General features: G+C 37.0%; 3 protein-coding genes and 1 pseudogene across 15 annotated transcripts; 2 read left to right on the top strand and 2 right to left on the bottom strand.

Moving 5' to 3' along the window:
* The first annotated feature begins 52,420 nt into the window (after positions 1-52,420).
* On the top strand, positions 52,421-94,335 carry LOC117411073 (serine/threonine-protein kinase Sgk1-like). 4 transcript variants are annotated; one of them, XM_034018136.3, is made up of 14 exons: positions 52,421-52,766; positions 57,419-57,625; positions 68,769-68,984; positions 75,107-75,173; positions 90,492-90,567; positions 90,928-91,003; positions 91,102-91,290; positions 91,401-91,532; positions 91,820-91,932; positions 92,113-92,236; positions 92,316-92,411; positions 92,598-92,753; positions 92,849-92,938; positions 93,199-94,335. In XM_034018136.3, exons 1-14 carry the CDS (start codon positions 52,692-52,694, stop codon positions 93,364-93,366), a joined length of 1,785 nt encoding a protein of 594 aa, XP_033874027.3. In that variant the 5' UTR covers positions 52,421-52,691; the 3' UTR covers positions 93,367-94,335. The 4 variants fall into 4 exon arrangements, with proteins under 4 accessions (XP_033874027.3, XP_033874031.3, XP_033874032.3 ...); XM_034018140.3 differs by lacking the exons at positions 52,421-52,766; positions 57,419-57,625; positions 68,769-68,984; positions 75,107-75,173 and adding an exon at positions 76,052-76,095; XM_034018141.3 differs by lacking the exons at positions 52,421-52,766; positions 57,419-57,625; positions 68,769-68,984; positions 75,107-75,173 and adding an exon at positions 89,362-89,481.
* On the bottom strand, positions 64,255-64,373 carry LOC117411622 (5S ribosomal RNA; annotated as a pseudogene).
* A 15,194-nt stretch (positions 94,336-109,529) lies between the features above and the next one.
* Positions 109,530-121,429, top strand: slc2a12 (solute carrier family 2 member 12). 4 transcript variants are annotated; one of them, XM_034017659.3, is made up of 7 exons: positions 109,584-109,663; positions 111,236-111,396; positions 118,204-118,977; positions 119,065-119,547; positions 119,928-120,050; positions 120,665-120,797; positions 121,286-121,429. In XM_034017659.3, coding segments are annotated over exons 1-7 (1,737 nt in total). In that variant the 5' UTR covers positions 109,584-109,661; the 3' UTR covers positions 121,347-121,429. The 4 variants fall into 4 exon arrangements, with proteins under 4 accessions (XP_033873548.3, XP_033873549.2, XP_033873550.3 ...); XM_034017657.3 differs by having other exon boundaries at positions 109,530-109,648; positions 118,204-119,547; XM_034017658.2 differs by having other exon boundaries at positions 109,582-109,663; positions 118,204-119,475.
* Positions 121,430-128,920: 7,491 nt separating this feature from the next.
* Positions 128,921-136,179, bottom strand: LOC117410822 (TATA box-binding protein-like 1). Of its 7 annotated transcripts, none has more exons than XM_034017670.3 (8): positions 135,941-136,179; positions 135,078-135,211; positions 133,937-134,127; positions 131,871-131,953; positions 131,005-131,068; positions 130,250-130,353; positions 130,077-130,171; positions 128,921-129,804 (listed from the first exon to the last, which is right to left on the bottom strand). In XM_034017670.3, exons 3-8 carry the CDS (start codon positions 134,069-134,071, stop codon positions 129,725-129,727), a joined length of 561 nt encoding a protein of 186 aa, XP_033873561.1. In that variant the 5' UTR covers positions 134,072-134,127; positions 135,078-135,211; positions 135,941-136,179; the 3' UTR covers positions 128,921-129,724. The 7 variants fall into 7 exon arrangements, with proteins under 7 accessions (XP_033873561.1, XP_033873562.1, XP_058881189.1 ...); XM_034017671.3 differs by having other exon boundaries at positions 135,091-135,211; XM_059025206.1 differs by having other exon boundaries at positions 128,921-129,637; positions 135,091-135,211.
* Between the last annotated feature and the right edge of the window lie 8,000 nt (positions 136,180-144,179).

Below are 144,179 nucleotides of genomic sequence, written 5' to 3'. Positions count from 1 at the left end.
AGATAGGGACATACTTTGGCAATGTTACTGAGATGATAAAAGGAAGATTTAACAACAGATGAGATATGGGAATCAAAGATAAGCCCCCCATCTAGAAGAACTCCAAGACTATGAACAGAAGGGGAAAGAAGTAGGCAGCAGTTTCCAAAGCTGAGGGAAAAGGAAATTAATTTAAGTTGAGGGTGGGATCCCACTAGCAAGAGCTCTGTCTTCTTCACATTTAATTGTAGGTATTTGGCAGACATCCAGGCCTCAATGTCTTCCAAGCAAGCAGAGAGCTGGGACATCTGGGAGGAAGATCCAGGAGAGACTTTCATATAGAGTTGGGTGTCATCAGCATAGGAGTGGAACAGAAGACCATGATGACGTATTAAATAACCAAGAGGAAGCATGTTGATGTTAAACAGTAGTGACCCAAGAACAGAGCCCTGGGGAACACCACATGTGAGCTGGGTTTCGATGCTATTATCATCAGCAAAAAATACAGACTGTGTATGACCAGATAAATAGGAACTCAACCACGAATAGGACAATATGGTTAAGAACGCAAGTTGTATCCTGTTACTTCTGTAGTAAACTTGGAGAGGGAATGACAGGTCAGACAGCAGCGGTTAACACACAGAAGAACAGATTATATTGTGGTACTTTGTGATTATCTGCAATACATTATATAGTATGCACTAATGTGGGAATTAAATGCTTGCAGTGCTTGCAATTACTGTGCAGCTGGAACACTAATAAAATAAGCAAGACTCATAGGGAGCTATTAAACGCAGTAGCTTATGTTAACTGAACAAACATTTATTGAAAGGGTTGACAACATCTTGGGGTCAGGTTCTGCATTCCACACTTGGAGACCTGAGATTGTGCTGAAAGTTTTAAGTTTCAGTCAATGGGTGCAACGATCCTTTATTGTGGAATCCCCTCATGAAGGTGTCACTGACTCCTATTGTAAATGTAAGTATAACATTAAAACTGTGGTTGCTAGGACTCATGTAAATCATATAAACAACTATCTAATTTTGAGATTTGTGTGTTGAAAGGTTTTTATAGAAATGTATTATAGATTTGGTTGCTTTTATATTTAGATCCTTATTGATCTTGGGTTCCACTCAACTTTAATTACATAGCCCCTTGGTATTACAATTAAATAGGTATTGACAACCACTTGCCAGTCCTCATAGGGCTGACACTGCTATTTTTCTACCAGGAGTTATTTACTTTGTTTAAACCTCTGAACACATTTGTGGGCAAGAGAAAGAAAATGCACTACCATAGATGTGCTTTATTTGTTTATGTGTTCCATAACTTGTATGTCTTGTGTCCAGAGAATATCCACTAGAAAAGAGGCAGTGGAACCAGACCCTAGGTATGGCCGGAGTTATTATATAGTTAAGTTATTACATGTTATGATTAAGTTGAAAATCTATCTGCAAAAAAAATAAAAATAAATAAACCTTGTTGTTTGACATGACAAAACTTTCTGCTCTCATTAGAGGCCTATGAGATTTGGGGGAGGGATTATGAATGCTTGATTCCCGATTCCCACCCCCTGCCACCATGTTAGTTAAATTCATCTGGCAATCCCAGTTGCAACCCTATCCTCCACCTCCCCAACCTCTACTTTATTGTCGGCAGTCCCCTCAATGGGGGGTACGTGGCTTCTTCATGGTGCACCCTGGTGACCTAGCATTGCCAGATCAGTTCCTCTTTTAGGCTGGTGGCTTGAGAGTCGGGACCAGCGGCCAAATAATCAATATTCACTACCATCACCCATTCTCAAAACAAGTAATAGTTATCCTGACAATGAATCATTAAATTCACAGCTCACAATTTTTATTCAGGACTGTATTCCAGCAGCTTATTCCAGAAACTCTGGGGTACTTTGATTTTCAGATCTTTTGTTCTAGTTCCATGGGTACAGCTCGGTAACTAAAATAAGACTCCAACTCAAACTTTGTTTATAATGTATTCCTTCTTTTTGAAAATAACAATTTGATACTGAATGACTCACAATGCTGGGAACTAACAAATGTCTGATTTGCAGATTCAGCAGCAAAGGCTAGCGCTGGATCAGTTTTCATTTATATCATTTCAGCTCGGTGAAACATCAGATATTATTTCTTTCAATGGCTCTTGCAATTTTACCATTATAAAAATTATACTCATGTAAAAAAACAAAAAAGAGCCAGTAACTATCCATGCACTTGTTTAGTGGAGAAAACCCCTGCGTTTTTATTTTATTTTTCACAAAAAGTAATGGGGATGGGGAGTTATTATTATTATCATTATTATTATTTCTTAGCAGACTCCCTTATCCAGGGCGACTTACAGTCGTAAACAAAAATACATTTCAAGAATCACAGTACAAGTAATAATACAATTAAGAGCAAGATAAAAATACAATGACTTTGGTTCTAGCAAGTACAAGTATATGACAAAATGCGATTCAATAACGGAGCAGATAACAGTGTCAGTGATAGTTACATCAGGATATAATTAAATACAAAATACTACAGATTAAATAACACTTGTGACAGATTACATGCAGTAAAATAGGGAGCAGATAAGATCAAGTAAAGCGTATTTAAGGAAGAGTGATAAGTGTCCAGAGGGAAAAGAGGAGTTCTACAGGTGCTGTCTGAAGAGGTGAGTCTTGAGGAGGCGTCGGAAGGTGGTCAGGGACTGGGCAATCTGTAGGAAGGTCATTCCACCACTTCGGGGCGAGGGTGGAGAAGGAGCCAGTCTTCTAGTGCAGGAGGAGCGGAGAGGTTGAGTGGGGGTGTAGGTTAGTTCTGCCGGGCAAGTCAGAAAAAAACATCGCTGAACTCCTCAATAAGCTTACACAGTTCTCGTTGCTGATCTGGAACCAACTGTTCCCCCATCAAAATTAATTTAGTACTAGGGATCTGCAGACAGGTGCCTAAATCATCCTCTACTTCACCTGGGGCTATAAATAAGACCTCCCATGCCTGCCACGGCTTTAATAAATTTATATGATAAATTTCACATTCATTACAGCGATCTGGCTGTCTAATTTCATAATTCACCTTTCCTATAGCCCAAATCACTTCATATGGCCCCTACCATTTAGCACAATTTCGATTCTGAGGAGGGAAGCAGCAGCATTACCTTGTCTCCCGGCCGAAAAGTTTGAATTAGTGCATTTTTATTGTAATGCTGCTGTTGCCAGTGCTGAGCCGATTTGAGGTTGCCCTGGGCCAAACAACTGACCAAATCCAGGCGATCTCTTAGTAGGAGCATATGCTTCACTACATTTTTGGACAAGCCTTTGTGCTCTTCCCACCCCTCTCTCAGCAGATTGAGGATGCCGCAAGGCTGTCGGCCGAAGAGGGAGAACTCTGTCGAACTCTGCAGCACCTCTCTCACTGCAAAAAGGAGGTAGGAAAGAAGCGATGCCCAATGTTTTTGCTCTTGATTTACAAAACATCTCAGCATCTGCTTTAAGGTCTGATTAAAACATTCCACCAAACCATCCGTCTGTGGATGATAAACAGCTGTCCTGATAGGACGTATTTTTAATATTTTACACACTTGCTGTAATGGATTAGATAAAAAGTTGGTAAGGGGCCAAAACAAAAAGAAGCGACGTGGAAGAATAACACACAGAACTTTTATGTGCTTGCTGATGACGTGTTGATTAGCGGCGGATTCTCCTACAATTCTGAATTAGTGGTACATTGTTAATGAGAGAAATATCCAGAATTTTAAAAGAAGCTAGGCAGCAGGGGGTATATATTTTAAATCTTTTCATGGTTTTTTTTTTTGCATAAATACATATCGCAGTACTTTTAATTTCTTCTAAAATAAACATCCTTTTTGTCAAATAAAAGGGAGTGTAAAATTAAAATTACCCCATTCCCACCTTACAGAAGTAGTCTGACACCCTATCAAGCCATCACCATTTACATGACAACACCCTGGCAGTTAAATGTCATTTAAAGGTCTCCATCCTTATGCACTTGACTCATGTTACAGATCTATTTTACTTCCGTATAAAAACCCTAATACCATGGTAGCATTACATACTTAGCCAGGCTAACTGTCTCTCCTCGGAAATGCCACCTGTCACATCAGTCTTCAGCTGTTAAAGATGACAGTTGTTATGATGTATTGCTAAGCAGTCAGGTATCACATGGACTTATCCCAGCTTTTGACCAGGGGCTTTCAAACCGCCTCCCCCCCCCACCCCATATCAAAATTACAAAAGAACAGTGAAAAGGTAAACACTGATTGATCAGCCTCCACTTTTTTTTTTTTAATTAAAGCTTTAAAATTTCAACAGGTATGTTTTTTTGATCTGAAAATGTTGTAAGTCATTTATTAGGCAGTTAGCAGTATGCACATTTAAAAGCTATTCAGATCAACTTGTGTGTTGAGTATGACACCTCAGTCACAAAAGGTGCACATCACATTTACATATTAATATATAATTAAAAAATAACCAATTATATAAAAGTACAATCTCAATGTACTATGGTCGCATAATATATAATTATTACGACAAAAATACAACTGTTATAAATAACTCTAGTGGTTAAGTTGTAAGTCATACAATAAATACACTGCTGTTCCCTAACTCTGTGATTCAGTTCCCACAGCACGTTATAAGCACTGGGAACAGTCCTAATATATATATCTAACTATGACAGTCACAGCTGCTGTATGAACTCTGAAGCAGCTGTCTGGATGCTAAAGCAATATTATGTTGATACTCAACACTGGGAAAATCCACTCCACTGATAAAAAAAAAATTCCACACAAAAGCATATTGTAGTTAGTTCCAAACATTTCAATTACAGATCCGTTTAAAGAGTTAGCAAAAATACTACAATATACTGTAGGAACGAATCTGGATCTTGTTTCGGTAACACTTTACATTGTGTCTCTAATTACTGTGTATTTACATAGTATTTACTTTGTAAATACATGCATATTTACGCATTAAGTAGATTGTAACTATGCATTAGAATTGTAATTATGTGTAAGTGCACAAGTATTTACTAAGAAACTACTATGTAAATACCCAGTAATTACAGACACTTAATGTAAAGTGTTAACCCTGTTTCCTTGCATTAAATGAATTGCTCCATATGGTTTGTTGAACAACGTTATTGTGTTTTGGTAAAACATAAAAAAATAAGTAAATAAATAATTAATGATACCTGCAAGAAGCAAAATTGTCACATATTTTCAAGTGTGTGCAATTTGTGTAGCTAAGGAATGTGCTGCACCAATAGACCCTATGAATATGGCTAACATCTTTTTTGCTCTATTTAAAATGAGCTCTCTCATCACAGTATTGCCATCACAAGATTTATAGACTACAGCCACATTCCTCTACTCACACCAGCAGTTTTTATCATGTACCATCTTCTGGATAGTCTAAAAATGGAAATTAAGTCAACAGTTAAAAATGAAGGACCTCTTTCTGAAAATTAGTAATGTCCTTGGGTCAACATCATATAGCTGGTAAGGATCATGACATTTCATTTTGGCTCTGATTAAGGTCCTCGGAGACCTAAGTGACATTTACACTCAACTAACTAACACTGTTAATTAAGTAAATCTCCTCATGTTTTTTTTTTACATACTGATTGTCCATCATAATCAGTCCTCCCAATGGAATGTCTTTTGAAGTGCATGTTATACTGAGGGACCACAGCTCAGTCTCATGGGTGTACAAGATACAAACTGTATTACACCCTGGTGTACATGTTTTATGAGGTAAATTGTTGCAGAATAAGGGGAAAGTATTGTTATTCCTTACCAAAAGATCTCATTGGCAATGCAGTGGCACTACAATGGCAAATGCATGGTTCTGTACTAAGGGGCGATGTTAACACAAGGTACCACAGTGCTAAATGTTGACATGCCAAATGTTATTACAGTAGTATAAACAATGTAATCCATAGCATTTTGTTGCTGTGGGGCGCAACACCCCATAACCTTTGCTATAGGTATCACCTTCACCATTATTACTACTACTATTACTTTTTTTTTTATCAAGTCTTGCATAACAAATGAGTCTTGCAAAGGACAACACATTTTCACAAAATTGTGAGCTATATCATTGCACATTGGAGCAAACTGTAATGTATGTACAGTATGCTGTATGAACTACAAAGTAAAGTATACAGTATTAAACGTAGTAATGCAACTGAGATCAATTTCATCCAGCAAAATGTTGGTTACATTTTTATTTGAATTTATCTGCCTTTAAGTGTGTTTACTTTTTTTAAATACACTTAGAACTAATAGAGGCACTTAAACCAAAAATAAACTTAAATGTAGGTTTTATAATTGCTGTTCAACAACACTCCCTCTATTAGTACCTATGGTTTTGTAAATAAAAACCCATAATTAAAAGTTGTGCAATTTAGTGAAAACATTCTCAAGTATGAATTATTTACAAATTTAAGTTAGTCATGGTTTTAAATAACATATTGTACTTCATTAGAAACTTTATGCAATTTTGATTAGTGAAGGCTTTTATGTATCTTTCAACCTGTCTAACAGTACATGGAAATAATACAGTTCATCACAAAGAAATATTTCTACATAACCAAAATCAATCGTGAACACTCTATCAATACCTCTTTGCTGTATGGTGTAAGCCCACAAAAGCAAAAATTAGTCAATACCCAAGAGAACCTTCTAAAAGTCATATTAATTTCTGAGGTTGGACAGCCTAGGACTGTACAGAAACATGATTCCAATTAATATACTACATGAGTAGCAGCTATAAATCAGTTTATCTGCCCGAAGGACAAATGCTGTACCACAGATATGGATACTTCAAAAAGTCTGGGTTTTTTTGTCATACTTCTATGTCACTTATGAAGCGTGACAAGAAGTTTTTGAAGCTATATTGCTTTAACTAAAAGGACTGCATTTTTGTATTGATCTGAAGTGGGTACTGCCATGTCCCTTTGAAGCATGTACCATTGTCTGTTTCTGCAGAAGGTTTATCTCAGGTGAAGGATTTAGGTCACAGAGTGTACATTGAGTTCCTGGATTGTAAAACAGCAAACAATACTTTTGATGGATAAACAATAGTATGTATAACTAATAGCAGGATTAGAATTGCATTAGAAAGCTAAAACATTATTTTTCGATAGTGACATTTTTGGTTTTCCTTATTGATCTCATTATCAAATACAGTATAACATGAGTTTTGACTGTATGCTTAGCCTGGCAGGCAATAAGTTTCATGTTTGCAGAGTGCTGCAAATGACTTTTCACCAGTGAACATTTTTTTTCTTATATTAATCAGTGTTACTTCTCAAAGTAGCATTGCAGTAACGTACGGTACCGGTACTGTGCAAACTATTATCTTTGACCATTTGAGAGTTGAACATTTTTTTCATTTTGTGCATTTTATAAAAAAATGAACTCGAGTTGAAAAATAACTTGATAACTTGTCTTTCCAGAACCAGATCTCTTTCGTTTACTGTACCACGTTTTCTACAGATCAATAGAGGTGTGCATTAGTAATAGGCTTTTGTAACACTTTACATTAAGTGTCAATAACTACATATTAATTACGCTAGTAATACACCAATTACACACATGGTTGTGTACTTACAGTGCAAAAACATGTTTTTACAGTACCATATTGGAAACACATTTTCTTTTGCAGTTTTTTTTTTTTTTTTTACTTTTTAAAAAATGTAGTAGTCGCCAATGTTTTTTTTTTACTCCAGTTTTCTCCCCAATTGTTATTTGTATCCCGGTTCACCGCTGCAACCCCCTGGTGACTCAGGAAACAAAGGCTGGAACACGCGTCCTCTGAAAAGTGTTCCTGCCAATTCGTCATTTTTCTTACTGCGGATCTACAGTGAGGCCACCAGACCTATAGTGCCAGAGGACAACACAGATCTGATGGCTCCACTGCAGAACTGCAGGCGCCCTATCGGCCACGGGTTGCTGGTGCATGGTGAACCATGGATTCCCCTCCCGACCTAAGCTCTCCCTACCCGGCCAATTGTGTGCCGCCCCCTAGGAACCCCCGGTCACTGTCGGCAGTGACATAGCCTGGATTCGGACCTGCGATCTCCAGGTAATAGTGTGCATCCTGTACTCCACGCAGAGCACCTTTACTGGATGCGCCAGGGGAATAAGAGAATAAAGGGATTGACAATCAGTTTGGAAAAACCTCCCCAATGTCCAAAATCAGGAAGAACCTTAGTTTTATATTTTATTAAAAAAAAATGCTATACGAGCTTTAGACAACTACCTTTAATAACCACCTGACATACAACACTACCATGGCATCTTCTGGCATGCTTTATAGATGTAAGGAATCTTAATGATCTTACAGCTTTGATCCCATCCCATTTTTACATGCATATACATCTAAATGTGTTTGAACCCTGTATTATGAAACAATTATGTCTTGCCTGGCACAATGAAGTAGGGGCACCATATATTTTGGTGAATGAGGAACACAGGAAATTAGACTGAAAAAAATAAAACGTGTCATGTACAGAAAACGTATAATGATTCACTATGACATTGAAATGTTAATGGATTTAGACAATTTGTTTTCTTTAGGCAGGGATGGCTGCTTTGAAATTGCTTAGTATCCCAACTGAGTCATACTGAATTAAATTCATAATTTTAAAATGTTCTCCTATGTTCCAATAGGGACTTAGATTGTGCTATATTAATGTTATTGGAATATGAATATTCTGAAAATAGCAAATACCTGGTAATCATTTAAGAGGAAGTGCTTCTGGGGTTTTTCAGGTCATCAAGGTGTGGTGTTCTCTTTTGCCTGTTTATCAAAGACACATGTAGACAGAAAACTTGTGTACATGTTATTCCAAACACCATGCTGCTGTTTCTGAAACAATCACGAACAAAGAGTTCACCAACAAATTAAAATGCATGACCATCTCCTCCTCAAATATTTGCAAAGGACGGGTGACAGAGAAAGAATGAATCTTGGTTATAAATCTCCCTCCTGGACTCGCAAACCAAGAGGGCGAGGCTGAAGGTACAAAAGGGGATGTGGCAAAGCGAACTGTTCCTTTGTTATGGTTGCGAAATGGTGGCTAATACGATCCGGGAGCTGTCGCTAAAGGCCAGCCCCAAACCCAGACAACACTGCACTACTGTTCACTATAAATTGTATTTCACCACTTGCACGTATAGCACTCACTCTGGACTTGTGATCGTGTTTGTGTTCTGTGTGTGTTTATACTGTTCTGTATGTGTTTGTTACTGTTAACTGTGCAGTACACACAGTTGTGTATTTCCAGTTACTGTTAATTCCGATCGCTAAACAACCAGAATTATAAATAAAAAGATTGTTTGGACCGTGAACTTTGTTGTTTGTCATTGTTTGAGCATTGCATCACCTCTACACCTGCACATTGCAAACCACTTTGCCACAGGATGCTAATGAGAAATGTTTCTGAAATGTATCCACTAAGAAGGGTGGTGGTAATTTAGAGATACCAGTTGTAAGACCTAGATGCACAGGCCAGATTTGTAGAAGTAAAACAGCAGATTTGTCACCATCATCAGTTGGTTAATAAAACCGGTGGTCCTCCAGGTAATATGCTGACACATCCTAGAAGAGCAAGATGTCACTGGCAAAAGGTCCTGTTTACTGATGAGTCCAGCTCCTGCTTCAACAGCCCAGACAGTAGGCAAAGAGTCTGGAGAAAGATGGTAAAGTGTTACGGGACCCCTAATGTTTTTGAGGCTGATCATTGGGGTATAACACAAACGTTTTTTAAAAGTTCCATGAGGCGCAGATATACTGACGAAAGCAAAGTGCATGGTAACCATAGGATGTCGATAGGATGCCCTACAGTTAACACATGTTTTGTTTCTATTAAGTTGTTTAAGGCATTTAAGCTCTACAACAAGTTTGGTAACATTTTAACATTATGAACAATTCCTGTGGTAAATTGACATGACAAATCTTAGACATTTACCTACCATCTTTTGATGAAGAATTATTTATCAACAGCTTACCATTTTTATGAACTGTTCATTTTTCCTGTGTAAGTCACTGTGCATTGTTCGATACACTGGTCGATACTATTTGATGTAAAATACTTTGAACTAAAAATGCTATAGCAATAATATGAACCAGTGCATTCTGGTTAGGTTATCATTTTCAGTGCCACAGTAGAGAAGTACCTGTTTGCATCCCAGTGGTATTTTTGTAGTATAATTCTTTCTATTTACAGAGTAGTTGACTCTGCTAAAGAAAAGTCACTTCAGATGCACAGCAGTAAGTATTTTTTTGCAAGAATCATACTGCCTGTGCCTTTCAGGAGAAAAGGGTGCAATCGTGTGTTGAATGGCCTATATACAATGTTTAAATGTTTGCTTTCAGCAACACATTTTTTGCAAATGTTTCCACACAATTTGTTTGTCTGTGATTGTTTCAGAAACAGACGGGGGCGTGGTGTTTGGAAGAATATGTACACAAGTTTTCTACATGTATTTTAGGCAACAGAGCTGGAGCCTTTCTAAAGGTTAGGGTTGGATGGTTAGCAACTGTTTTCAGGAACAAATTAAAATATTATTTTGAGAATGCACTTTTATTTTGAGCAAACATCTCACAAACTAAAACTGTATAAATAACCTGATTACAAAATGAAGCCATAGCATAATGTTACACATTTTGATAAAAATTTTTAAAAAATAATGTGAATGTGTTCGAGATATAGAGCCCCCCTACCCCCCCAAAAAAATGTATTTATAAGAAAACACAGCTATTATGTTCAGTTTTAAAAATGAATGCAGTAGTACAGCACTGCTATTACGTTATGGACGGTCGCAATAGCTACCGTAAATTGAGGCAGCTGGGTTTTGAAGGCAGTCGTAAGAAAGTTAGAGACATGTGGGTCATTTGGTTGTAACAATAAAGTTCAGTTCCTGATCAATAAATTCTGTCTTGTGAGTATATAACATTTGGCGATGAGATCTTGCCTCCGCCCGCTCCGTCCCTGTCAGTCCCAGGCAAACCACTGTTCTGTGGAGCCGTTGGTTTGATTCTTTTCAGATGTACCTGCTTGCTCTGAATCTACAAGATGTTGCGACCCACAGAAAACTGGCCATCTTGTTGCACTGTCTGGGCACTGAAGGCCAGCATGTGTTTTCCACTTTGCAGCCCACAGATGATAGCTTTGAGGCAGCTACCAGAGCACTGTCCAGAGGTGAAAGTAAGCCGGTATGGCCCGGTACTGGTAAAACATTTGAATCCAACTACAGCTGCATGGTAATGCAACACAACGCAGAAGCCCTGGATTGGGTTACCCCTTACTAAATATTGTACAATACAATAATAATACAATTGCCTTTTTTCCACTGTGTACATGTTTCTTTTGTCAAAAAGTGAGCCGGCCATTATTTAACAATGGATTTATAGCAGTCATGTACAACTGCAAATGCAGTGTGTTACTGTAATAACCACCAGCATGGCAATTGAAAAGCTGTTAATTAAAATTAATGAAGTCCTAATTCACTGTAGCAAAGAGTGATAACATTTTATAGCAGTCTGTAAATCTATTTTAATGATTAACAGAACTCAATGTCTTTAACCAGTAGCCTTAAAGGTGTGGTATAACTGCCAGTCAAGAAGATGCTCTGCTTCATATATTTCATGTGTTAGCTATTCAATCAGCAATTTAGCCTTCTTTTTTCAATAATTCTTTAATAAGAATGTATAATTGCATAAGATGTGTCCAGACAAATTACCTTACCTTTACTGTATGTCATTGCTGTTCCATATAAAAATATGTATTGGGTAGCAACAGTCTTCTTTAATTATGACAGTACTGAAGTGCTTGTCAAAATTGTAGACACAGCTTCAGTCTCCTAGAATAAAATAAAATAACAATACAGCACCAAAACACACACACACAAATGATTCAATAACATCCCACTGTGGCTGATATTGCAGTTGTGAACACAGTAATGTTAGACATTTAACCATTCATCTGCTCACTGCTAAATATTCAGTCAATGGGATCTTTTCAGTTGATCAAAATGCTCTGGTCTAATTTTCCCCAATAAAAATGATTTTGATGTATATTTTTCGATAAACCAGGGAACAGCTTTTGAGTAAGAATTGTTAAAACCATTTCATAACTTGCTAAATCACTACACAAAGAATTCAGCAGAACTTAATGAGTTTAATGAATTGGCATCTCAAGGATATTTCTCCTGTAGTTTTCATGTGCGCTTCAGAGCAAGTCTGAGCTGTGTGTTCTGTACTTGAGAGCGAAACAGAGCAAAGGGAGTAATGAGTGAATAATATACTTATAACAATTTATTTTAACTATATATTTGCTTAGAGACATTTCTCTATTTTTTCACATTAGAAACAAACCTAAAATTAAGACACCCCCCCACCCCCACAAAGGAACTGAAAAGGTTATAAACTGTATATTTGATTTGTCTTAAAGAATAAGTAGCAGGGTTCCGAAAAATATAGCGTTTCACGTCACCATGTGTTGCTACAATTGTTTAAATAACATACCTGTAATCATTCTTTTCATTGTTAACAACCTGCCAACTTTTTACATTTAGAACTTTAAAGTCTGAAAGCTGTTTTCAAAACAGGTAACACAGCAACGATGATCCATGATATGGCACAGAATAGAAAAGCTAGAGCACTTGTCTTTTTTTATCACTCTTCCTGCAGTGATTTAGAGGACAGATCTCAAACCTCAGTGCACTACAGCAGCCATTTTGAAAAGAGCTTTGAAACAGAATTTGAAGTTATAAGTGTAAAAAGTTGTCAGGATGTTAACAATGAAAAGAGAAATTACAGGTACATTATATAAACAGTTGTAATAACACGTGGGAAAGTATAACATATTTTTTTGGGAACCCACTACTTACTCTTTAATGTCTTGACACATGGAAAACTTCAATAGCGTATTCTACATCTATCAATTTTGATCAGTAATAAAGATGCTTGTAAACTGTTGAAACAAGACAATATATTACATTACACAATATGAAATGCATTTGCAATACATTCACTTTGGGCAAAGACAGGATCCATAGGGAGCTCAAGGAAAAGTACATGGCTTTTCCATCAGGTGAGTGACAACAAAAGGAAGGCTATGACCTTGGTTTGGCGCCAGGAGGTTAACAACTTTACTATTGTGTGGAAACAGCTGACTTTTGCACAGGAAGCAATTACTAGTGATAATGAATAGAGTTAACTTACAGTCTATCAACACTGGAGGTCTGGCTTCAACTTGCATGAATAACTCTTCCTCCTTTCAGGAAGCTTTGTGCTTTTTTAAAAGGTGCACGGATACACTTCTATAAGAGGAAACGAAAGCGCAAACCAGTACATTATGTAATATTCCTTTGTTTATATGGTAAGATGTTACATAAAATGTATGTGCATATACAACACATATAAGGACATGTTAGAACAAGTGATTATGTGCATACTGTACCCATTCTTTACATATTTATTTGAAATGTTTACATCTTGTGCTTTGCTTTATATATTTGGACTATCCCTGCAGGTACAGTAGTCCTGTAACAGAAGGGTGGCTGTTTACACTAGATCACAAAGTGATGCAGTGGATAGAAAGCTTCACAGAGGAAGAAAGCCTTGTTGTTTTGTCGCATATTCAAACATTGCAACACTACCTTCATTTTCTTGATTAAAGAGCTAGAAATGGAGAATGTGTGACATTCAGTTCCAAAGCCATTATTGTAACTGGAACTAAACTCAAACTTTGCCAAGTGGTTTCAATGAAACTGTTTACATGTTGTTTTCCAGTGAAGTTGTGGGTAGTCTTCCCCATCCTCAACAGCTTGTTCTGCACATTGTTATTGGCATTTGATTTATTATGAAATAATTCCTTACTGATATATTTCTTGAGGAAATAATACACAATTATTATTATTATTATTATTATTATTATTATTATTATTATTATTATTATTATTATTGTCAGAGTCCTAGTATAGCTTGCATGTGAAAATGTACTTTCACCTCCACTGCCAAGTGTAATAAGTCTCAGCTCAGTTCTCTTCAGGACATACTACAGAATTGCCTCATAGTTTGGTACAATTGGTTACTGTTAGTTCTTTCTGTAAGTGTTTTTTTTTTAAACTATGGCCACTTTGGGGTATAATTGTACAGTATTTCAGTCAGGAAACTTGTGCGGTTGTTTATTATTTGTACAATGTGTATGAAATTGACTTCAGTTGCTTTAATTATCTCTATGAGTTCAAAACAGAGGTACTGGAAAGGTTCAGGTTCAGGTAACATCATAGAAATAAGTAATTTAATATAAATGATATAGACATCACAATAAGTGCATTCCCTAGTATATTTCCACGTTGACAAAACAAATTAATTGTCATTAAAACCTGGATTTCTGTAATATACATATGCATGGATAAAACTCCCTGGGGTCTTCAAAAAAGCTTTCTTTTGTGTGTGATACGTGTGACTAGTTCATTTTTAAATATAAATAAATCGTTTAATATTAATGATACAGATGTCAAAATAAATGTGTTCCCTAGTATATTTCCATGTTGACAAAAAAAGGTAATTGTCATTAAACGCGGATGTCCTGTATACATATGTGTGGATAAAAGTGCCTGGAGTCTGTAGAAAAATACATTGGGAGAAAAAGGAGGAGGACATTTTTATCTTACTTTGGCGATTTATTTCTCTTACTGTATGACAGGTATTGATGTTTTTTTCACCTAAGAATGTGAAATGTTGCTTTTAGCTGATTTACTTTTGCTGCGCCATTACCCTGAAAACATGTAAACTATCCTTGCTGTATAGAAAGTCTCTGGCAGTTCTCGTTGATAATTAGGCGTGAGGAACTACTGCTCCTCTCAATCCACATTGCTTACTGCAAGAAACAAAATTGTAGTGAGATAACAAAGGTAACAAGTCATTAGTTTACACTGTACACTCAGATCAGTAACTATCCTGAGCAGCGATACAGAATCAATGTTTATCCTACTTAGACAATAGTACTATACATGTGAAGTAGGAACTCTGGATAAGGAATGGAAACTTCACAACCGGAGCGAACAAAATTATTCTTAATCTCATTAGCTGCAATTTCATGGATGGTGCAGGAAGTGAATAATGCTGTTGTTCCTTTATATATTGCATAATATAGTGTTACAGATTTTTCTCAGGAACTGTGGTGGTTTCTTTTACAAGAAAATGTAGTGGCGATTTGACAAATTATCATATTTACCAACCATGAAACTTTGCTACGTTACAAAAGCATGACTGCTGCGCTGGATTTCCTAAGACAGTTTTTGAATAGATCTGAAATGTTTCATTGAAATGGAGCTTAGTCCTTACTATTCCCTCAGCAGGTGGCTAATTCAGTAAATGTAGGAACTGTCATTTTAGTACTGGTTTTGATTGCATTTAGTAGTTTCCTTGTTCTGCCTCCCATAAGAAACAAGAGGAACCTTTCATCCGATTCTAAAGGTTTCTTACATTTGGATTAAAGTGTGCTTGTTTATTCATGTCCTTCATAGTCAATTTGATATAATTTCTCTGTCATTTGTTCACTTTGGTTTATGCTTCTGTCGTAGGTTTTAAATGAAAAATACAGTAATAGCTCTGGTGTAATACAACGTTTTCATAGAGACATGTACATTTATAGAATCCTAATTGCTGAGAGGGATCAGCAGCTGTACAAATCATTTCACTGGTGTTGTACTATGTAGCATTTTCTCCAGGAGGGGAAGTAAATGGCAAACTGTTTTGTAACCAGGTAGAAAGTATAAGATTAATTTACAAACACTAGTAGATTTATATTAACCTCTGTGTCTAGTCATGACACTGGTCTTTCGAACTATAATGATTAATCCCTAAGGCAGTCAGTTTGGTTTCCAACCTTTTAAAACAAAACAAAATCATGGGATATGAGGTCTGTGTTGTTTTTTTTTTGTTTGTTTTTTGTTTTTTTTACAATAAATATATCACATTCATTGCCAAAACATTACTACTGGAATTCAGAATAATATTAGTATACTAATAGTTAAGTCTCATCCCTTGTTTTTTCAAAGCTTTTTTTAAATATATATTTTTCAACTGGAGCAACAGATATGGCTGGTTCTTGGTACTGTACATTTAATATTCTTTTGAAATTGAACTGCGTATGGAAGGCTCACTTCTTTGTGTCCTTTAAAGCCTGGAATTCAAGCTCCCCGCTTCCATCACTGATACAAAGGAGAGCTGTGGAGTGCAGATGCTATCTCCATTTGTCATGCTATGAAAACAATGTCCCAGTCATGTCTCACAAGAATTACTTATTGTTCCAGAGTGGCCTGACTCATTTGGGTGGGCTCCCTGTAGCATCTCATTGAGTCTTTGGAGGTGGTGCTGGGAGGAGTGCCAGGCACATAACGCTGATCTGAAAGTGGAGGGGGGCTATAAAACACTGAGGAGATTTATTATCTTGTAATAAATCTCACCCCGACATCTAGGTGGTGGATGTTTTCTGTTTTCTTAAAAAAAATGTTTTTAAGAGTATCAGATTCTGGATATATATATATATATATATATATATATATATATATATATATATATATATATATATAGTGTCTGTCTGTTGGTTCATCCATCTGTCTGTATGTCACACTTTTTTGTCAGATGGGGGTAGATGTAAGTGATCTGCGGGTGCAAAACCCCCATAATGTGGCCGTAAATCATGTTTAGCAGCCGTAAAGTCTGAATTTAGCGCCCACTAAAAATGCAGCTTATGTAAAGAAAGGTGTTCACCTAGTGTTCTGCACCCACTATCAAATTTACACTTTGTCATCATTAATCCATTGAAATTATAATGAAGAAAAGATCATGGAATTGTGCAAGATCTGGATACTAAGCAGGTGCAAACATAATAATGTGATGTAAGGATTTTGTCTTGCACTTAGGCAATTGCTGACCCTCCAAAAACTTTTTCACCTCTTCTTACAAGGTGCAAACCATTGTAGAAGTGAATAATTAAGAGCTGTATAAATGCACACACTTGCAGAGACCTATCACTGGTTTCAGGATGGTTGCTGTGAGTTGCTGTACACAGGATGGTAGGTGTTCATTAACCTGGTCATTAACTGGGACCCAGTCACGAGGCCGAGCCTATAACAACTGTCCAAGAAGCCAGAGGAGGCCATTAGGGCTAGCCTCGACTCCACAGGGAAGGCTGTCTCGGTTGGTCCGGCCCGTCCTTTTCTCTCTCCATTGTCTAGAGGCCGAGCCTCCAATCCTAAGTTGCAAAAAACACTCCCTTCCTCTCGCAGCCCTGGCTCCCGCCCCATGAAATTCCTGCCAAGTGAGCAAGCCTGATTATTGTACACATCACGTGTATGAACACTGAACCATAGTGTTATCCATATTGAATATATGCCTTGTTTTCATCTTACAAAGTACATACATAGAAAATTACCACTTTGTGTTTTCGCTTCCATCACACTCAAACAGACTTATGCAAAGGAAAGGTCCCGCTGCGGCTGAAGAAAAAGAGCACGTATTCCTGCGGCCGACCTAGAAAGGGGGAGAATCCAGCACCCAGAAGGGGGGAGCCTGAGCATCCAGCGCCAAGAAGGGGAAGCCTGCATGTCCATAGCTGCACCGTCCTTAGCGACTGAGGAAGAGCCGCACCAGTCTCCAGCAACCGAAGGAGATCCGTAACCGGTCCCCAGCGACTGAAGGAGAGCCGCACCACTCCCCAGCAACCGAAGGAGAGCTGCATCAGTTCCCCGCGACCAGGGGAGAACCGCACCAGTCCCTAGTGATAGAAGGAGACTACCTGCCGCTCCCGTCTCCACCATCAGAGAAAGACTGCCTGCCACTCCCACCTCCACCGCCATGGGAGGACCGCCTGGGGTTGCCTGTCCCGCACCGCCTTGGGTTGCTTGTCCTGCACTGCCTGGGTTTGCCCGTCCTGCACAGCCTAGGGCTGCCGGGCCTAGTCACCATCGCGTGGGAAGGCCTGCTCGTCGTCACCTGGGGAGGCCTGCTTGCCGTCGACTGGGGAGGCCTGCTCGTCGTCACCTGGGGAGGCCTGCTCGTCATCGCCAGGGGAGCCAAGCCCGCCATTGCCTGGGGAGGCCTGCTCGCCATCGCCTGGGGAGGCCGGCTCGCCATCACTTGGGGAGGCCAGCTCGCTGTCGCCTGGGGAGGCTAGTTCGCCGTCGCCTGGGGTTGCCTGCTCCCACCTCCGCTCACTTATGATTGGACTGCTGTGGATTTACTAATCTTAGAAATTGGTAGTTTTTTGTCTATCAAAGCAAAAGGCTAAATTTCTATCTCAGAATTAAGATGCCCTTGATTAGGGAAACATAACCCTTTGCTTTCTTGGAACCTTCGTGATGACCAAAACAATATTTCAGAAGACACCACTCAGTGCAATTAACAGAAAGACTAGATACATATAGCTTGTAATTATATAAAAAAAGGCACTTCATGCATTGTAATATATACAGTTTGTTTCTTGATGTTTCTTAAAAATGTTGCTACTTAAAAATGTTATATTTGGTTGTAAAATAATAAATACATAATAAATACATCTTTCAAAACATTCACTTCACGTAATCACCACATTCAGATGGGACTTGCATAATGGGACTTGCATTTCAGAGGAACTGTCTGTCAGGCACTCCAAATAAACCGAGCCATGGGGTGTCTATGAATTATTGAATATAAATGTCATGGGATTTCTGGGCTGTTTTAACAGATCAACATAATGCAAATGTTATGCTGAACCAGTGGGATATAAAGATGCTTATACTGCAGGGCTCTTCCCTGTATGATGAATACATTCTGTCAGGAAGGGGTTCATCACATACTGCCCCCCAAGCTTGCACATTGGGCTTGTACAGAGTCAGGTTCTATTAACTAGTGTGGAGTAGTGGTTAGGGCTCTGGAATCTTGACCTGAGGGTTGTGGGTTCAATCCCCAGTGGAGGACCCTGCTGTTGTACCCTTGAGCAAGGTACTTTACCTAGACTGCTCCAGTAAAAAACCCAACTGTATAAATGGGTAATTGTATGTAAAAATAATGTGATATCTTGCAACAATTATAAGTCGCCCTGGATAAGGGCGTCTGCTAAGAAATAAATAATAATAACTAATACTGAATTCAGAGGGGTGTTCTATATTTAGTAGGGCTTCATTCATATGGCAGATGTTGAATTTTCTTAGGGACCTAAAGCAATGGCCAAAATCTTGCATGCACCCAATAGAATTAACTCATTTAGCTTCATAAACTTGAATGAAACCTGCTGAATAATATTACATTAACATATTGAATTGCATATACTTAATGGAAAAAACTGACAAAAACTGAAAAATGTGACATTTTGAAATCTAACATGAAATACTGTGCTACTATTATGGCTTCCAGTAGACGTTTGCAATACAATTTTGTAGTTTATATATTATATGATGTTAAATAAAATATCTAAATTATGTTCATACAGTTTTTATTTTAATTATATCTCAATCCTAAAATTCTATGTGATGCTTAACATTTGGCCATAGCTGGAGGTGGCAAATTTTCAATTGGTGGCAATAAAACAATAAATTAATGTTTACCATGTTGTTCACTGTGCTTTATTACACTGATTCTTTTACTATGGGAAACTCTCAAAACATGCCTTTGCACTTATATCAAAATAGAGCCCCTTGACTGACATTTAAATCAAACAAATAGGTAAGGTGAGCTGATCGGGAGATCCTGATTGGCTGGGGGGCGTGCCCGGGGAGGCAGCGCACAGCTCAAAGGGCATCTGCGCCACAGCTCGAGGCGACTGCACTGCCGTGCTACACAGAGGGACACTTTGTTTACATCAAGGAGGAGAGTGTCCGCTCCGCAGGATAACTACTACGGAACCCTTCAACTGCAAGACGGTGCCTGTGAAGGCTCTGCTCAGCCAGGACTGTCGTAAAGACCCGGAGTCGCTGGGAGGCCGGGAGTTTGGGAGCAACAGCAGTAGGTTAGTTTAGTGGATGTTGATCCCAAACAGTATAGAGAGAGTTTCGTAGTGTAGTGGTTCCTGAAGCGGGACATCTCTTTTAATGAGACTAGCGCTCGCCTTGTGTGGCAAAGTTTTATTTTTAGCTTTGTTTTGTTTTCTTTATTAAATCTGACACTAGGGCTTCCCTAGTGACAGCACCTGTGTTGTTACTAAATCTGCATGCCTGTACGGTGTATCAATACCCAATGCTCTGTGTCTGACTGATTATTATTCAGTGACAACCCCCGCACGGGATGACATGTTATTCCACTTTTGCCAACAGGCTACATAAAGAACATAATTACCAAGGTTTTCCTCAGAGCACTCTGTGTTTCAATCCAGCATTAAGGAGCTTAATTTCCTTGTTCTAATTAGCAAGTACAATAAAATAACACAATTGCTGTTTAACTACAAAGGATTACACAACATCCAAAAATAAATGTTGAAAAATAACATAAATACTGCCATACATTGTACACTGACATTGTAGTTCTTAGTGTGATGGTTCCATTGTTTTGCATATATATATTCTGAAAAATTAAACAGCATCTGAGGTAAACTTTTGAGGATTAGTAACAAATGTACATAAAGCAAGAATTAGTTTGGAGACCAAAAATTAGGTTTGGTTTTTATGATTTAAGTGAAATGTATTGTAATTAATTTACTTTAAAACTGATGTGTCAATAATTAGTATTGGTACACAGTATTAGATTACAACACAAGAGACACTCGTTAAAAAAATTGCTGTATAGGTGTGGGTGTAACCAATAATGTTATTTTAATCTTCTCTTACTTGATTAGTAGTATGGTTGCCACCTGAGTATAGTTTAGGGTTGTCACCTCTATGTAATTGAAATGTTACCAGGGTTAATGTCTCTTAAACCTACAATAAACTTGGGAAATGATAATAACACCTAAGAGCAAGGCTTTATCCAGTTTCTTTAAGCCCACATTACAGTAAACACTGCTAAAATACAGTTAAACAAAATCTAGATAGGCGAATGAAGACTGTGGAAGAATTTTTTTTTTTAAACAGACAGAGGCATATGGGAAATATACCATTTTATATGTTTAAATAAATTAAGTATGATGTTTAACAAACAGCCATCAACAAACGTGGCATTTTGATTGGTCAAACACATTTAAAATAATTACCTGGATACTGACAAATCAGCATGCAGGATTTCAACCAGCAGTTTACCAGTAAAAGTACTATCCACACAGCGAATCTGTTGTACTAAGCAGGTCTTTCTCTGTGCTTATTAGTTCTGTACTGCCAAAAAGAAGATAGTGTACTAGATGTGAGAAGTAAGTATAACAGCTTTTTAAAAATACAGGCATTGTTACATTTTCCTTGCCGAAGCATCACCTGATTAACTTTCTGGAGAGACAGAAATGTATTCTGCCCAACACTCTTTGGTATGAATCACAAAGTTAGGCTGTGACAATTGAAGGCTGGTACATTTCCCATTGCATTGTCACAGTAATAAACACAATGTTAGAAGTACCTAATAAAACCTGGCAAGATTTATGACTCACAGCTGTAAGTAACACTACTTAAATACTGATGAAGAAAACGAAAACTAACCTTTGACATGTGTCACGGATAGGCTCTGTGGTGAGGTCAAATCAGGGAGTATAGGAAACAGTTTTGTGAGTGAATGCACTGTTGCTGGGTGGAGGAGGAGTCGTGGCGTGCAGTGGACAGTGGGATGTGCAGGTATCTAAAGTCTGTTTTTATGTTTGCTGGAACGCAGCTTGTAGAGCCAAGGGAAGGATAACTGGAGACTGGAGAGACTGAGACAGCAAGGAACAGGTCGGTGAGCAAAAATCACAACCACTTGGGAGTGGTACCCCCTGGCCAGGATTACAAAAATTGAACTCAAAATAACCTGGTAAAACTAATCTAATTGAACATGCCATAATCACGAAACCAGAGGTAAGGGTGAGAGAAAGAAGGTGTTGTGTACCAGAACGACAGCAAGATGTCATAAGGGAGGAAATGAAAACTATGCTAGAGCTATGGGTGATCGAGCCATCGCGGGGCAAGTGGTGTAGTCCAGTGGTGTTGGTAATTAAACTGGACAGAACCATTCGCTTCTGTGTCATTTTTAGAAAGGTAAATTCCAATTCCAAGTTTGATGCATATCCCATTCTCTGGGTAGATGATCCGCTGGATCGAGTGGGTTCTGCACAGTTTATATCCACACTTGATTTGACTAAGGGTTATTGGCAGATACCATTGACACTAACTTCTCATGAGAAGACAGCTTTTTCCACTCCATAGGGTCTTTTCCAATTCCACACAATGCCTTTTGGTCTACACGGAGCCCCGGCAACCTTTCAGTGGCTGATGGACAGGATACTCCAGCCTCATAGGGAGTATGGGCTGTGTACATGGATGATGTATTCATCTATAGCTTGACATGGGCAGAGCACCTACAGAAGCTGGCAGAAGGGCTTGTGGGTAAGGAAAAGGCGAAACAGAGTATTTGGGATATATCTTGGGAAGGGGGACAGTTAAACCAGTGGTAACTAAAGTGCAAGCACTGTTAGAAGCCCCCGTTCCCAAGGCAAAACACGAGGTCAGGTCAGTGTTAGGATGGGTGGGGTATTATAGGCGGTTTATTCCCGACTTTGCTTTGATGGCTGCCCCCATCAAAGCACTGCTCACTGCTCACTGACCTGACAAAGAAAAGTGCACTTGACAAGGTCAAATGGACCACGGACTGTCAGGGGTCCTTCGATACATTCAATGACCCAGGCTCCTGCATTAATAAGTCCAGAAGTCTTTTATCTTGCAGACTGACGCATCTGAAATGGGCCTGGGAGCGGTGCTGTCCCAGGAGGTGGAAGGGAAAGAGCATCCTGTAATTTATATCAGCCGCAAGCTGGTGCCCAGAGAGAAAAACCACACTGATAGAGAAAAAGCGCTTGGCAATTACATTGGCAGTGGATGCCCTTCATTACTACCTCTTGGGATGGACCTTCCCTCTGGTAATGGACCATGCCCCTCTCAGATGGCTTAACACCATGAAGGAGAATAACACCTGGGTGACACGATGGTACTTGTCACTGCAACCCTGACAAGTACCATTGTGTGTGTGTTGGGGGGTGGGGGTGGGGGTCTGTGTGTCGGGGTGAAGGATGGTAAGAGGAGTGAAATTTGGCCTTCCGACAGGAGGAGGCACTAGAGGGAGTAACTCGCACATCTACACCAAAATGGAGCATGCCTTACCATGGCTATTCAGACCTATTGAATTATGGGTAACATGGCAGTAGGTCATCCTTTATGATCAATTTAGGTTTTTTTTTGTGTTGCTTAGGTTGGGGATATGTCCTCAAATCCATGAGATAAGGTATTTATGTCACGAGTGAGATGCAAAGATAACAATTGGCCCTTGGCCAAGTTATCCTTCCACTACCCCAGTTCATGGATTTTCAAGTCTTTTTCAAATTACTCTAATAAAATGTCCTCATCTTAGTCACACGTTAGATGAAAGTTTACTTCCATCTTAAAATATTTGGTATTTTGTGAGTTTTTGCTTTAAATGATACACACTACTCTTAGCAATAGACTGTATTTGTGTTGCAGTATGTCACAATAATAATAATTTTAAAAAAATCTGGTCACTAACTCTTCATGACATAAAAATAACTCATGGAAATGAGTACATGAGTAGTACAAACAGTTGAAACAATAAGGGAAGCTAATCATAATACTGGTTTGGAGTGTTTCTGTACCAGCAGGAGTCAGGATCATTGTTTGAAAAAAAAAACAAACATTTTAAGATCATCAGAAAAAATGATCAGAAAAAAATACATTTTAAAATAATATATTAATTATCAAACAATAACAAAATAAAAATGTTATTTGGGTGTCAATGCGTTTTGAATTCCAAACAGATTTATGGATTACTACATTTTTGTAAATGTAAATCCTAAACCTCTTTTCTAAATCTATGTGATCAGCTAACAAAAAAAGTACTCTAGCAGCAGCACAGTTTATTTCAAGGTCACATAAAAGTTTTTTTTGTTTCTCATAACTTATATGAACTGTTTTGCTGGGTAATCAATATTCTAAGTAGGAACAGAACTTGAATGGTCATAATGGAATATTGCAATCAGGGCCGTAGGCAGCCACGAACTGCAGTTTCAAAACCTTTTCTAACACGATTAACTACTATGGTGGTGTGAACTGAGCGGTGTTGCTGTAGTCTGCAATGACAGGCAAGATTTTGAAGAGCACAGAGGCTATAGTTATCAGCGTGACTTGGGAATTAATACATGCACACAATGAGGGATGGAATGCAATTTATTTTGCTGCAAAGCACCATCTAAGAGAGCCTGAATAAATCATTATTAGCATGAATTTAACCGAGGCCCATGCCTCGGGTGCTTCATAGCTGGCTACGACCTTGGCAATGTAAAGGGTTAAAAGTAGTAAGGCATCTCTTTTTTTCCAGGGCAGACCTAGATCTTGGTAGTGGAAAAGGTTTATGGTGAAATGGACATTTCTTTCAAAGGTGTGAAAGCAGTGGCCAGGTGAAATTTGACACCACTGGTACAAAAAGTGACCAAAGAAAATGGTCAGGCTTTTAGAACAAAGGACACAGTATGCATTGCCAAAGAAGAATTATCTGTCCAATAAACTTATAAGGCAGCCCTTTAAACCCATTTGCCCTATAATGCCATCATCCTAGCAATGGTATTCTTTTTATAAGGCGGAACATAAATTGCAAAAGCGTCTACAGCGTTACAGGGGGAGCATTGTACTGAATATTCCATGAGGTAACACATTTTTTACATCTACATTCCTTTCAATTTGATTAAGTCTGATTTAGAGCTAATAAAACATGGCCAATAAAAATGGCCCCAGGCACCTCACAGGCAGGAGTCTGAAGCAAGAAAATTAAAATGGCGGGGGGGGACGGGAGGGGGGACCGGCTCATGGAATTACAGAAACAAAACACCCCTCACTTTACATTACGGAAGCAGCTGTTGAGGCTAAATGCTATTCTGTGTAACTTGGGTAGCTGTAAAATTAAAACAATTAAAATTGCTAAAACACTCTGTTCAAGCAGTCTAACCTTTTATATATATATATATATATATATATATATATATATATATATATATACTTCACCAGTCAGGGACATGACATAAATTATGTAAAGTTTGTAGTATTAGAACAGCTCAAATTAGACAATGCGACATATAGAAGAATAAAAGAAAGTAAATGGATAAATAGACTGAACACGATTATGCCAGCGGGACTCAACAGAAAAGAATGAACTAATTAACTTCAATAAATATATAACATTTAAATAAATAAACAAAATTCATTCAAAAGTTGTGCATGCTGATGCGCTGGGGAGGCCAAATCTAGACTGATCCTCAGAGCCAGCATTGCATGATATAATAAAAATATAAGTTTATATAAAGTAGTATTAATTAGAATTAATACAGATTCAAAGATATAAGTAAAAATGATGTCACAATATATAGAACACCATTACATCATGTAAGAATAAATCATGGATTTGAATGTAAACAATAACAAGTAGCTGTCAAAAACCTATAAATACCTCCAATGTTTTGAATCAAACACAGGCTCCCTTGAGAAAGATATGTACAACATATCGAAACGTTGGGCAACTGGCTCTTTGAGCTAATATATATATATATATATATATATATATATATATATATATATATATATATATATATATATATATAATTGTGATGTGGGAGATCCTTTGACTGTTTTCAATGTGCTGGAGGGAGGTGACTTTTTTTATAATACATACTGCATAAGTGCCTGACTAAAGGTTCACAAGGGTATGTATGCATCAGGCTTTACCATGAGTACTCCTGAAAATACTGTACTGTAGAAAATAGGACTTTCTACTACTGTAGTACTAATGTTTATAGGCAGCTTAATCTGTTTTCTACAGATGCAACCAAAATGTCAGCTTTTGGTGTTTTTATACATTATAATGACTATATTGTGCAAGCTGGTTTTGTATTATGCATTCATATAATGCATTGCATACTGTATCTATTCCAATATTGAATTCCCTCCAGCTAGATATCTGTTTAATGGTGCAGATCTTCTGTTCGGTGCAAAGTGAAGAAGCTGCCTTCATTCTCCTCCTCCAGACGAGTTCAGCCTCTTCTCTGCTGCTGAAGTAAATGATTACCGGTTGCTAGGTTCTATCAAGGACTTTACCTCTCTAGTTTATTTCCATTCATTTTCAAATGTAAAAGTCAAAGTCAGCACCTGCTGCCTGATCTTTGCCAGCACTGACTAAGCAAAGTCTCAGTCCACTGCATTGTCAGGTCAGCCCTGAGGCAATGTCCCACTGCTGCAGATCTGGACTGGAACGTGTGCCCTTGACAGTACATATTTTGCTTACAGTGTCAAAAACACTTTTCACTTACCTGGCTGTTTTTCAATGGTACAGTACCTAATGATAGCCATGTAAATATATATATATATATATATATATATATATATATATATATATATATATATATATATATATATAATTAAACAAATGTAGAATATTTAGGTTGCTATTTGCTGTGTTATTTCATTCTGTTGTGTTGTGTACTGCGCAACTAATGTGGTACTGTAGCTTTAATTAGAAGAGCAATGCACACTGCGACGTTGTTGCTCACTGCTTGTGTTTTCGAATGATCTTCAGATCGAGTTTGGGTTAAGTGAACAACCTGTACACCACGCATTTGTGCTTTTACTGGCAGAACCACTTGGGGACCCATGCCAAGTAAACATTTCTGCATTTAGAAACGAGTACAAGAGCAGCATTTTTAGAAAAGAAAACAATTTAAATTGCATGATACAATTTTTCTTGCAATTGTTATTATACAAATGATTTTCTTTGGTTATGGGAATTGGCCTTTGTGTATGGACTTATAATATATTTTTTCACTTTTCTTTTTCCTTTTGTACATTCTTCTTTGGTTCCCCTTGAAGCTGAATGTCAAATGAAACTTAAATAATGTTAGATGAACCTTACCTCAGTTTATGTGATGACTTCAGTGTTTCACTATTCTCTGCTTGCTCAGAACTTTGCTTAGACTACTATTGCATTAATGTGAACACCTAGCTGTCTGTCTAACAATGGTAGCTCATCCCTGAGTCTTGTAGGCACTTCTCCTCTGCTGGGTACATGTTGGTTAAAGTTCAAATGTAGTATCAGAACATTTACATTAAAATGCAAGTTGAGAAACTTTGGGGAGGGGGGAGGGTTCCAAATAATTATTTATGTACCGTATTTAGTTCAGAGTCAACGAGTAAGCTTGATAATGAAGTGAATATCCTTCCTGTGAAGATAAAGACATACACTGTTATAATTATAGTTTAGTTTAAATGCATATATGCAATCATTGTCTTCATTGAACAGTGTGAAAGCTTGAAAAGATTAGCTCTGCTAGGAGTTGAAACAGCTAAAGTTCCATGGCCTTCTTTGAGAACTTAATGGGAAGAAGCTGTCACTACGCTACTGAAATGACTCAGTATTGTTCGTCTAATTGCATTTAAGCCCCATGGTGACTCACTGTAAAATGTCGAAAAGCGATGTGGTATGAAAGAACTGCAATTTTTTTTTTATATCTGACAAACGCTTTCCTTTTTAAATGGTTCATAACCAAGGTCTTTTTTTCTAGATACTGACAGATATAAGTACAAGGATGTAAACCTAACAATAGTCCATGGTTCTTTTATGCAGCTGTTGTCATGGTAACAAAAAATTTTTGATAATACTTCCAGTCATCTTTTGTATTAAGGTGTGTTTTAATATGTTTAATAATTTCAAAAATTTACTAGAATTTATTACCTATATTTTCATCACAACAACATGTAGGTCAAAAAATAAGGATGTTAAGTCACAACTAGGGCGAAGGGTACATTTTGACTTTGAAAGGTTCGGAACACATTACCGAAGGAAGGTTCGAACCATCAATGGTACTAATTTGCATAATGTACTGGTGACGTCACCACTGCTTGTTTATATTTGATTGAAAATTCTATTAATTTACAGGTAAGCCATATAAATAGAATAAAACATTCATATGTAGTTTTAAAATATATTATGTAGAACAGTAATCATGTTTTTATAATTTAAATTTTTTAAAAAATACACAATGTTTATTTACACATAATTGATGCTCCTTGTGTGTAAGCGTGCATTGCAGCAGCACGAACTGCAGCGAACAAACTTAATTTAACAGTCACCGTTCCAAGCAAGTTATCGGTCACAGTCACATTTTACTACTACTAAATATTGACACAACTCCTTTTTGTTTGTTTTTTTGTTTTTTTAGGAAATTTAGGAAACATTATGTGATTTGTGTTAAATTTGGAAACAAAACACCTGGTAAATATTTGTGCTTCTTTTTTTTTTTACACTTGGGGTCCCATACAACAGTAGCTTAAATACTGACATTTACACAAATACACGAACGTGCACTCAAATCCATTTTTTTAAAAGTTGCCAGTACATGGAATTCTAAGCAAACTGCATCACTTGTGGAATAATGAGTAAAATGTTTGTATTCAGTAGCAACAAAAGCTAGTGCTACATAACATTTCTTTTAAAGTATCCATTTTCTATTAGCAATAGAACCTTTGTGCGGTACATTGAACGACATGAGGTGGGCCTTACCTCTTCTTCGGATTCTATTGCTTAAACAATAGCCTCGGAATTCAGCCTTCTGACTGCTCTTTTTGTAAACAACAGCCCCCTTCCTGAATCATCTCGCCTTTGCACGTGAAATATTAACATGCACACATCCACCCTCCCTGTATGTACTACACACAACAATTGACAAAAAATATGATAAAAATATAATAAAACAAAAGTGTTTGTTCACATGTAAGGAAGCACTGGGCTAGAGATCGAAATCAGAGGCTGTGCATTAATCTTCAGTTCTTCTGTGTGTGGGTTACAGTTTTGATGTGATATTTAAATAAATCACTCTGAATTTGTTTAGAAATTTGAGTGCTATAAAGTAAAATAAAAGGCTGACTGGTATTATTATGAAATAGTAGATAAAATGTATTACATGTTGTATTAAAGTAAAGGGTTTTATTAAATTGCATCATAAACTAACAAAGTTGTTGTCATCAGATAAGAACCCCATATATTTACAATGTGTAAAACAGTTGTTACTCTTTATAATATGTACATTATTTAGAAAAATAATAGAGAAATTGATTAGTCATAGTTTTACAGATTACAAACCATTCGCTATCAGTAGAAGAAACATTCTGTATTTGAATTATTTACATAATTGATGCTTTCGCCTGCAGTAAACACAACTGTTTTGTAATAATTTCTTCAGATCATTGGGCTAATTGCTTTCTTACCACTTAAAATGAGCTTGCTTAATGAATATCCAATGAATGTGTTTTAAATTTGACACAGTGGGTATGTGAGAGCTGTATTGTGTGTGTATGCGATTTCCGAATAATTACTCTCGTCTAATTTTCTATCATTTTTATTTATTTGAATTTATATTATAATATACACCACATACATTCCATGAACATGTAATCACTAAAACAAATAGATGATATGTTATTTTTAAAACTCTAAGTAGATGATAAGTAGACAAATCTATCATCGAGTGCCTTCATCAGCAAATCTTTAAATATATACGGTATGTGTTTTTATCTCTCTGCTTTATATTCAGATCTGTATGAAAATACCAAAGAGTGCACATTTCCATTTCTGTTCAACCGTTTAATTATTTATTTTTTTAGTGATTCAAGAGTTACTAACATCTGTTCCAGGGGAGTGTTTACAGTCAATAAAATATTCTTAAAGTGGTGGGCAGTAAAATGTTGTTTGTCTGATGGTATTTAATGCAAGCAAACAATACTATTATTAATTAGTTCATTTCACAACAAGTAAAGCTCCCTTTTCCTCACCTTTGCAATAGAGTACCAATCAATGACAATTCATTTTCACACTGAGTGATTTAAAAGCTGCTTGGAAGTGGATTTTCCTGTCACACGGCACTGACATTTGTATTGCCGTACCAAGGCCATAAGCTAACAATGAAAATATGTTGCGAAACTAGTAAACTAGGAAATGCAACTGATTCGTCAAGTGCGGTAAGAGCCACAGCTGTGCATGCTGGGATACGTATTTCTTTGTTGAGTTTAAATCTTGCCCAGAATTACAACCTCACAATCCATTGCATTTCCAAAGAAACAAGCAAAGTGAAATAAAAATAATTTTATATCTAAAGGATAAAAGAAAGGTAAGAGTGGTTTTAGTTAGTTTGATCACGCTAGGTTTTATATGACATCACCATATGTCAACATTGAGTTTTCAAAATAAGAGAGCTTTTGTAAAATTAAATCTCAGTGGCCTGAATTGAAGCGAATACCTACATAAACAAAGGCATACAACTATTCCACTTTATTACATGGTAGAATGATAGACTGTGATACGGTGCTTATTCTAATTGCTTTTAAAAAGGAAAAATATAAAAACAGAAAACAACCATGAGATGCTTCACAATCAAATTCTCTCTTGGCTTCCGAGGTTCTTATTGTATTGTACTTGTAGGTGGCTGATTTGGTAGCAGCAATACTTTGTAAACAGGTCCAAGTTGGTTTTGCAGGATAGAAAAGCATACACAGTTGGCGTTGTTACTTTCATCACACAACAAACTTAAAAGCTAAGTTTGGTGCGGCACATTTACCTCGTCCTCAAAGGACAAGCTATGCCTCCTACTTTACAACAAATTCAATAAGTCCATCAGAAAAAATGTAACAAAAAAAAAAGCCAAAATACACAACAACGTGGTATAGCAACGTTATTCATTACACCGCACATATGTGGCGGATCAATAATACCACTGTTAGTAACATTTCATTGTCAACTATATTCTATTAACACACTACTGCTGTATATAAACACATGTTATCAGTCAATCTGAATTTTTAAAGTAATGTTCATGCTGAAATTGTAACAGAAATGCTTTCACTATTTGTGTGACTTTCAGACTTTCCTGCAGAATACTTTGCAATTTGTGAGTCAAGGAACATGTCTATTACAGATTTGCTGAACTAGTCACAAATATTTAAAGGTCTCTGCATATGTAACTTTCTTGATCTCCGTTTTTCCGTTGGCAACGTTATTGAAGTGCTGGTTTTCTGAGCAGCACTGGCTTTTTGGTGTTTTTGTGATTTCTCATGCTTGCCACAAACATAATTATTGCTCCCTGTGACAAAGTGGCTGAGTGGGAGCAGGTGCAGGAGTGATGCAGTGTGTGAAAGAAGCAGACAGAGATAATTGTAATCCGGTTTGGAAATGTTTTATTTTGGAGATTTCAGGTCTGGCGACCAAACAATAATTCCCCGGCAATACATACCAATGTGTACAGCACGGGGTATATAACAAGAACAGACAGTCCCAAATAATAAACTATATCTGCCCCACAATAATACAAACACGGTCACCAGTCCTGGGTGCGTGCAGTAGTGCTCATGGTGGGTGATACAAGTTTATATTTGTGACAATGGTGCAGTGTTGTCCGGTTTAGTGCAGGCCCTTGACGACAGATCCGGAACTGTGTTAGCTGTCTAGTAACGTACAAGACAATTACAAACAAACAAAAAACAACACGATTTCAGTTTCCTTATTACTTTCACTGTCCTTCTTGGTTCTACTCATATTAAACCAAAGCGAAGGAACAGATTACAATTCTCTGTCCCCTTTTATGCTGTCACACATGACCCCTTGGTAAACGAGTGCAACCGCCTCTCCAACCTGAGCACTGAATGCATGCCTGCCACAGAGCTCCCCAGGGTCGTAAACTCTGCTAGGTACAGACGGGGAATACAGTAGCCACAGACCACACACGACTTTTGCAGAAATTAAAGTCTTACTGACATAAAGTGGTTTAACAGTAGTTTTGAGCCAAAAATACGGGAGAAAATCTGTCCCGGGAGTTGACTGGGAGAAGTGTTCAAAAAACATCCCGGCAAATAAGGGGGAGTTGACAGGTCTGCATCACACTGTCCAATTGCTATTGATTGTAACCCAGTAACTGTAATCAAGGGCAACCAAGGGACCATTTTGTTTTGTGTTGAGCTATTATTCCAATTATTTAAAACATATTAAAGGGAATTAATAAGAAAATCTGAGTATCTGCACAGCCCTAGTTGGTAGTCACTGAAAATACAGTACTGCCACTGTAAGCAAGTTATTAGCCACATTAGTCTTGTAAACATTACTGTTCTTTATAGTTTGAGAATATTTAAAGAGTTAGTTTAAACAAAGTCAATCATTGTTAGAGGTTACCCTATAGGGTAGGAATAGAAAACAATGAAAACATATCTTTAGGGAGTTGAAACAGCTAAAGTTCCATGGCCTTCTTTGAGAACTTAATGTGAAGAAGCTGTCACTATACTACTAAAATGATTCACTATTGATTGTCTAATTGCATTTAAGTCCCATGGTGACTCACTGTAAAATATCGAAAAGCGGTGTGAAATGAAAGAACTGCTATGCTATTATGCTTCTCATCCCAAAGCCACCTGCTTCTTAATTTTGATTCTGGGGACAGTATGACCCACCCAGACACGTTGTTTTTCACAAGAAAGAGATTGTCAAATAGCGTCATTTAAATTATCCATTTTATATTGAAATTAGTTGCAGCCCTTTAATTTGTTTTCTTGGACAGTTTCCATGAGTATCTAAGCATGTGCACAGTTAAAAATACAGCTGTCTCTAGATTTGATAATGAGTTCTAGTACCAAGGACAAATCTAGTTTCATGTTCACAGCCAGCTGTTAAATTTCTGCTGTAATTCAAATATAAATTGAACACACATCAACACTAATTGTACAAGCTGAATTGCAACCAATACTCATTTAATGTCTGGGTTGTTGGTCTTTTCTCAAGGGAGGAGTTTAAATGCTGACATGCTGGGATAAAATCCAAAAGTTTTTTTTTTTGTCTTTAATGATCTTGACTTACAAGTACAAGAGACCAGTCCAAACTGAGAGACAGTATTACTTCTATTACTTTAAACATAAACCATGTACACATTTTGGTAACAAGATACCATCATGATAAGATTGCACATTTTTATCATGTGTCATAAACTGAAACGTTTGCAGTAAAAAAAAAAAAAAAGTTTGATAAAGAATGATACATAATGAGCACAAGACACGAAACAGTCTACTGTGATCCCTTAGCAGCAGTTTGCTGAGAGCATTGTGTCTAAAATATTTGCATAACCAGAATTAACATAAAACAAGCAAAACAATTATGATCCAAATAAAAGGAGGACCAGGCACACTGTTACTGAAGCTAATCAGATTACAATGTCATATAAATGTAAAATGTACCCCTGTAGACCTGATGGCCCCCAGAAAACCACTGGCGGATCGCTAGAACATAAATCAGCCATCAGAAATGTCTTTATTTTTTTGTATAGTTGTGATGTTGGTGTGCTCAGACAGCAAAATGAGCTCAGAAAATCCCAGAGTTGCAAGTACAAGAGTTAATTTGAATTTAAAACAATCTTATTGAATTCTGTGTGCCAATAAGCAACCAATAGGGGATAACCAAGCATGGGGAATGCAGTCATTTTCTAGTTATACATCATGACACAGGCTATAGTGTTTGAATGGGTGAGTTCTGGTTTATTTTTAGCTTAGTTTGTCCCTAGGTGAACGATTTTCCCTGTCATATGATGTTGGAGGTTATCATTTGTTGAAAAGAGATGAATACATTTCGCAGCCTTATAAGGAACCATCAAGACATGCAGATCTCTTGCAGGTGGCACCACATCATTTCACTGGCACTTCATTAACAATAGAATAATGGTAACAATTGGTGAGGTTGCCCTTTTGGCCAAAAGCCAGGTTCCGTTTTGCTTGGATTCTAAAGTTCAACTAAGCACAAACAAACAGATCACTTTCAAATCACAGAAGTCTATATTTCATGTACAAAATAAAGGAAATTAATAGTTAAAAAAAAGTTCAACATGTGTAAATAACGGCTGCTAGCGATAGTAATGCTGTATATGCATCTGTCTTGTTCACACTGTCAGCTGGGGCAACATTTAATAGAATTAAGCACTTGTAAGCCATTGGCTGCTTATCTGGTAGCATGATTCCTGGGGAGGCCAGTAAGAACTAGGTCTGGACCAGGGCTCCGTATAACGCAGTTTACAGGGATGAAATTAGCCTTGTGTTTTTATAATTCAAATAAAAAGCACCAACTGACACTGATCTGGATAAGTGGTGATATCTTTGAACTTGAATTGTTTGGATAACAAGCCAGACAATGCTTCAGCTGAACATTCCAACTTGATCCGCCTTCAACGTTCATACTGCCTTTAAAATGCCAAGAAAACAGCACATAATGGTCTTCAAGGGCAGTCCCAGTAGTCCGCTCATAATGATATACAAGCTATAGAGAAAATGTAACATTTTCTATTAATTATTAGAGGTGTATAACACTATTTCTTGATAGTGCTGTTGAAAAATAATTCATCCATATAGCCTAACCTAAACTCATAATTCACTATGGGATTTTACTATTGCTTTTTTACCATATTAATCAGTCATGATTAAATAGAATTACCAAGGTTGCTAATAACATCCCCAGACCCACATTCTTATTATTAGTCGTAGTGTTATTATTAATATTATTACAGACTTGTATGCCGTTCAGTATATTTCTGTATACAAAAGGTCCATTTTGGATCCATGAATAATTAATATACAATTTGTCCTAAGGTTCATGAAGCTTATTTAGTGATTGTGTTACAGAAACACCTGCTGACCAGTAGTATATTTTATTTTAATAAAAAAGAATAAGCACTATGTTTACACCTGTATGTGTGATTGATGCCCATCTGTCTGCTTGTTGTTTACACTATACACGGCTAACATCATAACTGCCGTCATTTTTCACCGATCTTTAACAAACATTTATTGTACCCTTTCTCTTGCCATACTTTTGTTTTGTAATTATGACCCTCTGTATGTTCTGGTACTGGTTTTCTATAAATCTTAACAATTAAGTGTTTACATCACTGCACAGCAGCCATATTCAGTGTTTCGTATACAGTACCAGCACACACCACGATTTGAACTAGGGTAGCCCTGGCCTTATTTGCCTTAATGGCATCCTGACATTGAGTTCAGCTTAAAATAGTCATGGAGTTGATTTCAGTTATAAATAGTGACATTGCTCCTGTCAGTTCTCTACATTGACTCATGGCATTGATTACTATGTTACGGATTTGACAGTTTTTATGCGTATAATCTATGATATATAATTTTATCTTCAATATTATCCAAAAGAAAAGAAAATGGGGAGGAATAAATTGAAATTTCTTCACAAAGTTCATACCAGTATTCCTACAAACTTCACTAACTACATGATGGACTTACAGCCAATGATGATGTTTTTTATGTATTGATTAAAAAAACAAGGGAAGGCCTTCTAAGACAACCTTTTTATTTTTCACAGAGCTATCCAAGCGACAGTCATATATTGCAGGCAGACTGATTCGGATTAGTGATTTGTTCAGAGTTCTGATCACAGAACATCTTAAAAATGGTACGAGTCCTAGTCTAGTTTATGTGTTTGATACGTTTTCAACTCATATTTAATAAAAATACCAGTAATATACCTTTTGGTGGGAAAAAAATACAGTGACAGCTTGAAACTTATTATTTTCAAAGATCATACATTATTATAAAATGTGGTAAACAAACAAATTAATAAATAAATAAATAAATAAATAAATAAACTGTGAAAACAAAACAAACTGTGAAAAAAAAGTTTGTCATTTCATTAACTAGGTTTATTTTATTCGCTACTTTAAAATTATAATTATAATTATAACAACTTTACATGTTCAGGTCACTTTACACAGTAACATTTTCACCTGTGTGGAAATTCAGTTTCTACAGCTGTTATTAGAATACAGTAGAACAGCTCTATATTAATACTGAAACATAAAAAAAGTTAAAAAAAAGTTTGATAAAAAAAATTATACATAATGAGCACAAGACACAAAACAGTCTACTGTGATCTCTAGCAGCAGTTTGCTCAGATCATTGTGTCTGAAATATTTGCATAACCAGAATTAACATAAAACAAGCAAAACAATTATGATCCAAATAAAAGGAGGAACAGGCACACTGTTACTGAAGCTAATTAGATAACAATGTCATATAAATGTACCAGGGTCTAGAATAACAAGAATCTGCACTTCATACACGTCTTGACCTCGGCCCTTTACGATTTTCTGACCTACATATGAGTTGGGATCAAAGCAGTCAAGAAGCTGATTTCAGTTCTATTTATAGATCTAGGTGTGGTAGTACTTTGCTCTTATCTTTTCCTCTCGATTGACACGTGGCATTGATCACTTTGTTGGGAATTTTAAAAGTGTATAACCTGATGTAATATGTTATCTTTAATATTATCTAAAGGACTAAAAAAAAGAATGTTGAGTCACTGAGGGAGGAAAAATATAAATATCTTGTTAAACTCATAATTGATCCATAACTTTAAAATCAATCAGATTGTAAAACTCCACTGCCTAGCCACTTTATTAGGACCAGTACCAAATATTGGGTTGACTGGCAAACTGTGGCATAGACTCCATAAGGAGCTGAAAGGTGTCTTGAGGGGTGTGTTAATCCATTCAGTGGCAGCGTTACAGTGCTGTAGGGATCATATGTCACATTTGTCATGACATTCATGGCGATGACAAATCCAATCAGGCAGACAGTCCCCAATAAAGGGGTCGGGCAGTGTATGTCAAGTAAAACATTTAGACAATCCAAGCTCATTATTTAGCCATCAACTGCTTCTGATATGTTGCGTCTGGTTCTACATTTGGTATTTTTCCACTCTGAAATGTTTTAACTTAAATTATTTTCATAAAACCTTTACTCATTCTAATGTGCACTTTGCACATCAGTGAAGATAAAATATGCAGATAGGTTATAATGAGGAGAACTAGAAATGTCTAAACTTAACCTGGTGTTTGACTGGGAAGAAAGGTATGAACTATGGTAAGCTCTGCATTGAATCATTCGTGTAAGTGAGCCTATTGTCTTCCTGATATGACCCTAAAGGTATTACCTTATTATCTTGACCCTGATGTTATTATATCTTTCCCATGTTGATACCTCGCTTGGCTGTGGTGATTGAATATAACCTGCAGGGGTAATTATCTCTGAAGGACACAGCATGTGCTGTGATAGCAGAGCGCAAAGCCAGAAGCAAGTATGCAGACAAAATGCCAAAGGGAGTAGATGCCATTAACTTTTAAAACCTGCTGTTGTACTAATTAAGGCACTCCATGGGGCACTGTTCTGCCCCCCCAACCGAACCCTTTTTAATACATTTGAGCTCTTCTTGAAATTATTGTTAATTGCAAACAACATTGAGCCTTTGAGCCTGTTAAACTACTCCAAAACATTAGTCAGGCATAATTCATGGAGCTCCCCAATGTTAGTATTAATATATAATTTTTCCAAATGTCAGGATCGAAAGCTTGATCACAACCCACAAATAGAAAATGTTCCAATAATAATAGTGGATCAGAGGTATATATTTTATATTTATGTGATCTAGATAATGCATATATCATTGATTTATCAAATGGGCAAAGCAACTTAAATGCTGTTTGTAAATTTAGAGCACATGATGTAGGTGCTCTGCCAGCTGATGGTATCTGATGTTGGCACAGTGGAGAGAGAGTGCCAGGCCAACACAGTGTTGTGGAAACAAAGCATTAATAAGAAATCTGGTTATCTTGTCCATTTAATCAGTGATACTGCAGGAGTAATGGGTGTGCGTTGGCATTTGGCAAGACCAGCAGGTACTTCTGGGGCTCTATTTGGGGGAGTATAATTTTACACAAAAGTTTAATAGGATTATTTTCTTCAAGAGGATTTTATTTATTATTATTATTATTACTATTATTATTATTATTACAAGAATTAGTAATTCACTGTCTTCCTGTATAGTGTTGTTATTGAATATGAAATGTCTGAAATCAAACAAATCCCCCTAAAGCCCACATTTTCTAACTACTGCAGAAAGCTGTGAGAGAAAAAAAAAAAACGTATCAGACTTGCAATGTAAATAACAAACTGTTGAGCCTGTTAACATCGTTGTTGTTAAATTCCACTTTAAAGTAAAACAAACTTTGTACGAGCACAATGCTTAGTAAATCTAGCCTATGGCCTTGACTTTATAAATCTTTTTTTATAATGCCATACAAGGAAAAATAAAGTATATACATACTGTAAAAGTGCCTTTAACTCTTTCATGCATGAATTATTGAAAATATGGCATCCTCATACAAGATTATATCATATATCCCCATATAAAGACTATGAGAGGTTTTTTTTAATCCCCATATCAGATCACCATGCATGCAAAAGTTTAAGAATTTTGAACATCAAAGGATTTTTTTTCTCTTTAATGCTACCTCATAAAAATGATGTACAGTATGTTCTTATCTCTTAATGCTGTGAAATACTATTGCGATCCTATTTATGTACCGTTTGATTGATGGAATCATGCCCCATTAGGCAATGTACATGAAAGGTTAATTCATGTTGCATAATGATGTGTGGCAACAACACAGTGCAGTTCTGCAGCAAGAGCCTGCTGTTGGAACATATCACATCTAATGCCAATGGTATTACATTACTATTAACCAATACACACTGGCAATCCATCCATTGTGGTGTGCTACCGTCAATCTATTGTTTTGCCAGTTCTGCTAATACTGGGGTTTTCTAATGGTTGTTCAGGATTTCACCAAGAGTAATGCTGTTGCATAATTATATCCTAGTGATATTTTTCAAACGTTTTTGTTAGGGTAAGTTGACACATTGGGGTCGATTCAATTGTAATCTGTAACTGATCTAATAACATTTGAGAACCAAGGTTGTGAGAATAAAGCATCTAAGAGTACTTGCGAGTCACTTCAGAGTCTTCCTGTCTGTAAAAAAATATTTAAAATACCAGAGAGGGTTTTATTTAGTGATTAAAAGGACAATGATATGTAGATTCACCAAAGTTTAGACTCTGTATCCCAGTCCTCAACTCTGTGCTGTGAAGCTTCCTTCAAAGAAAAATCTGAAATGCGGTTGGATTCCAGGTTCCATGGGGTCTAGAAAACCAAACTGTATTGGTCTCTAATTGCCCTGTTGATCACAAATGAACTGAATTAATAAACTTTATCAAGAGATCCTTTTCTTGTTTCATTCTTTTCAACCGAAGCCATCTGACAGAATCAAATACATATGAAAAACCCTTAAAAATGTAGGAAGAGCAGATTAATAATGCAATAAGTGAACTAGCTTTTGAAATAATTGGTATTCTAAAATAGGTTTAAAGCTTGTGGGGGCTTTGAAGTGGAATGAGACCAGAAAAAGGTGTCAATACAGTATATAAGTGGGTGGATAGAGTAAAGCTTACAGTGCTTATTTCAAAAACAAATTAAGAGGTGCAGTATATAAAAGCAACCCCAAAACGTACCCTCCATTTTCAGAAAACCCAGTTTACAGTGATTCTCCTATGCACTTATTTTACTTTTATGATGATTTTTTTTCTTTTTATATATCATGCTTTGCTTTGCTTTCCAACACTTGGTCATGCTTTTGCTTAATGCAGGTCCTTATTGGAAAGTTGTGCTAATAAGGCAGGTCTAAAACAGAAGAAAATTAAAACAGAACTGAATTTGTAATACTGAAGTTTGGTATTACAATATTTTTAGGTTTAATCAAATAATTACATTTGGATAGCTGAATATATTTTCCAATTCATTGGCTTTTCTGTTGTACCTGAATTTGGATATCTGATTGATTTATTACAATATTTTGTGTGCAAAAATGAAAAAATAGCCTCTTAGTATATATATATATATATATATATATATATATATATATATATATATATATATATATTTATAGGGGCTATAAAGTCCGAAGCCGCAGGCTGAGCACATTGCACAAGGGGTCTTTAATTTTCCACTATTAGCTGAGTCTGTAGTACATATTACATATGTGAGTCAGTCAAAATAATAAGAGAGACAAGGTTTGATAGTAAATATGACTTTAAATACTGTAAAGCCTTTCATTATGCATTTTTCGTGTATGAAAAAAAAAGTAAACATTTTTTGGCATGAATATCTTAGTGCTGTACATATAATGAAGTAATATACTACTACTAGTGCAACAGGTCGCCAACAGTTCTGGAGCAAAATAGGTTTTATGGGTGTAATTTGCCAAATATTTTGGTCGCAAATATTTTACAGTATTTTGTTTAAATATACAGCATAAGTAAATAACTAAATAACATAAATAACAATCAGAAAATGTTTTGAAGTTCATACCACAAGTTTTTTCCTTTCTTTTGTAATTCATTTTCTGTTAAGTCACAGAATCACTGTTCAGCAGTTTTTTCATTCAGCCATTTTATCTTGTTGTTTAGGAGTGGAGGTGGAGGGCGTTCCTTTGAAAAGGGGTGGGACTGACAGTGATGTGAACCAATCACATATATATATACACCACTCACTTGCTATATCGCGAGTGTCGGGGTCCAATACAAATCTGCTATATATCGAGACCCATAGAAAAACAAATAAGCTAATAACAAATACTGTACAACCACTCCCTCGTTTTATCATGGGCGTCAGGGTCCAATATAAATCCTCTACGCAACCCGCTTTTTCTCATTTTTCGTATAAAAAGCAGCACACCGTTTTAATTCGAACTGCGGAGGGTAATTGCTTCTCATCAGCTTAAGTCTCCAATTAATTTCATGAATCTTCCTCGCCTTTTTCAAATGCCCAAACCCGCTGCATTGAAAGAATCCATTCCCAGCATAGAAGGCTTGTAGCTAGGGAGCTGACATCACTGCCCTGTGACTTTTGCTAGTGTATTGCTTAAAAACCACTTCAGCAAATAGATATTTCATTTCCTTTGTGTTATTGTGCAATGCGTGTGTATATGATAACAGTACAATATTAATGCTTTGTTTTTAATTGTTCTGTATATTGTTGTTTGCGATGTGCAGTAAGAAATAAAACAAACAGTAATTCTAAGTGAAATTGTCTATGCATAGTGCAGCTGAGGCATGCGCAGTTAGACTGTAAAAATGGGGAGCCAACTCCTGGACCGCGATATATCCGAATCCGCAGTATAGCGAGGGTGCGATATAACGAGGGGTGGGTGAATATCTATCTATCTATATCTATATGTAAAATATGTATATATAGATAGATAGATATACACTGTATAGCATCAGCCAAAACTGCGAAGTGTTTCACACAATGGGAAGCTGTGTTAGAATTTTATTATAACTATTAGACCTGTGCATGCTGTGAAATGAAAACCAATAACACACCAGCAACTTGCTTTTCAACTGGAGGAAGAAGTTAATTCACAAAAAAAACGCAAATTATTCCAATGAAGTCAAGCTAGAGATACAGAACATTAGGCTAAATGATATGTAACTGCTTCCTTGTGCTGACTCAGTGTTGCACCAATAAAAATGCTTTCATTAAGCAGCATCTGGGGGTCATTAATCTCAGGTTATCTGCCAACCGCATACCCCTGCTGAGCCACACTTATAACCATCCTGACACAATCATTCTCAAGAACCTGTAATTTCTCAAGCACTGCAGAGGGTAAAAAATGTTTTATGCTTTTCTTGATTTTTGTCAAACTGGATATTTTTCAATTTTCTTGCACCAGTGATGGCTCACTATTGCCAAAATAAATTAGTTATCCATGTGAAAAAAATGCCATTGTAACAACTCCAATGCCAGAGTTTTAAAAAATAAAATATAATCTGAAATCAGAGTTGTATGATTTAGTCCATTTTTTGTGGGCTTGACCTAGGACTCGTACTTAGACCTTCCAGACCCAGACTTGGTCCTGCTAGTTTATTTTCTTAATGCACTAAAAAAATTTATTTGAATTGCTTATTTGAATACAGATCTTATTTTATTACATTTTTTTTCAAAAATGTCTTCCCTGTGTAGTTAATCTTTTTAATTTACCTTTGATTCTCTCAGGATTTCCCACCAACATATCAGTTAGAGGAGAGTAGCTAAACTTCGCTTTGGACTTAACTTTCTCTGGCCAGCCAGGACTTGAAAGTATTGCTCTCAAGTGGATTTTTGCAGGAAAGTTGTACGGTGGTTGTTTTAAGGGTCATAAACGCACAAACTCCTTTTTATGCAGCCAAATAATACAGAGCAAGGCAATCAATTACTTATTGGTCTCCTATAGGCTGCAGATTGGATAATTAGGTAAACTAATAATCTATGGCACTTGATCAATCATCCTATAATCAGTAGATTTGATTGAGCCTTTAATCAAAAACAGCTAATGAACAATATGTTTTCCCTTCTAAGTAAGATAATGATTTGTGAAGCTGATATATATATATATATATATATATATATATATATATATATATATATATATATATATATATATATAAATAATTTCCATTACATGAGAGTAGGTGTTAAAACTTCATGCTGATATTGGACTCGGCTCTCGTCAAGATAAGCACCAACTAAGACATAGCTTATTTTACTGTAAACTAATGTGATCCATCTGCATTTCCTTCCATCTAATGACACGCAATTAGATCCAAATGTCTTCTGGCCCTTCCCCTGACTTTCATTGCACATTCCACAGTACTAGCACTGCCTTAGAGAATGAAACCTGAAACGCTAGACTGAGAAACCGATCATAGAATAGAATGGGAAACTTGACGTACACAGGTACGGCATGGTACTGTAAGTGAGTTTTCATCTGACGTACGTGCGAACGTCATGGTATTGAAGTGGTTAACAGACATTTCGCTGGTCATCGTCCGCTTGCATGCTCCATCTGTGGATCTTTTAATCATAATCCTGGATTTTGCCCTCAACAGTTTTTTCCAGCAGTTTCGCACCACATCTTCTGGGCTGACAGGAAACACGAGTAGGAAAGATTGGTATGGTCGGCAGGTAGTTTTATCACGAGGTACTCAATTATGTAATCATTTTAATGAGAACATATGTGCTTTTTCTGATTGTCGTTTTTTACATGTTTGTAGTTTCTGCGGAGACGATCACTCAAAATCTGTATGCCCTCGCAGGATTCGCCCAAAGTCCAAAGATATGAATCCCAGCAGCTGGATTTAAAATCTCTGTTTAAAAATCATCTGTCCACCCCTATCAAGATAGGAGAACTGTCACAATCACCCTAACAAAACATTTGTCAACTATCTGACTTCTGATTTTAAGCTAAAGCTTCCACGCAGGTCTGAATTCCCTGCCTGAAAGATCTTCCGTAAGTCGAAACCTTCAGTCTGCAATTAGCAACCCACGTATTGTAGATGAGCTTCTCTGTAAAGAAGTTACTAAAGGTTACCTTATCGGGCCTCTTCATGCGCCTCCTTTGAAACGTTTTAGGATAAGTCGTATCAGAACAGCAACCCGGAAATATTCTGGGAAAAAAAATGGCTAATCATAGATTTGTCAGCTCCGCATGGGGGCAGCGAAGCGAGGATTAATAGTCTTATTCCTTGAGATCCATTTTCTTTGCACTATGCAAAAATAGAGGACGCTATTCACATGATCAAAATTGCAGGAATGGGAGTTTGGTTGGCAAAAGCAGACATTACGGACACCTTTAAAGTTATACCCCTCCATCCTTCTCAATGGCATTTTTTCAGTATTAAATGGAGATCAAAATATTTTTTTTGCTGTAAGACTTTTGGTTGCTGCAGTAGTCCTCATATTTTCAGAAGAAACGCTGTGCTGGATTTTAGTAAATAATCTGAGATTGTCGTTTGTTCTTCCATTTACTAGACGATTTCTTGGTGATAGACTTTCCATGGTCACCTCCTGCTACAAGCATTACAGCACTAAAAAATACCTTCAACGATCTGTATATAGTATGAAAAACAGAAATAAGTTATTTGAATAAAACTTAAATAACAAAATAACAACAATTTGTTTACAAATGCAGCATTACAACAACTGTGCTGCAAAGAGTTATGGTGCAATCATATCACTTTTTAGAAATTCTTTTTTGTGTTGCACACTGTAAGTTTCGTCTTCGTTCCACTATAAGCTTCGTTTTATTGCCTGTTGTGTTTTTTTTCAGACTGTTTTTATTGGAAAATTAATTGTTCACAAATAACATATTACATGTAAACACGGAGCAGTGTACACTGTGGAACCAAGCAACATTGCATAATTATTATTTTCTTTTCCTTTTTTTGCTATTTTTTTCTAATCGGTTTTCTATGGATGGGCTGGTCTGTCAAGCTCATTTCTTAGGGACTGCTGCTATCCAAACTGTATCTAAACAAAATGCCAGGCTATGGTAGTGTATATTCTGCCTATTGATTTAGTGTAGCATGTTAAAAAGATGTGAGAAACTATACAGAGGCAAAGAGAACCCCCTGCACGCATGTCTCACAGGAGTGACGATTTTGACTCACTTGCACTCCACGTGGAAATCGTGGGATAAGCAGCTGGGTGGTTAACTAAAAGAGATTTGTTTTTTTTCTTTTGAGGCATTTAAATTTCGCAATGCGCATAATTCCACAAGGTCGTTGACAAGGTCGCAAGACTATTAGACAAAATAAAACTGGCATCTTCCCTACAGTCAAAAATAACCTTAGATGAAAGGTCAATGTCTGATCTTCACTTTCAGTCCGTGTTTTTAAACTACTGGAATGGCATTTCTTTTTTTTTTTACCACGATTACTTTGATACCCCGCTAGCTCTTCAAATTTTTACTGATGCGGCTTCCTCTGGAAGTTGGCCGGGATTCATTTCCATCTTAGATGTTTTAATCCTAATGCTCCTAATGTGTCTAATAATCCTGCAGTTTGCTTACTTCTAGAGGCATAAAAAATATTTCCCAAAGTAATTCAGTAAGAAACTTATCGATATGAATATTAAACAGAAAATGTGGTTCGTGCTAGAGACCAAGGAATTTCAATTCATGCTAATCAATACTGAGCTAATGGACAAGAAGCTGAAAGAAGAAAAAAAAGTTTTAAATTTAAGATCCCTTATTATTTTCTTTGATTTGAAAACAAGCTGAATGAGGATGATGAATCAAATAGGCTCTCCTAAATCTGCAATTTAAATGTATAGAATTTTTGAAGGCGTTTAGAAAAAAAAACATTTTCAGAACTGCAGCTAATAAATATATAAAAAGTTTCCTTTAACAAACACTAATCCAGGCACAAGTATTATATATGAACTGCTTCAGAAATGTACTATATAGATGCATTACTAACTCTGCAACCAGTGGTACTCGACCCTAAACCAACCTCACAACCTCACTAGATTGACACCCAAAGTCACCCAATATCAAAAAGCAAACCAGAGATTCCTTTATCAAGGGCCCTTTGGTCAATTACCACCCCTCCCACATAGGATCACTATATAATGTTTCAAATCTGTTCAGTAAAAATGTTCTTCAACATAATACCAATTAAGCATGCAGAGGCTTGTGTAATGAATGCATCTTCTATCATTTATGTTTATATTAAAGGATTTGCACTCATCTGAAAAGGCCATACACAGATTATTTCATGGACAGGCAGAGTGCACACATTTAAACTTAATTGCTTTTTAATGTAATCCTGAAGATTGCGTTAATCACAACCCATTAACTGTTCCAATTAAATTCAACCTTTCTTTTGCCAAATAAATGCATAGAACATCACACCTAAAAATAATTAGAAAACTATTCAGTATCATCAGCCAATCAGCATCCAGCTATACTGGACATTAATACGCAGTAGATGCCGGCTAAACAAAGACACAATTTGTCCAAATGTATTTCATTATCCACCAAAACCAGCCAATCAATAACTTGCATTGACAAAAGCGACCAATCCGGTACCAGCAGCTGCCGAGTCAGCGTAGACACAGCATCTTTCAACAACAACAAAGCGAGACACGGACAGTTCAGTAATATTGCTCCATTCAGATATCTGTCTCTGTTCAGATAACCTATAGGCAGCTCTGACATGTTTAAAAAAGTAATTTGTTTATAAAGTAATTTGTTTTTTTCTAATTATTATTATTTGTTTATTTAGCAGATGCCTTTATCCAAGGTGACTTACAGAGACTAGGATGTGTGAACTATGCATCAGCTGCAGAGTTACCTACAATTACATCTCACCTGAAAGACAGAGCACAAAGAGATTAAGTGACTTGCTCACAGTCACACAGAGAGTCAGTGGCTGAGGTGAGATTTGAACTGGGGACCTCCTGGTTACAAGGCCTTTTCTTTAACCACTGGACCACACAGCCTGTGATCCTTGATAAACATTTTCAGACTATTTTCCTAAAACTTCTCAGAGAAAGGATACCCGATAGATTATTACAAGTTCAAGGTAAATGTAGGTTTCAAATTGTTTTGTTAGTTAAAGAAAATAATGAGAAAAAATGTGTTAGTTGACCGCAACTGGAGTTATGTGTCCCGTGCCGAAGGGCCCCAGATACATCCCCCTGTGTTTAAGTGTCATGTTTAAAGATTCTAAATATATGTTGCAGGAACTATGCTGAGCAGTAGCAGTCAGTGGGCTGCATCATCTGGTTGTATGAATCAGGTACAGTATGTCTCTTGAAGATTCCTTATCAAGAAAGCAATCCATCTTTTGTGAACAGGTTCCAATAAACAAATGAAACTTGATTTGTAGTGATAAATAGCTTGTAATTTCAATATTTACACTACATGCATAGTTGTTAAAGAAAACTATTGTAGAAAAATATTGTAAGCAGGATCTCACATGGCATCGCAGTTGGGCTATCCAGAGTAAAGAATGTCTAAATCAGTAAACAACATTTGTCTTTCCATTTGATGTTGAATTTAAACAAGTTGTTTGACTTTGACAGACTCGGTTTGCAATAGGTATGCCAGCCGGATTTCCATAATCGGGTAAATTCACCCAGTGCATGGTTATGGGCCAGGTTCAAGTTCATGTCTACTCCATACTTTTGAATACTCTTTCTGTAAACTAACACTCATTTTTACTTGAGTTACACCCTGCAGCTTTGGGGAGGGCAGATGTAGTTCAGTGTTATTGTTAGCAGACGTAAAGGAAGAATTACAAAAATAACATGAGGTTGCACATTTTTAAGAAATGTTAAATCACAGAATAAACTAGGCTGTTGGGTGCACACATACATACACTGTAAAGGCAGATGACATGTTGTAGTAGACAAAGATAAGTGACAAAAGTATCTACCGTGAAATCATTACACTCTGTTTAATGGATTTTCCCTGTTATTTTCCCCTGTGTTAAAGCACTACCATAAAACTTACTGGAGATCTGCTGTGCTTTGTCTCAGCATTGATCGTTCAATAACATGCAGTAAATCACTAGCTTTTTTTAAGAAAGATAACCTATGAGCTAAAATACAAATGTAGCACATACTACAAGTATACTGTACATTTCTGAAAGAATATACTATAAGGCATTATTTTTATAATATATCTTAATAATGGAAACCATAAGAAGAACTGTGGTAGGGTAGGTGTTTGGTAGGGCTGGGAATAGCAGAAGCAGTTCAAGTGATTTTCCCTCATTTTTATTCTTTACAAACAAAGAAACACAATTTTTAAACAAAACATCAAAAATAAACTAGCACATAAGCAACAGCTATCTCTATCTCTATCTCGGTGCAGGGACAGAGAGCACAGTTTCCTGCTCTCAATCCTTCCTAAACCAACCTCAGATTAAAGTGACTGGCTGTTCTTCTTTACCATGTGGCCAGGTCTAATTGACAATTAATCAATTAGAACCGCGTAGCAGACACAGTTCTATTGAGGTGTGTGTATGTTTTAATGAAATGATGAATGCTGGGACGATCTTGCGTCGATTTCGGGACTGCTGCTTTGGCGATGCGCTCTGTCCTCTCGTGGGGGAAGGGCGTTGTTATTATCAGCATTTAATTAATGTTATCATGAAAAAATTCACAAATGTTAAATCTGCAGATAGAATCCTGCTTGATGATAGGTTATTGCAGGTGTGTCAAACACACAGCCGGCGGGCTGGATCCGGCCCCCGGAGCGCTGTCACCCGGGCCACGAAATATCACAGAATATATATATATATATATATATATATATATATATATATATATATATATATATATATATTCATTATCCACCAAAACCAGCCAATCATAATTTGCATTTTTTTATTCAATAGGATACATAATTTTTTTGCAACATATACATAGATACAGATCGTTTTTTTTTTTATGTAACACTTACCAAAATATAAAAATAAAGAATATTAGTGACTGCTACAGCTGCTTCCTGATACCTCAGCATCAGCATCTGGAGCAAATGACTAGGCACCGGATATCTTGTGTATCGAGTTAAGGTGTGTGTCAGTTAGTTGAGAATGCAAATTTGATTTGTTGCTATTCATGACGGAGAAAGCTTACCGCTTCTCAAGACACACTATTTCAGCAGCTTTTAGCAGCATTTCTTCAAAAAACTCATCAGATAATGGTTTTGAAGAAACACCTATTTTGTGGGTAATCACATTGCTCACCTTAATAGCATTATTATTATTTTTATTTCTTAGCAGACGCCCTTATCCAGGGCAACTTACAATTGTTACAAGATATCACATTTTTTTTACATACAATTACCCATTTATACAGTTGGGTTTTTACTGAAGCAATCTAGGTAAAGTACCTTGCTCAAGGGTACAACAGCAGTGTCCCCCACTGGGGATTGAACTCACAACCCTCCGGTCAAGAGTCCAGAGCCCTAACCACTACTCCACACTGCTGCCCTACTATAAGTGATAGTAGCATCACTTATGCTACAAGCATTAACAAACATTGATTGCTGCTTTTCCAATGACTGTATTTATCTTCACATAACTGTCCTGTATATTTATCATATTTCTTGCCATGGTTTCCTTGATAGTGTCTTTTAATGTTGTATTATTTCACACCAGCCACATGGTCCTTGCCATTCAAGTCCACAAAGAAATACGAAATTCCCCATTTCTCTTGAAATACTCAGCAGTCTTGTTCCACCTTTCTCTTCACGGATAAAAACATGATGACACTTGTCACTACAGAACTTACAAATCAGAACTCAAAACCTTGTTTCTGGTATCACTGGTGTCATAACTCAAACCAGCTGATGCACTGCTGCCTCACCCACATGGTCACCGATTGACAGAAATCACAGTAACATGATCATTTGTGTTGCTCATGCGAAGGAACTCGCTCAGAGGCATGTTTGCACACGTGTTCTAAGATATGTGGTATTTAGGGGAATGTAAATATGCTATGTATGATCATTTCTGTGTATATGCTTGCTGTTTTAAGTACAGAAATCAATATGGTCACATTGATGTAGACGTTTCCACTCTACAGAAGTTCATTGTGGATGGCAAGATGATTTTTTATTTATTTTTATATATAAAAATACTACTTGTGTCGGAATTCCAACATCTACAGTATTCATAACATCTCGGCTTCATTTTCTCCTACTGATTCCAGTAAAGCTACAGGCTTGTATGAACTTACCGGAAGGGAATTACGAAAAAATATTACAAGGAGACTTGGTTCAAAATGTTCAGAGTAGCAGGCCCACTGAGAGGGTGGGGAGGACGGGGAAATTTCCCCGGGGCCCAACGCCTCGAAGGGGGCCCAACACCCCAAAGGGGGGCCCTGATGAAGGGGGAACTTTTATTAATTTATTTTTTTTAAATATATATATAAAATATTTTAAAACAACTTGCCCTGCACAAGACCCTTTGCGTTCCCACCACCACATTAACAAAAAAAACATTTATTCACTTACCTAAAAAAAAGTTTGAATACTGTAAAAAACTTAAACATAACTACTTTGAGAAAAAGTAAACTATCCTACTGCAGATTTTAATTGAGATATTGAAACTTCTACGCGTCGTTGACAGTTTCCTTCATACCCATTATCATACCCATTATCATCCTCAGACACTGCTAAGATTGTAAGTATCATTGCTTGGTTTAGAAGCTTGTTTTAGACTACAGTATACTACAAAGTCTAATGAATGTAGTACCAAAAGTTATTGTATTCTTGCTCTTATTGTATTACTTGTATTGTAACACTTGAAATGTATTTGCTTACGATTGTAAGTCGCCCTGGATAAGGGCGTCTGCTAAGAAATAAATAATAATAATAATACCATGGGGGGGGGGGGCGGCAGCGGGACATACCAATCGTTCCCCGTGGCCCATGACGGCCCTTGGCGGCCCTGCCGAGTAGGATCTTTTACCCTGTGGTACATCAGTTTCAGTTACAAAGAGACATTGCTACATGTTTTTATAAAAGCTGCTTGCCGTCTTAAAATCTGTTATGTTTGCTTTTTCAAATTTATTGCTTCTAAACCCCGATTTAAATTGGACGCTCTATCACTCACTCACCAATCCTCCAGATCAATGAACCATCTCAATGGATGCAATAGAAAATCTATTCTAATTCCAGATATGCTTTACACACGGATGTAGGAGCAGCCCTTAATTTCATTCACCTTGGAGCTTGTGCTGGATCCAGGATAATCTATCTACTGTGACAATAATTAACGCCAATTGTTATTGGATTCCATGCTCAATCATACGCGTTGGGTCGCATACTGAAAATCTTACTGTAGAATTCTACTTTTGCTTTACTAAATGTCGTGTCTCTTTTTACATACGGCATTACTCATCAGGTTACAATATCACTTGTTAATCGCAGTTAAATCATGCTTGTCACGTTGACTACTCAAAATTCTACTATAGAATCAATGGCTTTTGCTAATTAATGCAATCATGTCTCCCTATGATGTCCATAACTAATCAGGGTGACATATCACCTCGCTACTTGCAATTAATGTTTCCTTTAACTCACTACCTTGGATACAAATGTCGCTGCAGGTCATTAAAAGATCTGCTCCAACCTTCATCTTCCAAACCACCCATCACAAAGGAGTCCTGAAGTCCTGTCAACACACTGCACTCCGGATGCTTCTCCCCATTCAAGGATGTCTTTCTCGAAACAACGTTCGTCTCTGCTACTGTGGGTTCTCCAGCATGGCGAAATTGCCACTGAGACCATGATCCAGCATTGGACCCCACATCAAAGACTTTAAAACTTAAATCTCAGGTCATTTTGAAGCATGTAAAATATTGTACTAATTGTTAATTAATTGCCTTTTCTGCATCTAGCTACCTATCGAGGCGTCCTGCTGCAGTTCATATAGACAAACTTCAATCTCAGCTACCTATCGAGGCATCGTGCTGCAGTCATATAGACCTTAAACTTCAATCTCAGGTCACGTATTCCATGCATTCAAAGCACGTAAAATATCGTACTAATTGTATTTGCCCTTTTCTGCTCCCCTGCTGCAGTTCAAGGGGTGTTTTTTTAAACAAAGTAAATATGATAAGGGAAGGAGTAACTGTCCCCACGCTTCCATGCGGAGATATCTGGCCTCCAGACCCCAATCCATGCCTCAGGACCCACTGTTTCTAACTGCACATAACCTGCCAGTCTCCAGATCCTGGTTTTCTGCAAGACTCCAAGATCTTCTCCAAAAGGCAGCCTTTCTTCCTCGAACTATTCATGCAATTCTTTCAGGATTGGAGCTGCAACCACAGCCATTCAGCGAATCATTGCTGCACATGTCAGTGGTCTTCAGGTGCTTATGTGATTTACATAAATAGCAATATTAAAGACATTCTCGTTGCCCAACAGCACCTGGAATTTTTTGGCCTGTTGGGGAGGGGGGGGTATACGATGTTCCTCTGCCTAATATTTTTTGTTCAACGGGATGAACACATAGATTTTTTTATTCTTTATTTTTTAGCAGGCGGCACCGTAATGCTCCGAAGGATGAGGCTATACTCCAACTATTTTTTATTCTACTTTTTATTTTTCTTCAACCATTATTTGGGTTAAATGTTTTGGAAATCTACAAGATTTTGTATTATAATAAAGGTTGTTATTTCACACCATATTGACCTGACTGAAATATTGTTAAACAGTTCAGTATGTCTGTTGATATGACAAGGCTGGTGGGGCAAATTTCTCAAGTCATCCATCACTGGTGACAGTGCAGGTTACGCTCCCTTTGTCACTGTGTTCTCAGCTCAGTGTATTTCCCCTTGGAGTCTAATTGAAACTCGCATGAGAGTCAGAGACCAAGCCAGGCGAGCATCGCTTGCTTAGATAATTCAGCCCAGAGAGAGAGAGAGAGAGAGAGAGAGAGAGAGAGAGAGGAGGCAGCAGATTTCATTGAGAAACTTGTATTATCCACAGACCGCTTACAAACATTGCTACTCGCCACATGGAGCAAGATTGAATATGACACAGGCAGACCTGCAGAGATTCAGGCAGCACCTGGGTTTCTAACAGATGTCAAAAGCAATAAGCTTCTGTTGAGTGGAGTATATATAATTCACTGCACCTCTCTCCTCTATAATTTTATTTTGAGAGTGAGTGAAGAGCAGGTAGCGCATAAAGCACAGCCCACCCTCACTAAGCAGCTACGACACCAAGATCCACAGCACACATCAGCTTTTCTGTTGAGGGTTATGAAAATGGTCAATAGTGACATGAATGGATTTTCCTTCAAGAAATGCTCAGCCTTCCAGTTTGTCAAGAAGAAGGTTAGTATTATTTTGCTTCTTGTGGCTTGTTTTGGTTTTTACAGAACAGCATGTTTGTTTGCTTGATGCTTGAACAGGGATTAGGTTTACTGTGCAATAGTAATTGGATTTCTCTCAAAAAACTGCCTCATGTCGTTGGCACCTGCTTTTAAAGACAATGCAAGCAGAGCTTCTACCTTCATTCAGGTTGTTTTTCAACAACATTTTGTGACTCAAATTCCAGGATGTATGAAAAAAAGGTAATTTTCAGTTTACACAATGAACCTGAAGTATAGTGGACTTGCTATTATGTTGGACTCTATTGTTTTTGGATTACTTTATTTATTAGGAGTCATTCTTGATGTGGCTTTTTTCCAGATTTTCCAGGTACATTGACAATGGGGTTTATTTTAATAATCTAAGGCATCTTAAATACCACCAATCTTTACCTTTACATTAATCTCGCTGACGTTTTCCTTATTTATTGTTATTTATTGTCTAAACAATTTAACTGTGGAAATAGTTCCACAATAGATTAAGATTAGATGATTTAGGCAGTGTCATTGATGTCTGTCTGCAGACACTATACATGTTCCGGTAAAGGTTACGGTCAAGTTTTACCGGTAAATGTCAACATTTACCAAATAAGGTGGGAAATGTCCAAAATTCTGAAGAAATAGATTGCTTTTCAGACATTTACCAGTTAATCTTATGATTTACCAAAGCTTATTGGAAAATGCAGGTATATCATTGAAGAATGTATTTATTCCTGCATATAAATTGTCAATTAATAAAATAATCATTGCTATCGAAGAATATATTTATTTCTGCATACACATTTTGCATTAACAAAATAATAATTAATGAGCTTACAGTAATGCACAATTGAGCAATTTAAACTAGTTTAACATGGTACTGAACAATATTGTGATCCACTTATGTAGAACAATCAACATTCTGGTAAATTTGCGTATAAAACAATTCACAATGGTGTTGGAAGGATATTGTACTTATACCGTAACATATACACAATCAGTTTATTCAAAGGTTTCTTTGTACTGCAGTAAAAGCTTCTCTTAAACATGGACAGAGCCCAATAGTCTGACAGCATATACTGTAAATTCAACGTATTATACCATCATGGAAACTCTCTGTAACAAGCCATTTATAATTCTTTACATAGTGATGTAACAATTTGATTTGTGTTACTATGCTTTTAATTCTGATAGTAAGAGTATCAGTGACAAAACATTTTTTTTTTTTTTTTTACTGTACAGTTTAAACAGGATATCAGGGTATGAAAACATACATGTATTACATGTTAGAGGGTTTAATTTTCTTATTTGATAAAACTGATTAATAGTAATGTGTGGGCTTGTGCATCATAAATAGATCTTCACAAAATACTGACATTTCTGATGCCTAATATTAAACCTGTATATCAAACTAAATGAAAGGTTGTTACATATTATTTTTTTCTCACTGTGCTCACAGAGATATTTGTTTCTGTCCACAATTGTGAAGTTGCTAAGTCTCGTACCTCTCCATCCATTGATCCCCATGTCTTCTACCATACAGCACTCCACTAGCTTGCTGGCTTTCCTTGGTTTTCTATTACTGCTTTTCTTGTGCTTCTCCCCTTCAGCCATATGACAGTGTAGCTGCATTTACACAATGCCTTTTTCTTCCAGTGTAATGCGTCGGTAGGGATGACTCAGAATAAAATGCTAGTATAAAAGCTTGTGGAATGAAAGAACCCACATCCCTTCTAAACTTTGTCCTGTTCTAGTGGGGGTTATACCCATCCCTCTGCTGGTCTGAACACAACGGGCTCGGTACACAGATGAAGCAGACACCATCTCTCATGCACATCTTTGTTAATGAAGAATCTTTCAGCAAGCAGCTGATATCTGATAACACAAAGCAAACATACTGCCGCTGGAACAAGAGTGGAAACAGACATGATGTTTAGTGGCGCACCTGAAAAAAAAAAAAAAAATCTACACATTCTTAACATCCATATCAGATAACAGGATACCAACTCAGCCCAAAATTAATGTAACGTTTATATCAAATATTGAATGAAAAACAGATGGTTATGATCACTGACAATCCCAATTGTCTGACCTGGACAAACCAGCCAACTAAGCTGTAAAAATGTGCAGTAGAGGGACTGAAAAGGTAAATTATAAAAAAATAAAAAATAAGCTAATGAACAAATATAGATATGTAAAAACTTCGTTTCTGGTGCTTTTTGAAGCAGCCTACTTACCCTGCAGTGTGGCCAGGGTACGAGCTGTGTGTAACACACTCTGGTCTGATGCCTGCTTATCAACCGTTACTATCAAACACAGAGACTTTACAGACTGCAGTTGTTCACTAATTCTATTTTAATTTTAATAAGTGCATCTACTTGTTTGCCAGGACAACAAATGTTCACTGAAGCTGCACATAGCTGCTAGCGCTGCTGTATAGAAACCACACTGACTGTGTGTTCTCTGACAGTCTCCATCAATAATATATTGATATGGTACAACTGCTGGATACATAATAGCAAATATAGTCATATTTATTTGCCAAATTAACCCTCTATATGGTACGTTCTCCTCTTTATTTGCTCAGCACTTTTACTGTCTGTCTGTCAGCTCTGCTTTCCCTCGCAGATATTCTACTAGCTCAGAAAGTCACTTTGCTGAAGGGTAATGAGAAGGTGTAATGTTACCCTTAACATTCACATAACCCTGTAGATCAACAAAATGTAAAACCTATCAGACAGTTTGAAGTATTAATCAACATTATTTCTTCTGTAATCCCTTATTAAACTAAATGTATTGTCATATTGCATGGCACTTAAACTAGGACATATAATTTGAATGAAGGGGACATTTCAACAGAACTAACCAACTCTAAGGTGGATAAAATATCATGTGACAGAAACTGTGACCTTTGAAAAGTGAGATTAGGTGGGGCCATCAGACTTTATAGGTCACTGTATCACATTTTTATAATGAAGTCTTTGTTCAATGCTAGGCAGTTAAGAATTGCAAGCTCAAAGAAAGCTCAAAGCTAGGTAAAGCCAGACATAGAGAAAAATGATAGCTCAATGTTGGAGCAGAACAGAACATGAACTTAAAAGGTGTTGTGATCTCATCAAAACTTCGTCTGAACTCAAATTCGTATTCGGATTTGGTACAAATTTAGGCTTTTTATGCGTGTGTGAAATGTCCATGCATGTTGTGCCTGGTTTGAGTTCAATTTCGTTATAATGAAACAGACTTTAGCCTTAGGGCTGTGTTAAAATGTGTTCGAAGGTTCGGAACACATTACCGAAGGAAAGTTCAAACCTTCGATGGTACTCATTTGCATAATTTATTGGTGACGTCACCATAGCTGCTGGTTTATATTTGATTGAAAATCCTATTATTTTACAGGTAATCCATATAAATGGAATAAAACATTCAGATGTAGATTAAAAATACGTTATATATAACAGTAATAATGTTTTTTATAATTTAAATAAAAATAAAAATACACGTTGTTTATTTACACCAAGGGCGTAGGTTTGGTTTGAACATTGGTAGCTCCTAGTTTAAATTACTTTATATGCTATCAGCAATTTGCAGTAAGCCAGAGACGTTGTCTGTGAATTGGTTTAGAAGGATCACCTTTGAAATTCAATCAACAGTGTATTTTAGTTAATATTGTCATAGACAGAACAGACTCTTCTGAAGTCTTTTAGAGGTTGGTGTGTTGGACCAATTGGCTTAATTTCATAGCTATTAATGTTCTAGAGCTAAGAGCATTACAGCACAAACCAGTGTGACAACAAATGCAGTCTAGTTAAAACTAATATGGAATACTGCAAACAAATTGTGTACTCTTTGAACAACTACCACATCGCTCATCCCTTTTAAACTAATAATTTGAGCAAATGTATCCATATCAAACCTCTCATTATATTAAAATCAATATTGCAGAAAATAAGCAAAACTGATTTTTCCTCACTGACACTGGTTTCATATATATATATATATATATATATATATATATATATATATATATATATATATATATATATATATATATATATATGTATATATAAAAGCAAGGTAGACGGAAATCTGCAAAGGCAGAACCGAAAACAACCATGCCAAGTCAATACACACAGAGACTTGAATGCTTCTCAGCATTCCCATTAGAAATCAGGATGCTTATGTCACTTGTAGTTGTGGAACAGTGGAACAACTAAATAACTGTGTCACACTTCTCTAATGGATAATACTGATTCCTGTGGGTGAGTTAATATGTGCACCATTAACCAGTCAGAGGGATTTTTCTGCTGAATATGTATTTGCTTGGTCTTTGAGGTAACCAGCTGGGCCCAGACCATTTACACTTTTTTTTCTAAAATACTTTAAACAGGTTTTCTTTTGAAAAGAGAGTTAAATTATTTATTGATAGATAATTTGTTCTGTGTTCTGGTAGAAACCATTAAAAATTGGTTCAGGTGTTTCAATGACAATCCATATGAACTAATAGAAGTTCCCCTAGGGCCACCATTTTATTAATCAGATGCCAATTTTCAAGGTTTCTATTTCCATGACTGCCTGTAACCATGGTGTAATGGAGTTATTAAATAATGCAAATTGCAATCCGTTCTGAATCTTTTCTAGGTACGGAGATGGATCAGGAACCCCAAGGTCACTGTCGAAAATCAAAGTACACATATCATGTATTCACATTCCACCTCAATGCACACACCTCATGTGGAACAAGATCTCAGATACACGCAGCACCCTGTTTACAGCTGCTGCCATCTTAGTCAAACACGAAACACAGAGGAACAGCCGTGCATCATGGACAAAGGAAAAAGTTGCAAAGTAAGTAGATTTCATTTGTCAGTTTGTAAACTGTAGCTTTCTAATGTGCCATTTAAAAAAAAAAAAAACACGTTAGAGAAAACATGTGTTTTCATTTCAAGACAAACATCTGGTTCTATCATCCATCACTGTTAAACACTCAGTAGTGGTACATTTAAAAATACTAAAATACATTTAGATTCAATGATAAATGTCTGAAACAGAAGATTTATTTTAGAATGTCTTCATAAACATTGAAGACAATGAAAAAGACTTTGAATTTAAATTTATTTTAGTATTTCTAACAACTGGTTCTAGGCTCACCTTCTTTTAAAATAATGTTTTCAATTTGCTTACCTTGCAATCCAGGAAATCTGTTACTGCTTCCCTTCCTAGCAGTGTCTTCAGGGTCAAAGGGGTTTTGATATTTTCCCTTTATTCTTTGCTTTTCACCAGCTGCTGACCAAATGCAGGTGGGCTGGAGATACAGTATCTAACTTAAGGAAAATCATCACCAATTAAACGAGTGTCAGTATCTCTGCCCCACTCAATTACAGCACGTTGTCAGCTAAGCTGATCAGAAACAACTAAAAAACTAAAGTTGGCTGAACCTGGTGTATAGTTAACAGATGTCATGGTGTTTCAATGAAGACGTCTCTGTCAAACACGTACTGTACTTAAAGGTGATTTACTCTATAGCGGTATTTTGTGAGCCCCTGAAAAATAAACGTAAAAAAGGAGTAAGCCCTACCTTTATTATACAATTCCCCAATAATTATTCTGTGCTGTAGCCCTGGTTGGGAAGGTCAAGTTGACAGGCTTCAGTTGACAGTGTTGATTATGTAAAGGTGAAAAATGTTGTTATTGTTGTTGCTGAAAAAGAAAATTAGGTTTCTTTGGGCTTGCTCTTCCCACAATCTCTCATGGAACTGACAGTATTAACAAAGATTCAAACACCAGCACAGAACCAATCACATACCCTTGCAGATGTTATTGTCGTCACTAACCGAGTCACAAGAGACCAGAAGGACATAGTTAATCAAATATGTGGAGCTGCACTTCTCTTTTAACTATTAGTCTGTGTGGTCCAGTGGTTAACCAAAAGGGCTTGTAACCAGGAGGTCCCCGGTTCAAATCCCACCTCAGCCACTGACTCATTGTGTGACCCTAAGCAAGTCACTTAACCTCCTTGTGCTACGACTTTCGGGTGAGACGTAATTGAAAGTGACTGTGCAGCTGATGCATAGCTCACACACCCTAGTCTCTGTAAGTCAACTTGGATAAAGGCGTCTGCTAAATAAACAAATAATAATAATATTGCTCTGACACGCAGGACCTCTAAAATATCTGCTGGGATCATGGTAATTTAAAAATATTACTAGAGTCCATGCAAACAATGGTCCTCGTTTGAAGCAAGGGCAAAGTTTTACCTCATGATTTTTCTGAAAAAAACTAAAACCAATTTATAAAAGAGTGTTACTACCTGCAACATACCCTAGATGAAATCTGAATAAAAGAGTAATCATCATTATTGATTGGTGTTTTTCATACATTCGCTTTTATAAGGATAGCAGGACCATAACAGTTTCATAATACTTTTATTAATTTATGTTTATTTTTTAACTTTGTTGGGGGGTGGGGGGGGATGCCAAAACTGTTGTCTTTTTTATAGGATTTACTGTCTCTGTTAGAACATTTTGTCAAAATGTATCCACAGAAGAATGTATCCATAGAACATGCACACGCACGCACGCACGCACACACACACACACATACACATATGAGAAGTTTATTGGACACATTTTTCCACTGAGCGTCTTGCTGCTGCCAAGAAAGGCAATTCGTCAGCAGCTCACTTAGTTCAAGCTGTAGATTAACAAAGGGTAAAGCACACATTCTTATAAAGTGTGGCCTTTTGACAAACAGTAATATGTGTCATGCATTTAAAAAGAAACAAAAAACACAACTTTTTCTACTGTTTAATAAAAACTTTGACTAAGAGGAAAAATATGGCCCATTGTGGTTTGAATCAAATAGTACTGACCTGCAATGAAAAAGAGCATGTCCAGCTACAATGCATTTCCTAAATATGAACTACAGTACTATATATGGAAAGGGCAGCTTTTTAAATGTGTTTCTGACCCCTTGCACAAATGTAGGCAGTCAGGTGCAGCAATGAAGGAGTGAAGTGGCCACAGCCCAATACCCTTGTGCAATGGTTTGCAAAAAAAAAAAAGTATGTCAACTGAAAGAGGTTAAAATGAATTTTTCTTCAGCAGTTACACGTTCTTTTTAGCGGTTATTGCATTCTCTTTTCCAGTCACATCCCATCACCCACTAAGTTTGAAAGATTACCCGGCAGTCATAGAACAATGACTGGAGGTCTGCCAGAAGCAGACATTTTGACTGGAGGCCAAGGTTTTCAGTCTGGAAAAGTACTAGCAAAGATAATCTGCTTGGACAGATTTGATTTGTACATGCACTGTCCTATATAAAGTTATGGGAACTTCACTAGTTTGTGGTCCAAACACAGCGTTCTTCACATATTATAATCATAACAAGGTCAAGCTTTACTTTAAGGGCATTGTTTTTGTTTATTAAGTGATAGCCTATAGGCATATTTCGGGGGATGAGATGGCTCACTTCCCTGTCCTCTATGACTGCCGCCACCCACGCCTCCGGCGAGGAGGGGTTCTCACCGCGTGAGTCAGAGGGGACCCCCGGCCACACACTCTATCCTTTAGCAGCTCCTGCTCTTTATCTTCCTCAAATTGAGACTGGGCTCTATTTCCAGCTCCCTATTCTATCATTCCTTTTCCAGGTTCTCCATCGCAAGAGCCTTTTCCTCCTACACGATGGCCGTTCCACAGAGCCTATCTTGGGCTCCACTGAGCCATCTTATGTGTTTTCTAGTTCCTGAGGCTGCAGAACAGCCTGCCTTCGAGGCCGCTCTCTCTCTCCTCTGGCCAAGAAGGCTCCCGCTCCCCTGAGGCCACTCCTCAAACTACCTCTCCAAGTAACAACCTTTCACTCCAGCCCCGGCTCTTGCCCAGTGAACTGTTAACAAACAGCTAATAAACATGTTAATGTATATTATTTATTTTTTGTTTTCTGTTAGTTAATAATATATAATAGGCCAGCTAAAACTGCAAACACCACAGCCCTATGGATGATCAATCAAACACCAGAGCCCTATGGATGATCAATGTCCAGTCGATCATATGCTTGAAATCAGGTTTATATTAACCCTAACCCTAACCCTAACCTTAACCTTAACCCTAACCCTTAGCTAAAAATGAACAATGTTTGTTAACAGTTAATAAACAAAAAAAACGGCACTTAAAATAAAGTGTGACCCTTAACAATTAACTGTAACAAATGTATCCAAGCAACGAGGACCAAACAAAATACAATGGTGGGTATATCTTTACAGGAAAGACAGTAAACTTCCAAAGGGATTTCTTTTGAAAAATCTCTCTCTATTTGCCATTGGTTCACTGCAGACCTTTCACTTTGATTTGAAAATAGCCAGGAATCTTTACCTAAGAAATAGGACAATATGAGCACAGGGTGTGATATTATCTGTATTTTGTTTACAGCAGTTTGTATAGTTCTATTGTTGGTTTCAAGGGAGATGAAGTATCGACAACATTTATTTTTGATGTATTAAACCAATCCATTCTTAATGTATCTGGAAGTGGCTACTGTATATGATACTATATATTAGTAATCCCTAACTTTGTACGTGTTTTTGGGCAAGATTTGTTTAACATTTGGCCTGTTTTGCTATATCAGGGGTGGACCCAGATTTCATGAAGGGAAGGGGGATCACGACTGTCATGAAGGGGGGATACCTGATACAAAACATACCGTTAAACTAAACAATATTTTGACTTTTTTTTTTTTTTTTTTAAATTTAGTTGTTGCCAATTAGTTTTTATTATTTTCTCCCCAATTTGAAATGCCCAATTATTTTATTATGCTCAGCTCACCGCTACCACCCCTGCGCTGACTCGGGAGGGGCGAAGATGAACACACGCTGTCCTCCGAAGCATGTGCCGTAAGCCACCCGCTTCTTTACACACTGCAAACTCACTGTGCAGCCGCCTCAGAGCTACAGCGTCGGAGGACAACGCAGCTCTGGGCAGCTTACAGGCAAGCCCGCAGGCGCCCGGCCAGACTACAGGGGTCGCTGGTGTGCGGTGAGCCGAGGACACCCTGGCCGACCTAACCCTCCCTCCCCCCGGGCGACGCTCGGCCAGTTGAGTGCCGCCCCTGGAAGCTCCAGGCTATAGAGTGCATCCTGCACTCTAGCGAGTGCTTTTACTGGATGCGGCACTCGGGAGCCCCCATATTTTGACATTTTTAACGAAAGGGGTGGGACCGGACCCCCTGGATCCGCCCATGTATATTCATTCATTTTTTTTTTTTTTTTTTTTTTTTAATGTGTTGAATACATATATGCCACATATTGGATGTCACACTGATGTAATCACAAATGTATGTTATCTAGTTTGGTCCTTTGGTGTTACATGTGTTGAATGTACTGGTCTTACTTTTAAACTCTAGCTGCTCTAGTCTGGGATAGTTATTGTACTGAACTTGACTTGTCCTGGAACCATGAGTCACAAACACTACTTTGCTTCAGAGTGTTTTCAGGTTTATTGTATAACAGTCGCTTTATTCAGTCAGACGATCTGTTTTCCAGGAACGTGTTTTCTGTGTAAACTGGGGTAGTTCTTACAATGCGGGTCTTGGACTTCTTTAAAGCAATCTCTTCTCTCTCATCACTCAAGATCCAAGTACAGTCCTGGTGATCCAGTCATGCATGAAATACATTTAGTGCTATTTCTTAGCTCTAGATTTAATGCTATTTCTTAGCTCTTGTGGGCTTGTGGGTGTCATCAGTTGCAACACATTTCACTACAATTTTGCAACTGAATTAACTGAAAATAGCTTGAGGAGTGAATTATGCCTAGGCCCCAGAGAAGAGAAGAGTAGACCCCTCCCAGACTGAAATGCATTTCCAGTGTGGAGTTTCCTTCACACTGTATGTGCTGTTGGTTAAGACTATTATTAGATGGTGATTAATTACAGTACTTCATGTGTTATACCTTTCCACGACTCATGCATTTTATTGTTAAGGTAGAATGTGTTTAAAAAGCTAATACAATCTGTTCTGTCACACATTGCTTGACATAATCAGAAAATGAATCAGACAATGGAAAAGCAGTTTATAATAGATTTCATGCTCCTCACTGTAGAACAGCCTGTTTCATGTTTGTTGGTGTGTGAGTTTTCCTATACAGATGTTCTTCTGTCAGCATAAAATGATACTGACTCATCAAATACAACGTGTGACTGCATTCCAGGTATTATTCATGAACACATATACATTTTATTAGCATGTATTTAGGAAATTATTCCAAATATTTAGAATAACATTGAAACACCATAGTATTATTATTATTATTACTTATTTATTATTACTTATTTATACATTCCACCAGTTGTTATCAGTATTTTCTTTTCTGTGACACATTATACTTTGTGAAAAAGGTATTGGCCATTTAAAAGTAAACTGGTGCCAAAATGTAGTATAATTGTTTTTTATTACAATGCAATAACATTAGACTCTGTCTGACTAAAATGATTCTAAAGTTCGAGTGTCTGAAAAACTGCATAATCATTTACATCTGTGTGACCTCCTTAAATCCTATTCAGGAACCTTATCAACTAAGTTCAAACAAAACTAAGTTCAACTCTGAATATAGAATCTGATAAATCAAAAAGATTGATTTTTTTTTTCTTTTTACATATTGGGAGGACTTAATCATATTTCACAAGACAAAACTATTGCCTGACATGTATAACTATGAATCTATAATAAAAATTCTGTTAAGACTTATGCAGAAATGATTAACAAAGTTGAGGACTTTAACCTAGAACATGTACAATTACTGCACCTTACGAGGCAATGTTAATTACTTTAAGCTATTATCAGTACCCAAGTGCTAGCAACCTTTTCTAAAAAAAAAGAAAGCCCTTCTATTATTAAGTTGCTGTATATGGTTATTTGTATTCCTTTTGTCATAAAAGAGCTACAATTATTTTGAATTGAACTGGTGTTAGTATTTATTATTATTATTATTATTATTATTATTATTATTATTATTATTAGTAGTAGTAGTAGTAGTAGTAGTAGTCGTAGTCCTATTTAAGGTACATTTGAAGGGACTACACCAGCTGTCAAAAGACAGCTGGAAAAAAATTCTACTTAGCACCCTTGAGGGTGCTAAAAAAGACGTACCTTAACTAATGTACAGAAAATACCGGTAAAAGGACTGTAAATTAAATATTAAGTACAAAAGGGGAGGTGGTACAGGGCACGCCCCCTAGAGCCCACTGGTCGACAAAAGAAGTCAATGTCGTCAGCGGACTCCGCGTGGGTGTGCTCTAACTTAACCCTTGATCGGATGAGGGCCCTGAACATGGCCCCACAATCAAAGAGACCCTCCCCGATCATGTTACGCTTCCTGGTCTTGTAGATGGCAAATTTAGCAAGAGCCAGGAGCAGAATCACGAGGAGGTCTCTCTTCTTGCTGGAGCCACGGACAGGGTGTCTGAAAATGAGGAGGGTGGTTGAAAAGTGCAGCCAGCACTTGGTATTGCCAGGCCGTCTCCCATCCAAGTACTAACCAAGCCCAATCTTGCTTAGCTTCTGAGATCAGACGAGATCAGGCTTATTCAAGGTGGTGTGGCTGCAGGCATTATTATTAGTAGTAGTGTAGTAGTAGTAGTAGTAGTAGTATTATTAATAAGTACATTATTTAATTTTGTAACCATACTTATGAAAAAGTCCTATAGTTATTGCCACAGGTAAATACATGTTTTGCCACAACACGTTAAACTAGGTGTACAATACAGCACAAGAGGAATTATCTTGAAATACAATAGCTTAATTATTAAAATAAAATGGTGAATGTCTGTATATATGTGTTTTCTTTTTCTTTAACAATAGATACCAACATCAGGAATGTCAAACTTGTATTCATAAAAACAGACATTCTTTAAATAACTCATAAGCTTTGTGAATGGGCTCAGTATTCCAAAACAGGTAAATAAGCTAAAACAATCCAACACCTCAAAGGTGATGACCATGACCCTGTATTTACTCTGCTTGCTCTGACAGTATCTTACCTGCCAAATCTCCCGATTTCATTGGGAGACTCCCGATACAGAGGCACGATCTCCCATCTCCCGGAGAGACTCAAGAAACTCCTGATCATTCAGATTGCCAGTTGTAATGCATTATTACCTTCAGCTTTTCTCTAACCAGCACCACCACCCCCGCCGACGCCTCCCCCCAAAATCTCCTGATTTTGTATTTTCAAAAGTTGGCAGGTATGCAGTATGTGTTTGTCGAAAGCAACTGGTCGTTCATTATTTCAAAACCTAATTGCATGTAAGTCTCAATGTAAATGTAGGACAGTAAACAGTTATTTTAGCATTTCCATGGAAAAGCATCAATTTACTAAAAGACTCACATTTAAGTTTCTTGTTCTGGATTCCATCACGATTAATTAACTACATGTTTTATACTGTTAATCTTGATTTTATTAAAGCTTTTCGTCTTGTTTTTAGTCTGCAAGTTACGTAAATCTGTTAGTACCGTGACCTGATATAAACTGTATTGCCTGGATCACAAAAAAACAAAGCTGTCAGATTCACTTTAATCTGTCCTTGTTTGACCTGTGGACTTCCCTGTTGAAATTTTTTTATTTTTTTGTATTTAACCAATCTCCTCTTCTGTTGACTACTAATTACCACTGGACAGTACATATTAAAAAATCTTTTAAACCTAGATGTTTATCTGGTATTACACTACTCTGTTTGCAAGCCATGATTTTAGACTGTTTTGTACTCCCTAGGTCATTTTACCTAAATGGTGATTGTCTCCACCCTTTCACTGGCTTCTTTCTTGTCAATCACCAATCAGCTGCTTCCCCTATTGACTGATTTGCTTTTAGCCAGTAACATGCTTTGACGTAGAAGACACTAAAGGTGTAAAATGACCAAGCAGGTAAAACAGAAACAGATTTCCTTAATGGGAAGGCAAGCCAGATGAGAGCTTTCTAACTCAGTGTAGTGTCAGATGCCTGTTTTAAAATGAAAATAAATAAATCAATAAATAATAATAAATACATGGTTTAACGTGTTCCTTTCAAAACTGCACAATTGAGAACTTTGGAATAATTTTGTTAGATACAGTTACTTTAACAGTGCTCTGAGTGTGGAAATGACTACACATCCTATGTACAAACAACTACGCATAAATAGGCTTTTGATTGCTGGGCTGTTACACGTTGGAACACATTCATCACAAATAACCCACCTGCGCTCTCTAGTTCCCCAAGGCACACCAGTACGAAACCAAAGCGTTGGTTCTTACTTCCACACAGACCCCTCATTGTGTATTGCAGTGCAATCCAGCCAGAGAGGCTGTGCACTAATACGGGGACAAGCACAACAAAACCAGTCTGCTACAAAAGAATATTTTCACTGTAAAATTAGGTAGCTTTATAAATAACTATGTTACATGTATTATCCTGTATCATATATGATTAATAATGTCCGTATGTCCTGTAACTGAGGTTATAGCAAATAACTTAAAATTATGAGCAATTTAAATGACGAGCAAATGTTATTTTTAAACTTGAACAAGACTTTCTAGTCAGGTCTGAATAGATTTGTAGGTGACTGACAGTCGTTTGCTGTACATTTAGCATGCCTGTATTCCAAACCTTCCTACCATCATAGTTCCAAAGTACAGGTACTTCATAAATTAAATGATAAATGTGATAAATGATAATGGGCAGGAAAAATATGAGAACAGTCTCTTCACAATCATCCAATACAACAAAAACATGTTCCTATTAGAAACAGTAGCTGTTTAAGAAAAGAGCTTTGTAAGTCACTTTTTAGTAGAGTAACCAGAAGTCATAAATGTGGCTGCTTTGTGTAGGGTTATGAGAGGTTGGAAGTAATAATCAGTGTAAATTGCGCAAAGTGATTTATTTAATGATTTAATATTTAAGCTTTAGAACCTAGCATGAATTATTGTCACAAACATAAATGGCTGTCTATCATTGCTTATTATGGTTTTGAAAGCCCAAAAATCATTTCCAAAAAAAAAAAAAAGAAAAATTACTTGAGGCCTGGATTAACTCTGCTGTTAATTGATATGCTGTACCATACTGTATTTCGTAAATTGAACATTTGTATTACAATGATAACTAGGGGCATGTTTCCACATCATCAGCACAACTCTTATCTGGAAGTGTGGTTATGTAATTGCAGGCTTTGTTTCCATGTTGTGATAGGCTAAAGTCTGTTCTGTTGCCTTGACAGCTATTTAAACAGGTATTGACCCTTTAGCAGTTCAGCCCTCACTTGGAATGTGTGTCAGCTCCTTCTGAGCAAGGACAAGTTTATTACCATGCATCTGCCTCCTGACCATGAACTTTGCCTGCATCACTGCACATGCAAACATTCCTCATTGTGTTAATGGCCACAATTTTGGAATACCAAAGTTTGGGATTGTATCAAGCAGTTCATGTCCTGGGACATTATGAGTCTCTTCAGGTCAAGACAGGAAGAAATCCTACTGAGGCTGATGTCAGAGTATTGGAACTATATGAATCTTTTTAGCGTTAAATGAGAATGTGCCTTTTATGTAAGCAGGTCAAGCACTGTTCTGCCTTTATTCACATAATACGAATTCAGAGGGTTTGAGATAACATAAAGTATGACGTTAAGAAACATATTTGAATTTTAACATGCATTTATATTGTGTGTTTGCAAAGTAATAAACAAATAATGTTACTGAATTTAAAGGATATGGTTAATGATGGCCATCACACTTTTTTTTCTAAAGTAACATGTTAAATTATAATCCCTGCTTTATATGATTATACATTAGTAGCTTAACATGTTATACAATGTAAAAATGGGCTCTGTTTTTGGACAGATAAAGTGCCCCAATCTGACTAATTTCTGAGCACATTTAATAGTTTGATTTATTTATATATACAGTATATACAGGTTACAGTATAGAATATTTACAATTCTAATATGTAGAATATCAGATTTTAAGTAGTTTAAAATACTCAAAGATAAACTACATTTGACTGATGAAGGCACAGCCTAAAATCTTTACTTGTATGATTGATTTATAGATGATGAAAATCAGAAAACATCAGACTTTACAGATATGATATTTTTCTTGTATACAGTATTATTGTTGCTAAAATGTTAGCAAGCTAGTTTGCATTATTTTATAAACAAAGAAACAAAATGCCCCTTAAAAGTGTTTAATCTTCTTAGCACTTAGATATAGAAGGTCATTTATTGCTTCATCTTTAGAACCAAAAAACAAATCACTATCTAAGTTGATCATGGATGTAGCATGAGAAAATGAAGTGCTTCATTTCATTCTCATAATTCAAAGGCAAGAACAGAAAATCATCATCAGCTAATACACAAATATTCATATTATGGCCTAATATGTTCTTGGATTAAATGGATTAAAATTATTTATGTGGCATTTCGGATTGTATTCATAAAACAAAGGGAGTGTTCATACAGTATAAACTAATTGCACATTACTTTAAATATGGCTCAATTTATTCTAAATATCATTGAACATTTTTCAGGCATTCGGTTTTTACCCAATTTAGCTTGTTTTATGCTGAGCTCATGGTTTAACAAACTTAAATCTTTATTAGAAATGGAACGAGTGGCAATTGTCCAAAATTTGAAAGAATTAAGCAATGTGTCAGAAGGTTTATAGAAAGTCATCAATTAACATTTGACATCATTCCAATACAATCTGTCATCCCAGTCCTACTGGTGAATGCCAGCTAGCTTCACATTTGCAGGGAACAGTTTGGGTCGGAAGTGCAGAAGTATGGGAACAGATCAGCTGTCCACTCTTTCTGACGCAGAACCAGTGGTACACATGGTTCAGCTACCAATCAAGCTACACATTAATCAAGGCTTAATGTGTGCTGTATAGTCTGCTTTCTAAGGCTACCTACACCTAAACCCTAAATGACCTCAGCAGTAATAATAAAGCATTGTGTTTTATTACCTTTGCACACAGATAAGAAAATGGAAGAAGATGAACAAGCATCATACAGACATTAAACAGAAAGCGCCTTCAAGGCATCAAGATATAGAAGTGCATTTGAGTTCTCCGTGGCTGATGAGAAATGCACTGTTCTTTGTCCACCCAGTCATGGTGGAATGCTGCGTGTGCAATGCCCCAGTGATCACCTACAGAACCCAGGATATATGGGAACCAAGGGACAGAGCACAGGTACTGTAATTGAAGAATGAGAAGCAATCAAAATTGTTATGTTGGTTTTTGAATGGTATGCTTTGCACTTGGACATTATTAGTTTTTTTTTAATGTTTTGCTCTCGTATCCTAAAAATAGCTGCTTGCTATTTAAGCTCTGTATGCATATTCTACAGTCCTGACAACATACTGTGAAAATGTCATCCTCCTGCCAGGTGTCTGTGTTAAAGTTGTAACTCTGACTTGTGTTGTATAATGGATGTGAGGTCTTTGATTTTGCCCCATGGCTCCTGGTGTCAGAGAAAATGGTGGTTATCAAAACTGGTAATACTCACAGGCACTTGTGAGCACTCAAGGAGTTGGGCAATTTAAATTTCAGTTGCTTTTCCCATCATAACCTGCACATTTTAACACCCATTGAACCACCGGTGTATCTCTCTTATTTTCTCTAATAGCACATTTAACATAATAGCACCCTGATAAAATGTTACCATAGTAAAAGCATAGGAAAATGTAATAAAGCATAGCAAAAGCATGGTAAACTATGGTAAATGCATAGTATAACCATGGGAAAAGCATGTGAAAAAAAGCCAAACAACTAACCAAACAATTACAGAAAATAATATAAGACAATCCCCTTGTCTGCAAACTGTGCAAATTAGTATGCAGATGTATTCTAAATGTATTATAAATCACATTTAGGAAACCAACCAATAACAGAAATTGTCAAAATGACATCTTATTCTGTGTAGAGATGTCCTCCCATGTGTCAAACACTTGTATTTAAACAAAAAAAAAAATAGCTATTCCTGAGATTTCTGTGTATCTTTTTCTGTATAGAAGGCCTCTTATTAAGAGATACAGCTTTGTAGTTCTCTCGCCCAGACTGCACAAGATGACGTCTCTAAAAAAAAAAAGAAAAAAAAGCCGACACCTTACACACAACCTATTAACTTTTGGCACTTTTATATTGAACGTTTATTTGTACAGGGCGGTTATAAAGTCCTGATTCTTGCAAAAAAAAAAAAAATGACCACCACCAAAATGATTCTTATGCTTCACATTAGTATTGAATCTTCATCTGGCAGATGATGGAGCAGATATGCTGACATGCTATTTTTAAAGTATAGTGTGGGGGTGTGGATGAGGGCATGTATGTATGTATGTAAGTATATATGTATGTAATGTGTCAAGCAACTTCTGTGATGATGCATATAGAGATGTTATAGTTATAGTTAGAAATGTATTTCTAAATATAATTAATACCAAAATTATACTGGCAAGCCATATATTTTGGTCCCAGATTTTAAGAATTAAGGCATACAGACAAAATGTAGAACTGATTTTTTAGTGCCTTCTACAGTATGTAAACAGTGGGACAGAATAACACACCTTATAAGGATGCAAGGGGTGTTGCTCTATTCTTTTAAACTTCAGCAAGCTTCTATAACAATACCTATGCAGGACATGATGTATGGAATATTCCCTGGCAGTAATGCCCCTCAAATTCACAGAAACGGGTTGTGGTAATTAGGGTCTTTCAAAAACTGTTAATGTTGTGTGTTATTAGTTTAATAGCATTGATAGTTCTGCACTTTGCACTAAAGCTAAGTAAATCAGACCTAAAATTATGATTACCTTGCAGAAAAGCTGCAGTATCTGCCACCCACAATGGTCTAAACACCTTTAATCCAGTTGGGAGGTCCTATTTTTTCTTACTGCTGTTTGCTTTTGCAAATTAACTTAAACACAATTAACTTAAAACTAGGTGAAACACTTTTAAAAGAGTGTGGTTTAAAAAGCCCATGCATTCTCTCTGAGGTAAAAGGGTGATAACTGGTTTGTTCATCCTACCTCATATCCCTTATAAATACATTGAAATTTTACTTTTGGAAAGTTGGAATTTGAGACCCTTCAAAAACTTGCCAATAAAGATATGAACTACTTGCTTATACACTGTGCCTTGTTGAATAGGCTTAAGCGTCTTTATATAATGAAGTTCATTTAGTCCATATCCCGTTTCGGTCCCATGAGAATACTCTCTTTCCTTTTTGTATGCATGGTAATGATAAAAGCACAATTTATGTTCTCATTTTTATATGCAGACTGTAACCTTTGAAGTGCGGCAACAATTAGATCTGTCCCTCGAACTAGACCATCTGGGTGTGAAAGGTTTTTAACCACATTTCCTCTGAGTTGTGGAAGTCTTTCCCTCAGGATTTCAAGACCACAGATACATATTTCAATCTTCAATATAAAGTCAGCTATTCACAAAAGAGAAGAGAATTCTTATCTCAAACTTGCAGGTGCTTTGGAGCCTATTTGCAACAGATTCACAACGGTGGAATTGAAATTGTTTCGTACATTCCTTCAAATTAAAAAACTGTACCCAAAAGGGACATTGTGTTTATAAATATATATTTAAAATATTGTGGTTTAAAACACGTGTATAACATCACATGTTGTAGCCCATTTCACCTAATTTTGAGATCAAATGCACACCAACAGTAATGTTACAATAAAACTGGAAGGAATATAATGAGTAGAAAACATGTTACATCTACAAAGACAAAAGAGGAATACGTTTCTCAGATCGCTGCTCATCTCTTGAGGAAAACCTGTAAGCCTCAACATGCTTTCAACCCTTTTTTTTCCTTTTATTTATTTCTGTTTTTCCAACTTTGCTTCTCTAGTTTTTGCACCACATTTCTTTCATTACTGACATAACCCTTTATGCATGTGTGTTTTAGTCTCTCTTTCATTTATAAATGTACCATTTGTATGAAACATTTAATAAGACATTTGCCAAATTCCTTACAGCCTCTCATAAATCCCTTTTAACAAAGCAATATGTTAATGTGAACTCCAGCGCTCTCACAAACAAAATAATGTGGACAGTTTGGGATTTCTGTATCCTTAGGTGTATTAGTTATTATTGTTTTTTTCCTTGTTCCCCATCTACAATATTATGTTTAAAATCACACAGAGTAGTACATGCATGGTTTAGAAACACCAAGAATGTAAACTAAAACTAATGTTAGGTACCTTTGACACAGCTGAAACTTCCCGCACTTTATTATTTAAAACAAATTCAACAAAAATTCATATTACGTTTTGAATACAATTCTGAATAGCTCGAGGGTGCTTATTATTATTAGTTTATTTAGCAGACACCTTTATCCAAGGCGACTTACAGAAACTAGGGTGTGTGAACTATGCATCAGCTGCAGAGCCACTTACAATTACGTCTCACCCGAAAGACGGAGCACAAGGAGGTTAAGTGACTTGCTCAGGGTCACACAATGAGTCAGTGGCTGAGGTGGGATTTGAACCGGGGACCTCCTAGTTACAAGCCCCTTTCTTTAACCACTGGACCACACAGATAACTTACTTATACAATGGACCCCAGATAGATAAACTAAAGGCTAACATTATACAGGCATGATAATAGACCATAGTAATGGAAAATAAAGGAATGAGGGCCATGGTTCGATAAGGGATTTTGACAGCATGACAACTAACAGTATTATTCTGAGGCCAACCAAAACTAAGTGTGGAGTTTTTTTACAGATGTTAAAAGATTGCAATAAAGCTTGCTTAATAAATCAGCTGACGTCTGATAAAAAAAAATAAAATTGTTAACCCTTTGTACTCAAACAGCCCTATTTTAACAATCTACTATTTGTTTCTTTGTCTAAAACTACTCTATCATCTGTGACAACATAAAATGTAAAAAATAGTGACTTTAAATATAAAGCTTGTGTTTTTTTTTTAATAATGTCTGATTTCCCTTATAGGCGTATGTGTTTAATTTCCCCTCAATATACAATAATGCCGTTATTAATGTAGAATACTTCATTTTAATAAATTATTTAGATGTTAGATCATCTCGCATCTCACTTCAAAGAAATTGCTGGGCTACAATGATTTGCAGTTGTTATGCATAGCTGGGATTAATACTAGTTATGTGTAAAACGTGCCACAACTTTTTAAACGTTAACATTTCAATTACTGCAGCCCATTTATGTTGTACCTGGCAGATTCCCAAATGGTCATATGCTCAGCATTAGGTTTTCATTTAAACAGCTTTGCGTGAGGGGGCAGAATGAATTGGCATGGTGTTCACTGTCTTCTTTTGCTTGGGCTGTAGGATGTTACTCAGGAGTTCCTTGGTGTTAAATGTTCTTTTTTAAACATATTTCTCATACAAGTTTTTTTTTTTTTTCAGAACAGTAGTTTTCAGTGTCACAGCTATATTTGCAAATAGGGCCTGGGAGAATGGCATTTTAAGAGAACATGATGTTTAGCTTAAAGCAGTCTAAAACGCATTATTCTAGCAGGAACATGAAGACATTTAAGGCTTTTTAATCTGTTTTAGATTTCTGAACTCAGTTTGAGATGCCAAATAACTTGGCACATTCCTGACTCTGCTTAGCTGGTGGCCTGTGTAGCTGTCAGAAGTAAAAGCCTCTTACCCTGGTTATGCATTAAAGCTTGGCCTGCATCTGCTCTGCATGCTTTATGGGTACAGGGTGTCATGCTTGCCATCTGTCAGGCTGTGAGAAAAGAAAGTGTGTTGCTGATAACAGTTTGTGAGCCATTTGTAGCAGTACTATACAGTAACTCATGTCCCTGACCCATGCAAGGTAAACAGAAATATGTTTAATGAATTACATGATTATTTTAAATTCAGGTCATTATTTAATTCAATTAATTTTTTGCAGTTTTGAAAAATGCTGTTTAAGCTTATACATGTGCAGTAGTGCAGATGCAGTTACATCCAATGTTGGAATAGGATTAAAATAGTGCCCCTTTTTGTATTGTCCTCAAATCACTTCAACAATTCAATGAGGAGTCTGAAAGTCTTAAGCTTTTATATATGTGAAAAATACACATTGTTCTGCCTCAGGTGCCTTCATTTAACAGTAATTGGGGTTAGGTATGCCGATCACAGTCAGAAGGGCTATGACCTTGTAGCAAGGACAATACAGAAACTGCTGGCACTTTAAATCATTTGAAAAAATGGTTTTAGAATATCTGAGATTCCAAGAAAATGTAATATGCTTAACTTTTGGTGAGCAATATAAATGAATGCCTACATCTATTGAAATCAATAGGAATTACTGATACTTATTTGAAAGCATAACCAAAAGTATAAAACTGTATTTCGTGGTTGCATATCACTGCCTCAGTGCATTTGCTGATCATGTTGCACTTTTTTCCACAAACAAGGTAATTATTTTTATAGGGTCACATTTACGCTCTCAATGATGAGATATTCTGCAGTACTAAAAGAAAAGACAGATGCATGTTTCAAGCTGTATTTTCTCTGGGGTTTTTTATACAGACATATTGTCAGACTTTTGTCTACATTTTTTTTTTTTGTATTACTAGTTAGAACTAAAACTTACAGGCCCTGCCTCTGCCCTGAACCAAACATTCCATTTTGTTGCTCACAGTTACAGTTACACATTTTTTACATGTTGCTGATAGAAAAACCTCGATATCTGACATGTCCAAGCCACAACCGTTGGTGATTAATTAAGCTATTATTTTTTTCACAATAGTCTCTTAGTACTTTTTTTTTTTTTTTTTTTTTTTTATAAATTTAGTCGTTGCCAATTATTTTTATTATTTTCTCCCAATTTGGAATGGCCAATTATTTTATTATGCTCAGCTCACCGCTACCAATCCCTGCGCTGACTCGGGAGGGCGAAGACGAACACACACTGTCCTCCGAAGTGTGTGCGGTCAGCCGACTGCTTTTTTTCACACTGCGGACTCACCATGCAGCCACCCAAGAGCTACAGCGTCGGAGGACAACGCAGCTCTCGGGCAGCTTACAGGCATGTCCGCAGGCGCCAGGCCAGACTACATGGGTCGCTAGTGCGCGGTGAGCCGAGGAACCCCTAGCCGACCTAACCCTCCCTCCCCCCGGGCGACGCTCAGCCAATTGAGCGCCGCCCCCTGGGAGCTCCCGTCCTCGGTCGGCAAATGAATAGCCTGGACTCGAATTCATCTCTTAGTACTTTTTAATTACAGTAAGCCTATATATATTTCCTCGTTTCATAATTAGGCATTTAAAAGAACTGGGCCAATGAATGAAATTACAATCCTGATATTGCCACATGTCTTTTTCAGGTTATGGACCTTTACTACCCAGTAAACCCACCCAGAGAGAGAAGTTACTGCTGTGCTATCGACCCAGGTAGGACCAGACCCCCTCCACCCCCCACACCGTTAAACGGTTTCAGTTAAACAAAAAAACAAAAAAAACTTAATTATAGTTTTGGTTACATTTGTTTAGACTTAATTACTATTGTGCCCTTCTTGCTAGTTCATGTTTCTCACTCAAGAAAAACAAGAGAGTAAACTCTGCCAGTCTGAAGCCTGTACCATTGCATATAACCATTCCCGTCATTGATGTTATATTACTTTTCTATTAAAATATAAAAATAGTGTTATACTGAAAACACCCTATCTATTGTAACATCTTGTTTCAAAAGGGTATAAACGGGCCTTCCGGAGCACCAAGCTCTTAAAGTACCACTTCTCATCCAGTTGTTTGAAACTTGATAAGGACATTGTTTTAACTTTAGCACAGTAAACTGTGGATATTAGGAAGCAGATGTCCACCAGTTTATAATTATTTCATTATTTTACATATACATTCTGTGGATTTGTCATGGAGGTCTATTTTTTCATGATACTGAGTCTAATTTTGTATTTACTGCAGGGGAGGGGGGGGGTATATTACTGGCATACTTGTTAGTTTTAGGTCCCTCACATATTTGCATTAAAATATATGGGTTTTCTTACACTCCAAATCCAATCTACTGATGGAGGTAACCGTTTTTTTTCCATGTTTGATCCACTTTTTGTTAACATAAAAGTTGCCTAATATGAGTGTTTGGTAACAGTTTATTTAAAATCCCAGAGGATAGGAGGACACTCATACTTGTACAAGCATAAACATGGAGTTGGTTGCTGCTGTCATTAGTATTCTTCCAGAAAAAGTGGGTGTTACCCATATGAGAGCTTTTTCAAAGTTACAAATACGTCTTACAAATAAAAAGTTAACTGCAGAGGGATAAGGGAAGCAGTGATCATGGTGCTGAAGCAATTGAGAGGTAGGCAAATTAATTTGAAAACCTTGCAATAGTACCTTTAAGAGCATTCAAATAAAAGCATGATTTGAAAGCAAATGAGGTTGATTTTAGGAACCTTTATAAATGTTTACTATGGTTGCACTGTAGTTTTGCAGTTTACCATGATTTTCACATGCTATATAATTATTGTGTTTTTCTATGGTTAACCGTGTCCTATAATGTTTTACCATAATTATCACTTATTACAATGCAGGCTTGCCCATGCTCTGCCATGCATTGACTATGATGATTGATACTTTGCTACATTCTTTAGTACTGTACACTTTACCCCAGTCGACTTTTATATGGGAAAATCCACAATAACTGAGTATAGCTTTGGCAGATTCAGGATGTTCCTCAGCTTAAATGATGAGAAGATTTTAAAGCTTGGGGGCCGGCCAAATAAACACACAATTGCATTACTTAACTGAAAAATGACGTGATTTTTGTGCAGTGATAACATGGAGGGGTCCTTGTTCATGTCACATTGAAGAGTTGTGTGATAAAAAAGGTATACAGTTATAGTATTATAGTTAGGTTTCACTTTTAGTGCAGTTTAATTACTCCATTTTCAACCATATCAGCTGAACACAGAGTTCTAGGAAAATAGGAACGTTATCATCACATAGCATTCCTATGCATTTTTTTGTCTGAAGGCATGAAAAGAGGTAAACTTGTATGAATGACTGGGATGTCAACAGAGGTTTGTTGTTTGGTAGAATTACTGGGAATGGTAATGTTCCCAGTTTTACAGATTACATCTGCAGTCAAATGAAAAACAAGGCTACAGTGGCTCTTTCTTTACCTCTCTGTTTATTACATTGTTTGTGATATACCCCTTACAGGGCTATAATCATGACAAACAACCTTAAAGAAGTCATGACAAAGATAAACCGTGTTTATCCACTTAAACTCATTTGCTGTTCTCACTATAATGAAGCATCAACCTCAAAAACCAAAACTTCCCATCCAATTGACAATCATAGCTGAAGGATCATTCTTTTTTTTTTAATATTACCTCATTGAAAAATACATGTAATTATCACTCAGATGTGATTATAGGTCTTCATGGGGCGGATTAGGTAAAGTGGCGTTTGTTGCTTCCATTTATTTCCTTTTGAATTTACAATTCATTGTGTAACAACAAGTGCAAAACACCTTTTCTTTGCTCTGAAACAAACATGCCACTTTGAAATTGTTTGCTTTGTGTTGAACAGTTTATATTTTGTTCTGTAAAGACATGTAAACCTGAATAGGCTTCCTAGAATTGCTGAAAAGAAACCTATCTTTAAAAACTCTAAAAATCTAATACAAATGTAAAGTAAATGTGCATAGCGGTTTTGCCTTGTGCTTCACAATGCACCCAGGGCATGCAATTATATGACAAGATAACCTTTTTTTTCGGTCTCTTGGTAGGACAAATGGAGGGCTGCTATGTAATTAAATAGATTATACATTACAGTAAATTGTGTGATCCCCCACTGTATTAAATTTATCACCCCAAATGTATAAAATCATGTATAAATGTTCCGTCATCCTTTTTCTAAAGATCTAATCTTTTAGCCAGCAGTTTCCTTGGCTAAAAGATGGTGGTCATATTTTAAAATGACTACAGCAGCTGCAAAGATAATAATACATAGATTAACATTACTATTTTCTTTTCAAGCCATTGAGTCCTCTATGCAGCCAATGTTTTCCAATCGTCCAAATAATATTAAACGGGCTATCTGTACTGGACCCCTTTATCACAAAGAGAGTTATGTGAGTTTCTATCTAGCTCACAGCTGCCTATGGAGGCTTCAGGATGTCATCATTGAGGTTCATTTGCAGAATTGTTAGGGGATAAATAAGACATACAGGGGGAATAAAATGTCATTCCTCTTCACAGGCTCTGAGACATTATTACAAAGATGCAAACTAAGGGCACACCCAATACTGACTATAAATGTGACTTTTCAAAGATGCCACTGGTTTCTTCATCACTTGATTGTATTGTCAAGAGAGTGTATTCAAAACTGCAGTTTCTAGCCACTTTTGCAAAAAGTTAATAAGCGAGTGAATGTCCTCTAGTAAGTTTGTCCAGCTCAAGAGCCTGCTGTTTCATATCAGCCAGCTGTTTTTTATTTAATTCCCTCTGATGGAGTTGAGGGACTTAACCATGGTTGTACTGTCAATTTTTTAAGCAAGGCAGAATATTTCATGACCATATTTTTAGTTCTAGCGGATTTCTGCAATACAGAATGCAAATAGTAAACACATTTAAGGATTTTGGCAACACTAAATATTAATCCTTATTATGTAATGTTTGTACAGTATTACGTCAGCAAAGTTTTTCCATCATTCATTACATTATGAAAAGACTCTTTAGGGATCGTAAGGTTTTCATCCTAACTAAGTTCATCTGAAAATGTCTGTGCCTTTGGAAAGCTGAGCTTTTCTGTTCAAAGACGTAACTGTAAAAGTCTGGGCAAGAAACTCATTTTATTGGGAAAGTAGCAGGAAAGCAACATATCATTCTTTTGAAGTATTTAATACACTGCACTGCTGTAAACAGTGCTTTGGACTGTTTTCCATCAAAGTCTATACATTCTGAATTTTCAAGTATGGGATATATGGAAGTGGTCCAGTATTTACTGACTTGATTTAGTAATTAATATAGTTTGCTTTTGTCCAGTTTAACAGTGTCATGATAAGAAATAATTACGTGTGTTTAAAGCTTATAACAGTATAGTGCTGATTAACAGTTCTAAAAGTTACGGAGATTTTTATTTAATGCCTCTTACTAACTGCTGTATCTTGGAATCACTGAATAGATAATCATAACCTCTTTAAAAATAAGTAAAACATTTTAATGAGAAGGCCATCTCACAAGTCCGGTTGTTCCCCAAAATGGGTGAGTTATTTATAACCAATGAACCCCTTTTTTACTTAATATTTTGTATCCCTGAATAGATCATCATTTCACCTTCAAAAACAGGCAAGAACTAGTAATAAGCAAGACATCCCATAAGTGCAGTGGCACCCTAAATATCATCCATTTACTACCAATGCAGATAAAAAGGTTCAGATATTTGTTCTTCATTTTCCACAAAGGATCTAGTTTCTCCAATGACGACTGCCAATAGTGCTGGTGTTCACCTTTCCCCGTTACTCTAATACTCTAGAAGGAACACTTGCTATTCCCAACAGTGAATCCTATCATTAGGGGATTGGGTATATTATTGGAACATTAAATGACAGGGATGATTGATAAGACAACATTCTTTGTTCAAATGTGGGATATTAGAAAAAGCCACTGTAACGTAGCTTAATGAAGCACGTGTTTGATATAAGAGCTGGCTTTACTAAGACCACAAACCGTCACGTGGTTTCATTCAGCATAATATGTTGTAAAAGAAGCCTTGTGCTGTACAAAGAGTCCTCAATCTGGCATGGGAGAGGTTGGAGAAGCTAGTGATTATAGTCAATTGTATGAAAATGTACTACAGCGCTATCTATAATTACCTCAGGGTGTGGACCTTTCCCCTTATCTGTCGAAGGCTGAGGCTCAGTGGTTATATTTATCCCAGCTGAATAGACAGTCACAAGAACTGGGAAGGTCACCAGGGTGGGAGGGATGAAAGGGGGAAAAGTTTCCACTAGTAGTCATGTAATTAGTCCTGTACAATCACGATGAGGTTAGACTGTAAATATTATCCTGTACAGTAAGTATGCTGATTAAACATAGTATTCCTCAGTTACGTACAAAGCATACTTTTCCCACATTTTTTAAACTACTATTACAGTCTGCATTCAATCATAGGCAAGCTACATTTGCTTTATGTGTTTTATTAACAGACTATCTAAATGTTTTCATTTTTTTTCTACTGTAGATTCCAAACTAAATCATTCATTTTGTTGCACAAAGCTTTGCATTTAAATTCAAAATTCAAAATCCAAATAACAATTATGTTGAGCTGAAACGGATGAAGTTGCCAACACTTTCAGTTTTTTTCCCCCACAATAATTAACATTTTATACCAGCACCTGGGGTGTTTTTGAAAAGGCATTCAATACTGGGTATGCCCTCCATTTGATTTAATGCAGAGCGCATATCATAGCTGCAATGAAGTCCAGCAAAGAGGAATGGAATCCATGTCACCTGCAGTGCATTTCTCAGCTCAAAAGTACCATATCAATGAGATACAAGCTTCACAATTCATGTGCCATAGTTGAGTGACCAAGAACTAGGCCACAAGAATACAAGAGGAATGTGAGACATAGTCCCTGCCTATTCCTGGGTTCCACTCAGACTTTCCAATAACCCACAGCTGCATGCAAATGAGGGCTAAATAAATGTGCAGACATCACCCACAGAAGAGATCTGATTTCTATGCAAACTGCTAAATCTTTGGGTGTTATGTGCAGGACTTCCTGAAATTTGAAAGCAGATAGCGGCAATCCTAGACTGTGAACTGTAAAGTACATGTGTACGTTTAGTATGGTAAAACTCTTTATGTCGTGTAATAATTTTCAAGTCGGTAATATTTAACTCAGAGCTTAACAAAAATGTTGAAGCAGGGTGACTGATGTATAAAAAAATTGTCTATATAATAAATGAATACAAGCACTCCGAATAAAAACAGAATACTGTTCACCAGAATGTTAACTTGTATTGAGTCTAATTTATTTTAAATATCCCTTTGAGGTTAGCTTATACAGTATGTGCTTGACTGGTGTTGCTATTTCAATTGCTAATATCTCATAAAACATTTCAGATGCTGACTTTATAATTTCAATGATATGAAAATTCTGCAGGAAAAGCTAATGGTACATTGCACTATGACCTATGACTTTAAGATGCCATGTTATGGCCATGTGACTTAAAGATATTTGCTTCATATCTGGTATATAATTGCATTCTATGATTCTCTGGGTAAAGTTAAATCACAGGTATTATGCAAGAACGATGAAAGCTACTGTTATGGTTAATTAAACTTTATTTGCAGGTTATATGAACACTTTACACTAAATACATTGTTAATCATATGGCATATCTCTCTCTCTCTCTCTCTCTCTCTCTCTCTCTCTCTCTCTCTCTCTCTCTCTCTCTCTCTCTATATATATATATATATATATATATATATATATATATAAATAAAAGCAGGTTTTGTTGTTTAGCCTCCTCACTTATTAAAGTCAGGAGCCGCTATTGACTTCCAGATATCTCAAAATGATTTCCAGATATCTTTAAATGGAGCTTTAAATGATATATCTACAATGCATTTTCAGATATATTTAAATCATTTTAAGATATCTCAAAATGTTTTTCTCTAACTTCCTGTTTATTTAGAGATCTCTAAATACTTTAAAGATATCTCAAGATAACTTCCTGTTCATTTGGAGATATCTTTAAATCATTTAGAGGTCTATCTAAATAACTTCCTGTTAATTCAGAAAGATCGCTAAATGGACAGGAAGTCCATTCAAAACATAGAGCATTTTCACAACAAGTCATTTAGAGATATCTACTGAGGTCATGTGACTTTTTAGATCTGTATTGTGTAATGACAGTGCACTTTGAATTGTGTCTTGTCATTTGCTACACTGCTGTCTTGTATGGCTTTATCTGTTAAGTTTCATTATTTTTTTGTTATTTCTGCCCACGTTTTTTTGCTTCATGTTAAAAACCATTCAATTAAAGATACACATCCCCTAACATTATTGTAAAATGATCCTCGTTAATAGCGACTGTTATCAGAAATAATGATTTACCATAGGGGGAAGAGGAAAGCCCTAAAAAAAGCAATTTAACAACTAAAAGAACCATGCAAAAGAAATCTTAAAGAAGTTTGATTATTCTTTTTATGTTTAGCATTGTAATAAAGGAATACATTTTATTTCCAACCAAAATCTAGGAAATGTAGTTTAATGATCTAAAGAGTGTCTACTCATAATACTGCTTTTGTCAATGTCTTTTGGTATGTTGTAATTTTTTTTTCACTTGAAAAACTGTTCTTGGCTCTCAACTGAGACCATGGCTTAGGGGGCAATGATCTCTGGAAGCTAGCTCTGTAGTTCCAGGTTCACAAGGCCAAAACATATAATACTTGCCTACTTCACACTAATACAGTAAGTGCTAAGATAACACATTGTTAAAGGACTGACGGAAAGGTGCTTATCACAGTTTTGTATCACCTACATATTTATACAATAGGTGCTTGACAGATTAAAGACACCTACAGAAATAACTACTGGGTAACTTGAATTAACCAGGCACCAATTTAAATTCACCAAAATAACCGATCACCGACTGGACATTACGGAGATGCTTAAGCCAGGTTTCTGTTTATTCAAGGGGTTTCTATCATTTAATTTGCATTAAAAAAAAGAAAATCTGTTAAGGGGTTTAATGACTGATAAAGCAGGTGACTTCCCGTACTAACTTGACTGGATTCACTATGTCTCCAGGGGCTGTTTTTTCAAAACTTAATCTGTATAAAAATGATCTAGATTTTGTTTAAAAAAAAAAAAAAAAAAGATTCCGTAATCGTAATTATTTGTCATTTGTATAAATGTAATCCAGTGATCCAGATAAAAGTAATCACAAAATTGATCACAAAATATAGGATATATATAGGATATATATATAAAGTCCGGATCACTTTTATCCAGATTACAAGTTTTTAAAAACCAGCACCAGACCACAGATGTACTATAATTTAAAAAAATAAAATAAAAATAAATGTATTTAAACAGTGAGGGAAACAAACCTGAAGCAAGTAGTGTATTGTGAAAAAGGAGAAACTGACTTGCAAAAGGGAGATTTGTTAAAGTCCTAATTACTCACAGTTACATGCAGAGTAGTGTAGTCCATTTTTAGATGTAAAAATATGTTTTTTTATATATATATAATATCATGAGCTCTGGTTTATATATGTTTTTTTTTCTTAGGTTTGTTATTTTACTATTTTATTAGAGAATAAACATGGATAAAAAAAAAACACCTGCAGACTGCAATGCCCATTGCAGCTGTCTACAGAATACTGTACATATGTGTATGCATTGCTTAAAAATGCATTGGGCTAGCTTTTCTCAGCAGTGGAATAGTGCACAGATGAATCTCATTGAGTCGAATGACAATAAAAATATTAAACTTGAGAGTCCATGTGTTTGTTTGTTGTTAGGGTTCACGGCAGCCATGCATACTGTATAAAGAGAGCTAAAGTCAAAATAATGTAAGTGTTGGACTGCCCGAAACTCGCTGTCTCTGTCTGTTTTAACCTGACTCTTATCCCGAACGTTGTTTCTGTCATAAAATGAAACCCTTTTCTGCTGTTTTCTGGCAGGTGGAATGGGTGAAATTTACATAAAGGTGGCTGAATAACTATTCAAAATTTAAATGAGAAATCTATATGTTGACGACGCAAATGACAGTTCCCGAAATGTAACCGTTACTGCAAGGTATTTACCTCCTAAAGACCCAAAACCTGAATACAATATAACAAAGCTGCTCAGCCAAGCCTGTGACGCAGTCATGCCCGTCCCTGAGGATATAATTGACTGTGCGCACAGATCTCAGTGCCATTTTTCCTTTCAAGAACTGACCTGACAGGACAGCCTATTCAGATAAGTACTTGTTACTTTTGTCTGTGGAATTGGAGACTTTCCTTCCACCTCCTTTCCAGTCCGGCAGGGAGCTCCATACACTCCCAGTGCGGGCCCTGGCATACTACTCTGACATTACAAAAAGTTGGAGGGTCCGAACTACGATTTACTGGGCCCTGGTGCAAGACTGTGAAGTAGCCCCCCCACCCCCACCCCCCAACAAAAAAAAAGAAAAAACCGAAAACCTTTTGAAAATAAATACATTAACAGCAAAACATATTCTAATGTAATCAAGTAGTTTATCTAAACATTTTAATCAATCAATTATGTAACAAGATTAATCAATTTGATAAATAACTCAATTTAGTTGATGCTGAAACATATTAATAGCTTCAAATTAGTCACAAAGCGTATTAATCATAGGCATCATTTGGATTTTAAATTAATGTTATCAAGTATAAAAGTTAATATGAAATTGTTTGTAAAAAAAACTCCTAGCCCACAGTACAAATGCATTCATTACAACTCGCTGTGTGCGGCCTAGTGACCCTATCGGTTGTGCGTTACTATTGTTTTTCTTTACTGCTTAAGTAAAAAAAAAAAAGAAGCACACTCCAGTTTTACTGTCGAGTGTCTGTATTCCGCTGTCCTCTTGTATTCCTCAAATCCTCTTGGCAACACCCGGCCTCAGTGCCCAGTGTGTCCAAGACCGCAGCCACACTTGCCTCCATGGAAGGAGCAGAGGTGGTAGGGCTGTGGGAGGCCTGTCCAAGGATCCTAACGGCCAATGCAGGATCACGGAAGCCCACCTTAAGAAGGCTTACGCGACTGAAGCGCAGGTAATGTGCCTGGCGAACACAGGAGGCCTTTTAACGGCCCATCTTGATGGAATGCTGCGCTCCGTAACCCTCCCTGAGCCGCTAGCTTCAGAGCTACGCACGGTCTCAAGCACTCTGTTACAGATCTTGAGTTTCCAAGGGCAAACCCTGGGCAGAAGCCTGGCAGGCTTGGTGGTGGCACACAGACAGCTGTGGCTGTCTCAAGTGAGGGTCCCGGATGCAGACAAGTCTTCATTACTCGATGTGCCTATCTCACCTGGCAATACTTTTGGACCAGCGGTAGAGGAGATCTTGCAACACTCTCACAGAGAGCGAGAGGCATCCCGGCAGGTGGCTGCGATGCTCCCCTCCCATGCCTGCTTCACAGGAAGGGGCACTCAAGCAGCACTGCAGAGCGGCACATGAGAGGTAAAATATTTTCAACTTTAGCCATGCCGCACTGTGACGTAAACTACCAGCAGCCAACCAGGTGAAAGTAGGAGGCTTCTTTGTAAGGAAGAAATAAAAAAAAAATTAAAAATAAAATGGAGGAAAAGCTTGTGGTTCTGATTTCTGATTTTCCACAGTTGTATAATACAACATTAAGTATTTTTGAAATCTGTCTTCATCAAACCGGAGCTCCTGTATCAGCTGATGATGTTCGCCGTACCTTTTTCTTTTCTTGAGAATCTCATGGACCCACAGCGATCTTACATTTTTTTTCTTTCTCCTGTAGAGCAGGGCGATCGCAATGATCTTTTTTTGTTTGCTGTTCATTGTTCCAGGTATTGTGTTGTCAGATGCACAGTACCACTGATTGTTTCCGCTTTTACAGTTGCATTTTTTAATTGTGTGTCAACGATAATGCTCAATAATATCAACGCATAATGATGTCTTTAACTCACACTCTCTGCCTATACCCAGCAAACCAGACAAAACTCACAAAGAAAGAAAGAAAATATCTCAATTTTTAAAAGCAACATATTGTCTGATATTTTGGGTAATTGTGGAGGGATTATGATGGTGTGTGCGTGGGGTGGGGGTGGGGGGGGTTAAACTTAGGTTTTATAAAAAAAATTATAATGTTTCGCTCCACATTACTTGAAATATATTTTTTTTTTTACTAAGCTTTGTGTCTTCTGTTTTAAAAGAGTTTTCCCTTCCCGCTGGCATTTACTGTTTGTTGCTTGTACATGCAGCTGTGATGTAGCAACAGACTGCCCGCTGACTTTCCCTCAGTGTGAACAGTGGTCTGCTGCGACTGCAGAGCAACGCGCAAGAAGGCGGCATGCGCACCGCGTCCAGTGTGAACGCCCCTTTAGACACACTGGCTACGCACTGCAATTCCATTCGGGACCTCCTCCCTTTCGAGGGATCACAGTCACATCCGTGAATGACCCTCTCCAGATCTTGGCCCTCAAACAAGAGATAGAAACACTACTTAAAAAACAAGCCATCCATCTCGTAGAACACACCTCTCAAAGAGAGGGGTTCTACTCGAGGTACTTCTTGGTGCCAAAAAAGGATGGTGGCCTTCACCTCATCCTAGACCTGAGAAACCTCAATGGGTTCTTGAGGGAGAGGAGGTTCCAGATGGTCACACATCGCCACATCCTCCAGTCTGTCAGGCCGGGTGATTGATTTACAACAGTGGACCAGAAGGACGCGTATTTTCACGTTTTTATCCATCCAGCGCACAGGAAATATCACCGCTTCGCCTAACAGGAGATATGGAAAACGACACACATTATCCCTTTCATCCTATAAAATCGTAACAATCCCTAGCAGCACACTGGGCATTACTATAGTCAAAGAGTCACTCCACCCACAGCAGACCCTTTTTATTTTAGCAGGAAGCATGCTTAAAATAGGTTCCCATCTATTGTGACTCTTTGAAACAGGCGGAACTATTTTAGATGGAAAATACGTCAACCCTTTTTATTTTTGCACTGAGGTATGTTAATTAGGTACCCGCTACATTTGCATAACATTCCTCATAATGTCAGAATTTAGGTTTTGCGACTTCTTTTTTTATTTTTGCTTAGAACACGAAAAACAGTCAACTGCCACAAAAGCCCTCCCCGACAGTATGAAAAGCGTTGATATTTAGGGCCATTGTGTCGGTGCCAGAACTATACAGGGGGCGCCTCCTTAAGGTATCCCGTGTTACAGGCTAATTCTCACCCCAGGCTAATTCTCATCCCTGGTGAGTTCTGTCCTAGGCTAATCCTCACCCTGTCAGGCCAATTCTCTCCACTGTACTCTTCTGGGAGGGTGAACATTAGCCTGGGCCAATTCTCACCCCAGTACATAGCATAATCGTTTTCATTGTACGATAACTAATCTAAGCTAAATCAGCAGCAAGACATATATTTGTGAATGAACTGTAAAAGATACAGGAAAAAAGACTGATGTAGACAAAATAAACAACAGTAATAGTGAGAACAATAATAGAACAAAAATGTTTCATACACTACAAATCAAAAATCTTGATCAGAGCAAGCATGGACAACATGTATGTGTATATATATATATATATATATATATATATATATATATATATATATATATATATATATACAGTACTGTGCAAAAGTTTTAGGCAGGTGTGAAAAAATGCTGTAAAGTAAGAATGCTTTCAAAAATAGACATGTTAATAGTTTATATTAATCAATTAACAAAATGCAAAGTGAGTGAACAGAAGAAAAATCTACATCAAATCAATATTTGGTGTGACCACCCTTTGCCTTCAAAACAGCATCAATTCTTCTAGGTACACTTGCACACAGTTTTTGAAGGAACTCGGCAGGTAGGTTGGCCCAAACATCTTGGAGAACTAACCACAGTTCTTCTGTGGATTTAGGCAGCCTCAGTTGCTTCTCTCTCTTCATGTAATCCCAGACAGACTCGGTGATGTTGAGATCAGGGCTCTGTGGGGGCCATACCATCACTTCCAGGACTCCTTGTTCTTCTTTACACTGAAGATAGTTCTTAATGACTTTCGCTGTATGTTTGGGGTCGTTGTCATGCTGCAGAATAAATTTGGGGCCAATCAGATGCCTCCCTGATGGTATTGCATGATGGATAAGTATCTGCCTGTACTTCTCAGCATTGAGGAGACCATTAATTCTGACCAAATCCCCAAATCCATTTGCAGAAATGCAGCCCCAAACTTGCAAGGAACCTCCACCATGCTTCACTGTTGCCTGCAGACACTCATTCGTTTAGCGCTCGAATATTTCTATGTGAGTTAACTTTACCTTCGGTCTCTAAATACTTTTAAAGTAATATATTCATATTTAAAAAATAAAATAAAATAAAATAAAACCGGCCGCTCTTTGGTTTTCTACTGTACTTAGTGTACTGAGTGCACTGTGCGTAGCCTTTGGATCCCGTCCCTTCCACTGAGTGAGGATCAAAATCATAGAGGTGTGATTATGAGCCTTTTATCCACTTGCTGATACGTGGTGTGTTGTATAATCACCTATAGAACCACTGAGTGGTGTTTGTATGCGTAGACCAGTTGTTATCTATGCAAATATGGGCTGATTATGGGTCTTGCCGTTTATATTTAGCTGTAGCAAAAGCAAAGGCTCTTATTTCACCTTTCAAAGGGGAAAAACACCCTGTTGCAGGCTGACAGCAAAATACCAGTAGAAGAATGAAAAATAAAGCAGAACAATTGAAAGGTTCGTTTTTACCACAAGGCAGTGGAGGCATTTTTTAGATCGTTAATTCTGCATATGTTCAGTCGTAAACGTTTGCCTATTTTTAGTAAGGCTAGTGTATATGTCATGATCGTCTATTTAAAATTAGGAGTGGGATGGCTACTCTCTTAGTGCATATTAAAGTTAAGCTGTTTTCAAAGTGAAACCGTGAGTTTTTAGGGAACAGTTGGCTGAGCCAGGCTGCTCTGGAATGCTTCTTTACTGCAAAATTATCCTCGGCTTTTAGTTTTCTGTGTGGAGGAGAGGGTGCCTTTACTACACGTAGGGGTATTTTTAGGATGCACTGTTACATTCCTGTTTTTATTCTAAAATGTTATTATTTATATCCTTATATCATGATGGACGGATACAAATTTTGAAAAAAAATGAGGTATTAACTGTTTACAGTGTTTCCGCATGCAGAATGTGCAACGTGTGAAAATAAAATGTAGCAGCGTTCTCGTTTCTTCTGTGGTAGCACGCTAAACCCCCTTAGCGGCCACTCAAGTTTAATGCAGTCAAGTGTTGGATTCTGTATTTTAACTGGCTTCATAGACTTTAAAATCATACACAATAATGACAAGATTATAAAGGTATTTCTAACAGTACATTTGAGATTCCGGAATGTGAATGGATGGGGGTTGGTGTGCAAGTTAATTAGGCTAGTACTTCAGCCTGGTAATCTCAATATTTAACTGCCTTTCAACTATAGACTATGAAGACAAGATAGATAAAAAAAAACATGCACTGGTATCTACACTTGCATATATTATGACGCGTTTTGCTGGTGTTTTCATATTAAGTAATCGTTTAAATCAGACCATTGACTTCATTAACCATCATGGCAACTTTTAAGTAAGTTAAGTGTCTTGGGAAGAATCTGTTTGTAAGAATCATTACAAAAAACATGTTGCACAATTAGGCACATCGGCAGGGCTATGGAAAGTTGTTTTAGCACACCTATTTAAATGTTAAAAAGCCGACTTTCTGTCAAATTCTCGTATGTATCCGGTAACATTTAGAATTTGAACACTAGTGTAGGCAAACAATGACCGTCCAAGCAACAAACAAACTCCCACTTCTTATCAGGAGATCAACGTCAGATACTGTCATATTTTATTTAATTGTTGGTCTCGGAGTTTTATCAGACGGAGGCATACACTGACTGTGGCATACCATATTGCAGTCAGTGGAAGCTGATATATTTGGCTATATGGCATAAGTGAATTTGATTATTATATATCTAAAATGGCAAGGTAAGTTCATATATCTGACATCACTAATACAATGTAAATGTAGCAATTTAGACGCCTTTCTGAGTGGATGTGTTTTGTTTATTAGTTACGTTCTTAGCAGAATGTGGTGTTAAATAATTAACCATTTGGTATCAATATTATTAACTCATCGGTAAAATCTAATAAATAAATCTTACTTTTGATTTCACGGTTATTTATTAGCTCTGTTTTAGAATGAACCCATCGGTATAAGTTAGCATTTGTGACATTTAAATTATTGATATCGTAAGCTTATATTATAGGACAGACCTACACAATCCTATTCATTAAAGATGTGGGTTTTTTTGTAAGTCGAGTGCTTTCTGCTCTTGCAGTGTCATGTTTATATTTTTATATGTATTAGTTTCTCTCAATTCAAATGCAAAGGGACGTTTTGTTTTACAAAATGCTTACGTCTTTTTGAGACGTTTCGTAAGGTCAGCTCCAAGTTTTAACATAAGTACACAAAGTTTTGTCTTACAGTTAGGGATAGAATTCTCTGTTCTTATGTGACGTCACATACACAGGCGCTTCCAGGCGGCGTTGTTTAACTAATGACGAGTTAAGGAACCGCCCCAGGAATTGTACGCAACCACAAGAGATCGCATTGTTCGCATTCCTCCCAAGCCTGGTATAAGTACCATGAGAGACGCTTCGAAACAGACATAGGATAGTTTTCAACAGGGAAAGATCTTTGGGATACTCTTGCGGCACTCACCTGCAGATACATTTAGCAATGACAATCAAAACAGACGCTGCTGGATCGGCTTTAACTTGCACAAAAATGAGGGGAATGGTTGTAATACTTATCGGTACGTATTTATTGAAAAAAGTTTGATAGTTGTGATAACATTGCAGTACCTGGCCATATTTGTAATTGTTATTAAAATAAATAAATAATGTAAAAAAAGAAAAAAAAAACCGTTATGTTTGTCTTTGTTATTTACATGCTATTTATTTATCTTTTTTTTATTTTTTTACATTTTTTATAGCTTTTATGAAACAAAGAAGATTGGGTATGAATGACTTTATTCAGAAACTTGCCACAAACTCCTACCCCTGCAAGCAGTAAGTATTATTACTATTATTATCAGTAGTAGTAGTCGTAGTAGTGTAGTAGTATTAGTATTATTGTTTGCCGTTAACTTCTCACGAGGATGCAATTAGCAGTCCTGTAGAAAATAATCTTTCTGATTGTTGTTTTGCTGTTGGAGGAACTGGGTTTGAACCAGTTTAGCTTTGACGTTAGTTCAGATAGCAACTATTGACGAGTTCTTTGTTAGCTAGACACAAGTTAAACAATGTTGGTGTGAAGTGTCTGTCTGTAGAAGCAGGCACAAACCAATCTTGTCAGCTCCCAAATTGTAGGGTGAGAGTTTTTGTGTCAGTGTGTGTTTCACTAATGTATGCCCAACATTTCTTTTACAGCTCAGAGGTCCAGTCTATTCTTAACATCAACCCACCACAAGAAACTGAACTCATGAATGACAATCCATCACCTCCGGTAAGTTTATCTCAATTTTAAAAACAACAACCACCAACAACTGTCAAGGCTCACTCATTTTAATGTATTAATTTTTTCTCTCTCTGGTTGTATTGCAGCCCAGCCCTTCTCAGCAGATTAACCTTGGGCCATCCTCCAACCCCCAAGCTAAACCATCTGACTTCAACTTCTTAAAAGTCATCGGCAAGGGCAGCTTTGGAAAGGTTCTCCTAGCAAGGCACAAGAATGATGAGAAATTCTATGCAGTTAAGGTCTTGCAGAAGAAAGCAATTCTTAAGAAAAAAGAGGTATATATTTCTTTTTCACTGTCACATTTTTGATTTAAAAAAATCTGGAGAAAACTTTGCAGTCCTTTTTTTTTTCAAAATTATTATAATTTTTTTTGTCTTTTGTTCAGGAGAAGCACATCATGTCTGAGCGCAATGTACTTCTAAAGAATGTGAAACACCCTTTCCTGGTTGGGCTCCACTATTCCTTCCAGACAGCAGACAAACTGTACTTTGTCTTGGACTATATCAATGGAGGAGAGGTAAGAAACAGTAGAACACAAGACAGGAAATCCTGTCATGACTAGCTATGGCATTGTAGATTAATTTCTCTTTTTAAAAGGAAGTTCACTGCAGGATATGGGGAGGGGAGGGGAGGGGGGGGGGGGGGGTTAAACTAGAATTAGCATCTCCACACTGGCTGCCAAGTGCAAATGTTTCAAGTGGATCAGTGGGTTATTTCCTGCAATTGTTTGAGCAGTTAGTTTTGATAATGCTAATTAATTACATTGTTGAGTATAACAGTTTGTTTTCTCTTGTTTATCCCCAGCTGTTTTATCACCTCCAGAGAGAACGGTGCTTCTTGGAGCCCAGAGCCCGGTTTTACACTGCTGAGATTGCTAGTGCACTTGGCTACCTGCACTCTTTAAACATTGTTTATAGGTGAGTGCCAGATTTTTATATTGATTACATGTAATCTAGTCTGTTTTATCACCCCCCCCCCCCACACACACACCAAAAAAAAAATATTTATGTAAAAACAATTTCTTCATTGCATTGCAAAATTGTGAAATTGCGTGACTGAACATTATTTAATAGAAATCGTTTTCTCTTTATTTGCAGAGACCTGAAGCCCGAAAACATACTGCTTGATTCTCAGGGACACATTGTGTTGACAGACTTTGGCCTGTGCAAGGAAAATATTGAACCCAACGGCACCACATCTACATTCTGCGGCACACCAGAGGTATTGATCCATCTAAGTTGGGTTTCCTTTGCCACAGCATCTTTAGACAAAAGCTAACCAACACTGATTTCTTTTACAGTATTTGGCCCCTGAAGTTTTGCACAAGCAGCCCTATGACCGAACAGTTGACTGGTGGTGTCTGGGTGCAGTACTCTATGAGATGCTGTATGGACTAGTAAGTTGTTACAACCTTACAATGAATGCACAGAGATGGCAAACTATAACTGCACATAGCTTAGATTTCATATGTATTGTTTCCACCTAAAGTGTAACCTGAATGCTTTGTGTCTATGGGTATTTGCAGTGCACAGTTGTGGCTCAAGTAGTGGTGTGCTAATGTAATTTTGTTTTTGTTTTACAGCCTCCATTCTACAGCCGGAACACTGCTGAGATGTATGACAACATTCTGAATAAACCCCTGCAGCTGAAACCAAACATCTCCAACTCTGCCAGACACCTTTTGGAAGGTCTCCTGCAGAAAGACCGGACCAAGCGAATTGGTGCAAAAGATGACTTTGTAAGTCAACATTTGTGGCTAAATCAGGCACACTATCAGAGTTAAAGCTAGTAAAAACAAGTGGTTTTGTAACGCATCTTTTATTTGATTTGTAGACTGAACTCAAGAACCATGTGTTCTTCTCACAAATGAGCTGGGATGATCTGAATGCTAAGAAGCTCACTCCTCCCTTCAACCCCAACGTGGTAAGAAGCAGTTCTTGTATCCCGCTTTGAAAAAATGTCGTTTTTATGTTAAGAAAAAAAAAAAAAAGGCATAAGCTGTTGAAGGTTATCTTCTGATTCGTCACCAGTTACATGACGGGTAATATAGAATTGTGATGTTTAAACATGTATTTGTAAATACAGTGATCACAGTATAAATGTCATCCAATTATCGATAACTAAATAAAATCATTTGTTCTATTTCTTATGGTCCACTTTTTTAAAATGTGTTTTTCCTCCAGACCGGTCCAAGTGATTTGCGGCACTTCGATCCAGAGTTCACAGATGAGCCTGTCCCCAGCTCGATTGGTCGCTCTCCAGACAGCGCCCTTATTACTGCCAGCATCAAAGAGTCAGCAGAAGCGTTTCTGGGATTCTCCTATGCCCCATCTATGGACTCTTACCTGTAAACGAACAAATTGAACTTACCTGAAACTGACGGATTGGTCTTGCTTCAAGGCCACCCGGTAGAAGAAATTTGCACATCTTTTGAGGCAGCTTTGTGGCCTTCGGGTTTGGCTGGAAGAAGATTTCAAAGAGCACAGAGGTTTCTTCTTTGGACCCAAGCTATCTGCCTAAGTGTAATCGTCACAGAGGAACTGTATGGTGTCATGCACCAGGGAAATCTGTTAACAATGAGCTTTTGGGGGAATTTGAGTGTGTTGCATCTGCTGTGTGCCTTTTCTCTTGACAAGGTAACTTTTGTCTTGATCTGAAATTTGTGTTCTGCAGAGTGAGTTGTCTGCTTTTTGGATTGGATGGAACTAATTCAATGCGAACAAGGTATGAGTGTGGCATGTGGACTAGATCATTGTGTTCACTAGCTTGAACATCAAACCGACTGTTAATGGGCCGGCACTGTGAAGTGGGGTATTGTTTGCTTATTCCAAATTCAAAATATAAGAAATTGCTGTAGATTAATTGTTTTAAAACCTTAGATGAGCAGCTGATCCAGAAATAAAATTGCTAACAATCTACAAAATGTTTGGAAAAGCATTGCTGCTAAATGTAATGTTTGTGTAATATATAAATATATGTTACAGGACCAAAAATATAATAAAATGCCCCATCTGCAGTCTCAGTCTCATCCTGTCTTTCACTGCCTCTATATATGTATGAATATGTTGTGAAATGGGCATTAACTATAGTTTGTCTACATTTGACATTCCATGTAATATTATATTGTACATGTATATAAGTTAATCTGTACATTTGGAGTCTCTGCACTAGTAACATTATCTATTTAAAAAGTGTAAGGAAGCTTGCAAGTAACTATGTTCCAATGCAATGTACTGTAATTTTAATGTTATTTTTTTTTAAAGAAATGTATCACTTGTGACCAGAGGTTTGCAATAAATGTGAATACCTTTTTAAAGTGTCATCTTTTACTGTTTAATCTTTTAATATTTGTTTAAAACTGAACACTTGGTGATTTATTATTAAATGAAAAAAAAACTAAATAATTCACGAAAATAGGTTAGCTGTACAATATAAATTACTGTGAGTGTAACCAGTATTTTGAGATCCACTTTAAGAAGTAGAATAAAAGTAAGAAGGAACTATTAACCTTCTTAAATATAGTGTTTTCAGTGGAGAATTGTCAGCGACAAGCTAAAAATGATCAATTTTCAAAACCAGTTAATTTTTTTTCAAAATTAAAGTGCAAATATATTGACCTGCTGAATCACAGAAAACATTCACAATTACGTAAGTGCAAGTTAATCATTTTTAGATGCCGGTGTCCCAGATTTGAAACACTACACTGATTTCTACGTCACGGTACAAGAGTGCAGGCTGTTTGCAAGTCTATTTTGGTGTGTGTTACATTTTTATAACCTAGCTTGTACAGGTTGATTACTTGATGATTACTGGTACTTGTAAAGCACCCCTGGATTGCATTGGGAGGTATATTAAATAACCATAAAATTGCTGTGAAGCCACTTTAAAGAAAACCAGTTCATTCTAGCTCGCTCCAGTTTTTTTGGTTGTCAGAGTAGTAAACATATCTTCCGGGAATATAATGCTGAAAACAAGCTGTTGCAAGAAGTTCATGTATTGATTGTTGGAGACCATTGACGTAAAGCCATGTAAACAAAAACTATTTGAATGTTTTAGATGGGTAAATTATGACATATTATGCGAATTCTATTATGGTCACATGGGACGGAGTAAAAGTATTATATCATAAGACTCTATGTTGAGGTTAATGGCAAGCTGATTTTTACATCAACCTGGTTGCATGGAAAGAATTATTGTATTTTCAACAAAAAAAGATATGAATCTTCAGGCCCTTAAACATAGAATTGTAGGAACAATTGCTAAAAATGTCCGAATTAAGGTGTGATTGTCTACTATTTCAATCACAAATATACAAGCACGGACAGTATATATTAAAATATACAAAACCCAAATTGGATCAGTCTAACAAAAATATTTTATGTGTTTTTACTGGGGGCGAAAATAATAAAAGATGGTTAGATGAAAAAACAGAAAATAATAACAAAAAATATATTTTAAAGAAAGTCCACAACTGCACTGCAGATCATCTTCCTTTATAGGCAAGTGAGTCCAAAAAACAAGGAGTAATCCTTGTCACTGTTTTCTTCTTGTACCTTAATCGTTGGTCTTCAGTTTCCCACCTGAGAAACCCAAAACTATTAACTTAACCATTGAAGTGTGCAGAGAAGCATCCAATACTCACGCATTCTCTTTACAATGTGAGGGCCATCACCAAATCTTCTAATAGGATTTATTCATTAAAAGTCTCGCTCAAGGTTCCTTGTAGGAATTAACAGGTAGGATTAATGTCCCCATTTGTATATGTATCCAGTTACAGAAACAGGCTGGCAAACTCTATGGGTTCCAGTGCCTGAGCATAAAGCAAGGGTGACAGAAAAGATGCAGCTGACCAATGAGAGGGGGGTTTAATACCTCCTTAGAAAGAACCGCAACTTTCTTGTGCTTTTCCACTAAAACTTCATTACATCAGTACCCCTTCTCACCGGACATCACACCGTAGGTCATATCATCTCACCTCACGTTATTATTATGAATTAGTCATTTAGCAGACGCTTTTATCCAAAGCGACTTACATAGACTAGGGGTTAAACTATGCATCAAAAGCTGCTGCTGCAGTCACTTATAATAGAACCTCAGTTTTACATCTCATCCAGAGGACAAGGAAGTGACTTGCTCAGGGTCACACACAGTGAGTCAGTGGCTGAGCCAGGATTTTAACCAATAACCTCCTGGTAACAAGACCTTTTCTTTAACCACTGGACCACCAAGCCTCATAGATTGGTGTCTACTGAGAATCTTTGTAATCTTGCAGTAAGGCCATGCATCCTTAGAACACTAACTCCTTAAAAATGATCAGATTCCAGTATCACATACACAGTATAAAATATAATTGGTCAGCTTGTGCTACTGACAGGTTAGTGTCATAAAGCAATCTACATTTTTTTAAAGACAGGTTATTTACAAAATTAACAGTACAGTGGAACAGGACATTTGGTACGATTTGGTATAGTTCCTACTGTCTTTGAATTTACATTATAAAAATATACACGGAAAATGATATGCAGTACTGCAGCGCCCCCTAGAGTATACATTTGGTAATGTAGCATCACATTAAAATAAAATGCTGGCAGAGCTTTACATGCTTCAAAGGTAATAATTATTAATAAAATAATCTTGGCAGCAGCCCTTCCCTACATTTGATACCCTTTTTTCAAATGGTTCATCAGTTAATGAAACAGACACCTTCCTTTCCCATCATTAATTTATCAATATTAATCAGTTAGTGATCCCATCAAGTTAATGACACATTAAGTCATGATAATGGTATATTAATTATTACATTAACAACACATTTAACATAGTTTACATATTGCATAATGGATTAAATTAACTTATTTATATATAAAAAAAATACATACAGTTCTGATTGTTTTCTATTTGTAAATTCTGTAGGGGGGAAGACACTAGAGATTTTATAGTATAAACGCTCAATCAAGTTCTTGGGGTGACAAACTCACCACATACCAGTTTTTAATGACATTTCGCAAGTTGCAGCTCTCAACTGGTCATTGATATATACAGTTCTTTGTCAAAAACAATTTGTGTGGAGGTGGGGGGTTATGGGTGGAATTCTGGGCACACAAGGCCAAAAAAAAAAAAAGAATACAGTGCTTCCAAAGCTAATAACTTTAATACTCACTGTACTACTGGACAAAGGTTTATTTTAGCCCATATATGTCGTATATTACATCAGAAACAATCTAAATCATTATTTTTATCATGACATTTAAAATAGATACCAAATGAATATATTTTTCCATGTTACTCTTGCATGTTAAATGCTTATTAATAGTTTTATACATTAGTGCAGGCATATTAAGTCTTTAAATGAAATGTGTACATAATTACTATTTTTACTGTTGGCTGGTTTTAACAGTAAGATTTACAAAAAAAAAATCAGTAAAAAGTCAGTAAAAGATAAATTATTTCAATCTCAGATAAGATACAGTACATTATGTAGAATTAAAAAAAGGAAATACGTTTATCTCTCTGCAAAAGGGTTTTCAAATTTATTATAATAATAATAATAATAATAATAATAATAATAATAATAATAATAATAATAATAATACAATAAACAACCTTCCATAGGGCTAGTGATCTAAACACCAGTGATCATCGATCATTAAAAAAATTAAAGACTTCCTTCATTGTTTCTTTCCAGCTTTTTTTTTGACAGCACCAAAGAGATTGGTATATGTATACTGTTTTTATTAACATTCATTTTTTGTAAAACAAGCAGACAACCTATCAACAAGTAAATTAAGCTATACCCTATCAAATGCATCTAATTTTAAAATCATATATACCTTGCACCTTGAAACCCTTCAGTTAAAACATACAGATACACTTTGACTTATTTCACTAATATTATATGGTGTTATTCAATCAGAACCTGGTTTAAGTGCATCCACCTCCTAGTTGTTGAAGTTTGCAAGAAAAGTTTGAAACATATCAATGCTGCATGTATTAAATACTGTTGAGCTTTGTGGATCACAAATGCACATTTATTACGAAAGGGATTACATACAGTACCTGCTCATGACGAGACGTAAGATATGTAAATATAATATTAATTTCAGACCTGCAATATAACATGTAAACATGAATTCTCTAGTCTAGCGCCAACACTCCAATTTTATAAAACGATTCATTCATTCACTTTACAGTATTTTATTGACTTTGTATCTTCCTATTAACACCTTGCTGCATGTCAATAGGAAGATAAAAAGTCATGATTTATGTATGATTGTATGATTTATGAATCCGTTATGTTATATTAGATGGACCACCATAATTAAGCACCAGCTGAAAGGGGGTACTTCTATAAGTCATTCCACAGCTGGAGCTGGAGCCAGCGCCACACTCTCAACACCTTATATCTCTGAAACCATTTCAGATGCAGACTTCTTATCCTGTTCGATAAACTCCTGGGGCAAATTGTAATGGTGACCTTGGCCTTCACATCTTCTCTAAAATGGCTGCTATTTTGAGGTCATGTGACTTTTTGCTTGACTTGAGCACTGAATGAACACTCCTTCAGTTACTTTGATTCAGGTTGTTAATAAAGCAATAAAACAGCAAGTGCTGACTATGTACACTGCAATATTGCACTCAACAGTGTGTTTCACCAGGCCTGGTTATCTTATTAAATGTAAGAAAAGAGGTGATAATGAGAAAGAGAAAAAATAAACAAAGAATGTTTACAGACAATGGGGTAGATGTACTAAGACACTGCAATTTACATTTACGTTGCGACAATTCTCAAAGTATACATTTTGTTGTAAGTACTAATAGAAAATATTGTATGAAGTGAGCCGCAATATACTAATTAAAAATATGTTGCGCATAGCATTGCGCGAGCCGTGCAACATCTTTTTATTTAAATAAATAATAAAAGTCAGTTTATTCCCTTCAAATTCTATAGTGGGGCCCCCACCTTCACCCCAAATAAAGAATGCTGCCTAATTAACAAGTTATGATACTTACAGGACAGTTTTCGTTAATATGAATTTCAAGGGACCAGCAACAAATCTTGCATTATACCACAAATTCATATAATCATGAGTAGCCTATAAGCCAAATGTATACTGTCAGTTTTTTTGTTTTTTTTAGTTAGTCAGTGGTGCAGTGCTAAATTGTGCACAATTACAAACCACCTTGCACATCAACCGAATAGGTGTGTTTCCTATTCTTATACAGATGCTCAGAATGAGATGGAGGGGTTAGCAGCATATGTGTGGACTCTATTGCTCCCAACACGTTGGGGAAACCAGAAATGTCATAGAAATTTGTTTTCAAGGCTTGTAAGTACATGCTGCTTTTAGGGTATTTGGGTGTTCGCCTCAAAAATGCATTGCGCACAACTGGCGATGCACGAGAAACAGCGGACTGGGAAATGCCAGCAACAGCTGCCACAGTCCCCTGAAAGGACTCCGAGGCAAGATAATGCAGGGTGGACAATAATTTGACCACTGTAGGGATAGCTCGGCTTCTCTGGGTGAGAGGCTCCAGGTCATCTTTTAAATCAGACAGCAACTCAAGAATTATGTGGCTGTCGAGCCTGTACTTGTAGTGAATTTAGATAGCGTGTAAACTGGTCAACGATTTTCACTTCAGCTGTGTGGGTGTGTCTCTTAGCTGGCTGTAGTGTTGAAATGAATGTTGTTTTTCCCTTAGCTAATCAGTTGTTCTAGTGACTGACCTGCTTGGATTGTGTTTACCTGTTTTGCAGTCAGAAGGAAGAAACTAGCGATTTTGGTAAGTACAATTGAATGCTTGTTGCTGATGTAACTACATTAGCTGGTTGAAGGAATTAATTTTCTAAAGTGTTCAGAGCTGTGGTTGATTGAAGTCAATTTAGATAGAGTGTTAATTGGATGAGCTTTATACCTGCAGGTCAGTATAAATTGGCAAACAGTGTCTTAGAACGCCAGCCGTTTTAAGCGCCAGCCGTCGAAGGGCCACACGTCCAGGGGCAGTCTGAGCTGTGGCAGTCCGAGCGAGGACCTTTTCCAAATTTCTCCCGGTGGCTACTAGAGGCCTCATTCCAACTCTTAACATTAGCTGTATTTAAGTAACATTATAAAGGTGGTGTTGTTTTAATTAGGTGATCTACTGTTTGTGATTAGTACCAGGTGAGCGGTTAAACTGAATAGAGGTTGCTTTGCAATTTGATTGGTTTCCACACAGCGTTTTGTAGTTGTGTGATCCCATTCAAGTGCATTGAAACCATTGTATTGCTTAAGTATTGTCTTTAGCGCAGTTTAGTATAATAGACAGCTAGCCTATTTGTGCGCCAGCACGAAGCACCAGCCAACCGAAAAGCCTCTCTACCAAAGAGCCGGGAGTCTAGCTTTGGGAGTCCAGTGAGGAGAGACCTGCGAGGAAAGAATGTTGGAGAAAATTCAAACCTAGCAGCGCTCTGGAAGACGCCAACTACTAGACTGGTCTGTACCCTCCCCCCACTGCTCCTGCTCCCACTACTACTGTACCTATCTGTCTCACCTGTCCTGCTACGACTGTCTCTCACATCCCTGTTATTCTGTCCTCTCACTCCCATCCTCTGTCCTCTCTCTGCCGCTGCTCCCCTAACCCCTCTAACCTCATCCCTCTGCCTCTCCCCCCTCCCACTCTCTCCCCTCACACACTCTCTCTGGTGCCCTTTGGAACTGTCACTCTTCTGCTAACAAAGCTGATTTCATCTCTGCCTTTGCCTCCCACCTCTCTCTCGATTTCCTTGCTCTCTCTGAAACCTGGCTCTCCTGATAACACTGTAACTCCTGCTGCCCTGTCCTCTCCCTAAGCCCTGTCCCATACTCCGCGTCTCACTGGACGGGGAGGTGGGACTGGTCTTCTCCTCTCTCACTCCTCTCCTCACTCTCTGTCAACACCTTTGAATTTCACTCCTTCACTCCTTCAACTTCTCTCTCTCTCCATCCCCTCCTACCCACAAAGCTGACTGTCAACTGGACTGCACCTTCTCCAGGGCCTGCTGCCCCTCCACCCTCTCTGTCACCCCTCTGGACCTCTCTGATCACTATTTCATCTCTTTTTCTCTGTCTCTCCCCTCTTTCCCTACTCCACCTACCACCGTAACCTCATCTCTCTCTCCCCCTCTGTCCTTGCCTCCACCGCTCTCTCTCACCTCCCTCCTATCGACTCCTTCTCCCAACTCTCTGTAGACTCTGCTACCTCCACCCTCTTCTCGTCCCTCACCTTCTCCCTTGACTCTCTCTGTCCCCTCCCCAACCCTGGCTCTCCTCTGTACACTGCTCAGCAAGAACCAAACTGCGCTCTGCTGAAAAGAAATGGAAGAGAACCAAACTCCCTGCTGCCCTAGACCTCCCTCCTCTCCTCCTTCTCCTCTACTCTCTCGTCTGCTAAACACTCCTATTTCCAATCAATTATCTAATCCTCCACTAACAACCCCTGGAAACTATTCTCTACCTTCTCCTCCCTCCTCAACCCTCGACCCCTCCTCCTCCCTCCTCTATCTCCTCTGATGACTTTGCCTCTTTCTTCTCCTCTAAAATCTCTGATATTTGCAAACTCTAACACCTCTCCCTCCCCCTGCCACCCCCTCCCGCTCCAACCCGAACACCCTCTGTCTCCCCTACTAACTCCACCTCCTTCGATTCCTTCTCTCCCCTCTCAGACTCTGACCTCTCCTCACTCCTTCAGGGCCACAAACCCACCACGTGCGCCCTGGACCCCCTCCTCACTCACCTCTTTCAAGCTGCTGCTCCTGCTCTACTCCCCTTCATCTCCTCCCTTCTCAACACCTATCTCCTCTGGCCTCTTTCCCTCTGCCTTCAAACAAGCCTCTATCACCCCCCTCCTCAATAAACCTACCCTCGACCCCACTTCCCTCCAGAACTACCGTCCTGTCTCCCTCTTACCCTTCCTCTCTAAAACCCTTGAGCAGGCATTACACTGCCAGCTCTCTGCTTTTCCTGTCTAACCACTCTCTGCTCAACCCTCTCCAATCTGGTTTCCGCTCTGCTCACTCCACTGAAACTGCTCTCACCTCTTCAGACAACACCTGTAAAACTCAACTCTTCCCTTCTGGACAATATAGCACTCTGCCTTTAATGCACTTTAACTTGCACTTATCTGCTCCCTATTTCACTGTATTTAATCCTGCACTTAACCCAATCTGTAGTATCTTGTATTTCACTTGTATCTAACCCTGAGGTAACTATCAACACTGTTATCTGCTCTTGAACCGCCCCGTACTGTGTTTTGTACTTGCTCTTATTAGGACTGAAGTCATTGTATTTTGTATCTTGCTCTTAATTGTACTGTAATTCTTAATATGTATTTTTTGTATACAACTGTAAGTCACCCTGGGTAAGGGTGCCTGTTAAGAAATACATAATAATAATAATAATAATAATAATAATAATAATAATAATAATAATAATAATAATAATAATAATAATAATAATAATAATACGTGTGCTTAATTTGGTCTTCATTTAAATCGAAGAGAGTAATGCAGGTACAAAATACCCTTTCTCTTCTCATCCTACAAATCATTCATTCTTGCTGAAGACAATGTCTCCTTCTTGTTGCAATAACAGCGGCCATGGTTAGTGGATAATGTTTTTCATACTGCCTTTTAAAGGTTTGATAATTGCGACTGTTTAAAACATTCTTTCAAAAGTTTTTAACAAATTGATTCAATTGTAAGTGTCGCAATTGCCAACAGCTTTAGTACAACTCATAATATTTGAGAACCCTGATTTGCACCAGCTTTTTGTGAATTTATGCGAAGAAAAACTGCTGACGCAAAGCATTCCCTAAAAAGTTGCTAATAACATTGCCCTTGTTTAGTAAATTTCACCAGGGGTGTAGTGCTGGTGGGTCGCGGGGGAGCGCGGCCCCCCACTTCTCTTGGGCAGGGAGAGCACTGCTTCCGCACTTCACATGTACAATATTTAACTGTTTTGCTCCAATTAACATATGGAGATATACATGTGTATAACCCATACAAATAAGCAAAGAATACAATAACCGTAAGAAACCCTTGAGAGATAAACAATGAAAAAAGTTTGATTATAGCGTGCCTGGTCTGGAACAACAGGTGTGAATAAGAAGGGAACCTGTATTAACGCTTTACAATTAGATGTAATAACTGTTTTAGACCCATATATAAGAAATAATGTAGATAAAATAAGCTAAACATTTATTTAAAAGATAAAACTCAATCGTAACAAACAAATAAAGGGTACCTGTGGCCTTACACATCTTATTTTGCAAACGGATGCACTTCTGTTTCAAAATCTCATTCGCTCTTAAGCACCTGCAATAGGACAGTGAGACGAGTTGATTCTGGACCAAACCATTCAATATATGAGAAGGGGGAGTGAGGGAGTGTTACACATTGTATTAATAATAATAAAAATGACATCGTTTTAATCATGTGTGTATTAGTGTATGAAACTGGTTGTGAAAATATGTACAGTGTTTGTTTATTTATTTATCTTTAATATACATAGCTGTAAGTCTAGTTGCTTTACAATAATACCTCAATACCTGATTGTCTGAATTTGTAATCAATTGGTACACTTGTTAGCCCTTTCAAATACCATACCTACTAGTGATAAACTGCGGTTCTGTTGAGTTTTTGGGGAAACAGGGACTGCAGGAGGCGTGGTAGGGTTGAGAGAGGGGGGCAGTAGATAATAGCGACCCCTCACTTATAAATATAGCATTACACCACTGCATTTCACCACAGACTTCTGACTTGTTTGCAACTGGTTTGTATATCAACCCCAAAGTACCAGTTGGGTAATAAACTTGTTTGCTGAAGATAATGCATTTCCATGCAATCATTGATAGCCTCATACTCAAGAAAGTATAGCAATGTAGAAAATGATGAAGCAAGTGGCAATGGGGCCAGTAGTTCTGGTGGTCACTATAGCTGATGGTGATGATGATGGCATTTGAGACAAAAATCAGTCTGAAAATGAACTTTTTCCAATATCGTTTCTATTTTCTTTATTCTCTCACAGGTTACTGGTACCTGCCAAAGATCACTGACACATTCCTTCATATCCATAGATCAATAGCATTGTGTTAGTGGGCACACTGCTGTTAAAGCGTCCGTCCTATATATTAAATCAAAGTCCTGTGTGGACATTAATGAGTAAACTAGCTTCAAATACTTTGTTGTTAGCAATAGCATTCATATTGAGTCGTACTTATTTCAACACGTCATACTTATTTCAACAAAAGTCTGTGTTAACATGCTTTGGCTATGAGTTAAAGAGCTGCTCTTAAGCTTGGCTTGCCAGCCATAGATATATGCAATAGTTGCTAGATCATCCAAAGTGTCTTCATGTTAGTAAGTACCAGCCCCATCTCTAGAGCACTGCTTCCAGTATTTCATTAATTGCAAAACGAAGCTCTCAGAATGATTGCATTTAAAAATAGGTCAGGAAAACATAAAATATGAAAATGATACCTGAAGATACTTATTATTGAGAGGAACTGCCAGAGACTCTCTATGTAGCAAGAGTTTACGTGTTTTCAGGGTATTGGCGCAGCAAAAGTAAATCAGCCAGAAGAACCATTTCACTTTTAATTAGTAGTTCCCAAAACTGTTAGGTGAAATGTAGAAAAAAAGTCAATACCTGTCATACAGTAAGAGAAATAAGTCGTCAAAGTAAGGTAAAAATGTCCTTCTTTTTCTCAATTATTTTAGCAGATTTTGGCAGATCCCAGGCACTTTTATCCACGTATATGTATATTACAGGACATCCGAATTTAATGACAATTAACTTGGCTTGTGTTTTTCAGGATCGAACTTGCATAAAAAACACAAGCCCCCCACCGCTTTTACAGTTGTGCCTATATGCTTGGTGCTGGCCAAGGTTGCCCCAATTGTTTCTTCTAACTTAGCTTGTGTTTTTTATACAAGTTAGAAGAAACAATTGGGGCAACCTTGGCCCCCATCGGTTTTACAGTTGTGTCTATTTGCTTTGTGCTGGGCAAGGTTGCCCCAATGGTTTCTTGAAACTTGGCTTGTGTTTTTGATATCTCCACTTTAAATGGCTGGGCACTTTTGATAACTTGGCATTTGTTTCAGATTTTAAATTTCCATGGACATCTTTTAAAACAGAGCAGAGTTTGTAATCCTGTTATCAAGGAAAAATCCCAGTCAAGGTCAATAAACTCTAGCCTGGATGAACCCCAATAACCTGACTAATTCTGAATCGGTTTTCAGCTGGTCCTACCAAGTTCAATAAAGATTTTGATTTAGAATTTTAAAATGGATCCAAATAAGTTGAATTCCTTGAATACTCATTCGTTCCACAAGTATAAAACACTCCAGCACATATGCATAAAAGATAGTCGTAATTTCCAGCAACTAAAACAATTACTGGGTAGTATTTAACACATGATTTATAAAACTACTGCCTGATTATTTTACTGGCCAGTAATGGTTTTAGATGTGATGTGCCGTCACGGATAGTTAAAGAGAGATTGTATCTAATCAATTGTCAGGGGTATGCAAATTAGCTGTGTAGACTACTTAAGACCGTCTGTTTACACCGTCACGTTATGGCTACGGACATGTCTGGAGACAGGCTAACCGAAATATCAATATCAAGATATCAAAAAAAGTAAAAATAAATTGCACACACACATATTTATAGCACTCTGTTTATTTGAAATGTATAAATCATTGCCCTGAAATAACATTAATGTATTCTCCGTACACATTACATTATGTAAAACTATAAATCTGCACAGACATATACAGCTATATGACCAGAAGTTTTGCATCATTGTATAGAATTAACATATTTTGCTTCATAAAGTCGAATGAAACCTGCTGAATAATGTTACGTTTACATATTGAATTACATACCGTTTTTTTGTTTTCCATATAATGACAAAAAACCTGACAAAATTTTAAAAATTGACATTTCGAGACAGTAAGTTTTATACATATGGAACTGTGGCAGAGTGTCCCGCCCCTTTGTTTATTATTTATTTTATATTATACTTTATGTTTATATATTACGGCGAAAGCCAATTGTTATTTGTTATTGTTTTTGTATTTTAAAAACCTTGTGAGGATGCTACTGATTATTTAACTAGCTGACAGCCAAGCATCCTTACTAAACTCGTGCAGACTGTGGCCGAGGGGTAATAAGATAATTAACAGCTAGTTAACCCCTCGGCCAGAATATAAAAGCTTCCAGCTGTCCGTGCTAAAGCGGAGAGTGTCAGAGGACAGACGTAAGGCTGTGAGAAATTTAGAACCAAAACAATTGCTAGACGTGCTGGCTAAAAACCAGCACGATACATGTTTGTTTGGCCAACGCGGCTTTTTGCTTTGTTGTTTGCTTAAATTTTTTGTTTGTATTATTTAATAAAATAGCTGAGCAGCATAGCGCTCAGTTTCACCACCGCCATTCTTTACCTGTTTTGGTTTCTGTTCCTGGTCCGTGACGTCACCACCCACACGCCACTCAACCACAGCTCGGTCACAGGGCCTCAGTCTTAAGATGTATAGTTCTAAAAAGAAAGCATCTATACAACTACAGAATATAACACACTTATGATAGCTTAAAACCTACTTCAGACTTAATTTAATAAGGTTTCAGAAAGGAGACATCCATTCAAAATTTAAAATGAACAATTCTTTATTTGGCAAATGACCATGCCCATAATGAAACGTAATATAATTTGCCACATGGCATTGTCCATTGGCGCTCGATAGCCGCCACTATAGGCTGGCCAAACAATGATAAACAATGCCAGCGGGCAGGACAAGTGGCACTCTGGGCCACCTTCCCCTTAGACAAAGCACGCTGCAAGGTGGAGACAGGGGAGGAGGGGGACCAAACAAAGAAATGACAATGCGGCGTAGACGAGAGGGCTATTTAAACAGACAGCTTGATTACGTATATGATTAGTGGGTGGATTCTCCTTTCAGAAACACAACATAGTTTCCAATGTAAAAATGTTCTCAGCAAAACATGCTTGGGAATTTTTATAATAAATCTATGCTATAATTCACACTCAACATTCCAAAAAAACATAATTAAGAAATCACAAGAAATATTTAGAGTAATTACTCCACCCCATTTCACACACAAAATGGTTAATTGTAAAAAGTGAAAAGAGAAATAGAATGAAAAATATTTGCATGTTTTATTTTATAATTTTTTTTTTTTTTAAAGGTGTGGCCACAAGCATGTCTAACAGCCCTGGGTTCTTGAAAGTAGCTAAAGCCTAAACTAAAACTGGTTTAGTCAGGTTCTGAATGCTTTGAGACAAACAGAAAAAAATGGCACACATGTATAGCAAGTCTAAAGTGAGTAAGGCACTGCAGCCGAAATAAAGGCTTGACAAATAGTGATGAAATTTCACACATGCATACAGCAGGTGATGGGAGACACGAATTTGTGTAGTAGGTTAATCCTTCGACAGCCAACCAGGCAGCAGTCTCCATGAATAACATGCACAGTATATGGCATGCATAGTATGCAAATACAGGCAAACAGTTCTGAAGATTACCTTCTCAAATCCTTCATTCACAGGGTGCATGCGCCATAAACAGTTGACATGAAAATTATAATTAAATCTGTATTTTAAAGCTTGTTGTCAGTGTCTTTACATTACATATACGGCAATAGGCCAGGAATAAATATATAGGTATAACAAGTAAAACAGTCGATTGACATAAGGATAGTATGGTAAAGGGATCTACCACTCACTGTTTTTATTTTTCTTGGAACAGCTTAAACAGTTCTTTACCCTGTATTAACCAACATATTCATCTTAAAACCATCAAATTACTGTACTGTGTTTCCAAAGATGATATGATAATAACATTTTGTTGGTGAGTCAATTACTTAATGATGATGGACAACTGTTAAATTAATCAACATTTCAAAAAACTTTCAAAATTCCAGTTACTGCCAAGGAGTTTGCTATAGTCTTTGATGCAATTCCCAGAGGAACTCCTTTAGTTCTAAAATAATTTTTCATACAGGCTTTTTTGAACTTTAAAACAACATCTGTTTAGGCAATGTGCACATACTGCATCATCAATGTGACAATACGCACATAACAGCTCTATGTAGTGGAGCTACAATTCCTTCTGCAAGTTCAATATTTAGTTATCCAAATTGGAAGAAAGTTTGGAAGAACCCTATAGGTATTGTCTCACCAATAAGGCTAAATAAGTAATCTTATAAAACTGTTCATAGGATCTACCCTACTAAAAGTGTTTTGGCTAAGTTTAAAATTGACATAGATTATAATTGTGTATTCAGTAATACTGAAAGAGAAACTGTACTTCATCTGTTTTATCAATGTGCTTATACAAAGTGATTATACAAATAAAGATATGCAGCATTATTTACTGAGAATGTTTGGTAAATAAATGAGATTTCATGGTGTTGATAATTAGTTTTATTTTTCAAAGGCGCATGATATTATTATTATTATTATTATTATTATTATTAGTAGTAGTAGTAGTAGTAGTAGTAGTATTTGTTTATTTAGCAGACACCTTTATCCAAGGCGGTTTACAGAGAAGGGTGTGTCAACTATGCATCAGCTGCAGAGTCACTTACAACAACGTCTTCCCCGAAAGACGGAGCACAAGGAGGTTAAATGACTTGCTCAGGGTCACACAGTCAGTGAGTGAGCCGGGATTTGAACCAGGGACCTCCTGGTCCACACAGCCTCCAAGGCATGAAACAGAAGATTACATATGTGATTAAAAACTTTACCTTATTAAAAAAAAAAAAAAAAGAAAAGTAATGGTACCCCTGGCATTGCCTTTTTATTTCTGTTTATATTTAGGAATTGTATTTGGAGGTAATGGATTCCTCATGTTTGTTTGTAGTGTGGAGTAGTGGTTAGGGCTTTGGACTCTTGACCGGAGGGTTGTGGGTATAAATGGGTACTTGTATGTAAAAATAATCTGATATCTTGTAACAATTGTAAGTTGCCCTGGATAAGGGTGTCTGCTAAGAATAATTATATTATTATTATTATTATTATTTATTTCTTAGCAGACGTCCTTATCCAGGGCGACTTACAATTGTTACAAGATATCACAATATTTTTACATACAATTACCCATTTATACAGTTGGGTTTTTACTGGAGCAATCTAGGTAAAGTACCTTGCTCAAGGGTACAACAGCAGTGTCCTTGACTGGGGATTGAACCCACGACCCTCCAGTCAAGAGTCCAGAGCCCTAACCACTGCTGCCCTACATATTGTTGAGATTATATATATATATATTGTTATGTTTGTTGAGCAAATAAATAAATACAACTACTGTACTGTGCCTACAGCATGTTATGAAGCCCGCATTCCTAATCACTTAAAAAAAAGTCGAGGTGTTGATTTTACTTGCTAATGTAAATATGCATAATGTAAATATGCAGCATACTGAATGTAAACTGTTCGCACGCACCGCAGTAATGCAGTCGGCATTGTGGTTGAAGTTGATTGGGCGGAGTCTCGGGGTCTAGATGTAAAAACAAGGAATCATCAGCCTGCTTCCAAAAACACAGTTAAAACCGTGGCTTGGCAACAACATCGACGATAAGAGTGACGTTGTGCAAGAAGGTAAGGAAACAAAATGTACTATAATAATTAATTAAATACGAAGTGTATAGAGTTTTTTTCCCCCAATTGCTGGGATTTAAGACTGCAATAAAATTATATATCAAAAGTGACTAAAAAAAACAACTTTATTTCATAACTAAAATGAAAGAATTCTACATGTTGTGGACTTTAATAGAAATGTACTAGAAAACCTCAAACGATTATGATTATTATATTCAACAACTGTTTATTTAACTTAAATGCATTCTGTTATTTGGCCTTTTTTTAAGCCGTTTTTTTTTTTTTTTTTTTATAACGTTGCAACTTTATTCTTAGGATACCTAAACTATTGAGATCACCCTTATAAAGGGCTACCATCGTAAAAGTTTAAGGTTTGGGTAACATCGTAACACTGCAAAATTACCATGCAAATTTAAGTTGTTATGTAGGCACTCTAATGGGTAAACATTTCAGTAAAATATTTCAAGTAAAATGAAGTGACATATGTATATTAACTCCTAGTCAATGTAAAGACAGCGGTGTAAACACAGTTTATGTAATGAGAGGGAAGTAAGCTAGTAAAGAACGTGACAGAAAATAGCCAGGGATCAGAAATTACCTGTGTGCAGTCTAATTAGCTTATACTGTAAACCTTACCATTTTAAGCTGATTTACCAAAAGTAACCGGGGAAGCAAAAGTTTTGTAAAAGAAAAGAAAAGAAAAAACAAAAAAATATCCTCACTGCAGAAACATGTAGGTTGGACAAAAAAAAAAAAAAAAAAGGTAGGTCGGACTCAAAATGGAAAGGTTTGCATAAAACATCTACTATAATATTTGTGTATCACACATTATCCCTTATCTATCTTACATACAATGTAATAAGTTGCTTTTTTGCAGCACAAGCTCAAAAACAAAAACAAAACAAACACAAAAAGAAACCTTTTAATGCAATTGACCACAGCATGCATGGTGCTAATCAAACTGTGTGTTTTGGGATGTAGAATGTCCAAAATTTAAATGAAAATGAAGCTCAAGGCTTAATGCAAATTGTAACTAGACTTTCTTTTTAATCCTGGGTTTCAGATCCATGAAGTACCTCACACACCCATGTTTGTAACTTAGGTTATGTGGATACACATTAATAGTGACACCTTGCTTCATTACCAATTTCAACCCCTAACAGCAACACACCCTGCAATAACAATTTGGTTTGATACTGTTATGTTGTTCAGTTTAATACTTCTGAAATAGATCTGGATATACAGAGCACTGTAACACTAAAAACTTCAGATGACAATTGGTTAATTAAAACACCAAAAAGAAAATGATCAGCTTTATAATAAGCAATTGATGAAAGCTGTAAATAGGAAGAATACAATATACTTCCTGAAAAGATATGACTGCTTCCTGTGATAGGCTAAAAAGAGCAGTCAGTTGCATGACTTAAGATAGTTCCAAACACTCAGTAGGGTGCAGCAGAGACAGTTATGTAGAAAAAGATAGCGGTATACCAAATTGCTTGTGTGGTTACACTGCATACTGTAGTACAAAGTCTTGTTTTCTTGATGGGAATATCATGTAATACCATAAATATTTTCTTCTTTAAGGACCCATTCTCAAATACAGCTGTTTTCTAACCTGAAAATAAGACACACTATGGAACCTGATGTCAGTTCTGTAAAGCAGAACTATGAGTGCCAGACAGTTGAAAAACTTCAGGTGCTTGGCCAGTCTACTGATCAATCTGGGAACATCAACAGTGAGAAAGGTAGATATTCAATATTTTCCTATGACACTACGGCAGGGATTAATATGAAAAAAACAAAAAACAAAAACAAAAAAAAATACACTGTTGTATTACAGTAAAATTAACTATTAGTTAGGCTGGCTTGGCCAATTGTCCTGCCTGCTGAAACCTATGTATGTGTTTAAATTGCAACTGAAAGGCATCAGTACAGAGAATGGTTTAACCATTAGACTAAGAACTTAGGCTGCGACTTCCGTGGTTACATGGTGTGTTTGATTTCAATTTCACTTTGACACTCTGAAGTTACTGCTTGTATTGGTTGAATCATATCAGCCTGGGTACACACATTATATAAACATCTTATATATTTAAAAACTAGTTCTGTACAGTGTTACGCGTCATTGTATTGTATTGTATGGTATGTGTTGTATTTTATTGCTTTCACAGAAACACTGTAAAGCTGGTATTTGAACTACATATTGTTGCCACTATTATGTACTGCTTCCCTACATCTATAAGTAACAGCTTAGTGTCTATATGCAATTTTATGTAAAACAAGTGATAAACCAAAAAATAAACCTTTTTTTTTTTTTTTTTTTTTTTTTAAACTTCTGGTCATATTATTGATATGGAATACTCCCTTTCATTGTATTTAAAGTTCACACTGTCTGGAAGCAAGTGGTAAGATTCTCTCAATAAAGTTCCATTACAGGAGGTGCCCAGTAGAAATGAACTATTTCAGCCCTACACTGATTTGACGTCATGTCCTGTATTAAATCTTAGGGCACGAATGAACATGTGAAAACAGTTTATGAATCAACCCTAATGTGCTCAACAAGAATCTTTGTTGCAAAGTTTTGCAGCTGATACTGCCATTAATAATTTTTATCAGCAGAGCTCTTGTTTGATTGGATAGGTGTACAGCCCGAGGACTTCATCACAGTAATCTAACAAAGTAATTGATGCAAATCTCCACCCATCCGTTGTTTACGTTGTGTTTTCTGCTAAAAATGTCAGCAGTCATTGGCTTATGTATGAAAAAACCCAGCAGCCTAAAGGATAAACAAATATAAATATCTGTATCAGACCCACTCGCCATCAGCGTTCCCGCTAAGCTTTTTAGATACTGAGAAACTTGCCGCTTTGACTGAGAAAGCGTAAATTATCTGTGAAAAACCTTCGGCCACGCATGAACCCTTTTAATATATTATTTTTGTTGCATTATACAATTTTGAAACAATATTCCAACACAAGTATCTCAACAATTATACGATTTGCTTTAAATTTAAACAAGACATTTATTGTGGCTCCAACACTGTCATGTGAGTGCAATCCTATGTAGAGTACTGCACAAATTAAGTTTTACAGGCATTACAATAACCAGGATAAAATATGAAACACTGATAAAAAAAGGCATACTGTAAACTACACAGGATCAGTGTTGTGTGTCACCCGATTGTAATTTAAATATCGCCTCTTTAATGTAAACGCATAATTAATCCACCCAATTGTTTCTTTGCTGATTCTACCTTGTTAAATTTAGCAAATAACAAGAGGTGTGTCTCCAGACAGAATGCCTTTATGAAACAAACGGTGTGTAGGGTAGTGACTACATCCCTTCAGTAAAGCGATACATTTCCGTTGAACGCATAGCTAGAAAAATAGCTTTGAGCTCGTTTCTTCATCGTCAGATAATATAATGTAATTAAGAAACGGCCATGGATTAATATTGCTAATTACAGTGTTATTAAAGGCAGGAAGCATGTAAAGAAATAAACTAAACAATATTTAAACTAGCAATTCATTTGGCTTACTTCTGGAAAGCCCTGCCTGAGCACAGTACAGTTTTCATAAAAAAAACGTTAAAGATTCTTAAGTCTTAAGTCAAGGTTCTGCCTATTGAGGAAAGTACCGGTGCTTTTCTGGGTCGATTACACCACAGCTGGCAATATGATCTTTTAACGGTATTGACTCCTACATGATCAGTGGAATGACAGCAAAACTCATACAGATAATCAGATTATTATATATTTTTTTTAGCCCTGTCTTTTACGGAAACACTGCATTTTTTTCTTTGTTGGTGCATGTTGAGTTTCAGCAGACACGTGAGTGATGTCACATGATAAATAAACTCAACTTGCAAAAAAAATGCACATGGTATGTCTTCTTCAGTTACTATATGATACATTTAAATGTGTATTTTCAACGCTAAATTAATATTTTGATTACATTTTTACCACAAATTTTTACCTCGTTTCAAAATGCTTGAGATGATGTTCTGAAATGGCCACAATGTTTTTTTTAAAAGGGAAATAAATGATAGGTTTACCTCGAGATGGTGGAGTTATGATTTAAGGTTGATATTTATGATAATAGCTTGCGACAGTTAGTAAACTGAGTGCGAAGGCTTTTGCCAGTTATTGCAAAAAATGCATGCAGTTTAGCCTTAGAGGGAATGCTGCTCGCCATAATGAAAAAAAACTGTTATAACTTCTTCATAAAACAGTTCTATTCACTGGTGCTATGTTGAATTTGAACAACAGGTACATACCCCTACACTACCTATGATAAAGTGTCTTCTACTGGCTCCGAGATTGGTATTGGCATATGTTTTATTGTTATTAGTACAGTTCCATTACAACAGGTCCTCAGAATTGATTGTAAATATTTTCATAAAATCAACAATTTATACCCGTATGCAATCCGAAAGGTATACAGGGGGAAGGTGTCTATGATAAACACAAAGAGCAGGTACAAGGAAGTTACCCTGTTCACTGTGAATAAGTGTCCACATTTTCAGTGAATAAGTGTCCACATTTTCAGTGAATAAGTGTCCACATTTTCAGTGAATAAGGTTCCACATTTTGAATGAGGACCCTAATTACACATGATGCATGATAGTAAGACCATTGATTCTTTCTCTGTAGGCGCTATATAGTTGGTAATTTACCACATTATTTTTTTCACAAAAGCCACGCCATTGAAACAAAAATAGCATTGTATTTTATCTAAACCCTCCACCGCTTACAGGAAATCCTTAGTGAGTGTAATCTTGTTAATTCGTTCTATAGTAATCCTGGTCACAAGACTGCTTTTTAAAATTAAATTTCCACTCTTTCCCCTAGTGCTTTGTTAGTCTCACCAAAGACAGAGCACCTCAATCAGCAACCAGTGCAAAAAGAAACTAAAGTCAGTTTTCTGTTAGCTTTTTATTAGCTTTATTAACATTGTTACTGGTCCCCCTTTTATTGTGCTGAGAACCTTTTGGTTCTTGTTTCAGGACATGAATATATTTCAAATATAACGCTGCATATAAACTAGTGATTTATTTTTTTGCTGTAGATCACATGGTCTGATTGCAGTAAGTTTGAATTGAACACACAAAGAGACTGGGGGGGAGTTCTTAAATGATAACTTCAGTGTTAGTGAACAAATCAGTATGCAGCACTGATTTAGGCATTTTTATTTTGTTATTAAATAATTGTGCTAATGTGATCTCTGAAATTATGTTGATTTATGAAATAATGTTAATATCTTAACGAGCAGTGCGTCTTGTGACTATTTCTTTTGTTTGTGTGGGAAATGCACAGAGGGAGGTAAATAGTGGGCAAGATTACATCATCAAGATACTGAATGCCATGAAGGACCAACAAGGGCATCAGTTGGTTGTTGTGCAAAACCTAACCGATCACCAGAGTCGTATGGTTGAAAATCACCAGGCTCTGGTGCAGCAGATGTCAGAGATAGGCACTTACTTGGAGCTTGGAGCTTACATCCTTTTGGGTTTGAGTAGCTGCACAAATTAGGATCACAGCTCTGTACCTTGTATTGTAATATTAAAAATATATATATATATATATATATATATATATATATATATATATATATATATATGTAAGGAATAAACCACGACGGGCTGTGCGGTTCCCACGTCTGGGGTGGTGATAAGCACCAGAAGTGGTATATATCATCGGAACCATACGGCCCGAAGTGGTTTATACCGCTTATAACACGGCTACCTGTCATTTGTGGGAAGAAAAATAAATTGCACATGTTCATTTATTCTGAATTTCTGCATTGAAAGTGCCATCTCACCAGAAATTACAGGACTGAGCACAAGCTGTGATGATGGGCAGAGTTTCAAATGACACTAAGGAAGTAAGGAGAGCAGCTGCTATGGAGACTGAAGCCAGATCTTGAAGTGAGTTTGTTAACTCGTTATATGCGAGGCACACATATTCTCGTACGTTTTCATCTCAAAATATGTTTTTGTTAGTTGTCGGACACCCTCACGTCCAAGACGTACCAGATTAAGTTGATGATCGAACCAGACTTAACACACCAATCAGTACCTCAGTTTCCCGCAGACACTTCAAATCCAGGCCGGTAATTGGGGGGGGGGGGGGGGGGGGGTGTCTGGCCTTGTCTTTACCTGCTTTTCTAAGAGTTTTCTTGACTGACAGGAATACATTATTGCTGGTTTTAAACTTGCTGTCAGCAGAGATGGTAAACTTCTACTGTAAAAATATGTATTTAGTCCAGCTCAGCGTTATAAAACTGGAGACTGAATACTGGTCCCCAGTTGAACTTCTTGCACTGGCATAAAATTCCCTTAATGTTATTGAGATTTTTTTGGACTTATTTCCATAAAATGAGTGTCTTTAAGTACATTAACCAGCCCATGCTGTAGTTTTTTTGTGTGTGTTTTTCAATCTTTGTTTTGTTTTCTTCTATTTCATTTAGCTGTTCCTCATGTTATGTGCCTACTCTTGCTGGTGCACTTATTTTATTTATTTATTTTTTTCAGATGGACTGCTGTCTTCACTCAGAAAGTTGGTGTTGTACCAGTTATGAGTTTCATCCCCAAATCTATTAAAGGAAATAAGTCAAATGCCACTCATTTTTGGCTGTGGTTTTGTAACTAATAACAAATAAAATGTCAGTTTGTCATGGAATTTAGAATCTAGTGGTGCGTAGTGATTTATTCAGTGTGAAGTGGCTCATATTGTGCTATACGCTATATATATACGCACGGTCATGTGATGCTGTTTAACCAATCAGAGGTTGTTATTTTTCCAAGCCGTGTTATAAATATTTATATATATATATATATATTTTTTTTTTCAATTGTATTTTTTTCTTTTGCACCAAAAAAATGCAAATGCACATTAAAAGAGTGTATATAGGAAGTCGTGGCAAAATATCCACCCGAATGAATGAGGGTAAATGACTAATGGGGTTTAAGGTTTTTTTTTTCTTTTTTACACTTTTTTTTCATCCATGCTGTCCAATTTTTACCCACACGCCAGATAATCATAAATAAGAATTTTATATGTGGAGTTCTAAATAAATGTACGTTCTGGCTGACAAAATGCACAATTTTAAATTAAGTTTACAAATTATACACAAAATAGATATTTCCATTATTTTTTATTTCCATTTGGCTGCTGCTCGCTGGTGGGAGAGCCGTCTCCCTGTATGCAAGTAGTTTCCATAACAACAAATTATGCTTCCATTTGTTTCTTTTGAGTACCCCTTATCTAGTCGTTGAGACAGGAAGTGATGTACGTGACCTGCAACAATTAAATAATTGTATACAGCTCACCTGTCATGCACTTCCAATCAAAGAAATAAACTAGGTTAACGAAAGGTTTCAGTTTGCCTGTGTTGCCTTCCAGGAAGTCTGTTACTGTGTTTGCTTCCTTGGTTATTTCACCCTAACATTATCTTCAGGGTCAAAGCATCTAACTAGCTGCAAAGTATGTCAGTTATTAGTGGAAACAGCTGGTTGGTAACTGACAGAAAAAGAAGGCTGAAGGGATATAGCCATTTTCACTACAGGTGAAATGACCCAGGAAGTTGAAGATAGTCTTAAAGCATGGCATACAAAAGAGGCAACCTTGTGTACTGCCAGATTTTTAAGAACCAAAAGATCTTCATCAGGCTAATAGGGGGATCACTGACCAATGATAATAATAGGTATGAGCATTGATTTTAGAAACAGGCTAGTGTACCACCAATTCAACTTAAACCATCTTCCATTCTTTACGACCAACTTGATAATATCTGCAGCCATCGTAATATACTGAGAAAAGACCAGGCTTTCTCTTTGTAATCAAAGTATTCAGAAATACCAGTTCAGATGGGGTTCAGTTACAAGTATTATTATTCATATTACTACTACCATTAATATTAATGATGTGATTCATAGTTCATATTTTTATAAGGTTTATATATTATGTTATAAAGCTTTATGTAATTGTAAAATGTCCGTATTTTCAAAGCATTTCCTCCATTCTTTAATTATATCCTATTTTTTAAACGAGAAAAAATCATGTTAATGTTACAAAAAGAAAAACAAAACACCTTGAGAGTGCTTAAGAGGACTTAAAATATAAAACATAGTTGTTTGGTTCTCGTTTTGGTGTAAACACTTTGAAAATATGGTCCATAAGGTCTTAACAGATGAAAATATACAACATGTGTTTTAATTAAGGTACACAATTGGACTTAAATAATAAGGCACTTTCTTTAAGATTATTGTATAATACACTTTACCAGATGATCCACGTTATTTAGCGTTACATGTGATTTGCCTGGACAAATTTGCCACTGGAGTCAAATTGGCCATGACAGGCTTTTTGATACAGTACTTCGACTAGCAGTCTTTATCAGTGTCTTCAAAGTGTTTAATAGTTATGAATGACAAACCATGTTGTAATAATTAACCATTTTATGCATGGGAAAACAAATGGTGTAGATCATGGAAGACACTACTAATAAAAAGTTTTTAATTACTTTTAAACATTTTCTGTTTTTGTTTTCCAGAATGTGCAGCTTTCATCCTGCTGGCCTCTGCAGTTGCCGCTCTTAGTGGACTTCTGGTTGGCTATGAAATGGCAGTAATATCTGGGGCTCTTCTCCAGCTACAGGATACATTAGCTTTCACATGTCAGAAGCAGGAAATGGTTGTTAGCTCTTTGTTATTTGGGGCCCTGTTATCCTCCCTCTTTGGAGGATTTATAATAGACAAATATGGAAGAAGGATTGTTATAATAGGAACCTCTTTTCTAATTCTCATAGGAAGCATAGTTTTGATATGCGTAATGTCATATACAGTACTTATTATAGGTCGCATTTTGGTGGGAATTGCCATATCACTCTCATGTATTTCCACATGTCTCTATTTAGCAGAGATTGCACCACAAAACAGAAGGGGTCTGCTGGTTTCTCTCAATGAACTCATGATTGTTTTTGGTGTTCTTCTAGCCTATGCTTTCAACTATGTTTTTGCCACTGTTTCCAATGGCTGGAAATACATGTTCGGCCTTGTGATCCCACCAGCATTTCTTCAGGCTGCTGCCATGTTTTTTCTGCCAGTAAGCCCTCGATTTTTGATCAAGAAAGGTGAAAATGAATCAGCTAGTTATGTATTGACAAAACTAAGGGCATCCACTGATATCAACGAGGAACTCAACAGCATCACGGCATCACTGAAGGAGGAACAGCAGTACAGCTTTTGGGACTTGTTCAGTTCAAAGGACAACATGAGAACCAGATTGCTGATAGGGGTTATCTTAGTTATCTTCCACCAAGCAACAGGTCAGCCCAATATTTTATATTATGCATCCACCATTTTAAAATCTGTTGGTTTTCACAGTAATAACGCAGCAACCCTGGCCTCTACAGGGATCGGGGCAGTGAAAGTGGCAAGCACAATTCCAGCAGTGCTCTTTGTGGATAGATTGGGAAGCAGGACCTTTCTGTTGATTGGATCTGCTGTCATGGCAGTGTCACTAACCACAATGGGAATAGTAAGCCTCAGAATTCCTACAGGCCTCACCAGCGTCTGTGTAAGACACACTGATATAAACCAGACTCACTGGATAAACAATGCAACTGGTGACTTTCCAATTGATGGAACACATTTCTTAGAAATGGCTTCACAAGCTTTATCTGGACTAAAATCTACGACGAACTTAACTACACCAAGCAAAAGGAAATTGACCTCAGGAGATTTATTGAACGAAACACTTAAAGATACTCCTGTGAAGGATTCTAAAGCTCTTTGGCTGACCAAAGGGATTGATAGAGTGCCAGGTACTTTGAAATGGCTGTCTCTGGCATGTCTGCTGGTTTACATAGCTGCATTTTCCATAAGTCTTGGGCCAAGTAAGATTTACTTTTAATCTACTATTAACTTTCATTATTGTGAAGCTTGTGGTTATGTAAAATGTAATACTAGGCATTGATAATAATAGTTTAAATGAATAAAAATGTAATTTATTATAGTCTACTAAATGTGTAATTCTTTGTAATAATTAAAAACATGTCAACATTCAGAAAATGGTAAACATACACATGCTTTATACATTTTAAAATAATTTTAGTGCTAGTGGAAAATGTTGTTTGTCCATATGCAACTGCTCTAAAAGAAAATCAAGCTTTACCTGTATTCTCAATTACCTTTAAAGTTGAAACCTTGAAAATGTACGTACGTGTGTTGGTGTATTTATATATTACATTACGGCATTTACTTTTGTTTTAACAAGTGGTGTGGCTGGTTCTGAGTGAGATTTTCCCATTGGGTATCCGAGGCAGGGCTATGTCAGTGGTTGTAGCCGTGAGCTGGGCAGTCAACCTTCTCGTCTCAATGACATTTCTGACTGTCATAGGTAAGACGTTTTTTGCATTTCGATTTCTGCTGAAAAATCTTCTCTGTTTAACAACTTAAGTAAGTAAAGTAAATAATCAGCTCTTACTAAAAAAAGAAAAGTTGCCGATCTTGGCTGGAGGTCCATGGGGAGCGCTGCATTGACCGCTGCCAGTCAAACGCCATGAGGTCAGGTATTGAGCAGGTTCAACTCTTGCCTCCAGGGTTGAGCTGCTTGGCTGCATCAACTGCTTAGATTCTCCGGATGAGAAGAGGGAATTGGGCTAGACAGCAGGAATCAAGGTCACCTGGTGATCTACAGTACTGTTAGTACATAGGTTGCAGGGTGGAGGTGACATTAAAATTGGTCATTTCAAACTGTGAGAAAACAGATGTACATTTTAATTACTGAGGGCACTTAAATAAAAACAAAGCATTTTTTGTTATTTTCTCAAAATGGATTACTGTATTAAAAGGGTGTTTTATCATTAATTTTGTAGTTTTGTTAAACATTAGAGTTAAAGAAAAACAACTTATTTGATTTCCATGTTGCTTTCTGTAGAAATGCTTTTAATATCATTGAACTCATTATTCATATTCATTTTTTTAAACATATTATTGTCTTTTATCTTTCAGAGAAAATTGGTCTTCCTTATGTGCTCTTCATCTATGCAGTCATGAGTTTTGCACTTCTGGTATTTGTCTTTGTGTTTATACCAGAGACAAAGGGACAATCTTTGGAGCAGATATCAAAGAAATTAGCTGAAAAGTAAGTGTTTTTACATCAGTTGTGGATGAGGGTTTGTGGATGATACCTCTACGGGAATGGCTAGTCATTGTTTTTAATTTTTTTGAAAAATGTTTTCAATGTGTTCGGCATTACAAAAAGCATCCCTGCTCCCAAGTTATTTTCCTTGTTTTTAATAATATTTAGTACTTAATAATAGTTAGTCTAGACCCATCACCAGTGTTGTACAGCAGTGTTGTCCACAAACACCTTTTCACTTCCATATTGTTTTAACCCCTGACTATGTCAATGGAGCAGACCACACTTTTAGATAGTGTCTTCACACTTAGTATATTTAGCCCTGTGCTACAGATCACACAAATTGCTGAAATTAATTAAAATGTTAATGTAAAGACTATTCAGATGCTGTCCAGTTCTGCTTATGCCACAAAATAGACCAATATAACACTGTTGATTTATTTTCTTGATAATCTCAAAAGTTTTACTTTTTTTTTGTTTTATTTTTTTAGAAAATACATTATGAATGACATCTGCTGCAAGAGAATGCCTGAAACACAATCTGAAGAATAATTACTGATTTTGTAAAGCATTGTGGAAAATCAAATATTGTGACTGCAATAAACACACTAGGGGTACTAGTAACTTTTTTCCTCTCCTGTGGAATATGCTGTCTTTTTTATCACTACTGCTTTCAGATTTTAAAATTCTTAACCCATGAACGAAATGAAATATAAGACTAATCCTTCTGCAGCTTTGTGGGATATGAAATGCTGGATTCTTAAATGTTTTCAAACAGCTCTAAAGAATGTTCTATTTTAATGGTATCATTGTAATGTCTAAAAATTTGATCTTTATGCACTTCATAGAACTGTCTCCTGTCTGAGTAGCAGGGTGGTACAATGTGCTGTTGTATTTTGTTCAGGCAGAATTGTGCAGCAAACTACCTCAAATTTAGCTTGAATTAAACTTGCACAATGTTAAAACAATATTGTTGTTTTAACATTTCAATTTGACTGCAAGCTGTGTAAAGGGGCTAAATTAATTGATTAATTTCTAACCCAAGCAGTTTCACATGAACAGAAGGTTGATCCTGGTGGTAAAAAGTCCCCAGTGCAGACATGTCAAGTCTCAAGGTTTACCCTTGAAACTCAAATTTTTCACACTTTTGAGGGTCTCACGTTCATGCAATGGATTTTTATGGTTTTTGTTGTCTACCCAGTTTCAGTCTGTTTTAAAAGCGCAGGCCAAATGACCAACTGATCTAACTAACCTGATTTGTCAGCATCGATTTGTTAATGTTTGTGAGACTACGAAACACACTGGCCATGATAAAGCAGGGAATTACAACCCTCCAAGGTTATTATTATTATTTCATTTGTTATGGGGGTTCTCACTATGAAACTCATTTAGCAACCCCTTTCTCCAGAAACAGCCTCACCTCACCTGTGCGAGAGTTCTATGTTTCTGTAAACAAATCACCCAGAGAGGCATTTGAGAGCGAGAAATGGAGCCACGTAAGAGGCAGAAGATGTATTCTTCTAAATTTTTTACCACAGTGGACAACTCAGTTTGACTGCATTGTGGTGTCTGTCAGATTCCACATACTTCTTTTATGCTCTTAAACTCGGGAGATGTTTAAGGAGGACACAGAGATGTTTTGGACTTCTGTAAGTGGATTGTTCATGCACTGGCTTACAGTATATCCAGACAACTTTTAAGTGATCAAAAGAAATCAGAGACCCATTCAGGTTTTAAGTTTTAACGAATCAGAGCAGTATTAGTACTCCTTCGGTTTATTAAATGCTTAAAAATGGATCGAGTGGTTACAGACAACGTCGGATCCCAGCTAATAGGGTGATCCAGTGCCTTTACAATTTTAACAGCGTTAACACTTCAATACAATTATGGTTATCACATGTTTCGCCCTTAGGCCAGACATGGAAAACGCCAACGTGCCCACCGCTAAATCCTAAAGCATCCAATATGTCACTCTCTAAAGCTAAAATATAATTCCTAACCCCATAGCATGCTTCAATATAAGTGAGATATAAATACAAGATTATGCTTACCTCCCAATATATGGAAGCGTAGTGGTGAAAACCAATAAAACCCTTTTTTTTTTTTAATTAACACACACTGGATTAAAAAAAATAAAATGTTGAGGAGGTACAGCACTGCTGGCCTCAGCCAGTGTCTCCCACTCCAGAAGAAATCCAAGAGCACCCTCTGGATCTCCTGTACCATGCCCTTGGGAGGGTCCAGGAACACCAACCTGTGCCAAAGCATGGAGGCCACCAAGTTATTAATAAGCAGGACCCTCCCTCTGAAAGACAACTGCCCCAGCAAACCCTGTCAGCTCTGCAGTCGCCCCTTCACCCTTTCCACCAGGCCCTTCCAGTTCTTCTCCATAAACAGCCGGGACCCCAAGTATACTCCCAGCACCTTGAGCCCAGCTCTGTTCCACTGCAAAGACTGAGGCAACGTTGGGGGGACCCCACTCCTGCCAGCTGCCCGACAGGAAGGTGTCACATTTTGCCCAGTTTACCCTTGCAGACAATGCTCTCGGGAACATTCCTAAACGTTCCTTCAGGGCCTGGACATTCCCATCACTGAACAAAAATGTTCACGTCATCAGCATAAGCTGACAGGTTAACAGTAACGGGAGGGTGAAGCGGGCACTGTCCAGCCAGATAACCTACCCCTCAGAAGGTGCAACAGCGACTCTATAGAAAGTGAATATAACATACCAGGCAGACAGCGGCCTTGTCTAATGCCCCTGCACACCGGAAAAGGACGACTCAGGCTGTTATTAACCTTTAAAATACAAAAAATATTTGTATTTAAAAGTTTTATAAAATTAAAAAAACAGGCCCAAATCTGAAAGCTCCCAAGGCCTTAAAAAGGTAGTTGTGGTCAACCCTGTCAAAGGCCTTCTCTTGGTCTAGGGAGACCAAACCCACATTAAAATTCCTGAACTAATTTAAAGACATAAAATCACAAATCAAAAATAAATTGTCAAAAATGGAACGTCCTTATTTCACAGCCGACCGTGGACGGGAGCTCCCAGGGGGCGGCGCTCAATTGGCCGAGTGTCGCCCTGGGGGAGGGAGGGTTAGGTCGGCCAGGGTGTCCTCGGCTCACCGCGCACCAGCGACCCCTGTAGTCTGGACGGGCGCCTGCAGGCTTGCCTGTAAGCTGCCCAGAGCTGCGTTGTCCTCCGACGCTGTAGCTCTGAGGCGGCTGCACGGTGAGTCTGCAGAGTGTAAAGAAGCGGGTGGCTGACGGCACACTCTTCGGAGGACAGCGTGTGTTCATCTTCGCCCCTCCCAAGTCAGCGCAGGGGTGGTAGCGGTGAGCTGAGCCTAGAAATAATTGGGCATTTCAAATTGGGGAGAAAATAATAAAAACTAATTGACAACGACTAAATTAAAAAAAAAAAAAAAAAAATGGAACGTCCAGGAACACAGTATGTTTGATCTGTGTGCACGATAAGTCCAATACATTTCTTAAGTCTATTTGATAAGGATCTTGAAATTAATTTGAAATCAGAACATAAAAGTGCCAAAGGTCTCCGTTTCTTTAAAAAACATAGGTCTCCCTTTTTGGGCAGTAATGTAAGCAGCTGAGGGGCAGTTCACCAAGTTCCAAGCTCTCTTGCAACACCTGGAAGAAGTCCTCCCCTATCAAGAGTCCAGAAGTGTTTATAGAACTCCGCCGGTAGGCCGTCAATCCCGGGTGCTTTCCCCACTAGACAACTGAGAGACAGCATCAGTTAGTTCTGTAAACTCCAGTGCAGTGTCCAGGTCCCTCTGCTCATCCTGTCCTAGTCTGGGCAGGTCCTGAAGCAATCGTTCAGTGTCCTCTGGGTCACAAAGCTCTTTAGAGAACAATTCCTTATAAAACTGCACTGCTGCGTCACTGATCTCTTCTTGGCTGTACAGCTCCTTGCCATCAGGCGTCCGCACGCACCTCAGCTGCCAGCTCTCCACTCTTCCAAGCTGAAGAAGAAACTGATGGGGGCATCCATATCTCTACACTCCACAAATCGGGATCACACCATTGTCCCCCTCACTCTCTCCTTTACCAGGTTCCCTAATAATCCTTTCTTTTCTTTTAAATCTTGGAGGATTTGCTCATGAAATGTATTGTTTTCATTTTGTAATTGTAAAATGTCTCTCTCCAACTCTCAGACTGCATTGTTTAGGGACCTGGTTGTGTCCAAAGTGTATTGTTGACAAAAGTATTTAATTTGTGCCTTCCCGATGTCCCACCACTGCCTTAAATCTCTATATTTAGTTTTTTGCTTCTTCCACAATATTTAAAAGTATTATTAAAAGTGCCATCTTCCAACAATTTTAAATTAAAACACCAATATGAAGGTCTGGTTCCCTTAGGAAGATAGCTGTAACTACTAAGCAGTGGTGATCTGATAGACTATTAGGAACAATAAATGCTGCTGTAATAATATTTAAATTATTTTTTAAAATATACACCCGGTCTAAATGCACTCTATATACATGAGTACTATGGGGCTGCGACCAAGTATATTGCTGTGTGTGTGGATGCAGACACCTCCAAACATCAACCAGGTCACCAAACTTAAAAACTGCAGCCAAAACTCCAGCAGACTGGGGATGCGGCTCCTCACCATTCCTATCTCTATTAAAATCCCCCCCGACCATCAAAACCTCATTGCAGTTAAGTTTTAAAAGAGCATCCGTAAGTTTATAAAAAATACAATTATTTCCTTTCCTAGATTTGGAGCATATATATTAATGAAAACAAATAATCTCCCCAATCTTAACTCTCACCTTTAAAAGTCGCCCTTTAACTATCTCCTCCATATCTAAAATGCTTAAACTTAATCTAGAGCTAAAAAGCACTGCGACCCCGGTCTACTGCAGGAACGCCACACCCGCCCGCTTCTGATTTAAAAAGTCATAAAGCTGCGCTCTTTTAAAAGCCTGTCTACATTCATTAACAGTGAGAGATAAAATTTGTTTTCTCCCTTACAGCTAGAAAGTTAAAAAAACAACATGGAAACAATAACAAATTGGGCAGCAGTGTGGAGTAGTGGTTAGGGCTCTGGACTCTTGACCGGAGGGTTGTGGGTTCAATCCCCAGTGGGGGACACTGCTGCTGTACCCTTGAGCAAGGTACTTTACCTAGATTGCTCCAGTAAAAACCCAACTGTATAAATGGGTAATTGTATGTAAAAATAATGTGATATCTTGTAACCATTGTAAGTCGCCCTGGATAAGGGCGTCTACTAAGAAATAAATAATAATACATTTCCATAAAAAAACAGCCATTTTAAATAGTTTTCTTTAACTGTTTTCCAACAATTTTCTTCACATTCTGCACCATTTTCTTTAATCTAAATCTTTTTTGCTGACTTAATTCAACTAACATTGCTTTTTTGAAAGCCATCTATACAGAGTATAAAAACAGTTTTAAATTGGGAAGTAATATTTAACTTCTATACCTTTCTTGTTTTTTGTAATATCCAAAAAAATATTTATTTTCTCTATCGAGTATAATTTTTTTTTGCTGGGAGGTTGACTGCCAAAGATATCAGAAGAAACACAGGAATCAGAGAGCTCCCCGTACTCCGTCTCGTACATCTCTTCATTTTCTTCAACATTCACCCCAACTTGTTTCAGCTCCTCGCCGCTCCTTTCCGCTGCTACAAACTGCTCCATCCCCTCTGCCGAGTCGGGCATGGGGAATTCCGCTGTCAGGCTGGACTCCCCCTTCTCCTCCGGGCATGTCAGTACAGTCGCTGGACTGGACTCCGGCCCATCAGCTACTGGTGCCTGTAGATCACCTCCGCGCTCCACAACCTTTGAGCTGGTAGCCGTATCCGGCTCAGCGACCTCCCGAATCAGTGCCCTTGAGTTCCGCTCCAGCACACTATCTGACCGCCCAGTTGCACTTGTATTCCTTTTCTTAGTTTTCACATTTGTGAACTGTCCTTCATTAAAAGTACATTCACTGGCTTCTCAGTTTGCAAAGCTCTGCGACGTTCTGTGAAGGCTCCGGGTCTGGAACGTGGAGCCCCTTCTCCCCCTGCTCACTGACATCCTTAGCCACCCCCACCAGCATCTCCCTTCTCTTGTCCTGCCTCAGCCTTGTCTCTCTCTGATGCCCGTGCTTTCCAAAATTAAAACACCTCATTGTGTCTAATGAAACAAAAACAACACCGTTCACTCCAATTACACTGAAATTCCAGGCAACTTTAATTATATCGCCTGGATTTTCCATAATAATAAACGCCTGTCTCCTAAAAGACAAGACATGTTTAAGATTGGGATCTTACACCCCAGGGGAATGGGTTTAACAGCAGATACGAGCTTCCTGTGTGCATTAAATTGTCTCACATTTAAACTTAACAGTTTTCCTGTAATAAATACTTCTGTTTTCTATTACAGTAAAACTTAAATAGGTGCAACACTTTTTTTTGTTTCAAATGTAATTCTGTCCAAAGGTTTCTTTTTCTTTGCAATAGCTAAGAGGCTCTGTGTTTTTGGCTTACAAAGTTCTTCCCTAAGAACACTTTTCTAACTCAACACAGGCATCTGCTCCGGCAGCTCTCTGATAAGGGAAAACTTAGTTCATTTCACAGGTGTTACTGATTAATATGACCCCCATTCAGCTCCCTTTACTCAAACTCACCCAGACCCTATATTAATGTCCACTGTTACACTAGAATATTCAAATACAGAACCCTACAGCATTACTTATAAACTAATAGAGTATATCATAACATTATTCTGAACAGTGTGTTTTAACAATTTGGTTACAACATCCAGTCAAGCAGATCTGCTCTTCCAGCAAGATTCAAATTCCCTTTACTTTTCCAGCTCTGAGCAGATATCAGATAAGGTAGGCCTGTTTCTTAAGTCTGGCCCGTTTCCAAGAACTAATTTGCCTCTTCCTCTTAAGGTTAACACAGACAAACCTAATTCTAACATTAGGTAATGTCTGCTCTCCATTTTTCTGCAATTTTTTTTTCTGCTGGCTGTATATTCTATAAAACAGTACAGTTATTACAGTATTTTAACATTGTTATAGTTTCACAAATGTTCAATTTATATCCCAAAGACTGTCCCGCTTCCAGCAGTGGTGACAGTCTTTGGTCAGTTTCATCTCTCAGTGAGTTTGTCAGCCACCACAGGATCCTTTATCCATATCTGCACATCACAGGTGTGGGTGACTCTTTAAAAGCCTGATACCTGCAATCTTGTTAGCCAGGCTCTCATCTCTACATTTTCATTTCCATCATCAGTGGGGAAACTTCAAAGAAATTAAGCTGGTTTTATCAAAGCGCCATGCATCTCTGCCGCATACACTTTTCACTTAAAAAAGGGAGGAAAGGTTTCTAGGGTCACAGGCGGCACGTTGAAACTAGGGGAATATGCTTTCTGCACCGTTTGTAGCCGAGATAGCAAAGTGGCGGCGTCGGGTGTACGATCTGACAATGCACTTCAGAACAAAATTACACAATGTCAAGCCGAAACAGATGAAAAAGTCGATAAAATCGACGTCATACATTCAGAAACCAACACCAATAACCGAAGTTGTCACAAAGGCAGAAATGTTGTTTTGCCACTTTGTTGTGGAGCATAACCTCAAGAGTATAACAAACAGCATTCACAATGTTTCAACAGATTTTCTGTAAACAGCAGTAAGCGAACAAGAAGAGTTGTTTCCATTTAATGTAAAAAGAATCTCTTTTTTAATCTGATGTATTTTTGTTTTACTAATATTAAATAAATAACGTCTTAATATATTTGAGTTGTTGTCCTCCAATTCTTGTGTGTAAGTCTAGGTTTAAGGTTTTTCATCAATCCCAAGGTTGTTCAGTAGGGGCCTTACTGGCGTGAACCCTTAGAGGTTGACGTCTGCCTGTGTGACTTAATAAAGCACTGCTGCATAGAGTTCAAGATAAGACATGCAATAATGAACAAATCCTGCGTTGAATGGCTAATCTTGACTGGGGAGCATTACAAAACATGGATTGGTTTACCTCAACTCACTGAACTCAAAGTACCATAGCAACTGAGATTTGAAAATAAACCCCTGAAGTATGCAAGATAAAGTTATGCAACAGATTACTTCAGGCGAAATAAAACCACACTCCCTTCAGATATATATATATATTTATTGTACAAAATACAAAAATCAATAGTGTATGTAAAATATTTTTCATACAGTGTCTTCATAAACGTACTGCAAAAAGGTGTCCTTGGTAATGTCAGTCAAGAGACACAACCCATAAGATGCTCTTATTAAAGAAGCATAAGGTACTGCCTTAGGTATACAAATATTCAGGGTGGCAATTTGGAGAAATATGGGGAAAGGTTAATTGTATGGTAATATACTGTCTAAAATCTGTTTAATAATCTCTAGTCTTATATTTTAGTACATGCTTTCTTTAAATAAATCACGTATCCAGATAAAAAAAATAACATAAAATATAGTTACTTTAAACATTTATATTTGACAGTCAAAATAATGTAGAGAAAAGGTGTTGTATTGGAACAGTATTGTTAAAACCAAATGGAAAGGCTGGTTTCTTTGGTGTCCATGCATTAAAATATGAAGACAATTCTCAAATAAAATTCACATGCTCACATACAGAATGTGACTGTTTTACAAGTAGTGCACATCATTACAGCCCTGTTAGTGAACCAATATATTACTGCAATAACAGATACGTCTTTGAAAGCAGCAGCTTTATGTCATGTAAACACTGAACAATACAATATTATTAATAAAAAAATGGTATCACTGGCATGAAAAGTTGCAAAGTACTCTATCACCAAGTCTGCAATGTATTGAATGTCCTTTCCAGGAAACTGTAGAAGTAAAGAAGTAAAGGTGCTTTATTTTTAAACGAGACAATATTTTATATATATATATATATATATATTTTTTTTTCCTGTTTATATACGGGTCTTTCTGCATTCAAACACCAGCGGATAGATCTGTTCAATAGCGGTGGCGATAAACTGTACACTTGGTGCTGGCAAAAGAACAAAAAACAGTTAAGAAAGCAATATTACAAAATTATATCAAGTTCCAAGAGTCTACATTATTGTGCCTAACCATTTATAAAACCAATTAAGAGTGATAAGCTATGACTGTAATCAATTTCCATCCATTAAGTTGTTTACCTGTGGTTTATTTTTGTTTTCAGTTTATGCAGATATTTCATTTAAACACTACTCATTTAAGTTCCTATACATTGATGCTGAGCTGAACTTATCCCTTAAAATGCTCTTAAAACTGTTTTACCTGTTACTGTAATGCTTCCAGTTGAGAAGACCTGCAGTGTAGCTTTAATATCTTTAATCCTATATAAGGCTGCAGGGTGCAACTCTGGCTCATAACTGAAACAAACAAAATATTTCAATTAATTTAAATTATGATATGACCAAGCCAAATGTGTAAGTGGTCATAGGACTTACCTGGCCAGGGGTCTGTTGCTCTTTGTAAACTCTGGTAGTCGGATTTCAAATGGCATTGTGCATACAGCCAGTACGTTCACAACTTTAAACTCTGTAAATTTCACCTATTGGAAGGAAAAATAAGTGTAAAAAAAAATTGTACACTTATGCTTAAAGATTTCCTCAGAACTGTTATTTGTTTTCAATTGTTTACATTTGATCAGTTTACATTTTATGTTAATTGCATGAAAATGTTAAAATAATAATTATACTGGGCTAAATTCTCAGAGCTATTTACTCCAAATCATAATTAGCATATTTATTTTTCAGAAAGGAAACACCCAATTACCAAACCACAGCTTTACAACACAGACATTTAATTTAGGGGGACTGTACGTAGTCTGTTTCTTACTCATTTTAAATTGGTGTTTTTTTTTCTCTTTAAGAAATAAATACATTTTGAATGAACTAGCTTTGAGAATCTAGCCTATTATGTCTACCTGCTTTTTAACAATACAGTACATGCAACTTAATGGTGACACAGTGTGGACATGTTACTAGGTATGATACAGCCTGCATAGTACTAAAATCCATTTTCTGTACTACTCTTGGTGCTTTTCCATTAGACAAAAAATGTTAAGCATATATACAGTTTTGTGATACAGTTTTGACCACTGTTTAATTCCAGTATATGTGTTTTTATTTTCATTTGTTCTAAAATTCACTCAAATCAATTGGTAATCCAGTACATAAAATAATAAACACTCAAAAACAACCTTAAAACCTAGTTTCTGTAGACACCGTGCAAGTCTCCGGGCACCCAACTTAGCGTCTTCTTCACTGAAATTGGAAATAGAAAAACAGGTTATTAAGAATACCTTGAACAAACTGGAGTGGCTTCTACTCTGGGAAAAATATCTTAACACTTTATTTTATTATAATCAACTCTTAACACTAATAAAAAATAAAAAAAAGTGAAATAGAAAAATCGACTTAAAAAAAAATGTCTGAAACATTTTGACAGATCATGACAGATCATTAAACAATTGCTTCTAATAATCGATGCAAAGAATCTAGAGAACTGAACAGGACCGAGTTTTCTTTCCGATTGCCATTTACCAAGCTCATAAGTCAGTACCAATGAGCAAAGCAGCATTTAATTATATTAATTAAAGTAAATTATCATTAATGAAGTGGTCAGGGGTGTCAGTTTCAATGTGACCTTGAATTGAACCAATGGGTTTAAATTGTCTTCTGTTAAGTGTGTTCAACTGATGTGATAGCACCTTTCTTATCTGTTAATCATTTTACCTAAACAATCCCAATTTTGTTATGTTTGATCATCTTTGTATCCATTTCTGAAGTGTCCAGCAATATATGTGATGGTATTATTATGTCTGCAGATTATAGTTGCTTGAATTCCAAGTGAAAATACTGAAAGCAGATAAAATATGGAATGGATTTAACATGGATTTATATGGCTGTATGATCAGTACACATATTTAGGGTGCATCACATGAAATTGGTATTTTTTTATTTCTATAAATATAATAACATTTCCTGTTCTTATAATAGGGGTTCTGGGAAATAATTGTGGTACTGTCTAAAATCAACACCACTTTCACTAGTTTTACAAACTTACCTTGTAGCTCCAGCGCAAATAATTTTCCCTGAGGACCATATTGAAGCAGTTATTTTGGGCTTTCTTAGTTTCATTAAAACCTTCTGTGGAGAGAGAGAAAAAAATAGTCTTACTGCATCTGTCAGAATAACAATGTGGTTTACAATGCAGGTTTAAATCTGATTTTTTTATTTAAAAAAAATATACTGTGGTGTACATGATTCATTCCATTAAGTACAAGTCTGTTCTAGCAAATGTTTACATACATGAATAATAATTACTTCATGGCACAATACAAAAAAAAAAAGTTTCATAAAAATAAACTTTTTTTCATTAGAATATTAGAGGTTTCTTATTTTATTCAGTCAATGTGAAGAGTTAACTAATGACATTCAGAAAAACAGTAGACTCCATTTCCCTGATAACATATCTTTTGCTTTCTTATCAAGTATATATAAATGAAAAACAGCACATTTTAAAGGTTAAGATTAGCGATTAAAGTGGTCAAAACAAGCATTTTGTAGCCTGAAATATGCAAGCACAATTCAAAAACTTAAATTATTCAGTTTGTATTAATGGTACGATGGTATTGCTGGGTTATTAGTCAGAGAGATTTTCATTTTATCCCAGTTTCAAACAATATAATATGACACACTCCAGGACATGTTTAACAACACTGTAGGGTGCCTACTCAAGGTCCTTTTTCTTTATCTGTGTACACGTTCCATTGGTCTACAAATGTCCAGATATCGAGAGCATTAAAAGTTTCCAGTCGTTGATAAAACATTTTCTTATTCAGCACCGTTCTCATTGAGGACCCACTAAAGATACAGTGCTCCCTCGCTATAACGCTGGTTTCGGGACACACACAATATGAGCATTATAACCGAAGAGCGTTATAAACGGGGGAGGGGGTGGGGGGCGCCGCGGGACACATAACACACATCTGACTAAAATACAAAATAAAATAACTCCCTCTATAATGCACATATGGTAAAGCAAAAATGTAACTTACAGTGAATTCACCAGGCATAAAGCACCATGTAATCAACAAGATATTTTTTAGAAAAAAAAAAAAAAAGGTCACATTCCCAGTCATGGATCATTTTAATTAGCCGTTTTTAAACTATAAATAGCCTGGCTAAACGGCGGTCGGGAGTTCAGTTCGAAGCAACAGACAAGCGAACCAAGTGCAAGAAGGAGAGCGGGTCGGGCCAGGGGAAGAGGGAATGGGCTCGCCCCAGGTTTGGCTGCTGGAGAGGTGCTGAAGCAAAGCTGAAGCATCTTGTTTCCCGGAGAAAGCTGAGGCTCCTCTCACAGCAAAAAAGTATATACATTAGGATGAGTGGTAGATACAGACTGACACCTTGTGGTGTATATATGTATTTTTGCATTGGAACCTGACTAAAGTCTGCTTGCAGCTGGCAGGGAGGGCTACCATTGGAGCAACATCATGATCATTAAGAATGGGTTCAAGAATCAGATTTTGAGATTTTGTGATTGGATGCAAGATCAGGATAGCTGAGAAAGTGCTTTTTGACACAACCCCTTTACAATCCAGACCTCAGCTACAATGGTTCAAAGAGGACTGATAAGGCTGTAAAATCCTGTGTCTAATCTAGCTGCAATAAAGTGGGCGGTATTTTTCTTTTTATGGTAAATATGTGCACGGCAAAACACGTTTTGATGCATATTTCTCATTTCTATCATTTATTTAATTGGTTGCACACATGGACATGTTTTTTTTTCCTTCAAATACCTGTCAAGAAATGTTTGACTACATTTGTCCCAGCACCAGAATGAAGCATGGTAGAAACTCAATATGATACGATCGATATCATGAATATGGTTAGTTTGTGATATATGTGGCACTCAGCAGGCAAAGCGTTCTGATTGGCTGAAAGACCCTTAGCAGTCAATAATGAATAATAAATAAATAACTTAAAATCTTTTTCATTTTCTGTACTTTCAAGAATGTCACATTTACATTCCATCAGTCCAAAATACTAAAGTACTAATATTAAACTTTAAATATTAATATTTATAAGGCTGTTTAAAAAAAAAAAAAAGAAAATGAAAACACCTACCCCAAAATCACGCTTGTAGATCACGTTTGATCCCTCTAGTGCAATCTTTCTTAGATTTAAATGGCACCTTGTTCTAAAAACACACACAACATTTGTGATTATAATGTCCAGTGCAACATCATTGTCTGGTTCCATTAGGAATGATGATTGTCAGATCTTCAAAGCAACAACATACCAAGAGAGGTACTGTACTAAAAAAAATAGAGAAACAAGATATGTTAACATATGAACCACCTGCCAAGAATATAAATCACACATCACAGGTGCCAGTAGAATGACAAAAAGACATGAAAAAATGGCATCTCATGCACCCATGTGCATACATAGCTTCATCAATGTGGTCTCATGAAATGCCACTATGATCCACTAGACAGAGTTGAAAGCAAAAGTATCTCATTGTCTTCACTGTTTTGCTTTTACGGTTATTCTACCATAATTAACTGCAGATATATACAAAACGTGTACACACATTTTAAAAGCAGATATTATGTACATTGCATTGGCTGGCTGATTTTGTTTGTGTACTATTAATTTCACTCATTTTTGGAACTTTAATGCCTCTCCTATTATTATTATTATTATTATTATTATGCTCAACTAGCAGTACGCTATCGTGTAAGTCAATGATATTAAAAGGCATGTCATATGCAGACAGGCTTAAAGACTACGCGACGATCTGATTCAAGCATTCAAAATTCTAAAAGGTACTGACAATGTCGACCCAAGGGGCTTTTTCGTCCTGAAAAAAGAAATATGGACCAGGGTCACAAATGGAGATTAGATAAAGGGGCATTCATAAACGAAAATAGGAGACACTTTTTTTACACAGAGAATTGTGAGGGTCTGGAACTAACTCCCCAGTAATGTTGTTGAAGCGAACTTCCTGGGATGCTTCAAGAAGCTGCTTGATGAGATTCTGGGATCAAAAGCTACCTCTCGTTTGTAAACTTTCTTATGTACTTTAAATGTTAAAACAATACATTAAAAAAACAGTGACATATTTGCAACTTTTTTTTTTTTTTTTATCCCGTAGCATCTTTCTACTCCACTATTCTGTTGAAAAGACCTTTTGTAACTCGACCCTGTAGCAGCCCTGGCCTTATGGGATGGGTCACTTTCTTGGAATGCTTAATTGTAACACCTGCAGACTGTACCATTCGACTGACACCTCCTTCAGCAAATGGAGTGGCGGCTTCCAATGTTTTTTCGCACGTTATCCAATAAAACACACTGTAGGCGGGTAGCTTCTCGTCTTTCGATGGAACCCTCACGGAGCTAAACAAAATAAAACAGCATTGTATTCCCTCGTAATATAAAGGTTGATTAACTATATATATATATATATATATATATATATATATATATATATATATATATATATATATATATGTGTGTGTGTGTGTGTGTGTGTGTGTCTGGCATAGCCTCTAAATTATTTTCTGCAATTGCAAGAACTTATTTAGCTAGCAGTCCCCAAGCCAAAGTTCCTACAAAAAAAGATGAAAGGAAAAGATTTTCACGGCAAAATAATGCAGCAGCAGTGAGTGATTTAAAAAAAAAAAAAAAAAATCTCAATTAGGATCTAAAACCACTATTATATCAGAGTGTAGCTCTGTGATTCTAGAACAGAAAGAGAAACGTTTTACACCAAACACAACAAATTTGCTTCTAGTCACTTTTAATGTTGCGCAACATAAACCGTATATAACACTTTTTTTCCCCGTAAAACATCAACATCGCGTTGGCGTGCAAACTAAAATGTATTTTCCAATGTATTAATAGCCTGTACCGGTACTCAAATCTACAGCAGCAGATGATTCATACATGCTGATTAAATTAACTTTACAGCCATTTCATTTAACTGTTTTTAGTGTGTGATTAAACATAGATATGCCTCAATAACAATTGTGGTTCTACTTCGTTTGGAAACGTGGGGAAAACGTTTCTTAGTCTTACCTCGGTGCATTAAAAATAAATGAAATCAGATATTTAACTAAACCTTACTTGACACTGCAAGGAAATCAGACATGATCTCCAACGCCGATTTAATTGAAAGATGCTTTGTACTGAGACTGCTCTAAAAAAATATATTTCACAAAGAAATACCTTCTCAACACAACACAAAACAAAACAAAAGCCATCAGCATCACCCAGGCACTATCTCTAATAAAACGTATCAAACAGATTTTGCAACAGTGTCCTGCTTTGGCCTATTTAGCTTCAGAAGGAAATGCATCGGTCTCAGTCAAAGACTCAAGGAAATCCAATTATTCTAAGATGTTATCATTAGCGCCGCCTACCGATGTGGAGTAGTCATTGCTGTAATTTGTGCAATATTATTTTACCTGTTTTAAAAGCTAGATTTTATAATTTCAGCTCGTCCATGGCATAGTCTCTCTCTCTCTCCCTCGCTCCCTCCCTCTCTCTCTCTCTCTCTCTCTCTCTCTCTTAAAAGTCATAATCTTAAGGTTACTTGTTCAACCCTTATTTAATTCATCTAAACTTAACAAAATCCTAGCGAATCTGGCCATGAAGGTGTAAAAAATTGAAATGCTGCACTGTCCCATAAGCATGTTCAACTTTTACACTAAAGTACAATTCCTGGATGTTTACTGTAACTTCTTTGGTAGTTTAGCCTGTGCATTCTGCTTAATCATAAACCAGTTATTGTTGGCTTACTAGTTTGTTTACATTAGGTCGTTTTGGCTGCAGGCACACATGCTTCCCTCCCTCCTCAAATCTGTCTGGTCCCTCAGCTCCCCTCTTGCTGGAAACCTGCTGCAGCAGGGAGTGAGTCACTTGTTCAAATGTGCATTATTTAATTTGCTGTATGTATTTATTAGAGCCACAAAAAAGGCTTAATAAAGAAGCCGGGATAGGATAAGGAATCAAATAAATAAATTAAAAAGTTACTGATTTCTACCAGCAGGGGGAAGTATAGGTCTTATACAATATGCCATCTAACATTTTTTTTTAAATGACTCAAACGATACAATGATACTGATTTAAAATGATACTGATTTAAAATATGGTAAATAAATAAATAAATAAATAAATAAATACAATAATAATAATAATAATAATACCAAAGTATAAAATAATACCACTGCCAATTTCTGGTTAAATTGAACAGTATATCTGACTTGTTATTGTTAATAGCTACCTAAATTTCATAGTAAAACCTTCACACCTTTTTATACAACTATTTAAATGATCCTTTTATAAGTGATTGTAGTTAACAATATAATTGCATACATTGTCCACAACATGTGCATCCATTCACTATGTCGGTCTCAAATGTGTTGTTTTGAAAGAAATCAATGTTTTAGTAAACATGTATTTTCATTTTTAAAAACTTGATAACTGGAACTATACTAGGTTAAAGAAATGTTGGTTAGCAGGCCTTGCTTTCAGACAGTCTTGTGTTTTCATTGTAATTTAATCTGGAGGGAATTGGCCTTCTTTCCTGTCAGTAACCAACCACCTGCTTTTCCTAATGATTTACATGTTTTGCATCCAGGAAAATTGCTTGACCCTGAAGACTGCTGAGGTGAAATGACCCAGGAATTGCAAGTGCCGCAGATATCCTGGAGGGCAAGGCAAGCACGCTGAGAATGTTCTTCTACCTATAACAGTATAGCACCAGAGGTCATGTTTTAAAACAACAATGCATGTTTGTGATATGTGTTTCTTTCCAAACCTCACATCTGAGAACTATAAAGTGAATGGAAGTTGAGAACAGGAAAGATTTAGGAAAGTATTTTGATAGCTACCATGCCTTCAGACAGCACTATGAAATACATTTCCAATTAGAAAACGATTCACTATCATCAACCAGTCAGCTTTCAATAGACAGTAGATGCCTGTTGGAACGTCACTGCATGAACTGCGAATCAAAAGTAAAATCAATCCACGCAAGTGTTGGATTTATCATTTTGACATAAACTCAGTTCACATTTATTGGACAGCAGATACTAAACAAAGACACACTTGGTCCAAATCTATTTTATTATCCACCAAAACCAGCCAGTCAGTATTTTGCACCGTCGAAAGCAATCAGTCCTTTACCCACAGCTGGTCATCAGCCAATCACAGCCTGTCAGATCAACTGGAGCTACCATTTAGTACAGGTAATACAGTATTGCTCTATTCGGATATCTGGCACTGTTTAGATAAACTATAAGCAGCTCTGATAAATAAAAAAAAGTTTTCTGTCTGTTTTTGTTTAGTAAAGGTGTTTCCCTCTAATTATGTGTGTGATTCTTTGTGAACATGTTTGGAACTATTATTTTCCTAAAACTTTTCTCAACCAAAAGATACCAGACAAATCATTACAAGTTCGTCTCGGGGTTCAGAACCAGGGCTGCCAGATTGGCGGTTTTCCATCCAAATTTGGCTTGTTTTGAAAGCATCTAGTGGGTAAATATAGTTTTCTGCAGTTTGGCTATTTTTTGGGCTATTTTTACAATCCATGTTTTTTTTTTCTTTTCCTTTTAATTGTGAGGTCGTCATCAGTGCAGGACTTCAATCTCCCCAATGCCCTGTATAGTATATCACGCCCTCCCCCTGGGACCTGTCTTTATTCTGGAGGTCAGCATCCAATAAAATGACACTTGCATACAGCAAATTCGGCTCAAAAAACTTGTGAACCCGCCTACTTCTTTCCTCAGTACTGGTTTGTATGGGGATTCTTGCACATGATTGACACTCATGCATTTGACCGGGGTTCTTGTTTAATTGTAAAATAGGGAGAAATCTTTTTTTTTTTTGTCATCAATTAAGAACTGTATCAGTACAAATATAATTAGAATTATTATTTTTTTTTTTTGTTTCAGAGACTATACACTGACAGTTCAGTTATTTTTACACTACCATCTGAATACAAATTTTGTGGATTTACCGCATTTGATGTCATCAGATAAGAAAAAAAAAACAAGTAAAAAACAAGCAAAACCGATATATATAATTAAATAAATCACTTTTAGCATTGCTTACCTGTTTTATTTTTTATTTTAAATAAATATGTAGCACTTATGTATGCTTTTGTAAGATATATATTTAAGTCTTAAATTTAACTACTGTTTTTTGTCTGGTTTAAAAAACACAATTTGGCTACTTTTTGGTTGGTTACTTACAAAATTTGGCGGGGCATTGCAAAAAAAAAATCTGCCAGCACTGCGCACAGCTCCAGTCGTGGTACAACTACCTTCATCGACGGCCACTATCGCTTAATAATAAAACAGAAGTTTTAATGTTTAAGTTTGTGTTACTGTATCCCAGGAAACGAAATCAAGAAAACCTTAGCCCATAAGGACAGAAAATTACATCGCGGTGATAGTACTGCCAGTAACTTAATTTGATTAAGTTATATCATTTGACAGCATTGGCTATAGCATGTATAAAAATAATACCAGAAGACAAATATTAAATTGGAGTTCATGGTAAGGCATTATTATAACAAAATACAGTCAAACGTGTATAAACTCATCATGAATGGGTGTGTAGTGCAGGCATGCAGGGCAGCATTGTTGTTGGAACTTAACTTAAGACTTGCCTTTTTCCACTAGGGATCTATACCTTTCTTATGGTCTTAGGTCAAGGTTACTTACAAAAATATATTCAGTAAAATAAAAGAATATAGAAATCAATAACAAATACATGTGATGATGTGTTCACATTCATACGTGAATGAAAAAGCACAATCCCTCTGTCTCTTATTCCCTTTGTTGTGTTTGCCAAATACTGCCCATACCAACTAATGTAAAATATCTTTTGGTTTCTTTACTACAAGGCAGCTGTAAACAGTTGTATTTATAAGTAGGTACCTCCCTCTGGTTGCTGTGCTTTCTGTTGAAAAGGATTTAAAACAATAACAATTACACCCACCACTAACTTCAACAAAGATTTTAATTTGAGTTATCTTGCTATAACCAATGGCCATATGTATCCATAATTACAAGTCATGTAATTCCTTCAAATTATTCAGTAAACTTCTGTGGTTAGCTCTTAAAATTGACACTTACATTTAAACACAGTGTTTGGATTCATTAGATTTTATATTAATAAGAGAGTTTCTACCCTGCAAGCATTTAGCCAATAAACCAGTGTAAACATAGTACTTTAGCATGAGTGTGTACATTTATTTTTACAAGGTTATTGCTGAGTAGTTCTTACTGGAACAAATATAAAAACGAAAATGATTTATAAAGCATTTCCATCCCTCACCAATGACCTGTAGAACCACAACAGCACTGGTGACTTCTCAGCAGTTACAGAGGTATGAGCATGTACCACAGTGGTAGCATGATCTCATTTTGAAATTTTGACATATATCATTTACCAGTACATACTGGTTAATGATATATGTTAAAAAAAAAAAAATACCCAGGCAAGATATTAGTGCCAATGTACTTCTGTATCAGGATGATTGTGCAATACTAGTTTGAAATCCATTGTGTTGCCATTGGTAATCATTCTGTTGTTTGCTAGTGGTTCAATTAAGGTTTAATCAGGTAATTAAAAGCAATATGTTTTTGTAAGGGATTTTATTGTTTAAAACATAGCAATAAACATCACATACTTTTGGCCTTCCTTGCCTTCAATATTTACAACTGTTTTCATTATACCAAAAACAAAACAAAACAAATTCCATGTATTGCCCATTGTGTCCATGCATTCAATACACAATACATGCAGTAACTTTCATTTTTGGGAAGAAATTACTTGCTGTGACCTAGATTCTATTCAGTAAAAGCAAATTAGTTTTATTGAATATTATACAAATAAGACAAGGGAAAGAAATGTTTACATAATTTCTTAAGCTCGTATGAAAACAGCATGAATAATGGCTTAAACGGGATTGCCAAAAACCATACAGGCCCATCTTGATTTTACTACCCTTAGGTCTTCCAGCATTCCTATTAAAGAGATTTGTGGTTATTCTCCATTTACTAAAAGGCCACTGGACTTAGAATATGCCAGAAAGTACCTTTTGAAGTTTACATTAAGATCAGTGTTTATTTATTTTTTCCACTGTTACAATGACAATGGTTCAGATAAACAGTCGAATTCTAAATACTCCAGAAGGAGCATCTGGACTTTTTGCATTGTTTGCAGTTCCCGGATTGGTGACAGTTGAATCCAAGTAGCACATATAACATTTTAAAGTGGTAAGTCTAAGAGAATTTACAGCTGCTGTACTTGTCCCTGTATTCACTAGTTTTAAAATGATCATGTTTACCACAGTACAGAGCACAGGGTAGATAATGCTTTTGTTTTGTGTTTTCATTTTGAAAGATGCTGATTAAATCTCAACCTGTCTATATTTTTCATGTGATCTTTGGCCTGTTAGCAGGAACAGACTTTTGCTCTACCAATTTCTTAAAGCAAGTTAAGAGAAATCTTAAATCACACACATCATTGACAGTACACTTCCAAGTCAACACTATAAAAAAAACAAAACATACTTTTTCAGTCTCATTATACAACTGAATGCATTTCCTGTACATCTATTCAATAATTTCACTTCATTGAAGAAAATGTGTCCATTTTTTTAATGTTTTATTTTCAAAGTTACTGTTATCATTATATCCCTTGGCATGTCTACATGAAAATGCAGAACCGATTTCATTGTTCATCACTTATTGTGTCTTCCCCATACCTATTAAGTAAAGAAGTTAGTAGAACTGGGATATCCAAATTCAGATCACTGCCCAAGATGACAATATTTAAGCCGCTACATTTGGGTCATTCCATACCAACTCAACCAGAGCCGTTGCCCATCCGTCTCAGATTTTGCTAGAAAAATTCTCATGGGGCTTTTCGGGCCCACTGAGTTCAGAAATGCTAATCTTATTATTATTATTATTATTTCCCCTTCGAGCTGTGACCTGGCAAAGGTCAACATAAAGTGAAAAAGAGACCCTGACCAGAAAAATCACCCTGGGCTCAACTTAGACGCTACCATCATGTGTAGCACCTCGTTCGATTCGTAATGAATAGAGCTTTCGAGAAAAAAAAAACAGGAGCACCTAACTCACTTTTGGCAAGTTGCCAAACAAGGCGTATGTGACGAGTTTTATTCAAACTTCAGCCCAATCTTTTTACCCTGTAGGTGATGCGGGTCCTAAAATATTAGTATTGCCGTAAGAACCTTAGGCACCACTCTGCCAAATGTTGTGAAACACTTTTGGTTTCAATTCCCCCTACTGGTCATTAACCCCCTCTGAAATTAGAATTTTTGGTATTTCTACCAAGTTTAGGCCGAAATAACTCATGGGGAGGTCTCCAAAAAATTACACAAAGATATTTTTTGAGCAACAAAATGCCCCTTTTCTGGTTCAGTTGGTGTGGAATGAAACAATTTTTTTTAGCTTTGCTTGCTTTAAATAACAGCAACATGCAATATACTGTATTTATAAGCACAGAAACCTGCAGCCTGAGAGACACTGTTTTATGAGAGGTTTAAATCCTGAAGTCTGACTAGCCTGTCTTTCTAAATTATTTTAACCCTTTTCGGTCTTCTCTGTCTGTCTGTAAATGGGCAAGATCCCAAATAGGAAAGAACTTCATATAATTCATTGCTGTTGTTGTAGATTTCCTTGGTAACGAGATGTTTGTTTCTCAAGCGGTTGTCTTGAAGAAATATTTTCATTAAATACAAATTAATTTACCCCAACTGAGGTGCCACATGTTGTTTACACTTTGAAGAGATGGGACGGCTTAAGGAAGTAATATTTTTTATTTGAGGTTGCACAATAAGTTGGGGCTGGCACGGATTTGAATTCAGCCACTCGAAGGCTCCGCAGCTGTAAGCTTGATCCAGTCTAAACTGTGGTTCCTAAACTGGCTCCCAAATTGAACAAGTATGCACTCTTTCAATGTATTTGTAGAAAGAATGCATTGTAAACCGATTATGTTAAGGAAAGTGTAAATGGGCATCAGGACCAAGGCTCTCATAATCTTTTGCTTCTTCTCATTCCCTGTATTGTGTCATTGTCTCCTGACAATTTGTCTGTGACAGGTGTAAGTCTGACTCTCTAACACTCTGTTGGAAATGGTTGGGAGTTCCATGCTGCCTCAGCAGAGTGGTACTTTATGGTAAAGGAATACTGCAGCTACCAGTCTCTGCTCTAACCGAGGAGTTTAAGTGCGCCAAGGTCAGACTGGAAATTACATTAGTAGAGTTACACGACAAATGCATAAGGGAGGCAGCACCTGTGTTGAAAACTGGAAGAAAGTGGGCGGCAAAGAAAGCTGTGGAAGATGCAAAGGCTGCCCTTCGAATTGGTGATATCATGGGGCAAGTTCAGCATGGAAGAGGGGGTCTTGGTCTCAGTTCAGCAACTCCTACATGGCACAAGGCAGCCCCAGCTCAATGAAAGAAGCTGGTAGTCAACGAGGTGCAAAAGCAGGAGGAGAGGATGAGGTGCGTAAAGGCCGTTTCCCAGGCCAAGCAGGGAGAATGGATGAGATGGGAGAGTGTGGAACAATGCAAGATTGGCTGGCAAGACCTATGGTCAATGGAACAGAGCAGGATCAGTTTCCTCATCAGGTCAACATATGATGTTATCCCATCACCACAGAACCTAAACCTCTGGGTAGGAGAGGATCCCTCATGTCCTTTGTGTTCATCACCTGCAACATTAAGGCACATTTTGACAGGATGTAAGGTGCCTCTTCGCCAAGGACAGTTTACTTGGCGCCATGACCAGGTGCTGCGATGTTTGGCCTTAGCATTGGAAGACAAGCGTAACATGACCAAATAGGTTGCCACCAGTTCCATCAAAACATTGCACACAAAAGACAACATTCCTCCGCCCAGGAGAGCAACCACCAAGAAAAGGTGTTAAAACCAAGCCTCGCCCAGGACAACTGGAACTAGAGACTGGAAAATGCTGGCAGATGTTGCTCAATGGCTTATTTTTCACTGGAGATTGCCACCACTAACCTTCGACCAGATATTGTCTTGTGGTCTGGATCAGCACGCCTTGTTCACCTGGTAGAGTTAACAGTGCCATGGGAGGATGCTGCAGATGAGGAGTATGAGAGGAAGAAACTGCGGTATGCTCAACTTGCCGCTGAAACCCGGTTTCTCAGAGACGTCAGATTCAGTGGCCAAGAGTTGCATCGCACAGTGAAGAACTTATCTGAAGCAGCAGAGAGGAGCAGCAACTGGCTGTGGTTGAGACAGAAAGATTCTGGCTGGGGATCTCAAGCACAATAGAAAGAAAGAAACGCTGAT

The sequence above is a fragment of the Acipenser ruthenus genome, chromosome 6, assembly GCF_902713425.1.
Source record: "Acipenser ruthenus chromosome 6, fAciRut3.2 maternal haplotype, whole genome shotgun sequence".
In the NCBI taxonomy this organism is placed as follows: domain Eukaryota; kingdom Metazoa; phylum Chordata; class Actinopteri; order Acipenseriformes; family Acipenseridae; genus Acipenser; species Acipenser ruthenus.
The sequence above is the reverse complement of the archived record's forward strand: the minus strand, read 5'-3'. Positions and strand labels throughout refer to the sequence as shown.

What these genes read in the sequence shown, in the direction of transcription:
- LOC117411073 (XM_034018136.3), top strand. Translation starts at nt 52,692, where the DNA reads ATGAAAATGGTCAATAGTGACATGAATGGATTTTCCTTCAAGAAATGC. An exon ending in ATGACAATCCATCACCTCCG is followed by an intron (nt 91,004 to 91,101) that starts GTAAGTTTATCT and finishes GTTGTATTGCAG; the next exon opens with CCCAGCCCTTCTCAGCAGAT. An exon ending in TTGGTGCAAAAGATGACTTT is followed by an intron (nt 92,754 to 92,848) that starts GTAAGTCAACAT and finishes TTTGATTTGTAG; the next exon opens with ACTGAACTCAAGAACCATGT.
- slc2a12 (XM_034017656.3), top strand. An exon ending in TTCCATAAGTCTTGGGCCAA is followed by an intron (nt 119,548 to 119,927) that starts GTAAGATTTACT and finishes TGTTTTAACAAG; the next exon opens with TGGTGTGGCTGGTTCTGAGT. An exon ending in GACATTTCTGACTGTCATAG is followed by an intron (nt 120,051 to 120,664) that starts GTAAGACGTTTT and finishes TTTATCTTTCAG; the next exon opens with AGAAAATTGGTCTTCCTTAT.
- LOC117410822 (XM_034017670.3), bottom strand. Translation starts at nt 134,071, where the DNA reads ATGGAACCAGACAATGATGTTGCACTGGACATTATAATCACAAATGTT. An exon ending in TCTACAAGCGTGATTTTGGG is followed by an intron (nt 131,954 to 133,936) that starts GTAGGTGTTTTC and finishes CTCTCTCCACAG; the next exon opens with AAGGTTTTAATGAAACTAAG. An exon ending in TGGAAGCATTACAGTAACAG is followed by an intron (nt 129,805 to 130,076) that starts GTAAAACAGTTT and finishes TTCTTTTGCCAG; the next exon opens with CACCAAGTGTACAGTTTATC.